The sequence below is a fragment of the Somniosus microcephalus genome, chromosome 23 (genome assembly GCF_052327205.1).
Source record: "Somniosus microcephalus isolate GS21.2 chromosome 23, FLI_Smic_1.0, whole genome shotgun sequence".
Taxonomy (NCBI): domain Eukaryota; kingdom Metazoa; phylum Chordata; class Chondrichthyes; order Squaliformes; family Somniosidae; genus Somniosus; species Somniosus microcephalus.
The window spans coordinates 12,693,215-12,837,393 of record NC_141009.1 but is presented as its reverse complement, the minus strand read 5'-3'; the positions used below and the strand labels follow the sequence as shown (position 1 = coordinate 12,837,393).

Here is a 144,179-nt window from a genome sequence, read left to right as displayed (position 1 = left end):
AGAATTGAACAAAGTCAACATGGATTTACAAAAGGTAAATTGTGCTTGACTAATCTGCTGGAATTTTTTGAGGATGTAACTAGCAAAATAGATAAGGGAGAACCAGTGGATGTGGTGTATTTGGACTTTCAGAAGGCTTTCGATAAGGTCCCACATAAGAGATTAGCATGTAAAGTTAAGGCACATGGGATTGGGGGCAAGGTATTGACTTGGATAGAGAACTGGTTGGCAGATAGAAAGCAAAGAGTTGGAATAAACTGGTCTTTTTCCGAGTGGCAGGCAGTGACTAGTGGGGTACCGCAGGGATCGGTCCTTGGACCCCAGCTATTCACAATATATATTAATGATCTAGACAAGGGAACTAGATGTAATATCTCCAAATTTGCAGACGACACAAAGCTGGGTGGGCGTGTGTGCTGTGAGGAGGATGCCGAGAAACTACAGGATGATTTGGACAGGTTGGGTGATTGGGCAGAAGCATGGCAGATGCAATATAACGTGGATAAATGTGAGGTTATCCACTTTGGTGTCAAAAACAGGAAGGCAGATTATTATCTAAATGGCAATAGATTGGGAGAAGGGGAAGTGCAACGAGACCTGGGTGTCCTTGTGCACCAGTCGCTGGAGGTAAGCATGCAGGTGCAGCAGGCGGTTAAGAAGGCAAATGGTATGTTGGCCTTCATAGTGAGAGGGTTTGAGTACAGGAACAAGGATGTCTTGCTGCAGTTGTACAGGGCCTTGGTGAGACCACAGTATTGTGTGCAGTTTTGGTCACCTTATCTGAGGAAGGATATTCTTGCCATGGAAGGAGTTCAGCGAAGATTCACCAGGCTGATACCTGGGATGGCAGGAATGACGTATGAGGAGAGATTGGGTCGATTGGGCTTGTACTTGCTGGAGTTTAGAAGAATGAGAGGGGATCTCATTGAAACTTATAAAATTCTGGCAGGACTGGACAGACTAGATGCAGGGAGGATGTTCCCGATGGTCGGGGAATCCAGAACCAGGGGTCACAGTCTAAGGATAAGGGGTAGGCCTTTTAGGACAGAAATGAGGAGGAATTTCTTCACCCAGAGAGTGGTGAACCTGTGGAATTCTCTACCACAGAAGGCAGTTGAGGCCAATTCATTAAATATATTCAAGAAGGAGTTGGATATATTTCTTAAGGCTAAAGGGATCAAGGGGTATGGGGAGAAAGCAGGGACCGGGTACTGAACTTGGATGATCAGCCATGATCGCATTGAATGGCGGAGCAGGCTCAAGGGGCTGAATGGCCTACTCCTGTTCTATCTTCTATGTTTCTATGTTTTAACCCATCCTTGCCTCGTTGCAGAGGATGGTTGACTTGCAGAGAGACCGTGGGGACCCAAACCCCATGCCACGGGTGAGGTGGCAGCATCTATTTGAAGGGATAATTACTAGTCGTAGCCAGATCAGGCGTATTCCCAAGATGTTCACCTTCAAATAAAGTTAAAGATAGCCAAATTCTATAAGATGCTTAATTGGGTCTAAAGGTTCAGACTATCTCTCCCTAAAGGAAAGGGATGATGTGACGATGTTACCATCCTCCGGATAGCACTTTTAATAAGTTTAACTAGACTGTAACCGTCCGGATATTATGAGGGTCTGGAAAACCCCCAGAATTCTGCAACTCCACACAAAAGAGTGTACAGAAATTGAGTTCGCGAGTTTGATACAGAAATACTGTGTGAGACTATTCTAAAAATATATAGATTTATTTAAGAGCCGACATACAGTTAACAGCTTGTGAGTCAATCGTAACTTTAACAGTTCAAAATACAATTAGCTTACACAATCTTATTCTCAGAGATCCTTATTCTCAAATCTTAACTTTGTACATTTTTACATTTCTTATTCTTAATTCTAATCCAGAATATCCACCAAAATCAAATTAAAAGTACCTTTTGATCCCCGAGGCTCAAAGAATTAAAAACTTACAGGGCATGCCTCTGAAGTTGAGAGAATCGCTTTGCCCCTTTCCAGCGACTTCTGACTGTTTATCTGAAAAACTCTATTTTTATACCTTTTTTTAGTTGTTTATCCTTTGAAGTTTTCTGCTGATGTAAGCTAATTATCTCCAGTCATCTTCCTGTTGACTTTTCTCTATACTTACTGCCAATTCAACTGTTAGTTTGCAGACTTCTGTCTGTCCAAAAACTTATCATAAAACACAATATGACAGTAATATTTATTTGATGCCATTCTTATCGAAGGACTTCCATTCAATTCTTAATATTGGCTTAACTGGTTATTAGCAGATGTGTTCCAAGTTCAACACAAACAAAATGCTTGGTGTCATCTATTGAAGTCATATCTTCAAAGTGTTCTGTTGGTATCATATTTACAACATGTAAATTAAAGACACTTCAACTCGGGTGTTTGTTTTCCTAGCCATCTTAGTTGGTTATATTAAAATCATGTTTCCTGTTTCATTTGATGTTACTTTTACAAAGGCACATGTTTTTTTAATATTCTGTGGGCTAGATTTTCAGTATAGACAGTTTTGGGGCGCTAACCTTAGCGCCCGCCCGAAGTTAGCGCCCGCCCCAAAGTAGCGCCCCGTTGCCGGAAATTCAGTGGCTTCGCCCTAAGAGGTTGGTGGAGCGCTAAAAGAGGCGTTCCACTACTATCTTTAGGCGCTAAGCCGGCGGTGCAGAGCGCAACACCCGAGCTCGGGCGCAGCGCACGGCAGACACTCTGGTGCCAGTGAGCTCCTAAAGGGGAAGGGTGCATGTGTTTTTTTCAAAGGCAGAGTCTGGGGGGGAAAACAGGAGGAGGAGGAGGAGGAGGAGGAGGAGGAGGAGGAGGAGGAGGAGGAGGAGGAGGCCGCAAACATAAATACACCGTTCACAACAACACACTGGATCCTTCCACACAGCACATGGAGACGGCCATTTATAGTGCAGGAGGAGTGCCCTTTAATTTGCGGTCCCCAGGGTGTGTTGCGTTCCATTTTACAAACGCTCTGGACGCCAGCCGCACAATGGGGCGGTCCGACTGAAGTTTGGATTCGGGGCGGCCAAAGGGCGTTGCACGAGGATGTGACGTCATTTTCTGCGCGCGCATCCGGGCGGCCGCTAAACTTTGCGCCGGCGCTGACGGGCAACTTAATTTGGGGCGGGGCGCAAACTGCGCTGCGCCCGGGCGCTACACGCATAGCGCCCGAAAATCACTGCTCTTAAGGCGCTAACTGCTGGCGCAAGCAACTGAAAATCTAGCCCTGTGTTCCTATTCGAAGTGTTAGTTTTTAACACTTTACTTGGGTCATTCCATTGTGTTTCTCCCAAACTCCAAAGCTTCTGGAAGCGCCAAACTGCTATTTCAATAGGGCCATTGTTTTAGTATTTTTAACCAATTCCCATTTCAAAAGCTTGTGTGTTAACACTTCATCTTATCTCAGAAGCCTGTATTGACACAGCCTGTGTCGCCGAGGCTTTCCAGACTTTTAAACCTAGTATGTCATGTTTCAATAATATCAGAAATCTGTTCATAGGATGGTGTATCTCTTGGAATATGGCTTTTTCCTTTACATATTGCAGCACAGGTCAAGGCAATGCAACGGCTTAGTGCTGGAATCGAGTCATTGGTTGGTGCCATCCAATCTCAGACTGCTCTGATGCAGTCTCAGATTGATGCCACGCAAGCGCTGACTGCTGTCGTTGTAGCTGGGTCGGCCACTATCCACCAGGGAACTGACGGTGCCGCAGCAGGCCAGCAATCTGTGCTCGAGCAGATTGCTCTGGATGCTGAGGTTCTGCCCCGGGGGAGTGGCAGTGTGTCAGTCGAGCAGGAAGGTGTTGTCCTCTCTCAGGATGACAGCATTCCTGCTCCCACCACTGCCACTCCGCCATTGCACTTGCCATAGCCTGTAACCCAGCCAGCCCAGACTGCTACCGCCCATGCAGAGTTGGTGCAGTCTGCAGCCGGACCCTCCAGGCCCAGAGCTGGTCGAGGGCGTCCTGCAAGGCCATCTGCAGTCTCTGGATCTGAGATTCAGCAGCCTTCCACCAGCCTTGCTGCAGCCACTGGGGCCACATTACAGAGGAGCAGTAGGGTGGGAAGGGGGGAAGTGCGAAGGGGAGGGAGATCATTGAAGAAGGCCGAATAACAAAAACATTTTGAACATATGGGGGAGTGTTTGTAGCAAAGTTGGATGTGTATGTAAATATATTGTTCACTCTGTTAAGACATATTTCGATGTGCTAAGAACCAGTTGTGTTTGTTAATGAATTGTTGTGTTTGTTTGTTGTTGGTTGTGCTTATTAAGACACAGTTGTTCAGAAAAATAACTTTTTTTATTGAAATGTTACAAATTTCCTCCTGTTACTCATTGGAACTTTGCCTGGTAATAGGGGCTGCAGGATGGCTGGAATGATGTGCTAGTTGATTCCAAAAGCCATCTTCTCTGTCATTCATCAGAAGCGCTGTCTTATGAGGTGTTCACGAACGGTCTTTGCAGAAGCAACATTGAGCGCCTCCCTCCCACGTTGTTGCTGCTCATCCTCCTCTTCATCTTTCTCCTCTGCCTCCTCCTCTCCCTCTTCCTCCACCTGAGGTGGTCCACCAATCCCTGGTGGCAATGGCTGGGTCCTCAGAATGGTGAGGTTGTGCAGCATGCAGCACACAACAATGAAAACTGAGACTCAATCAGGAGAGTACTGCAGGGCTCCTCCAGAGTGGTTTGACACTGGAATCATTGCTTCAGCACACCGATCGTCTGTTCATTGAGGTTCCTAGTGGTGCTATGGCTCTCATTGTAGGCGAGCTCAGCAGGAGTGTTGGGGTTATGGAGCGGTGTCATCAGCCAGGTGCAGAGTGGATAACCCTTGTCTCCGAGGAGCCAGCCACGAGGTTGATGCGGTGGTTGGAACAGGTCTGGTACACCAGTCTGGCGCAGGATGAATGCATCGTGGCTGCTGCCAGGATAGCGGGCATTGACGGTGAGGATGCGCTGTCTGTGGTCGCACACCAACTGCATGTTGAGAGAGTGGCAGCCTTTGCGGTTTTGGAACACCTCTGCATTTTCATGAGGTTCCCGCAATGCCACATGCATGCAGTCAATGGCGCCCTGCACCATGGGGAAGCCCGCTATCCTGGCGAAGCCACATGCGCGTTCACGCTGTTTGTCTCGGGTCATGGGGAATCAGACGTACTCTCTTCTCCTTTTGTAGAGAGCATTTGTGACCTCCCGGTTGCAGCAATGGACAGCGAACTGGGAGATGTTCGCAATATCCCCCGTTGAAGCCTGGAAGGAGCCGCTGGCGTAGAAATTGAGAGTCACTGTCACCTTCACTGCCACCGACAGAGACGTCCTGGTCCTGAGCTGAGGCTGGCGCACTGACTGCAGGAGGTGGCACGGCTCTGTGACCACCTCCTTGCTGAGGCAGAGCCTACGGAAACACTGTTACTCGGACAGCTGAATGTAGGAGAATTGCTCCCGGAATACCCTGGGAGGGGAAGGTCTCCTGCGCAGAGCCCTGTGGGCCCTTCTCCCTCTGGCCACGTTTTCCATTCTCTCTCTCTGCCTCCGCTGCCTCCGATGGTGAAGCTGGAGGGCGAGGCCCCATACCAGGACAGACCCCATTTCATCTTCTAATTCTGGTAGTAATAAAGCTTACAGAAATGGGAACCTGAAAAGTCTTGCTGACGATAGCGTTAAATGCCTCCAGACGCCTCATTCCCTCTCTCAACCTGCGTAGGCAGAACTGATTGCCGACAGGAAGAAGCAGGAAGCGCGCGCCTTGAAATAGCGCTCGCTCAGCTCCCAGCCAACTGCAAATCGTCCCCCTTTGCCTGTCATTCCTAGCGGCAGGCGCTGAGGCAGAGGGCGAGAATCAATTTCCGGGGTGCTACCGGGGCGATGCGCGCTTGGATGATGTCACGATCTCCGGGCGCAGGAGATTGTGGCGGTAGTGTTTAGCGCCACCGCAAACCACCAGGTCAATTTCGCGGGCGGCGCTAAAATCGTCGCGCTCGGGCGGTAAGTCGTTAGCGCCCCCCACAGGCGCTAACGGGAGCTGCTAACCAACCGAATTTTCCTCCCACGATCTTTCTTAACACCAGGGAAATATTTGGGCCAGCATCGAAGCTTTGACCACACTCGATCAGCTCTGATGGACGGGTCACATTGTCCGCATGCCCGATACGAGACTCCCAAAACAAGCGCTCTACTCGGAGCTCCGGCACGGCAAGAGAGCCCCTAGGTGGGCAAAGGAAACACTTCAAGGACACCCTCAAAGCCTCCTTGAAAAAGTGTAACATCTCCACCGACACCTGGGAATCCCTGGCCCAAGACCGCACAAAGTGGAGGGGAGGAATCTGGGAGGACGCCAAACACTTCGAGTCTCTTCACCGGGAGCAAGCGGAAGGCGAGTGCAGGCAGCGCAAGGAGCGCACGTCAACCCAAGCACCCCACCCACTCGCCCACCCCTTCAACCACCGTCTGCCCCACCTGTGACAGAGACTGTAGGTCCCGCATTGGACTCATCAGTCACCTGCAAACTCATTTTTAATGTGGAAGCAAGTCATCCTCGGTTCCGAGGGACTGCCTAAGAAGAGAAGAAGGATTTGGGCAATGATTTATGATCCTAAAGAGCCCATCAGCTGAGCTGTGTCCCACTTACAGAGCCAGTTTTAGACTGAAGAAACGCAGCCAAGAAAATGAAGCGGTGATATCCGGAGCAGGTGCTATTAACACCTGATATCAACAGGTGATGTTGCACACACTGAGCTAGAGAGGCTGAGGAGAGGGCGAGTCGCTGTTTAAAGAGCCACTCGGTGCTGAGCAGCAGTTCACATGAGACATCAGTGGGAATGACCGGCCCTTAATGCTGAGTGGCCAAATCAATCGCCTCAACTGGATTGTGGCAGACTGGAATTTCAAAGGAACGTGTGGGTGAGTTCCGCATCAACACTGAGCAGCCTGATTTCGACCCAGTGGAGCTGTGTTTATTTGTAAGCGGGATATTAAAACCAGGGTGAGTGAGACTGACTCTAAGCCAGTGAGGTTAGTCCAATGGGTGTTAGAGGGCAAATGTCTTCATTCTGGGGCAGGTGACTGCACAGAATGGCCGTGTGTCAGTTGCGTTGTGTGTGTTTTTTTTTATTCATTCACGGGATGTGGACGTCCCTGGCAAGGACGGCATTTATTGCCTGATGTAAGAAAACTACTAGGCACTTGGTCTAAGTGTTAAACAAAGCTTTAATCAATTGTTTTACAACATGGAGGTCTAGTTGTGTCCTTCACTAGTTCCTGTTAAGAATGTCCTGCGCAAGCTGGGCCCGTGCCCGAGTATTTATACTCTCCCTGGACAGCGCCACCCGCAGGCTGCTCAGTATTATTTCATAAGTCTTTCTTTCATGAATGACTGATTCATGTCATTGCCCATCCCTCGTTGCCCATGAGAAGGTGGTGGTGAACCGCCTTCTTGAACCGCTGCAGTCCGTGTGGTGAAGGTGTAGTGTATAAAACACAAGTGTGAATTATGATATGTCACGGCGGGGTGAGGGGGGGGCGCGGTCGGAGGGGGTGGAGAAGAAGGGGGAAGAAGGGAAGGTGGAAGAAGGGTGAGAAGAAACGACTTTACAGGGCCAACACGGTTGGCACACCCGCGCTTGATTCGGTTTTTGCGGATAGGCGGTGCTCCGGATTCCGTGGCCGTAGGGCATAAACAGGGTGAAGTCAGAAGAGCAGCGGCCTCAACACGTTGCGAAACTTTGTCCAGTGGACGTTCAGCAGCCCCAGACCTTCTCGGCCGAGTGCGAAAACCCAGGCAAGTGCCCAATGCCTGAGGGGCAGCCACATTTTCTGGGGGTTCAAGGGGGGTGAGGGGGGAGGGGGAGGTGGGTTGCAGGGGCGGATATTGGCCCCTCAGAATTATCAGGTTGTCACGAACCCTTCAATTATCCTACTGAATACAAAGTGTAACCAGTGAACTGCTGTAAATCTTCGGATAGGGTCCCCCGTTTAAACATTCCAAATGTGAGGAGTACAGATTCTAAAATAATAACAATTACCCCCCCACCAAAAAAAAAAATTTGCTGAAGAAGTAGGAGATGTGTATTAAACATCGGGCGGGGGGAAGGGGTGATTGTTGAAGATTTACGGTAAGGAATAAGATATGGGGCTATGTGGTAAGAGCAGGAGAGAGTGGGATTAATTGGAAGGCTCGACCAAAGAGCCAGCAGAGGCACGATGGGCCGAATGGCCTCCTTCCTTGCTGTACGATTCTATATGTTTATAGAACCATATAGAAGGTTATCAGACAAAAAATGACACCGAGCCAAAGAAGTAGACATAGAAACATAGAAGATAGGAGCAGGAGTAGGACATTCAGCTCTTCGAGCCTGCTCTGCCATTCAATGTGATCATGGCTGATCATCCAAATTCAGTACCCTGTCCCTGCTTTCTCCCCATATCCCTTGAGCCTTAAGAAATATATCTAACTCCTTCTTGAATATATTTAATGAATTGGCCTCAACTGCCTTTTGAGGTAGAGAATTCCACAGGTTCACCACTCTCTGGGTGAAGAAATTCCTCCTCATCTCTGTCCTAAATGGCTTACCCCTTACCCTTAGACTGTGACCCCTGATTCTGGACTCCCCTGCCATCGGGAACATCCTTCCTATATCTAGTCTGTCTAGTCCTGTTAGAATTTTATACGTTTCAATGAGATTCCCTCTCATTCTTCTAAACTCCAGCGAGTATAAGCCCAATCGACCCAATCCCTCCTCGTACGTCACTCCTGCCATCCCAGGTATCAGTCTGGTGAATCTTCGCTGCACTCCCTCCATGGCAAGAACATCAGATAAGGCGACCAAAACTGCACACAACACTCAAGGTGTGGCCTCACCAAGGCCCTGTACAACTGCAGCAAGACATCCTTTCGGACAGGAAGCCAAAAACTTGGCCAAAGAGGTAGGTTTTAAAGTGTGTTAAAGGAGGAGAGGCGGAAGGGTTTATGGAGGGAATTCCAGAGCTTGGGGCCTAGACGGCTGAAGGCCCGGCCACCAATGGTGGGGCGAAGGAAGTGGGGCATGCCGAAGAGGCCAGAATTGGGGGAGTGCAGAGATCTCAGAGGGCTGTAGGGCTGGAGGAGGTTACAGAGAGATAGGGAGCGGGCGAGGCCATGGAGGGATTTGCAAACAAGGATGAGAATTTTAAATTTGAGGCGTTGGTGGACCAGTTGCCAAGGTAGGTCGGCGAGCACAGCAGGTGATGAGAATGCCTTATCACCTCAAAACATCTTAAAAATGCCTCACACAGTGGGTTACTTTTCTCAACTGCTGTGACAGTTGTTATAGAGGCAAAAATAAAATGGCAAATAAGTCAACCCTCGATGGATTTTGTTCACAGAATGTGAGCATCGCTGGCAAGACCAGTACTCATTGCCCATTCCTAATTGCCCTCAAGAAGGTGGTTGTGAAGCTTGCTAAACCATTTCAGAGGGCAGTTAAGAACCAACCACATTGCTGTGGGTCTGGAGTCACATATAGGTCAGACCGGGTAAGGACAGCAGATTTCCTTCCCTAAAGGACATTTGTAAACCAGATGGTGTTTTTGTTACAACAATCCAGTAGTTTCATGGTCACCATTACTGATACTAGCTTTTTATGCCAGATTTTATTTAATTCATTGCATTGGCTGCCGTGGTGGGCTTTGAACTTGTGTACTACTGGATCATTAAGTCCAGGTCTCTGGATTACTAGTCCAGTATCATAACCACTATGCTACTGCACCCTTAAATAGACGTTATTTGGTGAGAATTGGGGAGAGGAGGAAGAATGGAGTTTGTCTGAGATCTCTGTAACTTTAACAATGTAAAGGTCTGACAGCATTAAGTAGAAGTGGTTAAGTATGGCATTAAGCCATGTGTCCCTAATACGCCAATAAAACCAATTAAATATTTCAATGGCAATGTTTTAGGATTATAGGAGCAGGAGTAGGCCATTCAGCCCCTATCACCTGTTCCGCCATTCAATGAGATCATGGTTGATCTGTATCTCAACTCCATTTAACCGCCTTTGCTCCATATCCCTTGATACACTTACCTAACAAAAATGTGTCTCAGTCTTGAAAATTTCCATTGACCCACCATCCACATCCTTTTGGAGGAGTAAGTTCCAGATTTCTACTACCCTGTGTGAGAAAAAGTGCTTCTTAAAAAATTTGTTTTTATGGGATGTGGACGTTGCTGGCAAGGCCAGCATTTATTGCCCATCCCTAGTTGCCCCCGAGAAGGTGGTGGTGAGCCGTCGCCTTGAACCGCTACAGTCCGTGTGGTGAAGGTGTTTCCTACAGTGCTGTTAGATAGGGAGTTCCAGGATTTTGACCCAGCGACGATGAAGGATCGGCGATATATTTCCAAGTCAGGATGGTGTGTGAGTTGGCGGGGAACTTGGAGGTGGTGGTGTTCCCATGCACCTGCTGCCCTTGTCCTTCTAAGTGGAAGAGGTTGCGGGTTTGGGAGGTGCTGCCGAAGAAGCCTTGGCGAGTTGCTGCAGTGCATCTTGTAGATGGTGCACACTGCAGCCACGGTGCACCGGTGGTGGAGGGAGTGAATGTTTAAGGTGGTGGATGGGGTGCCAATCAAGCGGGCTGCTTTGTCCTGGATGGTGTCAAGCTTCTTGAGTGTTGTTGGAGCTGCACTCCTCCAGGCAAGTGGAGAGTATTCCACCACACTCCTGACTCGTGCCTTGTAGAAGGTGGAAAGGCTTTGGGGAGTCGGGTGGTGAGACACTCGCTGCGGAATACCCAGCCTCTGATTCCTGACTTCACTCCTGAATGGTTTAGCTCTCATTTTGATTATGCCCCTCTGTTTTGGCAAGAGGAAATAGTTTCTCTGTACCTGCCCTATTGAATCTCGAGGGCTAGAGATTGGTCTCAGGCTGTGGCGCAGGGCGGGCAGTATCGGATCGGCCGCCCATTATACACAACGCCTGATAATCAGTTCCATTGGCCACAACTAAATTATTAAACACCATTTTAAATATTAAATAAATTAAATATTAACAGAATATCAAAAATAGTAGGTGATAACTTCTAATTATTTATATTTTATTTACTCTCCATATCAATTTCTTTCTATAATTTAGTCTCATGTTTGCCTTGGAAACCTCCGCTCGCTATTGTACCCTGTAATTCTCCTTCTCTTGTGATCCCTTCTGTTGCTGTAAAATAGGCTCACCTTTGCAAAAGTATTTTTAACTGAGAATTTAACATTTTAGAATGATCTTCCTGCCCTAATGGTTCAATTTTTGATTAAATATTTTCAAGTTTTTAATTAAAGCAATCAATAGCCACTGTATTTTTTGACAGGGCGTTGGTGAGAGCACACCTGGAGCACTGCGTGCAGTTTTGGTCTCCTTATTTAAGGAGGGATATACTTGCATTGGAGGCAGTTCAGAGAAGGTTCACGAGGTTGTTTCCTGGGATGAAGTGGTTGTCTTATGAAGAAAGGTTGAGCAGGTTGGGCCTATACTCATTGGAGTTTAGAAGAATGAGAGGGGATCTTATTGAAACATATAAGGTAGAAACAGGAGCAGGAGTAGACCATTCGGCCCTTCGAGCCTGCTCCGCCATTCAATATGATCATGGCTGATCCTCTATCTCAATACCATATTCATGCTCTCTCCCCATACCCCTTGATGCCTTTTGTGTCTAGAAATCTATCGATCTCCTTCTTAAATATATTCAGTGACTCTTAGGGGGCTTGACCAGGTAGATGCAGGGAGGATGTTTCCCCTCGTGGGGGAATCTAGAACTAGGGGGCATAGTTTCAGAATAAGGGGTTGCCCATTTAAAACGGAGATGAGGAGGAATTTCTTCTCTCAGAGGGTCGTGAATCTGTGGAATTCGCTACCCCAGAGAGCTGTGGAGGCGGAGTCATTGAATATATTCAAGGTTGAGCTAGACAGATATTTGAGCTACAGGAGAGTCGAGGGTTATGGGGAGCGGGCGGGAAAGTGAAGTTGAGGCCAAGATCAGATCAGCCATGATCTTATTGAATGGCGGAGCAGGCTCGAGGGGCCAAATGGCCTACTCCTGCTCCTATTTCTTATGTTCTTATGGGAAGGGAGCAAGTGGCAATGCCCACGGGGGTGTGTGTGTGTGCAGTCAGGAAGGAAGCAAGTGAGTGAGTGGCAATGCCCAGGGAGCGAGTAGCGATGTCTGGGCTGGATTGGAGCATATGGCTGGAGCTGGGAGCAGTGCTGAGGCAGAGATGAGGGGTTGAGGGTGAAAGATGGTTGTTGGGCACTGCGCAACCTCTGGATACCATGAGAACATCCTAGTCAACAGAACTAACACCTGACCCCAGTAACTGAGCGCTGATAAACATAACTAATTTTCTGCGGCTTGTTCAGCATGGATCAGCATTTCATTCACTGTAGACAACAGTGACCACTTGTCATATCTCTCCAATCTTGAACTGCCAGAGGAAGAGAAATCCTGTAGCTTCAACAAGAGACGAGCAGAAACAGATTGTTGCTGCTTTAGGAATCGCCACCAAAGTAGGCCAGGTGTGAGCAGGATACCATCTGTTTGAGTAAATGCAAAAGCAGTTTTCAAATGCCGATTAAAGGTTCACTGTGGAATTTTTAATCCCTTTCAGATTAAAGCGATGGGCAGCACGGTGGCATAGTGGTTAGCACTGTTGCCTCACAGCGCCAGGGACCCGGGTTCGAATCCGGCCTCGGGTGACTGTCTGTGTGGAGTTTGCACATTCTCCCCGTGTTTGCGTGGGTTTCCTCCGGGTGCTCCGGTTTCCTCCCACAGTCCAAAGATGTGCGGGTTAGGTTGATTGGCTATGATAAATTGACCCTTAGTGTTAGGGGGATTAAATACGTGGGGTTACGGGGATAGGGTGGGATATGTGTTGGTGTAGGGGTTACGGGGATCGGGTGGGATATGTGTCGGTGCAGGCTCGATGGGCCGAAATGGCCTCTATCTGCATTGTGGGGTTTCTGTGATTCTGTGAATATAAAAGTCTAAACCCTCCCTGTGCTGTGATCCTCGATGTCACAATGGATCAAAACTGCACTTGAATATTATGCGAAATGCTAACTGGTGTAACATGTTTGAAGCACCATAATTCTGACAGTTGTTGTAGGATGAAAAGGTCATGGATTCGGATCACTGAAGGATTTGCCGAATTTTTTTTTACTTGAGAAGAAGAATGACAGAATTGCTTCCTATACAGTTCATAATGGATACTCTGGAGTGAATTACAGGCTGGAATCTAATCGAGCGGTTTGACTGGTTTATATAAGAAAGACTTGCATTTCTATAGCGCCTTTCACGACCACCGGACGTCTCAAAGCACTTTACAGCCAATGAAGTACTTTTTGAAGTGGAGTCACTGTTGTAATGTGGGAAACGCAGCAGCCAATTTGCACAATATTGATTAGTTGATACCCAAAAGTGTGTTACAGCCTGGAATTTAATCGAGGGGTTCAGGGTCTTCCCACAACAAGATTGTAAAGAGAGATTTGTTTTTAATGATCTTAAACCCTTGATAAGATTGGAAACAATGTGCTGGCCGGAGGCTACAATGGCTTCACTGCTCCTGGGATGATCAGCAAGGGGTTTCCCTTCCTACTTTTTTTTTTAATTCATTGATGGGATGTGGACGTCGCTGGCTGGCTAGGCCTGCATTTAGTGCCCATCCCTAATTGCCCTTGAGAAGATGGTGGTGAGCCGCCTTCTTGAACCGCTGCAGTCCATATGGTGTAGGTACACCCACAATGCTGTTAGGAAGGGAGTTCCAGGATTTTGACCCAGCGACAGTGAAGGAACGGCGATACAGGTCCAAGTCAGGATAGTGTGTGGCTTGGAGGGGAACTTGTAGGTGGTGATGTTCTCATGCGTCTGCTGCCCTTGTCCTTCTAAGTGGTAGAGGTCGCGGGTTTGGAAGGTGCTGTTGAAGGAGCTTTGGCGAGTTGCTGCAGTGCATCTTGTAGATGGTACACACTGCAGCCACAGTGCGCCGGTGGTGGAGGGAGTGAATGTTGAAGGTGGATGGAGTGCCAATCAAGCGGACTGCTTTATCCTGAATGGTGTCGAGCTTCTTGAGTGTTGTTGGAGCTGCACTCATCCAGGCAAGTGGAGAGTATTCCATCACACTCCTGACTTGTGCCTTGTAGTTGGTGGAAAGGTTTTGGGGAGTCAGGAGGTGAGACACTCGCCGCAGAATTCCCTGCCTCTGGCCTGCTCTTGTAGCCACAGTATTTATATGGCTGGTCCAGTTCAGTTTCTGATCAATGGTAACCCCCAGGATGTTGATAGTGGGGGATTCAGCGATGGTAATGCCATTGAATGTCAAGGGGAGATGGTTAGAGTCTGCCTCCCCAGTTATTCCTGCTGGAACGTGTGTCAGTATGGGCGTTAGGTGAGGGCAGGATTGGGCTTGACTGTGATGCCCCCTGCAGTTCAATAGGTTGGCAACACTTCCAAGCCAAGCTTACCCATGAAGAATGGCATCTGGATGTGGAGGGCAGCTACGGAACCCTATCCCAGCACGTGGCAAAGCGTTCGGGATAGGAAGGAAAGAAAGTGAAAGGGGGAAAGAAATAGACAATCAGCTTGCCAAGCATTGAATTTTGCAGAATAATCCATGTAATGAGGAAAGTAATCACTTTCATAAACAAGAGATTGCGAGGTGACCTAGTTGTAATACAGTGGTAATCAGTATTTTTATTGATTAAATACAATCGGCTAAAAACTACAACAAGGCAGTGAGTGCAAAGGACAGATATTAGCCCATCCTTTGGAGAGCAGATGACCATTTGTACAGACAACCTAGTCCTCGGGGTGTCCAGTTGTCCGCTGCTCTAATCCCTCCCCTCAGGAGATCCCCGTTATACCGCCCTGCACCATGTGGTACCTATGTGACCATGACAGCCGCCCAGCCATTATCCGACTTGTTTGTCCACCCAGACTCTAGTTTGGCCCCTCCTTTTCACCAGACCAGTCTGGTGATGTCTTAATCCCAGGATAAATAGTTGAACGTTCAGGATTAGGAAGCTAATTGCCAAATTTGATCTAGATAAATTGTTCACTATGAGGAAGGGATCAAATAGCAGGGATGTAAATTTAAAATGAGGAAGGTAGGAGCCAGGCAGAATGTTTTCACCCAAAGGTAGTTGTGGCATAAGATACAATAAGATAGTCACTAATAGATCCAATAGAGAGTTCAGGAGGAACTTCTTTACCCAGAGAGCGGTGGGAATGTGGAACTCACTAACCCAGGGAGTGGTCGAGGCGAATAGCATCGATGCATTTAAGGGGAAGCTAGATAAGCACATGAAGGAGAAAGGAATAGAAGGATATGCTGATAGGGTGAGATGAAGAAGGGTGGGAGGAGGCTCGTGTGGCGCATAAACACCGGCATAGACGAGTTGGGCCGAATGGCCTGTTTCTGTGCTGTAAATACTATGCAATACAATGCAAGCAGATAGTAGAAATGGACTCACAGGGCAATTTCTGGGAAGAGGAAAGGTTGACAACTATTAGTAAAGGTTAGGTTTGAAGGTCCTGTTCATAATTGCCAACCATTCGTTTCTGCTAGAGCAATCAGCATTTCTGACCTTCCTTCACGCTGTTCATTTCGCACCTTCAAGGACTTGCTCTTTCTCTTTCTCTGCCATTTCAAATCGCTCCACAATGAACTCTGCACTATCTCTTCAGCACATCCACAATGTCTCAGCATGTGCAAAGGACAGAATGGGCCAGATTTTGCTGGCGAGGCATCTCGCAGCATTGCCCAGTTTGTTAGACTTGCTCGTGCACATTTTGGTTTTAACATTCTTTGCCCACAAGCGGGACAAGGGCAGCAGGGCATCTGGGACCTTGGTGAACAACGGGACAAACAGGGTATCTCCTTAACCAATGAAAGAAAGAAGAACTTGCACTTATATAGCACCTTTCACGACCACCAGCCGTCTCAAAGCACTTTACAGCCAATGAAGTACTTTTTGAAGTGTAGTCACTGTTGTAATGTAGGAAACACGGCAGCTAATTTGCACACAGCAAGATCCCACAAACAGTAATGTGATAATGACCAGATAATCTGTTTTTGTTATGTTGGTTGAGGGAGAAATTTTGGCCAGAACACCAGGGAGAACTCCCCTGCTCTTCTTCGAAATAGTGCCATAGGATCTTTTACGCCCGCCTGAGAGAGCAGATTGGGCCTCGGTTTAACGTCTCATCCGAAAGACGTCACTTCCGACAGTGCAACACTCCCTCAGCACTGCACTGGGGAGTGTCAGCCTAGCTTTATGTGCGCACTTTTTCAAGGATGCTTTGAGGGTGTCCTCGGAGCGTTTCCCCTGCCCACCTGGGGCTCTCTTGCCGTGCAGGAGCTCCGAGTAGAGCGCTTGTTTTGGGAGTCTCGTATCGGGCATGCGGACAATGTGACCCATCCATCAAAGCTTCGATGCTGGGGATGTTGGCCTGAGCAAGAACACTGATGTTGGTGCGCCTATCCTGCCAATGGATTTGCAGGATCTTGCGGAGGCAGTGTTGGTGGTACCTCTCCAGTGCTTTGAGGTGCCTGCTGTACATGGTCCATGTCTCTGAGGCATACAGCAGGGCGGGTATCACTGCTGCTCTGTAGACCATGAGCTTAGTGCTGGGTTTGAGGTCCTGGTCTTCAAACATTCTCTTCCTCAGGCAACCGAAGGCTGCACTGGCACACTGAAGGCGGTGTTGGACTTCGTCATCGACGTCTGCCCTTGTTGACAGTAGGCTCCCGAGGTATGAAAAGTGGTCCACGTTGTCCAAGCCTCCTTGAAAAAGTGCAACATCCCCACCGACACCTGGGAATCCCTGGCCCAAGACCACACAAAGTGGAGGAGAAGCATCCGGGAAGGCGCCAAACATCTCGAGTCTCTTCGCCGGCAGCAAGCGGAAGCCAAGTGCAGGCAACGCATGTCAACCCAAGCACCCCACCCACCTGTCCGCCCCACCTGTGACAGAGACTGTAGGTCCCACATTGGACTCATCAGTCACCTACAAATTCATTTTTAATGTGGAAGCAAGTCATCCTCAGTTCCAAGGCGGCACGGTGGCTAGCACTGTTGCCTCACAGCGCCAGGGACACGGGTTCAAATCTGGCCTCGGGCGACTGTCTGTGTGGAGTTTGCACATTCTCCCCGTGTTATGTGTGGGTTTTCTCTGGGTGCTCCGGTTTCCTCCCACAGTCCAAAGATGTGCAGATTAGGTTGATTTGGCTATGATAAATTGACTCTTAGTGTTAGGGGATTAAATACGTGGGGTTACGGGGATAGGGTGGGATATGTGTCGGTGCAGGCTCGGTGGGCCGAAATGGCCTCTATCTGCACTGTGGTAATTCTGAGAAGAAGGAGATGTGTGCAAATCCCTGGAGTGGAGCTTGAACCCACAACCTTCTGACTCAGAGGCAAGAGTGCTACCCACTGAGCCACAGCTGACACTGAGTAAAAGATTGAGAAATAAACTGAGGAATGACTGCGAAGGAAGGTGAATTAGAGTGGGTGAATTCAATGTCAAATCAGGGAGATAAAGAGAGGGAAAGAAATAAAAACCAAAAATGCTGGAAATACTCAGCAGTTCAGGCAGTGTCTGACCAATATAAAACTTGTACAACCAGGAGCTGTTGAACTGATGAGCATCCCTTTCTTTAAAAAAAAGTAAAGTACAATGAAAAACAAAATAATGAAGTCAACCGGTACTTCAGCTTTACTTTGTTGGGGTCAGGCTGCTCACGCCGAGACATCATGGTGCCACCTTAAAGAATTTGAGCAAGTCTGAAATGTTTGGATACGTGTGAGACACAAATGCCCTGGACAAGTCATAGGGCAAATCCACATTTCCTCAATTTACATTGCCAATCACAAAAAGAAAAAAAACGAGCTTCCTTCTCTCTACATAACTCAATCTGGTTCCAAGAGTGCAAAGCCAAGCTTTTAGCGAGATATAGTTTACTGGAAAAGAAAATTACGCGTGGTGTAAAACGAGCCCAATTTCATGCCCATTAAGTCTATCGCACTCTAGATGAGTGAAGCATAATTGATCTGACAAGGAGGTGCCAAACAATCGACTCAAAGGCAAACTTTCCGAAGCAAAAGATTATTGCAAATTGCCGATCCATGGAGTTGCATTCCTGGTTCCTTAGCAATGACAAGGCCAGTGCGGTTTGAGCCCATCGCCCTGGTAACCTGATATTTAGGCCGGGCTCGATTTTCCAAGCCCCAAGGAGGCAGGTTTGGAGGCGGGAGTGGTGGGAAAATTGCAGAATCGGGGGGCAGGAACCCATCCCGCCCCCAACCCGCCTCTGTGCCAATGTCCCAGGAGGCGGGGACCCGACCTGTGCTGGGAGCCGCCTCCCCGAGGCAGGAAGGGGATTAGTGCCAATTAATTGCCTGTTAACAGGTAGTTAATGTAAAGCCCGCGCCTCAATAATACACGGACTTCGGGAGAACAGTTTAACAGGTACTTTACTGAACAAGAGGCAGCTTGAAACTGAAACTACAGAAGCCTGCTAGGGCCTTTTATACAGGGGTGGTCACTGCCGGTACTGCAGTCTAAGACCAGTTATTCCCTTAAAGGGACATACACAACAATTCCTCCCCTTTTAGATAAACAGTACATAACATTCATTTAGCAACTAAATAATAACTAATTACAATTACAATTTTCTCAGTAATATATACATCTACTGGAATAGTCATTTATAAGTTCAGTCTTTGAGGAGGCTTCCTGATCCGGACTGGATAGCGCCTTTCTCGAGTATCCTGTTCTGGCGGTGGAGTCAATTCTGGCTCATTGTCATTGGTTGGTTCGTCAGCTTTCAATACCCCTGCTTCTGAGGTAGACGCAATCTGTACTTCGGGCTCATTACCAGGTGCACATGCTTGTGGTACAGGTTTGGCTTGTTCCTGTGACTCTAGAATCTGGTCAGCATGGCGTCTCACGATGCTCTCTCCAATGTCCACTGTGTACATTAGTGGTCCCTGCTGTGTGCATATCGTGCCTGGCTACCATTTTTCTGTTCGGTAGTCGCGGGCCAAGACTGGTTGCCCTATCTTGAAGCTCCTGGTTGGCTTCTCATTTATATGCTGGAACTGCTTATCCTCAACATCTCGTCTTATGTTTGGTTTGAGCAAATCCAAGTGACATCTTAGTCTCCAGTTGAAAAACAGTATGGCTGGAGTTTGGTTGGTTACTGCATGTGTCGCATTCCGGTAAGCAAACAGGAAGTTATCCACCTTGTGTTGCAGTGGTATGTCGTCATTATACATTGCCTTTATGGCCTTTTTAAAGGTCTGAACAAACCTCTCAGCCAATCCATTTGTGGCTGGATGATATGGGGCAGATGTGTAATGTTTCACCCCATTATTCTTCAGGAACCTCCGGAAATCCTCAGACACAAACTGTGGGCCATTGTCGGAACAGATCTGTTCTGGCAACCCATTCCTGGCGAAGATGGTCCGTAGGACTGCAATAGTTTTCTCCATGGTGGTGGAGGACATTTTAATGACCTCTGGCCATTTCGAATGGGTGTCCACAGCGATTAGAAACATTGAGTCCATAAATGGACCAGCGAAATCAATGTGTACCCGTTGCCATGGAGATGAGGGCCACTCCCATGGATGTAGTGGGGCCTGTGGTGGAGCGTTTTGGACCTTCTGGCATCCTGTGCATCTCTTGGTCATATCCTCAATTTATTTATCGATTCCCAGCCACCACACAAACGCCCTGGCTAGGCTCTTTATTTTTACCCCTCCCAGATGACCCTCGTGAAGCTCATCGAGTACTCTATCTCTCAACTTGGGTGGAATTACCATTCGGGATCCACACATCAAGGTTCCCCGGCACACTGACAGCTGTTCCCTCCTTGGCGAGAATGCTGGCAACAGTGAGTCGCCATATGCTGGCCATCCCTTCACTGTCAAATCATAGACCCGAGAGAGTGTCGGGTCATTTCGGGTTTCCTTCTCAATACTTGCGTTTGTAACAGGCAAACATTCGACTATGGTCGCATGGAATATCTCCACCGGGTCCACTGCAGGTGCTTCTTCCGCCATAGGCAACGGTAGGCGCGACAGCCCATCAGCGTTTCCATGTTGTTTCGTACCTTTGTACTCTATGTCATACTGATGTGCCCCTAGAAAAAGTGACCATCTTTGCAGCCGTTGCGCCGTCATCACCGGAACGCCCTTCTTTGGGTTAAAAATTGAGACCAGGGGTTGATGATCAGTCAATAGGGTGAATTTCTGCCCGTGCAGATAGTGATTGAACTTCTTCACCCCCCACACCAGGCTGAGGGCCTCCCTGTCAATCTGGGCGTAGTTACGCTCGGCTGAGGTTAGCGAGCGCGATGCCAAGGCTATTGGCCTCTGAACCGTCACGGAATTTGTGTGACTGCACCGCTCCAATGCCGTAAGGTGACGCATCACATGCCAACCGAATCGGTAGTGTTGGGTTGTAGTGGGCCAATACTTCTTTTGAAGTGATTTGGCATTTACATTCCTGAAAGGCACGCTTACACTCATCACTCCATTTCCATGTTACACCAGTTTGAAGGAGGGCGTTCAGTGGGTGCAGAATTGTAGATAAATTCGGCAAGAACTTATGGTAGTCGTTCACCAACCCGAGGAACGACCTCAGTTGCGACACATTTTCTGGTGCTGGAGCCTTGACGACAGCCTCAATCTTGTCCGGCAACTTATGCAACCCTTCCTCATCAATCATGTGGCCACAATACGAGATTTGTCTCCTGAAGAACTCGCATTTGGGACGGTTGGCTCGTAGCCCATATTCCTGCAATCTCGTGAGCACCTGTTCCAGGTTGGCAAGGTGTTCATTGTCATTTTCGCCCGTAACTAGGATGTCGTCCAAATAACACTGGGTCCCCGGGATCCCTTGCAGGACTTGTTCCATTGCCCTCTGCCACATAGCCGGGCCCGATGCTACCCCAAATACCAGTCGATTGTACTGGTAAAGGCCTTTGTGAGTGTTTATTGTGAGGTATTTCCGAGATGCTTCTTCCACCTCCATTTGTAGATACGCTTGAGCCAGGTCAATCTTTGTAAAACATTTCCCTCCAGATAGTGAGGCGAAAATATCTTCTATCCGCGGAAGCGGATACTGTACTGTGTGCAGGACTGGGTTCACAGTCACCTCGAAGTCCCCACAGATGCGAACCTTCCTCGGCTTCCCAGGCGTGCTGCTCAATGCTTTCTTCATTACCGGAACGATGGGTGTGGCCCACTCGCTCCAGTCCACCTTAGACAGCACCCCTGAACGCTCCAGACTCTCCAGTTCAGCTTCCACAGCTGGTCGTATCGTATATGGCACCGGTCTGGCCTTGAAAAATTTTGGGGTTGCGTTATCCTCAATCTTTATGGTTGCCTTTACTCCTTTTAGAGTCCCAAGTCCTTGTTGGAACACCTCTTCCGCGTCAGATAGAATTTGTGACAGACGTCCAGGTGCGACGTCATCATCTTTTTTGTCAGTCACAGTTAGTGCCAGAATGGAATGCCAATCCAATTATAGTCTTCGGATCCATTCACGTCCCAATAATGGTGGTCCTCCATCTCGTAGTATATACATGTATAGTTTCTGTGTTTCCTTTCCGTTATATTCAACTGGCACCCTTATTTTTCCTCTGGGGTAGACCTTTTGCCCCGTGTATGTCTTCAATACAATGGACGTGTCCTTTAAGGGTATGTGTGAGAATAGCCGCTCATAGTCTCGTCGATTCATGACAGTTAGGGCTGATCCTGTGTCCAATTCCATCTTCACTGGGGACCCTGCTATCATGAGGGTGACCCAAATGGTTCGGTGATCTTCTTTTGCGATCACGTTGCGTAACTTTAAACAACTTAGTCGCCTGCTCCCGGAGTCCTTATCACTCTCCTGATCTTCTGAACTACTATCTGTCAGTTTCTTTACTTTCCTGTACTGTTCCTTAGTAGTTCTTGTCATGTTGGTCTTCTTTCCCGACCTGCAGACTCTTGCTATATGTCCCATTTTCCCGCATTGCCTGCATATTTTGTCTTTAAACCAGCAGTCCTTCTGATCATGGGTTGTTCTGCCGCAGCGATAGCACTTTTCTGCTCCATACGCCATTTCGTTAGCGCTGTATTCTTGTGGTTTCTGTTGTATTTCCGCAGCTCCCCGTGCTGCTGCTTCGTAGGACACTGCCACGCTGAAAGCCTGTTCTAGCATCAGGTCCTTTTTTGAAAGTAGTCGTTTCTGGGTTCCTTCACTCTGGAGCCCGCAGACAAACTTATCCCGTAAGGTATCTGCCAGTCCTGCTCCGAACTGGCAGTGCTTCGATAATTTGCATAGTTCTGTAAGATAGCCAGCATTGCTCTCATCTTTGTGCTGGTTTCTTTTATGGAACTTGAATCTTTCTGCTATCAGCAGTGGTGCAGGGCTTAGATGTTCCTGTAAGATATGAACAATCTCCTCAAAACTTTTCTCCATTGGTTTAGCTGGGGTAATTAAATTCCGCAATAGGCCGTACGTACTCGCACCCATCAGATTTAATAATACCGACGCCCTCTTTCCATCAGCCACCTCATTTGCCTTGCAGTACACTTCAATTCTTTCCACATATGTGGTCCAGTCTTCTACCTCGTTGTCGAAAGCAGTGATGCTGCCACTTTTCAGCATCTTGGGCAATTTAAAATGGCGCTTCCCGCGCTTTTGCTTCTTCCCCAATGGAATAAAATGGCGCCTCCCGCGCTTTTGCTTCTTCCCCAACGGAATAAAATGGCGCCTCCCGTGCTTTTGCTTCTTCCCCTTACTGCCATGCTGCTCCTAGCGGTCTACGGGGTAATGGCGGCGACCCGCAGCTTCGGCGCGTCTCGCTTTCCTTCCCCCCCTGTTTAGTTTCTCTCCGCTGTCCTGTTCTCGAGCACCAACCGTGCCCTGTGCGCTCCACCCTCTCTCTCTTGTTTTCTTTTCCTGGCGACGCTGTGCGGCCCGATTTGTAGAGCCGCTCGATCGAGCTTGAGCCCGCCGCAGTCCGGAAGGGTCAGCGCGCTACCTGCTACCAGCACGATTCGCTGGAACCACAGTCTCTCCCGCAATTCTCCCAAACACCGATGGATTCTTTGGGCGGTTGCCCTCGGTCGACGCCCGTTGCTCAGACTACGACCTTCCAGGACCTTCCTTTCAGGTGAGATCCCCGTGAGATGATGCCACACTGCAGGTGAGTTCGAACTTACTCGTCGCCACTGTAAAGTCCGCGCCTCAATAATACACGGACTTCGGGAGAACAGTTTAACAGGTACTTTACTGAACAAGCGGCAGCTTGAAACTGAAACTACAGAAGCCTGCTAGGGCCTTTTATACAGGGGTGGTCACTGCCGGTACTGCAGTCTAAGACCAGTTATTCCCTTAAAGGGACATACACAACAGTTAACAGGCAGTTTTTTGCCTAATCCCTATTTTTAGCCCTGAAGTGTGGGCTGTCCGACGGCTCCGAACCACACCAAGTTAGCAAGGCGGACCGTCGGTCTGCAGGGGTTGGAGGGGTCGAGATGTCTGTTGTGCAGGTGAGTGATGGGTGCATGTGTGCAGAGGTAAGTGTGTGAGGTAAGTGTAAAGTGTTTTAATAAGTTTTACTTACCTTTACTTTCTCCTGCAGGCTTCCTTCCTTCAGTTCGGGAGTCCCTCAGCTCACCGGCACAGAAAGCAGAATGGCCGCTGAACTGTCAAAAGCTGCAGCCTCTGCTTTCTGGTCTGGAGAGCTCTCTAACTGAGTCTGAGTAGAAGGACTTAAGTTAGATGACAGATTGTCTGTGTTTGACTGCTTCACAGAGCTGTCAAATGCTGATTTTTTATCTGTCAAAAGCTCTTGACAGATGAAATGTCAATCGCTGATGTCACCTGTAACCGACTTCCCCTTAATTGGCCTGCTGAGCCCGCTGGGCGGGCTTAACAAGGTCAATCAAGGGAAAATAGCATGGGTTGGCCACAAGTCGATGGAGGCAGGACTACAACCCAAAAAGTGAGAGTCCCGCCTCCAAAAGCTCCCTATTGACTAAATCGAGCCCACCAGCTCTACCAGTGACTACACTTCAAAAGTACTTCATTGGCTGCAAAGCCCTTTGGGACGTCCTGCTGCTGACACCCTCATCTGTGCCTTTTTACCTCTAGACTTGACTATTGCAATGCTCTCCTGGCCGGCCTCCCATCTTCTACCCTCCATAAACTTCAGCTCATCCAGAACTCTGCTGCTTATATCCTAACTCACTCCAAGTCCTGTTCATTCATCATCCCTGTGCTCACTGATTTACGTTGGCTCTCGGTCCGGCAATGCCTCAAATTTAAAATTCGCATCCTTGTTTTCAAATCCCATCGTGGCCTTGCCCCCCTCCCTATCTTTGTACCCTCCTCCTGCCCTACAACCCCCCCCCCCAAGATCTCTGCTCTCCTCCAATTCTGGTCTCTTGCGCGCCCCTGATTTTAATCGCTCCACCATTGTTGGCCGTGCCTTCAGCTCCCAAGGCCCTAAGCTCTGGAATTCCCCCCCTAAACCTCTCCGTCTGTCGACCTCTCTTTCCTCCTTTATGATGCTCCTTAAAACCTACCTCTATGACCTGTCCTAACATCTCCTTATGTGGCTCGGTGTCAAATTTTGTTTAATAACACTCCTGTGAAGCGTCTTGGGACGTTTTACTATATGAACGGTGCTATATAAATGCAACTTCTTTCTTTTACCAAATCATTGTCAGTTTTAGTGGTGCACATTTCACAAGGAAATTGCTGTCTGGGATTCAGCTAAAATATTTACAAGCAGAGTCTTCTTTGCCAATGAGTGTGCGTGTTTCCTTTCGTCAGAACTGGGGAAGAGGGAAAGAAAGTTTGGATTAAGAGAAAACAAAGACAGAAAGGAAAAGTAAGAAAAAAAATTAATTTTAAGATTTAAAATTAATAAATTTTAAAATCTCCTGAAACAATTCACAACCTGAAGGAATGAGACTCCACACTTATAATTGTTCACTTTCTGGGCAAAAGAGGTTGATTGGCGGCCATTAACAATTATCATGTAGTTAAAAGGCTACGTTTGCTGATAATTACAGCCCCAGGACATCGCTGCAGGAGTTCCTCAGGGCAGTGTCCTAGGCCCAACCATCTTCAGCTGCTTCATCAATGACCTCCCCTCCAACATAAATAAGGTCAGAAATGGGGATGTTCACTGATGACTGCACAGTGTTCAGTGTCATTCACAGCTCCTCAGATAATGAAGCAGTCCATGCCAGCATGCAACAAGACCTGGACGACGTTCAGGCTTGGGCTGATAAGTGGCAGGTAACATTCGCGGTACAGAAGTGCCAGGCAATGACTATCTCCAACAAGCGAGAGTCTAAACATCACCCCTTGACATTCAATGGCATTACCATCACTGAATCCCCCACCATCAACATCCTGGGGTCACCATTGACCAGAAACTTAACTGGACCAGCCAGATAAATACTGTGGCAACAACAGCAGGTCAGAGGCTAGGTATTCTGCGGCGAGTGTCTCACCTCCTGACTCCCCAAAGCCTTTCTACCATCTACAAGGCACAAGTAAGGAGTGTGATGGGATATTCTCCAGTTGCCTGGATGAGTGCAGCTCCAACAACACTCAAGAAGCTCAACACCATCCAGGACAAAGCAGCCCACTTGATTGGCACCCCCTCTATCACTTTAAACATTCATTCCCTCCACCACCGGCGTACCGTGCCTGCAGTGTGTACCATCTACAAGATGCACTGCAGCAACTCGCCAAGGCTTCTTCGGCAGCACCTCCCAAACCCGCGACTTCTTCCACCTAGAAGGAGAAGGGCAGCAACGACGTAGCTAAAAAAAGGGAAGAGGTCCTACAAGTAGAATTTAGGGAGTTAGGAGCCAAGCTAAAAAGTAGGACCTCGAAGGTAGTAATCTCTGGATTACTACCAGTGCCACGTGCTAGTAAGAGTACAGAGAACAGGATAGTTAGGCTAAATACGTGGCTTGAGCAGTGGTGTAAGAGGGAGGGTTTTAAATTTTTGAGGCATTGGAACCAGTTTTGTGGTAGGTGTGACCTATACAAAAGGGACGGTCTACACCTGTGCAGAGATGGAACTGATGTTCTCGGGGTAATTTTTGATAAAGCAGTTCGGGAGCATTTAAACTAGTATGGCAGGGGGCTAGAAACCTATGTAGTGAAATAGAGGAAAGTGAAAGGCAGACAGAAATAAATGGTAAAAGGGTGAGGAACAAAAAACGAAGGGCCAAACTAATTCATAAAAATTGTGAGCATAAAAAAAGCCTGAGGGTTTTATACCTTAATGCGAGAAGCATCAGGAACAAGGTAGATGAATTAGCTGTGGAAATAGAGGTTAATAATTATGACCTAATTGGGATTACGGAAACATGGTTGCAGGGTGAGCAGGGCTGGGAGCTTAACATACAGGGGTATTCAGTATTTAGGAAGGATCGACAAAAAAGAAAGGGAGGAGGGGTAGCATTGCTAGTAAAAGAGGGGATAAATGCAATTGAAAGGAAGGATATTAACTCAGTTAATACAGAATCTATATGGGTGGAGCTAAGAAATAGCGAGGGGCGAAAAACATTAATAGGAGTGGTATATAGGCCTCCAAATAGTAAAATAGAGGTTAGGGAGGGCATCACGAGGGAAATTAGAGAAGCGTGCAATAAGAGCACAGCTGTCATCATAGGTGACTTTAACTTACATATAGATTGGACTAGCCTAATCAGTAAAAATAATGAGGAGGAGGAATTCCTTGAGTGTTTGAGGGATGGTTATCTGGATCAATATGTCGAGGAACCAACTCGGGAACAGGCTATATTGGACTGGGTACTGTGCAATGAGAAGGGACTAATCAGTAATCTTGTTGTACGGGGACCCTTGGGTCAGAGCGATCATAACATGATCGATTTCTCACTCGAAATGGAGAGCGAAGAAATTGACTCAGAGACTAAGGTCCTGAATTTAAACAAGGGGAATTATGATGCCATGAGACGGGAACTGAGTAGGTCTGATTGGACAACGTTCCTGGGAGGACTGGAGGTAGATAAACAATGGCAAACATTTAAAGATAGAATGACAAAATTGCAAAAATTGTTTATACCAATCTGGCATAAAAGGAAATCTAAAAAGGTGACTCAACCGTGGATAACAGGGGAAATTAGAGACAGCATAAAATCCAAAGATAGGGCGTATAAAATAGCCAAAAAAAGCGCCAGAGCGGAAGATTGGGAACAGTTTAAGATAGAGCAAAGGAGGGCAAAGGGCATAATCAAGAGGGGCAAAATAGCTTACGAAAACAAGCTGGCGGAAAATATAAAAACTAACTCCAAAAGCTTTTATAAGTATATCAAAAGGAAAAGACTGGTGAAAACCAAAGTTGGTCCATTGCAGTCAGATACGGGGGAATATATAATGGGAAATAAGGAAATGGCAGATCAACTAAATGCATACTTTGGGTCAGTCTTTACGAAGGAAGACACAAAAAACCTCCCTGGGATATCGGGAAAAATAGGGACATTGGCAAAGGAGGAACTGACGCAAATCAATATCTCTAAGGATATGGTGTTAAGGAAGCTAAAGGGATTGAAGGTGGACAAATCCCCAGGGCCTGATAACATGCATCCTAGGGTACTGAAGGAGGTGGCCCTAGAGATAGCGGATGCACTAAGGATGATTTTTCAGAATTCATTAGACTCGGGAACAGTGCCGATGGATTGGAGGGTAGCTAACGTTACCCCACTATTCAAAAAGGGGGGTAGGGAAAAAGCAGGTAATTACAGACCTGTAAGCCTTACATCAGTTGTGGGCAAAATGCTGGAGTCCATCATTAAGGATGAAATAGCGGAGCACTTAGCAAATGGGGACAGGATAGGACAGAGTCAACATGGATTTACAAAGGGTAAATCGTGCTTGACTAATCTATTGGAATTTTTTGAGGGAGTAACTGGTAGAATAGATGGGGGAGAGCCAGTAGATGTGGTGTACCTGGACTTCCAAAAGGCCTTCGATAAGGTCCCACATAAAAGATTAGCATGGAAAATTGAGGCTCATGGGATAAAGGGGAAAGTTTTGGCGTGGATAGGGAACTGGCTGTCAGATAGAAAACAGAGAGTTGGAATAAACGGCTCATTTTCTGAATGGCAGGCAGTAACAAGTGGGGTACCACAGGGATCTGTCCTGGGCCCCCAGCTGTTCACAATTTACATTAATGACCTGGATCAGGGAGTCGGATGCAGCATTTCCAAATTTGCAGACGACACTAAACTAGGAGGGGGGGTGGGCTCAGAGGAAGAGACCAGGAAGCTCCAGAGCGATTTGGACAGACTGGGCGATTGGGCGGATAAATGGCAGATGCACTATAATGTGGACAAGTGCGAAGTTATCCACCTTGGGTGCAGGAACGGGAGGGCAAATTATTATTTAAATGGCAATAGATTGGGAGAGGGGGAAGTACAGAGAGACCTGGGTGTTCTTGTACACCAGTCACTGAAGGCGAGCATGCAGGTGCAACAGGCGGTCAAGAAGGCAAATGGTATGCTGGCCTTCATAGCAAAAGGGTTAGAATACAGGAACAGGGATACCTTGCTGCAGCTGTACAGGGCACTGGTGAGACCACACCTCGAGTACTGTGTACAGTTTTGGTCGCCTCATCTGAGGAAGGATGTTCTTGCCATGGAGGGGGTGCAGCGGCGATTCACCAGGCTGATACCAGGAATGGCGGGAATGACCTATGAGGAGAGACTATGTAGTTTAGGGATGTACACACTGGAGTTTAGAAGATTGAGAGGGGACCTCATAGAAGTGTATAAAATTCTGACAGGTCTAGACAGACTGGATGCAGAAGGAATGTTTCCCTTGGCGGGTGAGAACAGAACTAGAGGACATAATTTAAGGATAAGGGCTAAACCATTTAGGACAGAGATGAGGGGGAATTTCTTCACTCAGAGAGTGGTGAACCTGTGGAACTCATTGCCACAGAGGGCAGTGTATGCCAGCTCATTAAATATATTTAAGAGGGAATTAGATATATTTCTACGGGCAAAAGGGGTTAAGGGTTACGGAGAGAAGGCGGGGACGGGATACTGAATTAAAGGATCAGCCATGATCTCATTAAATGGCGGAGCAGGCACGAAGGGCCGAATGGCCTACTCCTGCTCCTATCTTCTATGTATCTATGTATCTATGTATGCATGGGAACACCACCACCTCCAAGATCCCCTCCAAGTCACACATCATCCTGACTTGGCAATATATCGCCGATCCTTCATCCTCGCTGGGTCAAAATCCTGGAACTCCCTCCCAAACAGCACTGTGGGAGTACCATCACCACACGGACTGCAGCGGTTCAAGAAGGCAGCTCAGCACCACCTTCTCAAAGGCAATTAGGGATGTGCAATAAATGCTTACTTTGCCAGCGACGCCCACATCCCATAAAAACAAATTTTTAAAAACTTAATTTTCCGCTTTGAGTTGAATGGGCAGTTAATATGCAAATGCAGCAACGAAACTCAAGGGGAAGTTAAGGGCGAGACGCTGGTTCCGTGAAACTAACGGCGGCACGGCACAAACCGTCCAGCAACTTGTGGCGATTCGGAATTCACGGGGCATCTTTTCTTCACCACAGTTGGTGGTCTACTTGCGCATTAATAACGGCGGGCGTCGTTCACACGCCATTATTTTCTCCTCAAAATCTGGGCCCACTGTTTCGCGGAACGTATTGCGACTGGCTCATCGGTTCACGGGGCTCCTGCATGAACGTGGGCGGGAACCAATAGCAGATACGCCTCATTGCCACTCACCGCTGTAAGTAGCGTCCCCCTCTAAAGACCTCAACGCCAGCTGAAACCCATCAGACTCCTCTTGTAGAGGCACTTGTAGCATTGAGGGTGAGTCGGCAGCCCACAGGCTGGCTGCACTAACCTGCAGCACCATGGCGGCCATCTTACCAGCTGCTGCCCTACACCAATCAGAGCCAGGCAAGAAAATGGACAGCTACCCAGTAACCTCACAGCACCTGTAGAAACACGCACACTCATTGGCAAAGGAGACTCTGCTTGTAAATATTTTAGCGGAGCGGTGCTGAATCCCAGACAGCAATTTCCTTGTGAAATGTACACCACTAAAACTGACAATGATTTGGTAAAAGAAAGAAGTTGCATTTATATAGCACCGTTCATATAGTAAAACGTCCCAAGACGCTTCACAGGAGTGTTATTGAACAAAATTTGACACCGAGCCACATAAGGAGGTGTTAGGACAGGTCATAGAGGTAGGTTTTAAGGAGCATCATAAAGGAGGAAAGAGAGGTCGACAGACGGAGAGGTTTAGGGGGGGAATTCCAGAGCTTAGGGCCTTGGGAGCTGAAGGCACGGCCAACAATGGTGGAGCGATTAAAATCAGGGGCGCGCAAGAGACCAGAATTGGAGGAGAGCAGAGATCTTGGGGGGGGGGGGGGGTACAAAGATAGGGAGGGGGGCAAGGCCACGATGGGATTTGAAAACAAGGATGCGAATTTTAAATTTGAGGCATTGCCGGACCGAGAGCCAACGTAAATCAGTGAGCACAGGGATGATGAATGAACAGGACTTGGAGTGAGTTAGGATATAAGCAGCAGAGTTCTGGATGAGCTGAAGTTTATGGAGGGTAGAAGATGGGAGGCCGGCCAGGAGAGCATTGCAATAGTCAAGTCTAGAGGTAAAAAGGCACAGATGAGGGTGTCAGCAGCAGGACATCCCAAAGGGCTTTGCAGCCAATGAAGTACTTTTGAAGTGTAGTCACTGGTAGAGCTGGTGGGCTCGATTTAGTCAATGGGGAGCTTTTGGAGGTGGGACTCTCACTTTTTGGGTTGTAGTCCTGCCTCCATCGACTTGTGGCCAACCCACGCTATTTTCCCTTGATTGACCTTGTTAAGCCCGCCCAGCGGGCTCAGCAGGCCAATTAAGGGAAAGCCGGTTACAGGTGACATCAGCGATTGACATTTCATCTGTCAAGAGCTTTTGACAGATAAAAAATCAGCATTTGACAGCTCTGTGAAGCAGTCAAACACTGACAGTCTGTCTTCTAACTTGAGTCCTTCTACTCAGACTCAGTTAGAGAGCTCACCAGACCAGAAAGCAGAGGCTGCAGCTTTTGACAGTTCAGCGGCCATTCTGCTTTCTGTGCCGGTGAGCTGAGGGACTCCCGAACTGAAGGAAGGAAGCCTGCAGGAGAAAGTAAAGGTAAGTAAAACTTATTAAAACACTTTACACTTACCTCACACACTTACCTCTGCACACATGCACCCATCACTCACCTGCACAACAGACATCTCGACCCCTCCAACCCCTGCAGACCGACGGTCCGCCTCGCTAACTTGGTGTGGTTCGGAGCCGTCGGACAGCCCACACTTCAGGGCTAAAAATAGGGATTAGGCAAAAAACTGCCTGTTAACTGTTGTGTATGTCCCTTTAAGGGAATAACTGGTCTTAGACTGCAGTACCGGCAGTGACCACCCCTGTATAAAAGGCCCTAGCAGGCTTCTGTAGTTTCAGTTTCAAGCTGCCGCTTGTTCAGTAAAGTACCTGTTAAACTGTTCTCCCGAAGTCCGTGTATTATTGAGGCGCGGACTTTACAGTGGCGACGAGTAAGTTCGAACTCACCTGCAGTGTGGCATCATCTCACGGGGATCTCGCCCGAAAGGAAGGTCCTGGAAGGTCGTAGTCTGAGCAACGGGCGTCGACCGAGGGCAACCGCCCAAAGAATCCATCGGTGTTTGGGAGAATTGCGGGAGAGACTGTGGTTCCAGCGAATCGTGCTGGTAGCAGGTAGCGCGCTGACCCTTCCGGACTGCGGCGGGCTCAAGCTCGATCGAGCGGCTCTACAAATCGGGCCGCACAGCGTCGCCGGGAAAAGAAAACAAGAGAGAGAGGGTGGAGCGCACAGGGCGCGGTCGGTGCTCGAGAACAGGACAGCGGAGAGAAACTAAACAGGGGGGAAGGAAAGCGAGACGCGCCGAAGCTGCGGGTCGCCGCCATTACCCCGTAGACCGCTAGGAGCAGCGTGGCAGTAAGGGGAAGAAGCAAAAGCGCGGGAGGCGCCATTTTATTCCGTTGGGGAAGCAGCAAAAGCGCGGGAGGCGCCATTTTATTCCATTGGGGAAGAAGCAAAAGCGCGGGAGGCGCCATTTTAAATCGCCCAAGATGCCGAAAAGTGGCAGTATCACTGCTTTCGACAACGAGGTAGAAGACTGGACCACGTATGTGGAAAGAATTGAACTGTACAGCAAGGCAAATGAGGTGGCTGATGGAAAGAGGGTGTCGGTATTATTAAATCTGATGTGTGCGAGTACGTACGGCCTATTGCGGAATTTAATTACCCCAGCTAAACCAATGGAGAAAAGTTTTGAGGAGATTGTTCATATCTTACAGGAACATCTAAGCCCTGCACCACTGCAGATAGCAGAAAGATTCAAGTTCCATAAAAGAAACCAGCACAAAGATGAGAGCAATGCTGACTATCTTACGGAACTACGCAAATTATCGAAGCACTGCCAGTTCGGAGCAGGACTGGCAGACACCTTACGAGATAAGTTTGTCTGCGGGCTCCAGAGTGAAGGAACCCAGAAACGACTACTTTCAAAAAAGGACCTGATGCTAGAACAGGCTTTCAGCGTGGCAGTATCCTACAAAGCAGCAGCACGGGGAGCTGTGGAAATACAACAGAAACCACAAGAATACAGCGCTAACGAAATGGCGTATGGAGCAGAAAAGTGCTATCGCTGCGGCAGAACAACCCATGAGCAGAAGGACTGCTGGTTTATAGACAAAATATGCAGGCAATGCGGGAAAATGGGACATATAGCAAGAGTCTGCAGGTCGGGAAAGAAGACCAACATGACAAGAACTACTAAGGAACAGTACAGGAAAGTAAAGAAACTGACAGATAGTAGTTCAGAAGATCAGGAGAGTGATAAGGACTCCGGGAGCAGGCGACTAAGTTGTTTAAAGTTACACAACGTGATCGCAAAAGAAGATCACCGAACCATTTGGGTCACCCTCATGATAGCAGGGTCCCCAGTGAAGATGGAATTGGACACAGGATCAGCCCTAACTGTCATGAATCGACGAGACTGTGAGCGGCTATTCTCACACATACCCTTAAAGGACACGTCCATTGTATTGAAGACATACACGGGGCAAAAGGTCTACCCCAGAGGAAAAATAAGGGTGCCAGTTGAATATAACGGAAAGGAAACACAGAAACTATACAGGTATATACTACGAGATGGAGGACCACCATTATTGGGACGTGAATGGATCCGAAGACTACAATTGGATTGGCATTCCATTCTGGCACTAACTGTGACTGACAAAAAAGATGATGACGTCGCACCTGGACGTCTGTCACAAATTCTGTCTGACGCGGAAGAGGTGTTCCAACAAGGACTTGGGACTCTAAAAGGAGTAAAGGCAACCATAAAAATTGAGGATAATGCAACCCCAAAATTTTTCAAGGCCAGACCGGTGCCATACGCGATACGACCAGCTGTGGAAGCTGAACTGGAGAGTCTGAAGCGTTCGGGGGTGCTGTCTAAGGTGGACTGGAGCGAGTGGGCCACACCCATCGTTCCGGTAATGAAGAAAGCATTGAGCAGCATGCCTGGGGAGCCGAGGAATGTTCGCATCTGTGGGGACTTCAAGGTGACTGTGAACCCAGTCCTGCACACAGTACAGTATCCGCTTCCGCGGATAGAAGATATTTTCGCCTCACTATCTGGAGGGAAACGTTTTACAAAGATTGACCTGGCTCAAGCGTATCTACAAATGGAGGTGGAAGAAGCATCTAGGAAATACCTCACAATAAACACTCACAAAGGCCTTTACCAGTACAATCGACTGGTATTTGGGATAGCATCGGCCCCGGCTATGTGGCAGAGGGCAATGGAACAAGTCCTGCAAGGGATCCTGGGGACCCAGTGTTATTTGGACGACATCCTGGTTACGGGCGAAAATGACAATGAACACCTTGCCAACCTGGAACAGGTGCTCACGAGATTGCAGGAATATGGGCTACGAGCCAACCGTCCCAAATGCGAGTTCTTCAGGAGACAAATCTCGTATTGTGGCCACATGATTGATGAGGAAGGGTTGCATAAGTCGCCGGACAAGATTGAGGCTGTCGTCAAGGCTCCAGCACCAGAAAATGTGTCGCAACTGAGGTCGTTCCTCGGGTTGGTGAACGACTACCATAAGTTCTTGCCGAATTTATCTACAATTCTGCACCCACTGAACGCCCTCCTTCAAACTGGTGTAACATGGAAATGGAGTGATGAGTGTAAGCGTGCCTTTCAGGAATGTAAATGCCAAATCACTTCAAAAGAAGTATTGGCCCACTACAACCCAACACTACCGATTCGGTTGGCATGTGATGCGTCACCTTACGGCATTGGAGCGGTGGAGTCACACAAATTCCGTGACGGTTCAGAGGCCAATAGCCTTTGCATTGTGCTCGCTAACCTCAGCCGAGCGTAACTACGCCCAGATTGACAGGGAGGCCCTCAGCCTGGTGTAGGGGGTGAAGAAGTTCAATCACTATCTGCACGGGCAGAAATTCACCCTATTGACTGATCATCAACCCCTGGTCTCAATTTTTAACCCAAAGAAGGGCGTTCCGGTGATGACGGCGCAACGGCTGCAAAGATGGTCACTTTTTCTAGGGGCACATCAGTATGACATAGAGTACAAAGGTACGAAACAACATGGAAACGCTGATGGGCTGTCGTGCCTACCGTTGCCTATGGCGGAAGAAGCACCTGCAGTGGACCCGGTGGAGATATTCCATGTGACCATAGTCGAATGTTTGCCTGTTACAAACGCAAGTATTGAGAAGGAAACCCGAAATGACCCGACACTCTCTCGGGTCTATGATTTGACAGTGAAGGGATGGCCAGCATATGGCGACTCACTGTTGCCAGCATTCTTGCCAAGGAGGGAACAGCTGTCAGTGTGCCGGGGAACCTTGATGTGTGGATCCCGAGTGGTAATTCCACCCAAGTTGAGAGATAGAGTACTCGATGAGCTTCACGAGGGTCATCTGGGAGGGGTAAAAATGAAGAGCCTAGCCAGGGCGTTTGTGTGGTGGCTGGGAATCGATAAATAAATCGAGGATATGACCAAGAGATGCACAGGATGCCAGAAGGTCCAAAACGCTCCACCACAGGCCCCGCTACATCCATGGGAGTGGCCCTCATCTCCATGGCAACGGGTACACATTGATTTCGCTGGTCCATTTATGGACTCAATGTTTCTAATCGCTGTGGACGCCCATTCGAAATGGCCAGAGGTCATTAAAATGTCCTCCACCACCACGGAGAAAACTATTGCAGTCCTACGGACCATCTTCGCCAGGAATGGGTTGCCAGAACAGATCTGTTCCGACAATGGCCCACAGTTTGTGTCTGAGGATTTCCGGAGGTTCCTGAAGAATAATGGGGTGAAACATTACACATCTGCCCCATATCATCCAGCCACAAATGGATTGGCTGAGAGGTTTGTTCAGACCTTTAAAAAGGCCATAAAGGCAATATATAATGACGACATATCACTGCAACACAAGGTGGATAACTTCCTGTTTGCTTACCGGAATGCGACACATGCAGTAACCAACCAAACTCCAGCCGTACTGTTTTTCAACTGGAGACTAAGATGTCGCTTGGATTTGCTCAAACCAAACATAAGACAAGATGTTGAGGATAAGCAGTTCCAGCACATAAATGAGAAGCCAACCAGGAGCTTCAAGATAGGGCAACCAGTCTTGGCCCGCGACTACTGAACAGAAAAATGGCAGCCAGGCACGATATGCACACAGCAGGGACCACTAATGTACACAGTGGACATTGGAGAGAGCATCGTGAGATGCCATGCTGACCAGATTCTAGAGTCACAGGAACAAGCCAAACCTGTACCACAAGCATGTGCACCTGGTAATGAGCCCGAAGTACAGATTGCGTCTACCTCAGAAGCAGGGGTATTGAAAGCTGACGAACCAACCAATGACAATGAGCCAGAATTGACTCCACCGCCAGAACAGGATACTCGAGAAAGGCGCTATCCAGTCCGGATCAGGAAGCCTCCTCAAAGACTGAACTTATAAATGACTATTCCAGTAGATGTATATATTACTGAGAAAATTGTAATTGTAATTAGTTATTATTTAGTTGCTAAATGAATGTTATGTACTGTTTATCTAAAAGGGGAGGAATTGTTGTGTATGTCCCTTTAAGGGAATAACTGGTCTTAGACTGCAGTACCGGCAGTGACCACCCCTGTATAAAAGGCCCTAGCAGGCTTCTGTAGTTTCAGTTTCAAGCTGCCTCTTGTTCAGTAAAGTACCTGTTAAACTGTTCTCCCGAAGTCCGTGTATTATTGAGGCGCGGACTTTACATTAACTACCTGTTAACAGGCAATTAATTGGCACTAATCCCCTTCCCGCCTCGGGGAGGCGGCTCCCAGCACAGGTCGGGTCCCCGCCTCCTGGGACATTGGCACAGAGGCGGGTTGGGGGCGGGATGGGTTCCTGCCCCCCGATTCTGCAATTTTCCCACCACTTCCGCCTCCAAACCCGCCTCCTTGGGGATTGGAAAATCGAGCCCGGTCTAAATATCAGGTTACCAGGGTGATGGGCTCAAACCGCACTGGCTTTGTCATTGCTAAGGAACCAGGAATGCAACTCCATGGATCGGCAATTTGCGATAATCTTTTGCTTCGGAAAGTTTGCCTTTGAGTCGATTGTTTGGCACTCATCTAGAATGCGATACACTTAATGGGCGTGAAATTGGGCTCGTTTTACACAACGCGTAATTTTCTTTTCCAGTAAACTATATCTCGCTAAAAGCTTGGCTTTGCACGTTTGGAACCAGATTGAGTTATGTAGAGAGAAGGAAGCTTGTTTTTTTTCTTTTAGTGACTGGCAATGTAAATTGAGCAAATGTGGATTTGCCTTATGACTTGTCCAGGGCATTTGTGTCTCACACGTATCCAAACATTTCAGACTTGCTCAAAGTCTTTAAGGTGGCACCATGATGTCTCAGCGTGAGCAGCCTGACCCCAACAAAGTAAAGCTGAAGTACCGGTTGACTTCATTATTTTGTTTTTCATTGTACTTTACTTTTTTTTAAAGAAAGTGATGCTCATCAGTTCGACAGCTCCTGGTTGTACGAGTTTTATATTGGTCATGTAAAACATTGGATCTCTCTGTGCACAAATTGGCTGCTGCGTTCCCTACATTACAACAGTGACTACACTTCAAAAATACTTCCTTGGCTGTAAATCGCTTTGGGACATCCTGAGGTCGTGAAAGGTGTTACGTAAATGTTTTATTTTTTTAATTTTTATTTATTATTCGTTCCTGGGATGTGGGCGTCGCTGGCAAGGCCAGCATTTATTGCCCATCCCTAGTTGCCCTCGAGAAGGTGGTGGTGAGCTGCCTTCTTCTTGAACCGCTGTAGTCCGTGTGGTGAAGGTACTCCCACAGTGCTGTTAGGGAGGGAATTCCAGGGTTTTGACCCAGCGACGATGAACGAACGGTGATATTTTTCCAAGTCAGGATGGTGTGTGACTTGGAGTGGAACTTGGAGGTGGTGGTGTTCCCATGCGCCTGCTGCCCTTGTCCTTCTAGGTGGTAATGGTGGCAGGTTTGGGAGGTGCTGCCGAAGAAGCCTTGGCGAGTTGCTGCAGTGCATCTTGTAGATGGTGCAAACTGCAGCCACGGTACGCCAGTGGTGGAGGGAGTCAATGTTTAAGGTGGTGGATGGGGTGCCAATCAAGAGGGCTGCTTTGTCCTGGATAGTGTTGAGCATCTTGAGTGTTGTTGGAGCTGCACTCATCCAAGTCTTTTCTTTCTTATTTATTTAGTTCACCATGAGATCCAGTGGGACAGAGTTTGAGCAGGTAAAAATTTGCAAAAGCTTGGCCTACTGAGAGAGATGATTGGTGAGGTGTGTTAAAGTACAGTCTACTAATGCTTGCTTGACAAAAAGCCCAACGGTTTGTGAAGTAAATAACAGAAAAGTCCTTCCTGAAATATGTCTAACTCCTTCTTGAATATATTTAATGAATTGGCCTCAACTGCCTTTTGTGGTAGAGAATTCCACAGGTTCACCACTCTCTGGGTGAAGAAATACTTCCTCATCTCTGTCCTAAATGGCTTACCCCTTATCCTTAGACTGTGACCCCTGATTCTGGACTCCCCCGCCATCGGGAACATCCTTCCTGCATCTAGTCTGTCTAGTCCTGTTAGAATTTTATAAGTTTCAATGAGATCCCCTCTCAAACTCTAGCGAATATAAGCCCAATCGACCCAATCTCTCTTCATACGTCATTCCTGCCATCCCAGGTATCAGTCTGGTGAATCTTCACTGCACTCCCTCCATGGCAAGAACATCCTTCCTCAGATAAGGCGACCAAAATTGCACACAATACTCAAGGTGTGGTCTCACCAAGGCCCTGTACAACTGCAGCAAGACATCCTTGCTCCTGTACTCGAATCCTCTCGCTATGAAGGCCAACATACCATTTGCCTTCTTAACCGCCTGCTGTACCTGCTTGCTTACCTTCAGTGACTGGTGCACAAGGACACCCAGGTCTCGTTGCACTTCCCCTTTTCCCAATTTATTGCCGTTCAAATAATAACCTGTCTTTCTGTTTTTGCCACCAAAGTGGATAACCTTGCATTTATCCACATTATACTGCATCTGCCATGCATCTGCCCAATCACCCAACCTGTCCAAATCATCCTGGAGTTTCTCTACATCCTCCTCACAGCACACACGCCCACCCAGCTTTGCCTCGTCTGCAAACTTGGAGATATTACATCTAGTTCCCTCGTCTAGATCATTAATATATATTGTGAATAGCTGGGGTCCTAGCACCGATCCCTGCGGTACCCCACTAGTCACTGCCTGCCACTCGGAAAAAGATCCGTTTATTCCAAAATAGTAGTCATGTAATTTCCTTGGAGAGGCAAAATACCACAGCAAAACCCTGGGCCAATAAGAGAAAAAATACTCTTGGAAATGTTCTCTCCGACCCCCTCAGATGATCGAAACCAGTCTAAGGACATCACATGGATCAAGTGTCATCTGTAAGCTGACTTACCTTCTAAAACGCCTCAAGGTGTTTCACAGAGATGTAAAAGAGACCCTGAGTGGTAGTTCACTCTGGCTGTAATTTGTGAAGAACCATTAGGTTTGTGTTCAGAGAAAAGGAATTCAGGCGCTACAGGTAAATTGATGGAAAGTTTAAGAGCTGAAGTGCAACCAACAGTCAAATGGTTAAGGGCTTGTTAAGAGCCTGGGATGGCTCTGTTAAAAGTAACTGTCAAGAAAAATCTGTTAGATGACTCTGGCTGTGACCTAACAGTACACATTGTTTAAAATTTTTTTATTAATAATAATTCTCGGGCTGTGGGCAACGCTGGCAAGGCTGGCATTTAATGGCCATCTCTAGACGCCCTGTTTTTGTAGCAGTATAATACAACTGACTGGCTTGGTGGGCCACTTCAGAGGGGTGTTAAGAGTCAATCATGTTATAATATCCGTGTGTAATTGAGACACGGACTGCAGAAGTTGGTTATAACAGGTGTTTACTGAATGGAGACAAAACTGGAACTACTATACAAAGTTACTACACAGGCTTATATACAGGGGTGGTCACTACTGGTACTGCAGTATACAGGGGCTGCAGAATATAGTTCCTTCTTCAAGGTACATACACTACAATTCCTCCCCTTTTAGCTAAAAAGTACATAACATTCGATTAATAATTAAATAACATATTTACAATTACAGTTGCTATATACATTAGCTGAAGTTAAGCAATTATAAATTCAGTCTTTGAGGAGGCTTCCTGATTCTGTCCGGATAACGCCTCTTTGGGGTATCAGGTTCTTCTGGCAAAGTTGATTCGAAATCAACGTCGTTGTTTGGTTCGTCTGCTTCCAATATCACCGATTCTGAGGTAGATGCAATTGGTACTTCGGTTTCATCACCAGGTGTATAGGATCGTGGTGTAGATTTGACGTTTTCCAGTGACTCTAGAATCTGGTCAGCATGGCGTCTTACAATGCTCTCTCCAACGTCCACGGTATACATTAGAGGTCCTTGCCGTGTGCAGATCGTTCCTGGCTGCCATTCCTCTGTGCGGTAGTCCCGGGCCAAAACTGGTTGACCTATCTTGAAACTCCTGGTTGGCCTTTCATTCATATTCTGAAACATCCTGTTCTCCACATCTCTTCTGATGTTTGGCTTAACCAAATCCAAGCGGCATCTTAGTCTTTGATTGAAGAACATCATGGCTGGAGTTTGGTTGGTAACCGCATGTGTCGCATTCCGGTAGGCAAACAAGAAGTTATCCACCTTGTGTTGTCGGGGTATGTCTTCATTACATAGAAACATAGAAAATAGGAGCAGGAGTAGGCCATTCGGCCCTTCGAGCCTGCTCCGCCATTCAACGAGATCATGGCTGATCATCCAAACCCTAGCACCCAGTCCCTACACCGACAGCCATCCCACCCAAGCCCTATCCCCGTAACCCCATGTATTTAATCCCCCCTAACACTAAGGGTCAATTTTTATCATGGCCAATCAACCTAACCCGCACGTCTTTGGACTGTGGGAGGAAACCGGAGCACCTGGAGAAAACCCACGCAAACACGGGGAGAATGTGCAAATTCCACACAGACAGTCACCCGAGGCCGGATTTGAACCCGGGTCCCTGGCGCTGTGAGGCAACAGTGCTAACCACTATGCCACCGTGCATTGCCTTGATAGCCTTCTTGAATGTTTGAACAAACCTCTCAGCCAATCCATTGGTGGCTGGATGATATGGGGCGGATGTGTAATGCTTAACACCATTGTTCTTTAAGAACCTCCGGAACTCTTCAGACACAAACTGTGGTCCATTGTCGGAGCAAATCTGTTCAGGCAGCCCATTTCTGGCGAATATGGTTCGTAAGACTGTGATAGTTTTTTCTGTGGTGGTTGAGGACATTTTTATTACCTCTGGCCACTTTGAATGTGCATCCACCGCAATTAAAAACATCGAGTCCATAAATGGACCAGCAAAATCAATGTGTACCCTTTGCCATGGAGATGAGGGCCACTCCCATGGATGTAGAGGGGCTTGTGGTGGGGCGTTTTGGACCTTCTGGCATCCTGTACAGCTCTTGGTCATCTCTTCGATTTCTCTATCGATTCCCGCCCACCACACAAACGCTCTGGCTAAGTTCTTCATTTTTACCCCTCCCAGATGACCCTCATGAAGCTCATTGAGCACTCTATCCTTCAAATTGGGTGGAATTACTACTCTGGATCCACACATCAAGGTTCCTCGGCACACTGACAGCTGTTCTCTTCTCGGCGAGAATGCTGGCAACAGTGGTTCGCCATGTGCTGGCCATCCCTTCACCGTTAAACCATAGACCCTGGAGAGTGTCGGGTCATTTCGTGTTTCCTTTTCTATGTTTGCATTCGTCACAGGTAGACATTCGACTATAGTCAAGTGGAATATCTCCACAGGATCCACTGCAGGTGCTTCTTCCACCGTCGGCAACGGTAAGCGCGACAATCCATCAGCATTCCCATGCTGTTTAGTTCCTTTGTACTCGATGTCATATTGGTGTGCCCCTAGGAAAAGGGACCACCTCTGTAGCCGTTGTGCTGTCATTATCGGGACGCCCTTCTTAGGGTTGAAAATGGAGACAAGAGGTTGATGATCAGTTAGTAGAGTAAATTTCTGTCCGTGCAGGTAGTGATTGAACTTCTTCACCCCTCACACCAGGCTGAGGGCCTCTCTGTCAATCTGGGCATAGTTACACTCGGCTGCAGTTAACGAGCGTGACGCAAAAGCTATCGGCCTCTCTGAACAATCAAGGGATTTATGTGACAGTGCCGCTCCAACGTCGTAGGGAGACGCATCACACTCCAGTCTTATTGGTAGTGATGGGTTGTAGTGAACCAATACTTCTCTTGAAGTGATCAGGCCTTTACACTTCTGAAAGGCCCGCTTGCATTCATCGCTCCATTTCCATGCTACTCCAGTTTGTAGCAGGGCGTTCAGTGGGTGCAGAATTGTGGACAAATTTGGCAAAAACTTATGGTAGTAATTCACCAATCTGAGGAATGACCTCAGTTGCGACACATTTTCAGGCGCTGGAGCCTTAACTACCGCTTCAATTTTGTCAGGGGACTTATGTAACCCCTCTTCATCAATCACGTGGCCACAATACGATATTTGTTTCTTAAAAAACTCGCACTTGGGGCGATTGGCTCGTAGCCCATGTTCTCTTAGTCTAGTGAGCACCTGCTCTAGGTTGGCAAGGTGTTCACTGTCATTTTCACCTGTCACTAGGATGTCGTCCAAGTAACACTGAGTCCCCGGAATCCCTTGCAGGACTTGTTCCATCGCTCTTTGCCATATAGCCAGAGCTGATGCTACTCCGAATACCAGTCGATTATACTGGTAAAGACCTTTGTGAGTGTTTATCGTGAGATATTTCCTAGAGGATTCTTCAACCTCCATCTGCAAATATGCTTCCGCTAGGTCAATTTTTGTAAAACGTTTCCCTCCAGATAGTGAGTCGAAAATATCTTCTATCCTCGGAAGAGGATACTGTACTGTGTGAAGGACTGGGTTCACAGTCACCTTGAAGTCCCCACAGATGCGAACCTTCCTTGGCTCCTCAGACTTATTGTTCAACGTTTTCTTCATGACAGGAACGATGGGTGTCGCCCACTCGCTCCAGTCTACCTTAGATAACACGCCTGCATTCTCCAGATTCTCCAGCTCTGCCTCGACGGCTGGGCGAATTGCATACGGTACCGGTCTTGCTTTGAAAAACTTGGGAATTGCATTCTCTTCTATTTTTATCGAGGCGGTTACGCCTTTAAGAGTTCCCAGTCCTTGTTGAAATACCTCTTTAGCGTTAGCTAAGATATTTGACAATCGTCCAGGTGTGATGTCGTCATCCTTTTTACCAGCCACAGTCAGTGCCTGAATGGAGTGCCAGTCTAAACTTATCTTTCTGATCCATTCACGTCCCAATAATGGTGGTCCACCATCTTGCAGTATGTACAGATACAATTTCTGTATTTGCTTGCTGTTGTATTCGACAGGCACCCTTATTTTCCCTCTGGGGTATACTTTCTGCCCCGTATATGTCTTCAAGACAATGGATGTGTCTTTCAAGGGTATGTGTGAGAATAGCCGCTCGTAGTCTCGTCGATTCATGGCGGTCAGGGCTGATCCTGTATCCAATTCCATTTTGACTTGGGACCCTGCTATCGTGAGGGTGGCCCAAATGGTTCGGTGATCCTCTTTTGTGATTACGTTGTGTAGTTTGAGACAGCTTAGTCTCTTGTTCCCGGATTCACTATCGCTCTTCTGGTCTTCGGAACTACTGTCCGTCATCTTTTGTACTTTCCTGTACTTTTCCTTAGTAGTCTTTTTGTTGTCGTTAGTCTTCTTCCCGGACCTGCAAACTCGTGCAATGTGTCCCATCTTTCCGCATTGCCTACATGTTTTGTCCTTGAACCAGCAGTCCTTCTGGTCATGGGTTGTTCTGCCGCAGCGATAACATTTTTCAAATCCCCGTGTCATTTCATGGGTGCTGTATTCCTGTGGCTTTTGCTGTATTTCTGCAGCTCCCCTTGCTGCTGCTTCGTACGATACTGCCACGCTGAAAGCCTTATCTAGCATCAGCTCTTTCTCTGAGAGTAACCTCTTCTGGGTTCCTTCACTCAGGAGTCCATAGACAAATTTGTCCCGTAGGGTATCTGCCAGTCCTGCTCCGAACTGGCAGTGCTTCGATAGCTTGCATAGTTCCGTAAGGTAATCAGCATTGCTCTCATCTTTATGCTGATTTCTCTTGTGGAATTTAAATCTTTCTGCTATCAGCAGCAGTGTAGGATTTAGGTGTTCCTGTAGGATATCAACAATTTCATTAAAACTCTTCCCCATCGGTTTGACTGGAGTGATCAGGTTCCGCAATAGGCCGTACGTTCTTGCGCCCATTAAGTTTAGTTGTACCGATGCCTTTTTCTCATCGGCTACTTCATTTGCCTTGCAATATACTTCGACTCTTTCCACATATGTGGTCCAGTCTCCTATTTCATTATCGAAGACAGTGATATTGCCAGTCTTCGGCATTTTGGAGATCTAAGATGGCGCCTCCCGCGCTTTGCCTTCTTCCCCGATTGAACAAAATGGCGCCTCCTGCGCTTTGCCTTCTTCCCCGCTGGATTAAGATGGTGCCTCCCGCGCTTTCTGTCTTTTCCGCTGCTGCCCACGCTGTTGCTGGCGCTTTTATGCCTTGATGGCGACGCCCTATGGTCTTCGCGCGCTTCCCCCCGCGCTGCTGCCAACGCCGTTCTCCGCGGTCCCCGTGGCAAACTGCAGCTCCTCGTGGCTTTCTGCGCTTCTAACTTCTTTTTCCTTTATTTTAATTACTGTTCCCGTCGTCAGAGCAGACCCTATGGGACACTTTCCTCCCTCTTCTCGGGTCTGTGCGCTGCCCGGTTTCGTAGCACCGGCCGCGCCCTGTGTGCTCCACCCTCTCTCTCTCTCTCCTCTTCCCGACAATGCTGCTCGGCCCCATTGAAAAGCCACCCGATCGAGCTCTAGCCCGCCGCAGCCCAGGAAGGATCAGTGTACTACCTGCCACCAGCCCGATTAGCTGGAACACCATAGACTGGAGAACCAAGCCCAGCTCTCGACAGCCTCTCCTGCAAATCTTCGAATTCGATGAATCAGAGGGCGGTTGCCCATGGTCGACGCCCGTTTCCTCTGTCTGTTTTTTTCCTTTTTCCTTTCTTTTTTGGATTTCTTCCTTCTGGCTTCGACCTCCAATAACTTCGCTTCAGGGATGGATCCCCGTGAGGTGGTGCAGAAATGTAGGTAAGTTTGGATCTGTTCGTCGCCAATATAATGTCCGTGTGTAATTGAGACACGGACTGCAGAAGTTGGTTATAACAGGTGTTTACTGAATGGAGACAAAACTGGAACTACTATACAAAGTTACTGCACAGGCTTATATACAGGGGTGGTCACTACTGGTACTGCAGTATACAGGGGCTGCAGAATATAGTTCCTTCTTCAAGGTACATACACTACACATGTTGTTAAAGCGCACTTAGAAAAAAATGCTTTGTAACTCTATAAGTGGCAGCGCAACACTTTGCGAATGGTTACTTATGAACATCTGATTGCAAACAGGGTGGAGAGCGGGGCAGTGATTAGTAATGAATCTGTGGAGCAGAAGGTGAAGACGGATGGGGAGAGGGAACGCAGGAGGAGCATCGCAGTCAGGGATGGTCTAGAATATCTGAACGTCACGAGGGGCTGAGGTTTAGTATGGTTGGAGTGAGAGAGCTCTGCTGCCTTGGTTCATTGTGGTTGCAGCCACAGTGGAGCTGAAAGTCAGCACTTCTTGGAATTTTAATGCCGGCACCCTTGGGATAACCTATCAAGACAAACCTGAGCTGAGGTGAGTTGCTGTATTAAGGATGAGACCGAATCCCTGCTTCACCACACGGAGATACAGTGACTTCAGTGGCCACACCAGCAATAACAGACAGCAGCAGTTTCACCTCCTTGCAGACTTCCTTAAGGTGCAGGGCACGATTACCTGCATGCACATAACCTCTAAATCACAATCCAGACATACACGTCAATTGAAAGGACTGTCATGAGTGTGCAAATGGTGTGAAAATCCAACGTGAAAATAATTAACTAGAATGGTAGGGTTCCCAGTATTATAATAGGATTCATTCATTTTGCTCCGGTCCAATATGCTCCATCTGTTTGAAGTCGGAGAGTAGAATTTAAGGATGGTTTCTTGCAGATCTAAGATACACAGTGAAGCCGTGACTGACTGTTTCTCTCAATCCCCATTTAAGAACATAAGAACATAAGAAATAGGAGCAGGAGTCGGCCAATCAGCCCCTCGAGCCTGCTCCACCATTCAATAAGATCATGGCTGATCTGATCCTAACCTCAAATCTACTTTCACTCTCCATCCCACCCAAACCCATGTGATCTCCCGGGAGAGGCGAAAAACCAGATAAAAAACCCAATGGCCAATTTGGGAGAAAAAATCTGGGAAATTCCTCTCCGACCCATCTAGGCGATCGAAACTCGTCCAGGAGATCACTCTATCCCTGTATTTCCTGCAGTACTTACCTTCTGTAAGAGGTGATCTCCACCCCAGCCAGGAACAGGCCCAATTTACTCTTGAAGGACTCCTAGCTGGCAGCCTGTTCCCGAGGTCTCCACTAATCCCTGTGAATAGAACCATCTCCTGAAATCTAACACAGAATTAGAACACAAGAAGTAGGAGCAGGACCAGGCTACACGGCCCCTGGGCCCGCTCCGCCACCCACAGGGTCATGACCGATCTGAACCTAGACTCATGTCCGATTTCCTGCCTGCTCCCCGTAACCCTTAATTCCCTTTACTTCTAGGAAACTGTCTATTTCTGTTTTAAATTTATTTAATGATGTAGCTTCCATAGCTCTCTGGGGCAGCAAATTCCACAGACCTACCACCCTCTGAGTGAGGAAGTTTCTCCTCATCTCAGTTTTGAAAGAGCAGCCCCTTATTCTAAGATTATGCCCCCTAGTTCTAGTTTCACCCATCATTGGGAACATCCTCACCGCAGCCACCCGATCAAGCCCCTTCACAATCTTATATGTTTCAATAAAATCGCCTCTCATTCTTCTGAACTCCAATGAGTAGAGTCCCAATCTACTCAACTTCTCCTCATATGTCAACCCCCTCATCCCCGGGATTAACCGAGTGAACCTTCTTTGTACTGCCTCGAGAGCAAGTATGTCTTTTCTTAAGTATGGACACCAAAACTGTATGCAGTATTCCAGGTGCGGTCTCACCAATACCTTGTACAACTGCAGCAATACCTCCCTGTTTTTATATTCCATCCCCCTAGCAATAAAAGCCAACATTCCATTGGCCTTCTTATAGAAGCACAGTGAAGGTACAATCAGACAACCAGAGTCTTAATAGAGGAAATAAAGGTTCAGATGCCTTGACTGATTGTTGGGTGGTGTGGGAGAGCTCTCCACTAAAGATGGGAAAAATTGTTACTGTCTGTTGATCGAAGCCTTAGAGTGAACGTTAGTGGTAAACAGTAACTGCCAGACATGATTGAGAGAGATGATGAAAAGCCCGCAGTCATACAGCAGCGACCACAGGCAGGCAGAGCGGAGGGTAGGAGAATATCACAGCCTCCAACTTTTGAAGAGGTGGACAGCACTGATCTTCACCATATAAGGGCGGGTGTGTAATCAGAACACTTGTTCATTCTCTCTCTCTCTCACTCACGTACACACAGCCTCTTTGTTTTTTAAAAATATATTTAATGTCGATTTTACCTAATTAAAGCTTTTAAAATGCATTCCCTTGCTAATTATTTGAGAAGCTATGGAGCAGAAAGTATTAGAAGTTAAAGAAAAATATTGCATCAGTAGAGCTGACTGATGGATCCAGGGGAAAAGGTACATTGCACGTACTGAGACTGGAGAATCCAAATTCAGCTCACAAAGTCACGGCTCTGGATCAAAATATCATTTTTTGGGAAAGGCTGAGGCCTTCAAGTAAAATCTTGAACAAAGGCATTAAAAGGCACAAAAGATAAATTTAATTGTGAAATCTGTCATTTAAATTTTTTTTTTAACATTTTGTTTAAATCCTCATTTTGAATGTTGGGTATTTAAGTTACCCAGAAAAAATTGCCAGAAGAAAACATTTCAGAAAGAATTTTGTTGGAATCTTGTGGCCAGGTACGGGAACGGTAGCACAGTGGTAATGTCACTGGGCTAGTAATCCAGAGGCCTGGACTAATGATCCAGAGACGTGAGTTCAAATCCCACCACGGCAGCTGGGGAATTTAAATTCAGTTAATTAAATAAATCTGGAATAAAAAGCTGGTATCAGTAATGGTATCCATGAAACTACCAGATTGTTGTAAAAACCCATCTGGTTCACTAATGTCCTTTAGGGAAGGAAATCTGCCATCCTTACCCAGTCTGGCCTATATGTGATTCCAGACCCACAGCAATGTGGTTGACTCTTAACTGCCCTCTAAAATGGCCTAGCAAGTCACTCAGTTGTAACTAACTGCTAAGAAACAAAATAATAAGAATGAAACCGGATGGACAACCCAGCATTGGCATACCCAGCGCAGTCGACCCTGCAAAGTCCTCCTCACCAACATCTGGGGACTTGTGCCAAAATTGGGAGAGCTGTCCCACAGACTAGTCAAGCAACAGCCTGACATAGTCATACTCACAGAATCATACATTTCAGCCAATGTCCCAGACTCCTCCATCACCATCCCTGGGTATGTCCTGTCCCACTGGCAGGACAGACCCACCAGGGGTGGTGGTACAGTGATATACAGTTGGGAAGGAGTGGCCCTGGGAGTCCTCAACATTGACTCCGGACTCCATGAAGTCTCATGGCTTCAGGTCAAGCATGGGCAAGGAAACCTCCTGCTGATTACCACCTACAGCCCTCCTTCAGCTGATGAATCAGCACTCCTCCATGTTGAACACCGCTTGCAAGAAGCACTGAGAGTAGCAAGGGCACAGAATGTACTCTGGGTGGGGGACTTCAATGTCCATCACCAAAAGTGGCTCGGTAGCCTCACTACTGGCCGAGTCCTGAAGGACATAACTGCCAGTCTGGGCCTGCGACAGGTGGTGAGTGAAGCAACAAGAGGGAAAAACCTATTGACTCGTCCTCACCAATCTATCTGTCGCAGATGCATTGGCTGCAGTGACCACCGCACAGTCATTGTGGAGACTGTTAAGTATGTGTATTGTATTGAACAATTAACACAAAGACTTAAACGTATAACTCAACAGGTCTTTACTGGTTGGAGGTAGGGACTATACTGAATACAAGATTACTGCACAGTGCTTATATACCGGTGTGTTCACCCCCGGTATTACGTCTACAGCAGCCTGAGAAAGTAGTACATCTCTTAAGGTGGAACAGGCTTAAGCTCTCTTAAGGTGGAACAGGTTACATACACAACACTCCTCCCTTCTTAGCTTTATAGTCACCCCCCCATTTAACATAACGTAATAACATATATACTGTGGTAAACCACTGTATTGTATATTGCCACCTCTGGGTGGCGCTGTGTATGGAGGCATGCCTCAGCTGACTCCACCCACCACTGTGTGGGTTTCGTTCAGACTTGTTCAGTCACTCACGAAGAAGCATGGTCTCTTCTTAGCTAATAAAAGCCTTATTCATCTCTTCTTTCGACTCATCATCTCTTCTTCGACTCATCACCTTTTATGAAGTAATTGATAAGCGTATCATATACATATATAACTTCATGTTTAACGTAACATATCACAGATTCAGTCTCTGCGGAAAACAGTTCACAGATTCAATCTCTACGAACAGTTGCAACATACTCTTAGTGGGAACAGTTTACAGGTTCAGTCTCTGTGGGAACAGTTCGTAAATTCAGTCTCTGATCTTAATTCGTTCCAGACAGCATCTTTTCGTAGTGTTCGGCCGGAGGTAGTAGAAGTAGCAATATTTTAAACAATTATTATTTTCGGCCTCTTCTTTTTCTTTTCTGCCTTTTTACAACTCTTGTCGTTCCCATCTTCTCGGCGGACAGCTGTAATGCTACCAACTCTCTATGTTCTTTAGACCTTAAGTGCTTCCTCCGGATTTCAGCACTTTGGGAGTTTCCATCACAATTTGGGCATACCACATCCTCATAGTATTCACTATCACTCAACAGGTCGAGAGGCCCTTCTACTTCTTCCTTACCCAACTGGACGCTATCCGACTGCTGTTCCTTCTCTATCTCTCTTACTTCCCGTAGTAGAGCCACCTTCTTCCGATGTTCCGTAGACTTTTGGTGCTCCTCCATGATTTCTGCACTTTGGGGGTCGAAGTTACAAGCTGGGCAGGACAGGACATCGTAATATTCGGAGTCGTCCGACAGGTCATGGTAATATTCGGTGTCGTCCTGAGCTAGGCCAGCGAGAGGGTCGTCTATTTCCTCCATACCCAGCTGGACGTTAGCCAGCTCTTGTTCCAAATCCAGACATCTTTCCTGAAGAGACTTCTTCATGTGTACCTCTGCATCCAGCTTTTTCTGGGCTTTCAGCAAGTCGTTTACTAGTGACCTCATTTGTGATTTTAATACTTCAACTTCCTTTGGAGATTGATTGCTCGGACTGTGCAGTCCCTCTACCGGAGCAGCTGTTTCAGCGGTCTGTTGTTCTACATTGACGTGAGTCAGCGTACTTTTGGCATCCAATGGCTGCTCTGTTGCAGTCGTTTCAGTCTGTGTCGTCACATCAGCCATCTCAATGACTTTTGAGAGCTCCGAACCCTTTTCCTTTGAAGATCGCAGCTCGTGTTCAAGTTTTTCCCATTTCAGAGTCTTGTCCCTCAGCATATGAAGGAGTTGGCTGACCGTTAACTCTTCTGACACCAGATTATGGCACGCACCTTCAGAACCTGAATCAGCTTTGATTCGTTCGGCCTCCTCGCGCAGATGGTTGGTGTGCTCCTGCTCCATTTTCTCCATCAGTTGCTTCTGTTGCCTTTCCAGATTCTCCCACTCTGTAACAAAGAACTTTTTTATTTCATTCATCTCTTGCTCAAAACGGCGAATCATTTGTTCTAATTGCTGTTGTAGTTTGAAATGGAGTTGAGTTCGAGCCCAGTGTCCCTCAAAAATGTGCATATCAGTAGACTTGACAGACTCAGAATTCTCTGTTAAACTATGTTGTTGTTGCTCAGTGGAATTCTGTGCTGAAACTTTGTCTTTTGCACATGGGTTGGTCTTACCATCATCAGTTCTAGAGTCTGGGCTGATTATCTGCACCGAGTTCTCACTCTTTATGGCTTTTAGCGAATGCCAGTCCATATTTATGTTTCTAAACCACTCCCGGCCTAGTAGTGGTGGACCTCCCTCCGGTAGCACATATAAGTCCATTATTTGACTTCCTTCGCCCTTGTTGGCCACTGCAACCTTTATTGTCCCGATGGGGTACACTCTCTGCCCCGTGTAGGTTGTCAATATAATCTCCGTATCCTGTAGGGGAATATGTTGGAATAACCTTCTGTAATCTTTCTTATTCCCAGTCCTGTCTTCTACTCCGGTTCACAAGCTGATGGAGGCTTCAGGGTCCTAATGCCTGTCGCTTCCAGTGGGGTGGTGAGTGGTGAGCTTTGAAACCTCTCTTCAACCGCCGTGGAATAACTGCCGCAGGGTAAGAACCTGACTCGTCGCCAGTGTTAAGTATGTGTATTGTATTGAACAATTAACACAAAGACTTAAACGTATAACTCAACAGGTCTTTACTGGTTGGAGGTAGGGACTATACTGAATACAAGATTACTGCACAGTGCTTATATACCGGTGTGTTCACCCCCGGTATTACGTCTACAGCAGCCTGAGAAAGTAGTACATCTCTTAAGGTGGAACAGGCTTAAGCTCTCTTAAGGTGGAACAGGTTACATACACAACAGAGACGAAGTCCCATCTTCACACTGAGAACACCCTCCATCGTGGTGTGCGGCACTACCACCGTGCTAAATGGGATAGATTCAGAACAGATCTAGCAGCTCAAAAGTGGGCATCTGTGGGCCAGCAGCAGCAGAATTGTATTCCACCACAATCTGTAACCTCATGGCCTGGCATATCCCTCACTCTACCATTGCCACCAAGCCAGGGGACCAGCCCTGGTTCAACAACGAGAGTAGAAGAGCATGCCAGGAGCAGCACCAGGCGTACCTAAAAATGAGGTGCCAACCTGGGGAAGCTGCAACATAGGACTACATGCATGCTAAAAAGCGGAAGCAGCATGCTATAGACAGGGCTAAGCGATCCCGCAATCAACGGATCAGATCAAAACTCTGTAGTCCTACCACACCCAGTCATGAATGGTGGTGGACCATTAAACAACTAACGGGAGGAGGAGGCTCCAAGAATATCCCCATCCTCAATGATGGTGGAGCCCAGCACGTGAGTGCAAAAGACAAGGCTGAAGCGTTTGCAACCAACTTCAGCCAGAAGTGCCGAGTGGATGATCCATATCGGCCTACTCCCGAGGTCCCCACCATCACAGAAGCCAATCTTCAGCTAATTCGATTCACTCCATGTGATATCAAGAAACGGCTGAGTGCACTGGATACAGCAAAGGCTATGGGCCCCGGCTATCGTGCTGAAGACATGTGCTCCAGAACTAGCCGCGCCTCTAGCCAAGCTGTTCCAGTACAGCTACAACTAGCATCTATCCGACAAAGTGGAAAACTGCCCAGGTATGTCCTGTCCACAAAAAGCAGGACAAATCCAACTCGGCCAATTACCACCCCATCAGTCTACTCTCAATCATCAGCAAAGTGATGGAAGGTGTCATCGACAGTGCTATCAAGCGACACTTACTCACCAATAACCTGCTCACTGATGCCCAGTTTGGGTTCCGCCAAGACCACTCGGCTCCCGACCTCATTACAGCCTTGGTCCAAACATGGACAAAGGAGCTGAATTCCAGAGGTGAGGTGAGAGTGACTGCCCTAGGCATCAAGGCAGCATTTGACCGAGTGTGGCATCAAGGAGCCCTAGTAAAACTGGAATCAGGGGGAAAACGCTCCACTAGCTGGAGTCATACCTAGCACAAAGGAAGATGGTTGTGGTGGTTGAAGGTCAATCATCACAGCCCCAGGACATCGCTGCAGGAGTTCCTCAGGGTAGTGTCCTAGGCCCAACCATCTTCAGCTGCTTCATCAATGACCTTCCCTCCAACATAAGGTCAGAAATGGGGATGTTCGCTGATGACTGCACAGTGTTCAGCGCCATTCGCAACTCCACAGATAATGAAGCAGTCCATGCCCGCATGCAACAACACCTGGATGACGTTCAGGCTTGGGCTGATAAGTGGCAGGTAACATTCGCGCCACAGAAGTGCCAGGCAATGACTATCTCCAACAAGCAAGAGTCTAACCACCTCCCCTTGACATTCAATGGCATTACCATCGTCAAGTACCCCACTATCTTTAGAAAGGGTATTAAGATGAGGGAGGGAGGTTATAATTACGTGACGTGCAAAGGAACTGTTGCTAAGGTTCCGGAACTCCATTTTGATAATCATGGCTTTCCCATACTCTTCCTCGGTGAACTTTCAAATGCTGCTTCGAATTCTGTCAGCTTGTGGATGAAGATCATGAAACGTGGGATCCCTAGCGATTTGAAATTGCTGCTTTGCAACTGAAGCACAGTGCGATTTGGAAGCGAGCTCTGGGGCTGAATGCTAATGCAGAATGTGGAACAATGGTGTTTGCCTCTGTTGTATTTTCTTTCAGTCTGTGGTATTGTATTATAACACGGTGTGGGAGCCACTTATTTCAGTTATGCACTAAGAATGTTGCACTATTGACCTGAACCACGGTCTATATTTTCTGCCGGGAGCCAACCGCTCCATTGCAATCCTTCAGGGTCCCCAGTGCCAGATTTTTGTGAAGAACACAAGACTTATCTCGGCAGTAAGCAATGCTTAAGCCAGACTGCCAAGGCTTTCTCGGTGGCACCGGGCACTACTGTAACTCTCGGTGTGGCACTAAACCAAGAAATTAAGTAGGTACCAAGTGTGATTCCTGGCCTGTGCTGAATTAGTACCACACGGACTCCCCCGCCATCGGGAACATTCTTCCTACATCTGGTCTGTTCAGTCCTGTTTGAATTTTATAAGTTTCAATGAGATCCCCTCTCATTCTTCTAAACTCCAGCGAATATAAGCCCAATCGACCCAATCTCTCCTCATACGTCATTCCTGCCATCCCAGGTATCAGTCTGGTGAATCTTTGCTGCACTCCCTCCATGGCAAGAACACCCTTCCTCAGCTAAGGCAACCAATAGTCAAGATGTGCTCTCACCAAAGCCCTGTACAACTGCAGCAAGTCATCCTTGCTCCTGTACTCGAATCCTCTCGCTATGAAGGCCAACATACCATTTGCCTTCTTAACCGCCTGCTGCACCTGCATGCTTACCTTCAGCGACTGGTGCACAAGGACAACCAGGTCTCGTTGCACTTCCCCTTCTCCCAATCTATTGCTGTTCAGATAATAATCTGCCTTCCTGTTTTTGCCACCAAAGTGGATAACCTTGCATTTATCCACATTATACTGCATCTGCCATGCATCTGCCCAATCACCCAACCTGTCCAAATCATACTGGAGTTTCTCTGCATCCTCCTCACAGCACACACGCCCACCCAGCTTTGTGTCGTCTGCAAACTTGGCGATATTACATCTAGTCCCCTCGTCTAGATCATTAATATATATTGTGAATAGCTGGGGTCCTAGCACCGATCCCTGCGGTACCCCACTAGTCACTGCCTGCCACTCGGAAAAAGACCCGTTTATTCCAACTCTTTGCTTCCTGTCTGCCAACCAGTTCTCTATCCAAGTCAGTACCTTACCCCCAATCCCATGTGCCTTAACTTTACACGCTAATCTCTTATGCGGGACCTTATCGAAAGCCTTCTGAATGTCCAAATACACCACATCCACTGGTTCTCCCTTATCTATTCTACCGGTTACATCTTCAAAAAATTCCAGTAGATTAGTCAATCATGATTTACCTTTTGTAAATCCATGTTGACTTTGTCCGATCCTGTCACTGTTTTCCAAGTGCTCTGCTATTACATCTTTTATAATGGACTCTAGCATTTTCCCCACTACCAATGTCATTCCTGAGCTTTGTAGGTTGACAAAGGAAAAGTCCAAGTGCTGGTTTCTCTTCCCCTCCCAACGTCCTTTTTAGTGCGTGGGACCCCTAATATCAGCCCAATAAGGTCAGCTGATGAGATACTGAAAGACTAATGTAGATAAAAGCTGAGCTTGTTTGATTGTGACGTCTCTCTCCATTTTCCGCATAGGCCTCAAACAAGCATTACACAGAAAAAAATTACTCTAATGAAGCCAGATTGAAGCAATGCCAAGTTGCCACCTACAAGAATTTTTAACTGAAACTGCAATCGTGTTTTCCTATCAAGTGAAGCCATTGAAGCAGTCTTCTGAGCTGGTCTTTCAGAATTAGATTCAGTCAAATAGATCAACAATATATCTTGGAGTTATTAAAAACACAAAGTATGAGACTGTGATAAATCCATGTAGTGGAACAAGAACTCGAAGAGGCGATATCTTCTTATAATTAACACGAGTACTTTATTAACAACTGTGTAGCAAACAACAACAGGCCTGCATCCTCCATCCTGGCATTCCACCTTTGCTGACCTTGACAGGAAGCAACCCCCTGACCTTAACTAGTGGCAGCACTGGCTACAGCACCACCTGGTGGATAACCTTAATCATAACATCGCAGATTACTATATTCCTCCCCCCTTAAGATTTCAGTATGAATTTCTTAACAACCAACCATTCCTAAGGGTCACATAAGAAGTCTCCATTCACCATGTTCCATACTTGATGAATCTAACAGGTCAGTATCAATCTCTCTGGTGGCTTGCGAGACCTTTGTGAACGTCTAACAGTAAAGTCCCTGCTTGTTTGTGGTGAAGCCACCAGCTGCTCCTGAGCAGCGCTCAGAGTATCTGACTCTGCAACGATGGTTTCCTCTTGAAGAATAGGTTCCTTTGGAATTGTCTCTGTCCATGGTGGTGGCACCACAGATGCACTTGGATAACTGGGGGCAAACCTGTCCTCAGCCATTGCATCTGGAACCTTAATTTCAATTTCCCCGTGTCTGTGAAGTATCTGATCTACATGTCTGTGTACTACCCTACCATCTCCCAACATGACCTTGTATGATACTGGCCCTGTCATTGAGTCTATGAAGCCAGGAATCCACTTTGGTCCATAACTGAAATTCCTGGTAAGGACCGCATCTCCTTCTCCAAAACTTCGGCTCTTTGTTCTTTTGTCATGGTTCTCTTTTTGTTTGGTTTGTCTGTTTTCCATTTTCCTTTTTAGGTCTGGGTGGACAAGGTCAAGAGTGGAGCGTAGTCTACGACCTAATAACATCTCAGCAGGAGAGAGTCCTGTGGTGGATTGAGGTGTTATTCTGTAGCTGAACAGAACCCGTGACACTTTGGCTGCTAAACTCCCTTCTGCACTTTTTTTCATCATCTCTTTAAATGTTTGTATGGCTCTCTCCGCAAGTCCATTTGAGAACGGATGATATGGAGCCGAGGTCACCTGCACTATGCCATTTTTTCTCATGAACTCTTTTGTCTCTGTACTCACAAAACACGTGGCATTGTCACTTACCACGATCTCCGGTAGCCCTTGATTACTGAAGCTCCGACGCAGACAGTCTATAGTAGTAGTGGAGGAAGCAGAATTAACAGGATAAACATCCATCCATTTGGAATGTGCATCAATGATTATGAGGAACATCTTCCCCATGAATGGACCCGCATAATCTAAGTGCAATCTTCTCCATGGTTTATCCGGCCACTCCCAGGGGTGGAGAGGAGCCGCTGCTGGTGCCTTCCTGTGTGCCTGACAAGTGCTGCATGTCTTGACTAGATTTTCTATCTCCTCATCTAGCTTTGGCCACCACAAGTAACTCCTAGCCAAGGCTTTCATACACAAGACCCCAGGATGACACTGATGTAGTTGCGCTAGGATAGACTGTCGTGTTGGCTGTGGAATAATCACTCGTGCTCCCCACAACACGCAACCATCCTGCACACTCAGCTCTGTTTTCCTGACACTGTAGGGTGTGAAGTCAGCCCCTTCTGGATGCTGTGGCCATCCCCTCACCACATATTCTCGAACTCTAGACAGTACTGGATCTTTACCTGTCCATGTTCTTACTTGCTCTGCAGTCACAAGTGCCGTGTCAGTGTCCTCCAACATCAAAACTCTGTCCTCTGGAACTGCACGGATAGGTGTGCCTGGCAGTGGAAGACGGCTCAAGTCATCTGCGTTCCCATGGTACTTGCCCGCCTTGTAGACGATGACATACTTATATGCCCTTAACGTCACTGCCCACCTCTGGATCCGGGGTGACACCATCTGTGGAACTGCTTTCATTTCATTGAAAAGAGAGAGAAGAGGTTTATGATCGGTGCATATGGTGAAATTCCTGGCATATATGTACTTGTGGAACCTCTGTAACCCAAACATTACTGCTAACCTCTCTTTGTCTAACTGGGAATAGTTTTTTTCCGCTGGTGTTAGAGTTCGGGACATAAACCCTATTGGTCTTTCAGTTCCATCTTCCATGTGGTGTGAAAGGACTGCCCCCCCCCCATAAGGTGAAGCGTCACAAGAGAGAATGATGTCTTTCTCTGATTGTAGTGAACCAGCACAGCCGACGACAGCATCAGTTTCTTGGACTGTTCAAATTAAACTCCCTGCTCCTCTCCCCACTGCCACTGTGTCTCCTTGCGCAGTAGTTTGTGAAGAGGTGCTAACACTGTTGACAAGTTTGGTAAAAACCTGTTATAATAGTTCAACAGTCCCAGGTAAACTTTTAACTCAGCCACATTGGTAGGAGCAGGGGCGTCCTGCAGTGCTTGTACCTTCTCCTTGAGTGGATGGAGCCCGGTGGCATCCACTCTGTGTCCCAGGAACATTGCCTCATTCCCCAGGAAAGTGCACTTACTCCTCTTGAGTCGTAACCCTGCCCTCTCCAATCTCTGTAGTACCTCTCTCAGAGTGCTCAGATGCTCCTGGTCGGTTCTTCCCGTCACCAGAATGTCATCCAGATAGATGGAAACATGTGGAATCCCTTGCAGTACACCTTCGATTGTCCTCTGGAAGATAGCTGGACTAGATGAGACACCAAACGGTAAGCAGTTATATGTAAACAAACCCTTGTGTGTATTTATGGTAACATACTTCTTTGATTCATCATCCAGTGTAATCTGCAAGTAGGCATGGCTCATATCCAACTTTGTGAATTTCTTTCCTCCAGCCAGGTTTGCAAAGAGATCCTCTGTTTTGGGAATAGGATACTGCTCTAGTTTGGACACCCGATTTACTGTCAATTTATAATCTCCACAGAGTCTTACCGAATTGTCCGGTTTTAAAAAAGGTACTATGGGAGCTGCCCATTCCGAACATTGCACTGGCTCCAGTATGTTCTCTCTCAATAGACGGTCAAGCTCACCCTCTACCTTTGGTTTCATGGCATAAGGCACAAGTCATTGTTTAAAAAACCTTGGCGGTGCCTCCTTGTCTACATAAATCTTAGCTGGGGGGCCATTAAATGTGCTAAGTTCCTCCTTGAACACATTCTCATGTTCACTCAACACTTCTTGCAAAGTCAACTGTTTGCCCTCATCTATTTGATTTACTGCTCCCCAGTCTAATTAAAGTTCTTTTATCCAGCCCTGACCTAACAGGTTTGGTCCGGTACCCGATACCATAACTACAGGTAGCTGTTCCACTGTGTCCCTATGTTGCACAGTTACATTCGTTGTCCCTAATGTCGCTACTCATTCACCTGTATATGTTTTAAGATGCAGGGAGCAAGGCTTTAACTCTGGAACTTTTGCACGGTTCCACAATTTTGAGTACTCTGCCTTGTTCATTATGGTCACACTGCACCCTGTATCCACTTCAAAGTTCACCTTAGAGTCATTTACTGTCAGTTGCAATGTGATAGGAGCCACCTTTGGAATGTTCTCTAACATGCTATACATTATGAACATGTCTTCTTCTTCCTCAGCTTCCCCGCTGATGTGGTGTGCTCCATGTTTTTTCACTTCTCTTCCTTGGTTTTGCTTTCCTCCCCCTTTCGGTTTGGATTCCTCCACAGGTGATTTTGCCCTGCATGCTCGTTTTATGTGTCCTTGTTTCCCACACTTGTAGCACTTTTCCTCCAGAAATCGGTATTCACTCGCCAGGTGATCGCCCTTGCATCTATAACATGCCTTCACATGCTCATGTTGTGGTTTCTGACGCATGTTTAACTTGTGCACAACAACCTGACCTGCAACTTGCTTAGCATTAGCCCTGTCTGAACCCTGTATTTCTTTTACATCTCGGTTCACTGTCTCTATGGCTTGAGCAAGTTCCAATGCTTTTTCATAAGTAAGCCCAGTCTCGGATAATAATCTACGCTGCATTCGGTCGTCCATAATTCTGCAAACTAGCCTATCTCGCAGCATTTCCTTCAGGTTGTTCCCATAATTGCAATCTTGTGCTAATTTATGCAACACCGCTACATAGTCCATTACACTCTCTTCCTCTTTTCTGTTCCTTGAATTAAACTTGAACCGCTGCACAATCTCACTAGGCTTAGGGTTGAAATGTTCTTTGAGCAAGGCCACTAATTCAACAAATGATTTGTCTCCAGGCTTTTCAGGACTGAGCAGATTCCTCATCAAACTGTAGGTCTGGCTTCCCACTGAACTAAGCAGAATGGCTTTCCTTTTTCCGGCATCATTTATTTCATTTGCTTGGAAGAAATAACCCAACACTTCACAGTATTCCTCCCAGGTTTGTGCTCGAATATCAAAAGCGGAGATCATTCCTACCGTGGCAGCCATGCCCTCTTCCAACTGGTAGCTAACTTTAGCTCATGATTTTGTTGTTTAAAAGTCCCGGCAGACTTCTCTTCCTTGGTTTTGCCGGCAGGCTTCTCTTCCTTATTCAGGGTCCTTTTTACCTCGTCGCCAAATGTGATAAATCCATGTAGTGGTACAAGAACTCGAAGAGGCGATATCTTCGAATTAGCACGAGTACTTTATTAACAACTGTGTAGCAAACAACAACAGGCCTGCATCCTCCATCCTGGCATTCCACCTTTGCTGACCTTGACAGGAAGCAACCCCCTGACCTTAACTAGTGGCAGCACTGGCTACAGCACCACCTGGTGGATAACCTTAATCATAACATCCCAGATTGCTATAGAGACCATTACAATGGAGGTCATGTGGAGAGACTGGAGAAGCTGGGGTTGTTCTCAGGAGAACAGGATTGGGGAGATTCAATAGAGGTGTTCAAAATTATGAGGGGTTTTGATAGAGTAAATAAGGAGAATCAGTTTCCACTGGCAGGAGGGTCAGTAAGCAGAGGACACAGATTTAAGATAATTAGCAAAGGAACCAGAGGGGAGATGAGGAGAAAATATTTTATGCAGCATGTTGTTATGATCTGGAATGCACCGTCTGAAAGGGCGGTGGAAGCAGATTCAATAGTAACTTTCAAAAGAGAATTGGATAAATACTTGAAAAGGAAAAATTTGCAGAGTTATGGGGGAAAAGCAGGGGAGTGGGACTAATTGGATAGCTCTTTCAAAGAGCTGGCACAGGCACGATGGGTGAATGGCCTCCTTCTGTGCTGTATGATTCCATGATTCTATAGGTCTATAAATTTTGTATACGTACTGATGTGCCTCAATAAATCCGAGACTCGATGTTAGCGAAACAAAACAAGGCTTTTATTGACTTAGAAGGTAACACACAGAGGAGAATGTATTTTCCATCCAGAGGTCTGCCATACTGGATGTGCTGCAGGCTGGGCCAGCTTACATAGGAGCCAGGTATGGGCGGAGCCCTACACACAGTACAATACAATGGAAATGAAACTGAAACCAACCACAGTCACAGGCAGAGAAATACTGATGAGTGATGAATGGAATATTTCATCACACGTACCTTGAAGTCCAGGATGATGCATGGGATGAAGGGACTATAGCTGTGATGAAATGCAGGTTAAACTCAGGCTATATTGCCTGGCGATGAGTAAGTTAAGAGGTGATTTGATTTGAGTTGTTTATTGTATGAAGGGAATTGACAGGGAAGATAGGATAGAAGAATACATAACAAGGAAACATGATCCTAGAATTTGAATTCATTCAATTAAAAGTGAATCTAGGAAAATTCTGTCTGCAGAAAGGGATGTGAGAAGGTGGAGTGCACTGCCCCTGAAGGGTTTGGATGGAAAAATCAACAACACCTTGCATTTATATTGCGTCTTTAACATAGTAAATCACCCCAAGGTGCTTTACAGGAGCATAATCAGACAAAAACTGACTGTGAGCCAAAGAAGGAGATATTAGGATGGTTGACTAAAAGCTTGGTCAAAGAGGTAGATTTTAAGGAGCATCTTAAAGGAGGGAAGCAAGAGGTAGAGAGGCGGAGAGATTTAGGGAGGGAATTCTGGAGCTTGGGGCCTAGATGTTTGAAGGCATGGCTGCCAATGGTGGGCTGAGGAGAATGGGGATGCACAAGTCCAGAGTTGGAGGAACACAGGGTTCTTGGAGGTTTGTAGGGCTTGAGGAGGGTACAGAGATAGAGAGGGGTGAGGTTGTGGTGAGTTTTGAACACAAGGATAATAATTTTAAATTCGGGCTGCTGGTGAACCGGGAGCCAATGTGGGGAGAGGGGTGGGAGAGGCAGGGGTTAACAGGCTAGCCCTTTAATTTAACCCACAGATTCAAACAGGATTCCTGGGGAAGCTCCTCCCAGACATTGCACCCAAAAACGATATTGGCATGGAGGGGGTCTGGGCAGTAGAAGCACCCGCTGTTGGAAGCTACTGTGGGATTGAGGAATGAGGAAACATTGTGAAGAGAGTGAAGAAAGGAAATTAGGAGAAATATATAACTCGCATATATAGGCAACTAAACTCCATTCCTGAGAAGCCCAACTTCCACCCCACAAAGAAGTGGAAATTCTAGGCTACTGTTCTTTGATCTGTTACGAGTTCATCTCCCATGGCACTGCACATGGGAAGTCAAGATCAAGCACTGTCTTCAGGTGAAGCGGTGTTAGGGGGAAAGGATAATTGGACCCAGGTACATAGATTTAATTCAGCCCCATTTTAAAGTCATACATCCTGTTCCTATTTTTACAAAATACTTTGAGTTTATATTGTTCTTTATAGTTAAATAACAAAACTTGTGGTCATTTAGGAAGGAGAGAATTAGTGTTAGTTGGAGCACAGAAATACCAGAAATGCAAAATTGAGGCACTATACCACCACCATAAGTGGGAGGCTGTAATTACAGTGTGGCAGGTTTATAGAATCAGAGAATCATAGAATAGTACAGCACAGAAGGAGGCCATTCGGCCCATCGAGTCTGCGCCGGCTTTTTCGAAGAGCAATCCAGTTACAGTAGTCTCACTCCCCCGCTCTTTCCCCATATCCCAGCAATTTTTTTTCCCTCAAGTATTTATCCAATTCCTTTTTGAAAGCTACTATTGAATCTGTAACCTATCAGGCAGCGCATTCCAAATCCTAGCCACTCGTTGCATAAAAATGTTTTTCCTCATGTCACCTCTGGTTCTTTTGCCAATCTGTGCCCTCTCGTTATCAACCTTGTAATTAAAAAAACTTGACACAAAAGTGTGACAGAAAACAAGACAACAGGAAGTAACATTTTGTAGATAGGAAGTTTGTGCAGATTTTTATCTATGATAGATTAGTGAATCTCCAGTGGCCCAGTTCACAAAAGTCAGAGGATATGCTGTTTTATATGAACGGGAACATTATGCCACGCAAACTAGAATGTAGGTGTGTGTCTCTTTAAGACTAGGAGTTGTCATTCTTTTTAGTTTGTTTTAATTATCATAGAATAGTACAGCACAGAAGGAGGCCATTCGGCCCATCGAGTCTGTGCCGGCTTTTTTGAAGAGCAATCCAGTTAGTCTCACTCCCCCGTTCTTTCCCCATATCCCAGCAATTTTTTTTGTGTGTAGCCTGCAGCATCCTTTGAAAAAGTAGAAGTGAGGGCTGGGAGTTAATCACGTTTATAAAAATATTGCATCTGGCGCACTTTTTGTCTGTCACAATTTAGGTGTCACTCCTGTATAGATGCCAGTTTCTGTGTCACACTTGCTATATGATAGGCTCAAATTTCATGTAGATAAAATAGCAACAGATCACAATTGAACATTTAGGGAATGTAACAATCAGAACATAGGAAGACATTAATGAAAACCACCAAACACGAAGTTCAGGATAAAAACCACATTTGCACACAATGAGTTACACCTTTAAAAAACAAAAGTGTTGCATCTGCTGGTAGTCTCTAGAGGGAGGAACAAACGCATTTGCTGGAACTGTGCTCATTTGTATTCCTGTTGATGCAGGCATTGGTGCAAAAGTGATGTGGGCAGCTGAAGTATCTGGAAACCTCTGTGCGGTTTTTAAAAATACGGTTCAGCCGGCGCTCTACAGCAACAATCTGGGGACAAACAGGTAAGAGAGCAACTGTGCTTGGCTCCTTCACTTCACTCTCTAATAAGATCAGTGCATGTCCCAGAAATATTTTTATTACATTTGTACAGGATTCTGAACACTCAATCTGTGCCCAGAGGGAAGGAGGACATAGCCTCGAATATAATATTCAGTGCCATTTGTATCCTTTAGCCTTCTAACTTCCTCTCTAACTCTTCTTTAAATGTGATACTGGTAGAACGTTTTAGGATTACATTTCAACATCTTATGCTATCTTCATCTTTTTGCACCTCCTCTATCCATTTTAATCCATTTAAGCAAATTTTTGTACTCCTTCCTGAGTCCCCCCCCTCCCCACCACTCTCTCTTTGTAGCTTTTACAGATTTTGTTTTCTTATTCCCATTTTAATTGCACAACTTATCCATTTTGGAGACTGTTTACATTTATTTTTTGTGGGTACATCCATGTTTCCCATTAATAATAAAAACAGAAAATGCTGGAAGCACTCAGCCGGTCAGGCAGCATCTGAGGAGCGAGAGAGAGAGAGAAACAGAGTTAACGTTTCAGGTCGATGACCTTTCGGCAGAACGCTCTGACTAAAGGTCACCAAGCTGAAACATTAACTCTGTTTCTCTCTCTCTCGCCAGCTGCTGCCTGACCTGCTGAGTGTTGCCAGCATTTTCTGTTTGTATTCCAGATTTCCAGCATCCGCAGTATTTTGCTTTTGTTGTGGCGCTGTTGCTCATTTGGCGTACCAACCTCTACCGTGCGGAGGTTGAACGCCAACTCTCTGACACCTCCTCCTACCTCCCCCTGGACCATGACACCACGACTGAACATTGCCCCCCCTCTTCATGTTCACCATTGTAGTTTTTAAAATGTATCATTTTTCCTCGACTGTGCTATCCCTCTGCAGTACTTCTCCATTGATTCCTTTCAGCTCATCCCTCATTCCAATTGAAGTTTGCCTTGTTTAAATTTATATATTTTTGCCAAGGTCTTTACTAGGTGCTGATTGCCAAGTAATCTTAAATGAAATCATTTTCAGCAGTCGCTCACCTGAAAGGCTGCACCATTTCTATAGCATGAATGTTATCTCCAGTCACTCACCTGGAGCCTGAAAATGACTGTCACTGATGTTATCATGTGAATGGCTAATGTGTTCATATGAAATTCCACTCTCCGCTATTTTAATGGAGCTGTTAATCCATTCAAATTTTAAATGGGTTAATGCCTCTGTAAAAGAGCAGGGAAAAGCACTTGATTTGACCGCGTCCCTGGAATAATATCACTGGCAATAGTTTCTAGGCTAAGGTCTAGATAGGAATTACTCTCTATTACATGGGGCCAATAACATGTTGGTGCAAAGAAACATCTGTCCCTTGCTGATTAGTTCTGATCCTATCTCCTCACGTCCGCTAATGTTTCTCCTCCTGTTTCTTCCCCCCTCGGCAATCTGTATAAGAGTGTGTGCTGTCTCTTGCTGCTCCTCCCAGGTGCTACCCAAGTGGCGGGCTATTCATGGTATGGAGGCGGCCCTGTCCCTCTCTGTATAGGCTCACGAGATGATCCTACAACTGTATGCGTCACATCTGATGGCGCGCAGGCTGTCTGGTGCTGCCTGCTATATGGCCTTTCCTTCAGTCCAGCTAGTTTGGCCTGACGTGGCACCAACCTGAGAGGTAGCAAACTCATCCATTCCTTATCTTGCTGTGCCATACATGGTGTGGTGCCAACCTTTAGACACCTCGCATACAGCTCACTTCCTCAGGTGTGAAAATCAGCCATTTTTCTTTACTAATTCACGGGACGTGACATCACATCACTGGCAAGGCCAGCATTATTGCCCAACCCGAATTGCCACCTTCTTGAACTGCTGCAGTTTTTTGTAGTGGACAACTAAGTGGCTTGCTCAGCCATTTCAGAGAGCAGTTAAGAGTTAACCACATTGCTGTGGGTCTGGAATCAGCCAGACTGGATAAGGACAGCAGATCCTAAAGGATATTAGTGAATCAGATGCGTTTGTTACAACAATTCTGGTAGTTTCATGGTCATACTAGCTTTTTTATTTCAGATTTATTTCAATTTTTGCAGCCTTTACAAAGTCTCAATATTTCTATAGTCACGGATGTAGCCACTTCCTGTTAAGTGGCTGCATCTTGTGATTCGCTGCCTGTCAGCATAGTCACGCTCCTTGTACAAGGCACTATTGGCACAGGAAACTTAGCAAGGCTTGATTAATCTGGTAACGGAGTGACTGCTGCCAATGACTGGAAGCTGCGCAGAAGTGTACTGCGCAATTATCTGGAAGCTCCAACGATTGGAAGCATGGGGGCGATTTTGTCAATCGGGGCGCGCTGGAGGCGGGACTGCTGCTTGTCGGGTTTCAGTCCCGCCTCCATCGACTTGTGGCCAACACACGCTATTTTCCCTTGATTGACCTTGTTAAGCCCGCCCAGCGGGCTTAGCAGGACAGTTAAGGGGAAGCCGGTTACAGAGAACGTCAGCGTATAACGTTTCATCTGTCAAAAATTTTTGACAGCTGAATTGTCATTGTTTGACAGCTCTGTGAAGCTGTCAAACACTGACATTCTCTGTTGTTTTATGAGTTCTTGTATTCAAGACTCATCAAACCTCTTTTGTGAGCAGAAATTAGATGGCTGTTGCATCGGAGAGCGATTGCTGAAAATGATTTCATTTAAGATTACTTGGCAATCAGCAGCAGCCATCTGTCATCTCTGCCGGTGAGATGCGAGACTCTCCGCATCCCCAACTGTTCAAGCCTGCAGGAAGAAACAAAGGTAAGTAAACATTTTCTATCACTTTCCACTCACCTCACACACTCACCTCGCCACACTTGCACCCATCACTCACCTTCACAGCGCACTTTTGGACCCCTCCGACCTCCGTAGACCCACTGCTCGCCTCGGTGACCCTGGCGGGGTTTCCCGACATCGGGAAGCCCGCGCCTCTGTTGGAAAAATGGGGATAATCCTCTTAACTGCCTGTTAACTACCTGTTAACAGGCATTTAAGTGGCTGTAATCCCCTTCCCGGCTCCAGGAGACGGGACCCGACGCGGGTCGGCTACCCGTCTCCTGGGAAGATGGTACGGAGGCGGGTTGGGGGCGGGACGGGTACCCACCCCCAGATTCTGCCATTTTCTCGGCCGTCCAGCCTCCAAACCCGCCTCCCCAGGGCTGGCAAGATCGTGCCCATGCTGTTTGGTTTTTTTGAAATGAGCCAACTCCCTTCCCGGCATTTCCCAGAGCCCCGAGTCGTGAAGCGAACAACGAAAAAAATCCCACTTGGACTGCACGTGTGCAACTGTTTCAACTTCGTTGGCAGCAGTCCCGTCCATCTGGAAAAGCCAGCACTCTACTCTGACGGCATGCGCAGTGGGCCATGGAATGCGATTCCGATCGGCCCCTTCATTTTAGTCCTAACATTTTTCTTAGTTTGTTTAGTGCCTTTGTGTTTCTTTACTTTGCCTGGATTTACTTTCTGCTTTATGTTACTCTCTCAGCTGTCAGTCTTGGCTGAGTGGTCACACTCTCACCGCTGAGTGAGAGGGTCATGACCTTCTGACCCACTTAGAGACTTGACCACATAATCTGGGCTGACACCTCAGTGCAGTACTGAGGGAATGCTGTACTATCGGAGGTGCTGTCCTTTGGGATTAGACATTAAACTGAGGCCCCGTCTGCCCTCTCGGGTAGATGTAAAAGAACCCACGGCACTATTTGAAGAGGAGCAAGGTAATTTTCCTGGTGCCCTGGCCAATATTTATCCCTCAACCAACACCACTAAAACAGATTATCCGGTCATGTATCTCATTGCTGTTGTGGGAGCTTGCTGTGCGCAAATTGGCTGCCGCATTTCCTACATTACAACAGCGACTACACTTCAACAAGTCCTTCATTGGCTGTAAAGCGCTTTGGGACATCCTGAGGTCATGAAAGGTGCTATAGAAATGCAAGCCCTTTCTTTTTCCCTTTCCCCTCCTTCCTGTAGCTCACTCTCCAAATTCTGTTTATCTATAATTACAGACATATCCCCACTCCCTCCATATCTAGTATAAATGAATCTCAATTCCTTCCTCTATATAAATAGCTAATCTTTATGATTCTATCCTGCTTAGATGCAGCTTGTCTTTCTTGTGTCAAACTGATTTACCCAGTTATTTATTAAACCAACGGCAACTGGCTTTCCACTCTTTCTACTTCATGACTCCATTTTTATATTCACTCCCCTTTGCAGTAATAACCCCAAATATATAGCTTTATATATCCCCTCTTTCATTTTCCTGCTTAGCCCTACCTCTGAGCATTTCTGCCTGTGTTTTCTCTACGCCATTAATTCTCATGTGGACTATCATCATCGAATTACATAGAAATTACAGCAATACTTTTTTCTCTCTCTCTCACATGGCAGCTGTCTTTCACTCTGCCAGTACCATTTACACTTCATCTAGAGCCACCTTTTGTTTCTTCACTTGTCCCATTACCATCTCAGCAGGTCAGGCAGCATCTGTGGAGAGAGAAACAGAGTTAACGTTTCAGGTCGATGACCCTTCGTCAGAACCCGAGTTCTGACGAAGGGACATCGAACTGAAACGTTAACTCTTTCTCTCTCCACAGATGTTGCCTGACCTGCTGAGTATTTCCAGCATTTTCTGTTTTTATTTCAGATTTCCAGCATCCACAGTATTTTGCTTTTATTTCCCATTACCATCTCCTTTAGCCTTGCACCATCATCCCTTTTGTCTCTTAATCTCTCCTGCCTTCCATCCTATCACAAACCTTCCCTTTTGCTCTTTCCTCCACCCCCCCACCCCCTCCCTGCCCCTGCACTTGCTTAAAAACCTGTTCCATCTCCAGCTTTTTCCCAGTTCTGACGAAGGATCATCGTCCTGAAATGTTAACTCTGTTTTACTCTCTCCACAGATGCTGCCTGACCTGCTGAGTATTTCCAGCATTTTCTGTTTTTATTTCAGATTTCCAGTGCCCGCAGTATTTTGCTTTTGTAATGGAAACAGGCTGTTCGGCCCAACCTGTCCATGTTGGTGTTTATCCACGAGCTGTTGTCCTAATCCCATGTGCCCACCCTTTATTGATGAGAATTTTAAATTTGCAGCACTGAAGGGCCGGAAGCCAATGTAGGCCAGCGAGCACAGATGTGGTGAGTGTGCTGGATTTGGTGACTAAATGGATACGGGCAGCAGAATTGTGAATGAGCTGAGGTTTACGGAGGGTGGTTCAGATCATTGGAATAGTTGCGCCTGGAGGTGACAGAGGCATGGATGAGGGTTTCAGCGGTGGTGGGGGGGGGGGCTGAGCTAAGGGTTGAGGCAGAGGCTGTAATGTCCGAGTATCAATAATACACGGACTGCAGGAGAACAATAATAACAGGTATTTACTGAACAGAGGGTAACTTAAGACTGAAATACAGAAGCCTGCTATGGCTTTATATACAGGGGTGGTCACTGCCGGCACTGCAGTATAGAATCAGTTCTTCTCTTAAAGGTACATACACAACAATTCCTCCCCTTTTAGATAAACAGTACATAACATTCATTTAACAACTAAATAATAACTAATTACAATTACAATTTTCTCTGTACTATATACATCAACTGAAATAATCATTTATAAGTTCAGTCTTTGAGGAGGCTTCCTGATCCTGACTGGATAGCGCCTTTCTTGAGTAGCCTGTTCTTGCGGCGGAGTTGATTCTGGCTCATTGTCATTGGTTGGTTCGTCAGCTTCCAATACCACTGCTTCTGAGGTAGACGCAATCTGTACTTCGGGTTTATTACCAGGTGCACATGCTCGTGATATGGGTTTGGCTTGTTCCTGTGACTCTAGAATCTGGTCAGCATGGCATCTCACGATGCTCTCTCCAACGTCCACTGTGTACATTAGTGGTCCCTGCTGTGTGCATATCGTTCCTGGCTGCCATTTTTCTGTTCGGTAGTCGCGGGCCAAGACTGGTTGCCCTATCTTGAAGCTCCTGGTTGGCTTCTCATTGATGTGCTGGAATTGCTTATCCTCAACATCTCGCCTTATGTTTGGTTTGAGCAAATCCAGGCGACATCTTAGCCTTCGGTTGAAGAACATTATGGCTGGAGCTTGGTTGGTGACTGCATGTGTCACATTCCGGTAAGCAAACAAGAAATTATCCACCTTGTGTTGTAGTGGTATGTCGTCGTTATACATCGCCTTTTTAAAGGTCTGAACAAACCTCTCAGCCAATCCATTTGTGGCTGGATGATATGGGGCAGATGTGTAATGTTTCACCCCATTATTCCTCAGAAACCTCCGGAAATCCTCGGACACAAACTGTGGCCCATTGTCGGAGCAAATCTGTTCTGGCAAGCCATTCCTGGCGAAGATGGTCCGTAGGACTGCAATAGTTTTCTCTGTGGTGGTGGAGGACATTTTGATGACCTCTGGCCATTTCGAATGGGTGTCCACGGCGATTAGAAACATTGAGTCCATGAATGGACCAGCAAAATCAATGTGTACCCGTTGCCATGGAGATGAGGGCCACTCCCATGGATGTAGCGGGGCCTGTGGTGGAGCGTTTTGGACCTTCTGGCATCCTGTGCATCTCTTGGTCATATCCTCGATTTCTTTATCGATTCCCGGCCACCACACAAACGCCCTGGCTAGGCTCTTCATTTTCACCCCTCCCAGATGACCCTCATGAAGCTCATTGAGCACTCTGTCTCTCAACTTAGGTGGAATTACCACTCGGGGTCCACACATCAAGGTCCCCCGGCACACTGACAGCTGTTCTCTCCTTGGCGAGAATGCTGGCAACAGTGAGTCGCCATGTGCTGGCCATCCCTTCACCGTCAAATCATAGACCCGAGAGAGTGTCGGGTCATTTCGGGTTTCCTTCTCTATGCTTGAGTATGTAACAGGTAGACATTCGACTATGGTCGCATGGAATATCTCAACAGGGTCCACTGCAGGTGCTTCCTCTACCATAGGCAACGGTAGGCGCGACAGCCCATCAGCGTTTCCATGCTGCTTCGTACCCTTGTACTCTATGTCGTACTGATGTGCCCCTAGAAAAAGTGACCATCTTTGCAGCCGTTGCGCCGTCATCACCGGAACGCCCTTCTTTGGGTTAAAAATGGAGACCAGGGGCTGATGATCAGTCAGTAGGGTGAATTTCTGCCCATGCAGATAGTGATTGAACTTCTTCACCCCCCACACCAGGCTGAGGGCCTCCCTGTCAATCTGGGCGTAGTTACGCTCGGCTGAGGTTACCGAGCGCGACGCAAAGGCTATTGGCCTCTCTGAACCATCAAGGAATTTGTGTGACAGCACCGCTCCGATGCCGTAGGGAGACGCATCACATGCTAACCGAATCGGTAGTGTTGGATTGTAGTGGGCCAATACTTCTTTTGAAGTGATTAGGCATTTACATTTCTGAAAGGCACGCTTACACTCATCACTCTATTTCCATGTTACTCCAGTTTGCAGCAGGGTGTTCAGTGGGTGCAGAATTGTAGATAAATTCGGCAAGAACTTATGGTAGTAGTTCACCAACCCGAGGAATGACCTCAGTTGCGACACATTTTCCGGTGCTGGAGCCTTGACTACAGCCTCAATCTTGTCCGGCGACTTATGCAACCCTTCCTCATCAATCATGTGGCCACAATACGAGATTTGTCTCCTGAAGAACTCGCATTTGGGGCGGTTGGCTCGTAGCCCATATTCCTGTAATCTAGTGAGCACCTGCTCCAGGTTGGCAAGGTGCTCACTGTCATTTTTGCCCGTAACCAGGATATCGTCCAAATAACACTGGGTCCCCGGGATCCCTTGCAGGACTTGTTCCATCGCCCTCTGCCAAATAGCCGGGGCTGATGCTACCCCGAATACCAGTCGATTGTACTGGTAAAGGCCTTTGTGAGTGTTTATCGTGAGGTATTTCCTAGATGCTTCTTCCACCTCCATTTGTAGATACGCTTGGGCCAGATCAATCTTTGTAAAACGTTTCCCTCCAGATAGTGAGGCGAAAATATCTTCTATCCGTGGAAGTGGATATTGTGCTGTGTGCAGGACTGGGTTCACAGTTACCTTGAAGTCCCCACAGATGTGAACCTTCTTCGGCTCCCCAGGCGTGCTGCTCAACGATTTCTTCATTACAGGAATGATGGGTGTGGCCCACTTGCTCCAGTCCACCTTGGACAGCACACCCGAACGCTCCAGACTCTCCAGCTCTGCTTCAACGGCTGGGTGGATCGCGTAAGGTACCGGTCTGGCCTTAAAAAATTTTGGGTTTGCGTTATCTTCGATTTTTATTGTTGCCGTTACTCCTTTTAGAGTCCCAAGTCCTTGTTGAAACACCTCTTTCGCGTCAGTTAGAATTTTTGACAGTCGTCCAGGTGTGACGTCATCATCCTTTTTGTCAGTCACAATTAGCGCCTGAATGGAATGCCAATCCAACTGTATTTTTCGGATCCATTCACATCCCAATAATGGTGGTCCTCCATCTTGTAGTATGTATAGATACAGTTTCTGTGTTTCCTTGCCGTTGTATTTAACTGGCACCCTTATTTTTCCTCTGGGGTAGACTTTTTGCCCCGTGTATGTCGCCAATACAATGGACGTGTCCTTCAAGGGTATGTGTGAGAATAGCCGCTCATAGCCTCGTCGATTCATGACAGTTAGGGCTGATCCTGTGTCCAATTCCATCTTTACTGGGGACCCTGCTATCATGAGGGTGACCCAAATGGTTCGGTGATCCTCCTTTGCGATCACGTTGTGTAACTTTAGACAACTTAGTCTCCTGCTCCCGGAGTCATTATCACTCTCCTGATCTTCCGAACTACTGTCTGTCAATTTCTTTACTTTCTTGTACTTTTCCTTAGTAGTTCTTGTAGTGTTGGTTTTCTTTCCCGACCTGCAGATTCTTGCTATGTGTCCAATTTTCCCACATTGCCTGCATACATTGTCCTTAAACCAGCAGTCCTTCTGATCATGGGTTGTTCTGCCGCAACGACAGCACTTTTCTGTTCCATACGCCATTTCGTTAGCGCTGTATTCTTGTGGTTTCTGTTGTATTTCCGCAGCTCCCCGTGCTGCTGCTTTGTAGGATACTGCTGCGCTGAAAGCCTGTTCTAGCGTCAGGTCCTTTTCCGAAAGTAGTCGTTTCTGGGTTCCTTCACTCTGGAGCCCGCAGACAAACTTATCCCGTAAGGTGTCTGCCAGTCCTGCTCCGAACTGGCAGTGCTTCGATAACTTGCGTAGTTCCGTAAGATAGTCAGCATTGCTCTCATCTTTGTGCTGGTTTCTTTTATGGAACTTGAATCTTTCTGCTATCAGCAGCGGTGTAGGGTTTAGGTGTTCCTGTAAGATATTAACAATCTCTTCAAAACTTTTCTCCATTGGTTTAGCTGGGGTAATTAAATTCCACAATAGGCTGTACGTTCTCGCGCCCATCAAATTTAATAATACCGACGCCTTCTTTCCATCGGCCACCTCATTTGCCTTGCAGTACACTTCAATTCTTTCCACATACGTGGTCCAGTCTTCTACCTCGTTGTCGAAAGCAGTGATACTGCCACTTTTCGGCATCTTGGGTGATTTAAAATGGCGCCTCCCACGCTTTTTCTTCTTCCCCAATGGATTAAAATGGCGCCTCCTGCGCTTTTCCTTCTTCCCCAATGGAATAAAATGGCGCCTCCCGCGCTTTTCCTTCTTCCCCTTGCTGCCACGCTGCTCCTAGCGTTCTGCAGGGTAATGGCGGCGACCCGCGGCTTCGGCGCATCTCACTTTTCCTTCCCCTTGTTTTATTTTCGCTATGCTGCCCGGTTCTTGAGCACCGACTGCGCCCTGTGCGCTCCACCCTCTCTCTCTCTCTTTTCCTCCCAACGACGCTGCACGGCCCCTTTGCAGAGCCGCTCGATCGAGCTTGAGCCCGCCGCAGTCCGGAAGGGTCAGCGCACTACCTGCTGGAACACTTTGACTGGGGAGCCAAGCCCAGCTCTCCACAGCCTCTCCTGCAACTCTCCGAACTCCGATGGATCCTTGGGCGGTTGCACGCGGTCGACGCCCGTTGCTCTCACTTCGACCTCCAAGAAGCTTCTTCTCAGGGAAAGATCCCCGTGAGGTGATGCAGTACTGCAGGTGAGTTCGAACCTGTTCGTCGCCAATGTAATGTCCGAGTATCAATAATACACGGACTGCAGGAGAACAATAATAACAGGTATTTACTGAACAGAGGGTAACTTAAGACTGAAGTACAGAAGCCTGCTATGGCTTTATATACAGGGGTGGTCACTGTCGGTACTGCATTATAGAAGCAGTTCTTCTCTTAAAGGTACATACACAACAGAGGCGATGTTGCGGAGATGGAAGCAGACAGTTGTGATGAAGAGGATGTGGGGTCGGAAGCTGAGCGCGAGGTCAAATAATGGAGAGGGGGAGGGAAAGCACAAGAGGCCGTGTTAAATCAACGGGGAGGGGGGGAGGCTGGGGGAAGAATTATAGCACTGGAGGCAAGTAAAGTGTAGTGGTCGGGTACAAAAAAAATCAAAAAGGCATTTGATTAGCCTTTATAACTAGAGGGCTAGAATATAAAGGGGACAAAGTTTTGCTACTGCTATACAAAGCCCTGGTTAGACCACATTTGGAGCACAATTAAGCCCTGGTATATTTCCAACTGTTAACCCAGTAAATATTTTGCTAAAAGAATTGATTTTAAATGAGTTCCATCGCTGTTAATCTGGGAAAAGATCTGGAAACATTGAGGCAATGCATGTGGGTGACTCTCTGTGCCAATGTTCCACCTCTGTCAATCAATAACATCCTGGGTAAAAGTGCTGTAAAAGGTCTGGAAACACTCGGGGCAATGCCTGTGGGTGCCTCTCTGTGCCAACCCACTTGGCAATGCGTGTGGGGTGACTCGGCCAATGTCGGTGCTAACGCGCTTGCGCACATGGCACGATGGACGCACGGCGCAAAGTGCGCGCGCCGGGGCACGAGCCCAAGCGCGGTCACGCGAGGGTAGGGGACGCGCGCGCGAGACTCTCACTGTCCGCAACAAGGAAAAGATACACAGCGCCCGGGACTGGATACATTGAGCGCTCCGGGACACAGTGCCCGGTACTGGATACAGTGAGCGCTCCGGGACACAGCGCCCGGGACTGGATACAGTGAGCGCTCCGGGACACAGCGCCCGGGACTGGATACAGTGAGCGCTCCGGGACACAGTGCCCGGTACTGGATACAGTGAGCGCTCCGGGACACAGCGCCCGGGACTGGATACAGTGAGCGCTCCGGGACACAGCGCCCGGGAATGGCAGTTCGCGTGAGGCTGAGGCAGGCACAGCTCATCCGCTATTCGCATCCGGCATGGTAAGCAGGCAGCCTGCCCCGCACTGATATATCGCAGACTACTACTCCCAGCACCTACCCGGGGCGGGGAGGGAGGCTTCACTGTTCTAGATGGGGAGGGGGCGGTCTTCACTGTTCTAGATGGGGAGGGGCGGTCTTTACTGTTCTAGATGGGGAGGGGGCGGTCTTCACTGTTCTAGATGGGGAGGGGGCGGTCTTCACTGTTCTAGATGGGGAGGGGGCGGTCTTTACTGTTCTAGATGGGGAGGGGGCGGTCTTCACTGTTCTAGATGGGGAGGGGGCGGTCTTCACTGTTCTAGATGGGGAGGGGGCGGTCTTCACTGTTCTAGATGGGGAGGGGGCGGTCTTCACTGTTCTAGATGGGGAGGGGGCTATTATGTCCGTGTATAAGTGAGACACGGACTGCAAGAGTTGGTTATAACAGGTCTTTACTGAATGGAGGCAACCTGGAACTACTATGCAAATGTTACTACACAGGCTTATATACAGGGGTGGTCACTACTGGTACTGCAGTATACAGGGGCTGCAGAATATAGTTCCTTCTGCAAAGTACATACACTACAATTCCTCCCCTTTTAGCTAAACAGTACATAACATTCGATTAACAATGAAATAACATATTTACAATTACAGTTGCTAGATACATTAGTTGAAGTTAAGCAATTATAAGTTCAGTCTTTGAGGAGGCTTCCTGATTCTGTCTGGATAACGCCTCTTTGAGGTATCAGGTTCTTCTGGCAACGTTGAGTCGGGATCAATGTCCTTGTTGGTTCGTCTGCTTCCAATATCACCGATTCTGAGGTAGATGCAATTGGTACTTCGGTTTCATCGCCAGGTGTATCAGATCGTGGTGTGGAGTTGACGTTTCCCAGTGACTCTAGAATCTGGTCAGCATGGCGTCTTACAATGCTCACTCCAACGTCCACGGTATACATTAGAGGTCCTTGCCGTGTATTCGACAAGGCACCCTTATTTTTCCTCTGGGGTATACTTTTTGCCCCGTATACGTCTTCAAGACAATGGATGTCTCTTTCAAGGGTATGTGTGAGAATAGCCGCTCGTAGTCTCGTCAATTCATGACGGTTAGAGCTGATCCTGTATCCAATTCCATTTTGACTTGGGACCCTGCTATCGTGAGGGTGACCCAAATGGTTCGGTGATCCTCTTTTGCGATTACGTTGTGAAGTTTGAGACAGCTTAGTCTCTTGTTTCCGGATTCACTATCGCTCATCTGGTCTTCGGAACTACTGTCCGTCATCTTTTGTACTTTCCTGTACGGTTCCTTAGTAGCCTTTTTGTTGTCGTTGGTCTTCTTCCCAGACCTGCAAACTCGTGCAATGTGTCCCATCTTTCCGCATTGCCTGCATATTTTGTCCTTGGACCAGCAGTCCTTCTGGTCATGGGTTGTTCTGCCGCAGCGATAACATTTTGCAAATCCCCGTGTCATTTCGTGGGTGCCGTATTCCTGTGGCTTTTGCTGTATTTCCGCAGCTCCCCTTGCTGCTGCTTCGTACGATACTGCCACGCTGAAAGCCTTATCTAGCGTCAGCTGTTTCTCTGAGAGTAACCTCTTCTGGGTTCCTTCACTCAGGAGTCCACAGACAAATTTGTCCCGTAAGATATCTGCCAGTCCTGCTCCGAACTGGCAGTGCTTTGATAGCTTGCGTAGTTCCGTAAGGTAATCAGCATTGCTCTCATCTTTATGCTGATTTCTCCTGTGGAATTTAAATCTTTCTGCTATCAGCAGCGGTGTAGGATTTAGGTGCTCCTGTAGGATAGCAACAATTTCGTTAAAACTCTTTGCCTTCGGTTTGGCTGGAGTAATCAGGTCCCGCAATAGGCCGTACGTTCTTGCGCCCATTGAGTTTAGCAGTACCGATGCCTTTTTCTCATCGGCTACTTCGTTTGCCTCGCAATATACCTCGACTCTTTCCACATACGTGGTCCAGTCTTCTATTGCATTATCGAAGGCAGTGATATTGCCAGTCTTCGGCATCTTGGAAATCTAAGATGGCGCCTCCCGTGCTTTGCCTTCTTCCCCGATTTAACAAAATGGTGCCTCCTGCGCTTTGCCTTCTTCCCCGCTGGATTAAGATGGCGCCTCCCGCGCTTTCTGTCTTCTCCGCTGTTGCTAGCGCTGTTGCTGGCGTTTTATGCCTTGATGGCGACGCCCTATGGTCTTCGCACACTTCCCCCCCGCGCTGCTGCTAACGCCGCTCTCTGCGGTTCCTGTGGCAAACTGCAGCTCCTCGCGGCTTTCTGCGCGTTTAATTTTTATTATTTCCCCGTCAACGGAACAACCCTGCGGGACTCTTGCCTCCCTCTTCTCGGGTCTGTACGCTGCCCGGCTTCGTAGCACCGGCCGCGCCCTGTGTGCTCCACCCTCTCTCTCCTCTTCCCGACAACGCTGCTCGGCCCCGTTGCAAAGCCACCCGCTCGAGCTCTAGACCGCCACAGCCCAGGAAGGATCAGTGTACTACCTGCCACCGGCCCGATTAGCTGAAGCACCATCGACAGGATAACCAAGCCCCGCTCTCGACAGCCTCTCCTGCAATTCTTCAACTCCGCTGACTCAGAGGCGGATGCCCACGGTCGACGCCCGTTTCTTCTGTTTCTTTCTTCCTTCTGACCTCGACCTCTGATAACTTCGCTTCAGGGATGGATCCCCATGAGGTGGTGCAGACTGTAGGTAAGTTCGTATCTGCTTGTCGCCAGTATTATGTCCGTGTATAATTGAGACACGGACTGCAGGAGTTGGTTATAACAGGTCTTTACTGAATGGAGGCAACCTGGAACTACTATGCAAATGTTACTACACAGGCTTATATACAGGGGTGGTCACTACTGGTACTGCAGTATACAGGGGCTGCAGAATATAGTTCCTTCTGCAAAGTACATACACTACAGGGGCGGTGTTCACTGTTCTAGATGGGGAGGGGGGTGTTCACTGTTCTAGATGGGGAGGGGGTGGTGTGCACTGTTCTAGATGGGGAGGAGAGAGTGTTCACTGTTCTAGACGGGGAGGGGGCGTGTTCTCTGTTCGAGATGGGGAGGGGGCGGTGTTCGCTGTTCTAGATGGGGAGGGGGCAGTGTTCACTGTTCTGGATGTGGCGGGGGGAATGTTCACTGTTTTAGACTGGGAGGGGCAGTGTTCACTGTTCTGGATGGGGAGGGGCAGTGTTCACTCTTCTAGATGGGGAGGGGGGAGTGTTCACTCATCTAGATGGGATGGGGGGAGTGTTCACTCTTCTAGATGCGGAGGGGAGAGTGTTCACTGTTCTAGATGGGGAGGGGGAGAGTTCACTGTTCTAGATGGGGAGGGGGGCGGTGTTCACTGTTTTGATGGGGAGGGGGCGGTGTTCACTGTTCTAGATGGGGAGGGGGCGGTGTTCACTGTTCTAGATGGGGAGGGGCGGTCTTCACTGTTCTAGATGGGGAGGGGGCGGTCTTTACTGTTCTAGATGGGGAGGGGGCGGTCTTCACTGTTCTAGATGGGGAGGGGGCGGTCTTCACTGTTCTAGATGGGGAGGGGGCGGTCTTTACTGTTCTAGATGGGGAGGGGGCGGTCTTCACTGTTCTAGATGGGGAGGGGGCGGTCTTCACTGTTCTAGATGGGGAGGGGGCGGTCTTCACTGTTCTAGATGGGGAGGGGGTGGTGTTCACTGTTCTAGATGGGGAGGGGGCTATTATGTCCGTGTATAAGTGAGACACGGACTGCAAGTGTTGGTTATAACAGGTCTTTACTGAATGGAGGCAACCTGGAACTACTTTGCAAATGTTACTACACAGGCTTATATACAGGGGTGGTCACTACTGGTACTGCAGTATACAGGGGCTGCAGAATATAGTTCCTTCTGCAAAGTACATACACTACAATTCCTCCCCTTTTAGCTAAACAGTACATAACATTCGATTAACAATGAAATAACATATTTACAATTACAGTTGCTAGATACATTAGTTGAAGTTAAGCAATTATAAGTTCAGTCTTTGAGGAGGCTTCCTGATTCTGTCTGGATAACGCCTCTTTGAGGTATCAGGTTCTTCTGGCAACGTTGAGTCGGGATCAATGTTCGTTGGTTCGTCTGCTTCCAATATCACCGATTCTGAGGTAGATGCAATTGGTACTTCGGTTTCATCGCCAGGTGTATCAGATCGTGGTGTGGAGTTGACGTTTCCCAGTGACTCTAGAATCTGGTCAGCATGGCGTCTTACAATGCTCACTCCAACGTCCACGGTATACATTAGAGGTCCTTGCCGTGTATTCGACAAGGCACCCTTATTTTTCCTCTGGGGTATACTTTTTGCCCCGTATACGTCTTCAAGACAATGGATGTCTCTTTCAAGGGTATGTGTGAGAATAGCCGCTCGTAGTCTCGTCGATTCATGACGGTTAGAGCTGATCCTGTATCCAATTCCATTTTGACTTGGGACCCTGCTATCGTGAGGGTGACCCAAATGGTTCGGTGATCCTCTTTTGCGATTACATTGTGAAGTTTGAGACAGCTTAGTCTCTTGTTTCCGGATTCACTATCGCTAATCTGGTCTTCGGAACTACTGTCCGTCATCTTTTGTACTTTCCTGTACGGTTCCTTAGTAGCCTTTTTGTTGTCGTTGGTCTTCTTCCCAGACCTGCAAACTCGTGCAATGTGTCCCATCTTTCCGCATTGCCTGCATATTTTGTCCTTGGACCAGCAGTCCTTCTGGTCATGGGTTGTTCTGCCGCAGCGATAACATTTTGCAAATCCCCGTGTCATTTCGTGGGTGCCGTATTCCTGTGGCTTTTGCTGTATTTCCGCAGCTCCCCTTGCTGCTGCTTCGTACGATACTGCCACGCTGAAAGCCTTATCTAGCGTCAGCTGTTTCTCTGAGAGTAACCTCTTCTGGGTTCCTTCACTCAGGAGTCCACAGACAAATTTGTCCCGTAAGATATCTGCCAGTCCTGCTCCGAACTGGCAGTGCTTTGATAGCTTGCGTAGTTCCGTAAGGTAATCAGCATTGCTCTCATCTTTATGCTGATTTCTCCTGTGGAATTTAAATCTTTCTGCTATCAGCAGCGGTGTAGGATTTAGGTGCTCCTGTAGGATAGCAACAATTTCGTTAAAACTCTTTGCCTTCGGTTTGGCTGGAGTAATCAGGTCCCGCAATAGGCCGTACGTTCTTGCGCCCATTGAGTTTAGCAGTACCGATGCCTTTTTCTCATCGGCTACTTCGTTTGCCTCGCAATATACCTCGACTCTTTCCACATACGTGGTCCAGTCTTCTATTGCATTATCGAAGGCAGTGATATTGCCAGTCTTCGGCATCTTGGAAATCTAAGATGGCGCCTCCCGTGCTTTGCCTTCTTCCCCGATTTAACAAAATGGTGCCTCCTGCGCTTTGCCTTCTTCCCCGCTGGATTAAGATGGCGCCTCCCGCGCTTTCTGTCTTCTCCGCTGTTGCTAGCGCTGTTGCTGGCGTTTTATGCCTTGATGGTGACGCCCTATGGTCTTCGCGCACTTCCCCCCCGCGCTGCTGCTAACGCCGCTCTCCGCGGTTCCTGTGGCAAACTGCAGCTCCTCGCGGCTTTCTGCGCGTTTAATTTTTATTATTTCCCCGTCAACGGAACAACCCTGCGGGACTCTTGCCTCCCTCTTCTCGGGTCTGTACGCTGCCCGGCTTCGTAGCACCGGCCGCGCCCTGTGTGCTCCACCCTCTCTCTCTCTCCTCTTCCCGACAACGCTGCTCGGCCCCGTTGCAAAGCCACCCGCTCGAGCTCTAGACCGCCACAGCCCAGGAAGGATCAGTGTACTACCTGCCACCGGCCCGATTAGCTGAAGCACCATCGACAGGATAACCAAGCCCCGCTCTCGACAGCCTCTCCTGCAATTCTTCAACTCCGCTGACTCAGAGGCGGATGCCCACGGTCGACGCCCGTTTCTTCTGTTTCTTTCTTCCTTCTGACCTCGACCTCTGATAACTTCGCTTCAGGGATGGATCCCCATGAGGTGGTGCAGACTGTAGGTAAGTTCGTATCTGCTTGTCGCCAGTATTATGTCCGTGTATAATTGAGACACGGACTGCAGGAGTTGGTTATAACAGGTCTTTACTGAATGGAGGCAACCTGGAACTACTATGCAAATGTTACTACACAGGCTTATATACAGGGGTGGTCACTACTGGTACTGCAGTATACAGGGGCTGCAGAATATAGTTCCTTCTGCAAAGTACATACACTACAGGGGCGGTGTTCACTGTTCTAGATGGGGAGGGGGGTGTTCACTGTTCTAGATGGGGAGGGGGTGGTGTGCACTGTTCTAGATGGGGAGGAGAGAGTGTTCACTGTTCTAGACGGGGAGGGGGGCGTGTTCTCTGTTCGAGATGGGGAGGGGGCAGTGTTCACTGTTCGAGATGGGGAGGGGGCGGTGTTCGCTGTTCTAGATGGGGAGGGGGCAGTGTTCACTGTTCTGGATGTGGCGGGGGGAATGTTCACTGTTTTAGACTGGGAGGGGCAGTGTTCACTTCTAGATGGGGAGGGGCAGTGTTCACTCTTCTAGATGGGGAGGGGGGAGTGTTCACTCATCTAGATGGGATGGGGGGAGTGTTCACTCTTCTAGATGCGGAGGGGAGAGTGTTCACTGTTCTAGATGGGGAGGGGGAGAGTTCACTGTTCTAGATGGGGAGGGGGGCGGTGTTCACTGTTCTAGATGGGGAGGGGGCGGTGTTCACTGTTCTAGATGGGGAGGGGGCGGTGTTCACTGTTCTAGATGGGGAGGGGACGGTCTTCACTGTTCTAGATGGGGAGGGGGCGGTGTTCACTGTTCTTGATGGGGAGGGGGTGTTCACTGTCCTAGATGGGGAGGGGGTGTTCACTGTCCTAGATGGGGAGGGGTCGGTGTTCACTGTTCTAGATGGGGAGGGGGCGGTGTTCACTGTTCTAGATGGGGAGGGGAGAGTGTTCACTGTTCTAGATGGGGAGGGGAGAGTGTTCACTGTTCTAGATGGGGAGGGGGCGGTGTTCACTGTTCTAGTTGAGGAGAGGGAGTGTTCACTGTTCTAGATGGGGAGGGGGCGGTGTTCACTGTTCTAGATGGGGAGGGGGCGGTGTTCACTGTTCTAGATGGGGAGGGGGCGGTGTTCACTGTTCTAGCTGGGGAGGGGGTGGTGTTCACTGTTCTAGATGGGGAGAGGGCAGTGTTCACTGTTCTAGATGGGGAGGGGGTGTTCACTGTTCTAGATGGGGAGGGGGCGGTGTGCACTGTTCTAGATGGGGAGGGGGCGGTGTGCACTGTTCTAGACAGGGAGGGGGTGTTCACTGTCCTAGATGGGGAGGGGTCGGTGTTCACTGTTCTAGATAGGGAGGGGGCGGTGTTCACTGTTCTAGATGGGGAGGGGTAGATTTCACTGTTCTAGATGGGGAGGGGGCGGTGTTCACTGTTCTAGTTGAGGAGAGGGAGTGTTCACTGTTCTAGATGGGGAGGGGGCGGTGTTCACTGTTCTAGATGGGGAGGGGGCGGTGTTCACTTCTAGATGGGGAGGGGGCGGTGTTCACTGTTCTAGATGGGGAGGGGGGCGGTGTTCACTGTTCTAGATGGGGAGGGGGCGGTGTTCACTGTTCTAGATGGGGAGAGGGCGGTGTTCACTGTTCTAGATGGGGAGGGGGCGGTGTTCACTGTTCTAGATGGGGAGGGGGTGTTCACTGTTCTAGATGCGGAGGGGGCAGTGTGCACTGTTCTAGATGGGGAGGGGAGAGTTCACTGTTCCAGATGGGGAGGGGGGAGAGTTCAGTGTTCTAGATGGGGAGGGGGGAGTGTTCACTGTTCTAGATGGGGAGGGGGGGGGAGTGTTCACTGTTCTAGATGGGGAGGGGGGGGGAGTGTTCACTGTTCTAGATGGGGAGGGGGCGGTGTTCACTGTTCTAGATGGGGAGGGGGTGTGCACTGTTCTAGATGGGGAGGGGGCGGTGTGCACTGTTCTAGATGGGGAGGGGAGAGTTCACTGTTCCAGATGGGGAGGGGGGAGAGTTCACTGTTCTAGATGGGGAGGGGGGAGAGTTCACTGTTCTAGATGGGGAGGGGGGAGTGTTCACTGTTCTAGATGGGGAGGGGGGAGTGTGCACTGTTCTAGATGGGGAGGGGAGAGTTCACTGTTCCAGATGGGGAGGGGGGAGAGTTTACTCTTCTAGATGGGGAGGGGGGAGTGTTCACTGTTCCAGATGGGGAGGGGGGAGAGTTCACTGTTCTAGATGGGGAGGGGGCGGTGTTCACTGTTCTAGATGGGGAGGGGGCGGTGTTCACTGTTCTAGATGGGGAGGGGGCGGTGTTCACTGTTCTAGATGGGGAGGGGAGAGTGTTCACTGTTCTAGATGGGGAGGGGTAGATTTCACTGTTCTAGATGGGGAGGGGGCGGTGTTCACTGTTCTAGATGGGGAGGGGGCGGTGTTCACTGTTCTAGATGCGGAGGGGGGAGTGTTCACTTCTAGATGGGCAGGGGGTGAGTGTTCACTTCTAGATGGGGAGGGGGGAGTGTTCACTGTTCTAGATGGGGAGGGGGAGTGTTCACTGTTCTAGATGGGGAGGGGGTGTTGTGCACTGTTCTAGATGGGGAGGGGAGAGTGCTCACTGTTCTAAATGGGGAGGGGAGAGTGCTCACTGTTCTAAATGGGGAGGTGGAGTGTTCACTGTTCGAGATGGGGAGGGGGGGAGTGTTCACTGTTCTAGATGGGGAGGGGGCAGTGTTCACTGTTCTAGATGGGGAGGGGCAGTGTTCACTGTTCTAGATGGGGAGGGGGAGTGTTCACTGTTCTAGATGGGGTGGGAGTGTGTTCACTGTTCTAGATGGGGAGGGGACAGTGTTCACTGTTCCACAGTGTCAGCCAGTAGCTCAGTGGGTAGCACTCTTGCCTCTGAATCAGAAGGTTGTGGGTTCAAGTCCCACTCCACGAACTTGAACACAAAAATCTAGATTTGCCCTCCAGCTCAGTATAGAGGGAGTGCTTCACTGTCAGAGGCGCTATATTTGGGATGAGACATTAAACTCTGGCCCTGCCTCTCAAGTGGATGCAAAAGGTCCCACGGCCACTATTTTGAAGAAGAGTAGGGGAGTTATCCCCAGTGTCCCGGCCAATATTTTTCCCTCATAAGACTTAAAATCAGATTATCTGGTCGTTATCACATTGCTGTTTGTGGGAGCTTGCTGTGTGCAAATTGGCTGCTGTGTTTGCTACATTACAACAGCGACTACACTTCAAAAAAAGTCCTTAATTGGCTGTAAAGCACTTTGGGATGTCCTGAGGTTGTGAAAGGCGCTATATAAATGCATTCTTTTTAGATGGGGAGGTGTTAGTGTTTACTGAGTTGTATTTTTAATCATTGTTGTTCATGCGCCCCCCCCAGGCCTCCAGCAGCAGAATACTTCCTGCACATATGTGAGGTGGGGGGGAAAATCTCTTGCAAATCTTTATCCAAAATATTTCTACCCCTCCCAAGTTCCAATAACCCTTTTCGCAATACGTAACCTCTGACTCACTGTGCGCAAAAGTGCAAGGGAGACTGGAAATTCAATCTTTGTGTTTCTGTGGCCCATGAATTCAAATGCTGACGTGAGCTGAATATTAATTTTGTTGATAACTGCAGAAACCCTCGGTGAAATTAGTTTGAACATTACCAGCCCTGTTCTTAACTGGGTCAAAGCCTATGGTACAAATCTGGCAGTGAATTGTCAGCCTAGCAGAAAGGTGGCTAATCAAACGGGACTGTTGCCCTGCTGCAGTTGGGTGCTTTTCTGAGGCTGGGGTAATGTATTTTGAGCGCTGTACTCTGCTGTCCAACTGGGGAATACTTCATCGTGATATCCAGAGGAGTGTGGGTCAGTGGGCGGGTGGGGGCGGGGGGTTGGGGGGGGTAGCGGTGGGGGGTGTGGCGGGGGATGAATGTAAAATATTTCTTTCCACAGCACTGACATAGTGAACACAAATAGGAAATAGTGCTTGGGCTGTTAATCGTGGGGTACATTGCGTGAGAGGGAGGGAGAGAGAACGCTCCCAGGAAGTGTTGATAAACTTGGGAAACGCACTGCTCTGGCCCAGATGGAATATTGTCACTGCAGTAGGGTCGGGAACATCCAGCAGTGGGGAGGGTAGAGTGAAGAGCAACTGAATTGATGAGCATGAGAAGAGGCTAAGGAAACTGGGACTACTAGGAGTGGAGAAGTGAAATCATCTGGGAATCTTATTGAGCTGTTGAATCTAATAGGCGTAAATCAGCTGAACCCTAATAATATATTTCTCAAACTTTGCAATATAGAATTTTACAGCACAGAACCAGGCCATTCGGCCAGTGTTTATGCTCCACACGAGCCTCCTCGCACATTATTTCATTTCACCTTATCAACATATCCTTCTATTCCTTTCTCCCTCACATGCTTATCTAGCTTCCCCTTAAATGCCTCTATGCTGTTGTTGCGTCAACTACAACAAGTGAGCACGGCCTCTAGTTGTGAAGAAGGAAGGTGAACAGATTTGACTCTTTTACACACGGGTGCCTGAGAGACAGTGGAGTTGGATAGTGTTGTCAAATTCAAAAGGGGAACTGGATAGATATTTAGCAGAGAAAGTGAATGAGGGGCAAGGTATTTTTTTGAGATAATGTTGGAAACACTCAGGCAGCATCTGTGGGGAGAGGAACAAAGGCCCTTTTGTCGGAACTGGAAGATGTTAGAGACGACCAGCTAATAAGCAGGTACCGAGCCAGGGTAAAAGGGGGGGGGGGGGCGGGCAGAAAAAAATAGAAAAGGAGCGGTCTGTGAGTGGGTGGAGGACAGGAGATGATTACCATTCAGAAGTGACGATGGTGCAAGGCAAAAGGAGGTGATAATGAGAGAAAGTAGAGAAACAAAAGGAAGTGTCCAGAGGATGCGTGAATGGTTACAACAGAATAGCAGAGGGAGGAGGGAATTACTGAAAAATCAGGCAAAGTGGAGAAAGCTCCCGTGGCCCAGGAATGTGGCGGGAGAAAGGTAGGCAGGTTCGAGGTTCATTTCAGATTTCTGCCATCTGCAGTACTTTGGTTTTTGGTATTTATTTGAACTTTGTCACCGCTAAATAGACAAAACATGATCCAGCGTTCAACAATATTTATAACTTCTCCAGCACTTGGATGATGTGATAAAGCCTGGTTTTTTTTTAAACCTAATCCAGATTTATGTGCACATATCCTGGGAACCACTTCACTCTGGAAGAAAAATTCAGTTGGGATTTATGCTTGTTGCAGGCTTATGTACATGAGGCTTAATTTGGCTTTTGGAATTAAAAAGCCCAGCCACACACTCATGAATGCAGCACAACACTGCCATTTAAATGTGCCATTTAACGCCTTGGCTCACTTCAGAGACATCAGTGGCCGACAGGGCACAAATTGGTATGTTATTAACGTCTGCTTTATTTAGCTACATCGATCACATGAGTGAGTGCCATCGTAAGGCGGGGCCACTGTTTTAAAGGTGACAGAATAAACCAAGCTTTGTTTTTATTACGTGGGGTTCTGGGACTTCTGGGGATAGCATTTTGCGATTCCATCGTTACGGCCACTGGTGACTGAATAAGTCAAATTTCCTTTTTTTATTACGTGTGTTTACTTGGGTGTTTACTTACCAGTGTTTTGGAGGTCACGTTCTGTGATTCTTTACATTTTTCTGCCTAAAGCACAAATTAGTTTGTCTACATGACAGCACTTTAAAAGTGATTCTTTAACTGTGCAACGATTTGGGGGCATCCTCAGGAACTGGACGGGCGGCACTATATAAATGCAACTCTGTCTGTCTTTCTTGATCATGAGAGTTAGAATTACAGAAGCTGAGTTGTTGACCTTGGCTCAGTCGGTAGCGCTCTCGCCTCTGAGTCAGAAGGTCGGGCTTCAAACTCTACTCCAGGACTTGAGCACATCATCCCAGCTGACACTCCAGTGCTGTGCTGAGGGAGCGTTGCACTGAACTGTTGAAGGTGCTGTCTTTCAGAGGTGACGATAAACCAACGTCCCATCTGTTCTCGAGTGGATGCGAAAGATCCCAAGATCCGATTTGAAGAACAGCGTTAAATGGCACATTTAAATGGCAGTGTTGTGCTGCATTCATGATGATGATGCCTGAAATGTGTGGCTGTGCTTTTTAATTCCAATAGCCAAATTAAGCCTCATGTACATAAGCCCGCAACAAGCATAAATCCCAACTGAATTTTTCTTCCAGAGAGGATATGTGCACATAAATCTGGATTAGGTTTTCACGGTGTCTTGTCTCCACTGCCGAATACGCCTGCCCTGCATGGGAAAGGTCTACTCATGCCAAGAAGATGGATGCCGTTCTGAATGCAAGCTGCCGATTTATCACAGGTTGCTTAAAACCAACAAACACCAACAGCCTATATATCCTGGCGGGTATCACTCCCCCTGATATAAGAAGAACGGTAGCCAGCAAGAAAGAACGACTCCGTCAAACATCAGATGAGAGACACCCTCTGCATTGTCATACACCTGCACCCAGCCGCCTAAAGTCAAGAAAGAGTTTCATGAACAGTGTTGTTCCATTACAATCAACCTCATCTGAAGCCCGCATCGCCTTGTGGAAAGACCGGCTCGCCAGTCTTGAACAACCCCCAGCAATGGAAATTTTACTTGATGAAAGCCTTCCCCCAGGAGCTAATTGCAACTGGGCAACCTGGAAGTGCCTTAACAGACTTAGGACCGGTGTAGGTTGCTCAAAGGTGTCACTAAGCAAATGGGGATATTCAACCAGCCCGACAACTTGTGAATGTGGAACTGAGGCACAGACTATGCAACATCTCCTGCAATGCCCATCGTTAGAGGAACCCTGCACTGTTGCAGATCTTGCCGAATCCAACAACAAGGCGCAAAAATGAGTCCAGTTCTGGCTGGGCTATGTATAGACTGTCCGTGGACACGATAAGAAGAAGAAGACTAACGTGTATCCCTCAACCATCGTCACTAGGACAGTTTAATTGGCCATTTATCTACTGCTGTTTGTGGGAGCTTGCTGTGCGCAAATTGACTGCTGCAGTCCCTACATTACAACAGTGGCTGCATCTCAAAAATACTTAATTAGTTGTAAAGTGCTTTGGGGTGTCCTGAGCCACAGTTTTGTGGTTTTGGGAAAGAATGAGTTAAAGTGGGAAACTGCAACATGAATCTTGATTTCAGCACAAGGAGAATGGAGGGAGGAGAAAGAACGAGCTCATCAAACCCACGATAAATGGAAATATCCTGTGGGCAGTTATTATAGAACAGTAAGCCACTACAGCTTGACATTATGCCTGATTTCCTTTTTGTTTGCTGTTGGGCTGTTTATTTCCCAGCAATCGCAGAATAAGAGGAATCGATAATTTGTTGATGGCATTAAAATAATGAGCGTCATTTTATATGAAAGAAACTTTGCATTTAGATCACACCTTTTGTGAAACATTTTTGAAATATCTCAAAGCACTTCACATATCAGGAATCACTTTGACATGCAGTGACTGCTGCTATGTAAGCAGAGCAAGCAGCCACCATTCTGTGCCAGCAATGCCCCACAACAACAGTGAGATAGGTGAAGGACCAGTTCATCTGTTTTTGATAATATTGCCTGAGGGAGGTGTAGTGTATGTGCTTTAAGTCAGAACTACTTTTTACAGCTCCTGTATACTGTAGTACCGGCAGTGACCACACCAGTATATAAGCTGTGCGCATGCCTCTGTACCCCAATCTAGAGATTACCCTCCTCCAGTAAAGACCTGTTATTTGTTTATGTACAGCATCCGTGTAATTATTTATCCACTGAACCACGGATCTAACAGGAGGAATCATCCAAAGCTCTGCTGCCCGCATCCTAACTCGCACCAAGTCCCGTTCACCCATCACCCCCTGTGCTCGCTGAACTACATTGGCTCCCTGTCTGGCAGTGCCTCGATTTTAAAATTCTCATCCTTGTTTTCAAATCTCTCCATGGCCTCGCCCCCCCCTCCCTATCTCTGTAACCTCCTCCAGACCCACAACCTGCCGAGATCTGCGCTCTTCCAATTCTGGCCTCTTGCGCATCCACAAGAGAGATTTCCATCGCTCCACCATTGCCGGCTGTGCCATCAGCTGCCTGGGCCCTAAGCTCTGGAAATCTCGCCCTAAACCTCTCCGACTCTCCCTCCTCCTTTAAGACGCTCCTTAAAACCTACCTCTACCTGTCCTAATATCTCCTTATGTAGCTCGGTGTCAAATATTGTTTGATAATCGCTCCTGTGAAGCGCCCTGGGATGTTTTGCTACGTGAAAGGCGCTATATAAATACAAGCTGTGGTTGTTGTTGGCCAGAACACTGGGAGACCTCCCTGCTGTTCTTCAAATAGTGCCATGGGATCATTAACATTTATCTGAACTACTGAAACAGGCAGGCAATTGTTCCCATGAAGGCATCTGCATGAGGCCAGGGCAATATTAACTCCTGGGTCTCATTTTCATTTGACCGACAGGCTGCATCTTCTGATTGCGTCGGAGGTCAGGTGGCCCGCCCACGTGACATGAACAATTTCCAGCACCACTTCCGGGGCCTATTTAAAGCAGGCGTGCGCCCCTCGAAGCGAGGTTGCATTCCCCGCTTTCATTTTTGCCGAAAGAACGTTTCAAAATGATTTGGCGGCTCAGATGAGTAGAAGGGCTGCCCCCGGTTTTTGTGGCACATCCCTGGAGGGATTCGGGCTTCTCTGTATGGCGAGGTTGTGCGGTATATAGCACATCACTACGATGCACATGTGGGAAGCCCCCAGCCCTTTCGAGACACTGGAAGCTCTGCTTCAGCATCCCTATGGTGTGTTCAATCATGATCCTGGTTGGCCCCCTGGCTTTGCGTATTCCTGTGTTGCTCAGGAATTGTGTTTTTTTAAATGTGGGCATTGCTGGCAAGGCCGGCATTTATTGCCCATCCCTAGTTGCCCTCGAGAAGGTGGTGATGAGCCGCCGCCTTGAACGGCTGCAGCCCGTGTGGTGAAGGTGCTCCCACAGTGCTGGTAGGGAGGGAGTTCCAGGATTTTGTCCCAGCGACGATGAAGGAACAGCAATATATTTCCAAGTCAGGATGGTGTGTGACTTGGAGGGGAACTTGGAGGGGGTGGTGTTCCCATGCACCTGCTGCCCTTCTCCTAGGTGGAAGAGGTCGCAGGTTTGGGAGGTGCTGCTGAAGAAGCCTTGGCGAGTTGCTGCAGTGCATCTTGTAGATGGTACACACGGTGCAGCCATGGTGTGCCGGTGGTGGAGGGAGTGAATGTTTAAGGTGCTGGTTGCAGAGAGTTGTCATCAGCCACGTCCGATGGGGGTATCCCTTGTTCCCCAGCAGCCGTCCTGTGATTGCAGTGGCACCACCACAAGGCTTTGACTAATCAACATAAGCTTCTAGATTACTGAACGTTTATTCCCCACCTACCTTTGCTTTGTGTGGGACCAGGAGGCTGGCTGTATGTGGGCTTCTGTTGGGGTGGAAACTTAACTACTGCAGTCAGAGACTGGTCTGGTGAGGAACAGGCTGATGCACTCAGGGTCAGGTCAGTTTAGCAACTACCGCAGTCAGGGCCAATTCAGGTTGAGAGCCGAGTGTTGCGGTCATGGTCAGGTCAGGTGGAGAGCCGAGTGTTGCGGTCATGATCCGGTTGGGTTGGGAGCTGAGTGTTACGGTCATAGAAACATAGAAGATAGGAGCAGGAGTAGGCCATTTGGCCCCTCGAGCCTGCTCCGCCATTCAATGAGATCATGGCTGATCATCCAAATTCAGTACCCTGTCCCTGCTTTCTCCCCATATCCCTTGATCCCTTTAGCCTTAAGAAATATATCCATCTCCTTCTTGAATATATTTAATGAATTGGCCTCTACTGCCTTTTGTGGTAGAGAATTCCACAGGTTCACCACTCTCTGGGTGAAGAAATTCTTCCTTATCTCTGTCCTAAATGGCTTACCCCTTATCCTTAGACTGTGACCCCTGGTTCTGGACTCCCCGACCATTGGAAACATCCTTCCTGCATCTAGTCTGTCTAGTCCTGTTAGAATTTTATCAGTTTCAATGAGATCCCCTCTCATTCTTCTAAACTCCAGCGAGTACAAGCCCAATCGACCCAATCTCTCCTCATACGTCATTCCTGCCATCTCCGGTATCAGCCTGGTGAATCTTCGCTGCACTCCCTCCATGGCAAGAACATCCTTCCTCAGATAAGGCGACCAAAACTGCACACAATACTCAAGATGTGGTCTCACCAAGGCCCTGTACAACTGCAGCAAGACATCCTTGTTCCTGTACTCAAACCCTCTCGCTACGAATGCCAACATACCATTTGCCTTCTTAACCGCCTGCTGCACCTGCATGCTTACCTTCAGTGACTGGTGCACAAGGACGCCCAGGTCTCGTTGCAATTCCCCTTCTCCCAATCTATTGCCATTCAGATACTAATCTGCCTTCTTATTTTTGACACCAAAGTGGATAACCTCGCATTTATCCACGTTATATTGCATCTGCCATGCTTCTGCCCAATCACCCAACCTGTCCAAATCATACTGGAGTTTCTCGGCATCCTCCTCACAGCACACACGCCCACCCAGCTTTGTGTCGTCTGCAAACTGGGAGATATTACATCTAGTTCCCTCGTCCAGATCATTAATATATATTGTGAATAGCTGGGGTCCAAGGACCGATCCCTGCGGTACCCCACTAGTCACTGCCTGCCACTCGGAAAAAGAGACGTTTATTCCAACTCTTTGCTTTCTGTCTGCCAACCAGTTCTCTATCCAAGTCAATACCTTGCCCCCAATTCCATGTGCCTTTACACACTAATCTCTTATGCAGGACCTTATCGAAAGCCTTTTGAAAGTCCAAATACACCACATCCACTGGTTCTCCCTTATCTATCTTACCAGTTACATCCTCAAAAAATTCCAGTAGATTAGTCAAGCACGATTTACCTTTTGTAAATCCATGTTGACTTTGTCCGATCCGGTCACTGTTTTCCAAGTGCTCTGCTATTACATCTTTTATAATGGACACTAGCATTTTCCCCACTAGCGATGTCAGGCTTACTGGTCTGTAATTCCCCGTTTTCTCTCTACCACCTTTTTTGAGCAGTGGGGTAACATTAGCTACCCGCCAATCCATGGGTACTGTTCCAGAGTCTATCGAATTTTGGAAGATGACCAGTAATGCATCTACTATTTCTAGGGCCACTTCCTTAAGTACCCTAGGATGTAGATTATCAGGCCCTGGGGATTTATCGGCCTTCAATCCCGTCAATTTCTCTAACACCATTTCCCTACAAATACTGATTTCTATCAGTTCCTCCCTTTCATTAGACCCTATGTTCCCTGACATCACTGGGAGGTTATTTGTGTCCTCCTCTGTGAAGACAGAACCAAAGTATGTATTTAATTGGTCTGCCATTTCTTTGTTCCCCATTATAAATTCCCCTGATTCTGACTGCAAGGGACCTACGCTTGACTTCACCAATCTTTTTCTCTTCACATATCTATAAAAGCTTTTACAGTCAGTTTTTATGTTCCCTGCAAGCTTACACTCATGCTCTATTTCCCCCCTCTTAATTAATCCCTTTGTCCTCCTTTGTTGAATCCTAAACTGCTCCCAATCCTCAGGTTTTCTGGCCAATTTATATGTCCTCTCCTTAGATCTTATGCTATCTCTAATTTCCCTTGTTAGCCACGGTTGAGTCACCTTTTTTGTTTTATTTTTATGCCAAACTGGGATGAACAAATTCTGTAGTTCATCCATGCGATCTTTGAATGTTTGCCATTGCCTATCCACCGTCAACCCTTTGAGTGACATTCCCCAATCAATCCTACCCAACTCGCGCCTCATACCATCGTAGTTTCCTTTATTTAAATTCATGACCCTAGTCTCTGAGTCAACTACTTCACTCTCCATCTTAATGAAGAATTCTATCATATTATGATCGCTCCGACCCAAGGGGCCTCGCACAACAAGATTGCTAATTAATCCTTTCTCGTTACATAATACCCAGTCTAAGATGGCCTGATCTCTAGTTGGTTCCTCGACATACTGGTCCAGGAAACCATCCCGTATACACTCCAGGAATTCCTCCTCCACAGCATTGTTACTAATTTGGTTAGCCCAATCTATATGTAGATTAAAGTCACCCATGATGACTGCTGTGCCCTTATTGCATGCTTCTCTAATTTCCCTTTTAATGCCATCCCCGACCTCCGCCTTACTGTTTGGAGGTCTATATACCACTCCCACTAACATTTTCTGCCCCTTGGTATTTCTCAGTTCTACCCATACAGATTCCACATCATCAGAGCTAATATCCTTCCTTACAATTGTGTTAATCCCCTCTTTAACCAGCAATGCTACCCCACCTCCTTTTCCTTTTTGCCTATCTTTCCTGAATATTGAATACCCCTGGATGTTGAGTTCCCAGCCTTGGCCACCCTGGAGCCATGTTTCCGTAATCCCAATCATATCATATTCGTTTACCTCTATTTGCGCAGCTAATTCATCCACCTTATTACGAATGCTCCTCGCATTAAGACACAAAGCCTTCAGGCTTGTTTTTTTAACGCTCTTAGATCTTTTAGAATTATTATTTACTGTGGCCATGTTTGATTTAAACCGTTGATTACTCTGTCTGCCACTTTTGTTTTTCTCCTTCCTGTCTTTTGCTTTTATCCTTGTTTCCCTTACCTCTGTCTCCCCGCTCAGGTTCCCAACCCTCTGCCATTTTAGTTTAAACCCTCCCCCAGAGCACTAGCAAACACTCCCCCTAGGACATCGGTCCCGGCCCTGCCCAGGTGCAAACCGTCCGTTTTGTACTGGTCCCACCTCCCCCAGAACCGGTTCCAATGTCCCAGGAATTTGAATCCCTCCCCCTGGCACCATTCCTCTAGCCACGTATTCATCTGAAATATCCTTCTATTTCTACTCTGACTAGCACGTGGCACTGGTAGCAATCCTGAGAATACAAGCTTTGAGGGCCTATTTTTAAATTTACCTCCTAACTTCCTATATTCAGCTTTTAGGACCTCATCCCGGTTTTTACCTATATCGTTGGTACCTATATGCACCACGACAACTGGCTGTTCACCCTCCCCTTCCAAAATGTTCTGCAGCCGCTCTGAGACATCCTTGACCCTTGCACCAGGGAGGCAACACACCATCCTGGAGTCTCGTTTGCGGCCGAAGAAACGCCTATCTATTCCCCTTACAATAGAATCCCCTATCACTATAGCTCTCCCACTCTTTTTCCTCCAGTCCTGTGCAGCAGATCCACCCCTGGTGCCAGGACGTTGGCTGCTGCTGCCTTCCCCTGGTAAGCCATCCCCCCCATCAGTATCCAAAGTGGTATATCTGTTTGAGAGGGGGATGGCCACAGGGGACCCCTGCACTACCTGCCTGCACCTAGTACTCTGTTGGTCACCCCTTCCCTTTCTCCCTATCCAACCTTTGCCTGTGGTGTGACCAACTGCTTAAACATGATATTCACGATGTCCTCAGCATCGCGAATGGTCCAGTATGTATCCAATCGCAGCTCCAGTGCCGCAATGCGGTCTGCCAGTAGCTGCAGCTGGATACACTTCCTGCACACATGGTTGTCAGGGACACAGGAAGTGTCCCTGAGTTCCCACATAGCGCAGGAGGAGCATGCCATGGAGCCGAGCTCTCCTGTCATGACTTACCCTTTAATTAATTCAAAATAAATTAAATCAAATCAATCCCACCAATTACACTACAGTTAAATGATATATTTAAGGGCCTTAGTTTACAAACAGTCCGCGCTACACCACAGAGGCCTTAGAAACTATAAACCACAGAGTTTAAGTTTTAAAAAAGAGAGAAATACTCACCAACCAATCACTTACCTGCTTTCTGGTGACGTCACACTTCGATTACTTTTTACTTCGCTCTCGGATTGGTAAACCTACCTGGTCCTGGGGCTCGGTTTTTGTACTGCCGCCGCTCCCGCTCCTCATGGGTCCGCTCAGCCGCACTGAGGCCTACCTGGTCCTGGGGCTCGGTTTTTGTACTGCCGCCGCTCCCGCTCCTCATGGGTCCGCTCAGCCGCACTGAGGCCTACCTGGTCCTGGGGCTCGGTTTTTGTACTGCCGCCGCTCCCGCTCCTCATGGGTCCGCTCAGCCGCACTGAGGCCTACCTGGTCCTGGGGCTCGGTTTTTGTACTGCCGCCGCTCCCGCTCCTCATGGGTCTGCTCAGCCGCTCTGAGGCCTACCTGGTCCTGGGGCTCGGTTTTTGTACTGCCGCCGCTCCCGCTCCTCATGGGTCTGCTCAGCCGCACTGAGGCCTACCTGGTCCTGGGGCTCGGTTTTTGTACTGCCCCCACTCCCGCTCCTCACAGGTCCGCTCAGCTGCTCTGAGGCCTACCTGGTCCTGGGGCTCGGTTTTTGTACTGCCGCCGCTCCCGCTCCTCACAGGTCCGCTCGGCTGCTCTGAGGCCTACCTGGTCCTGGGGCTCGGTTTTTGTACTGCCGCCGCTCCCGCTCCTCACAGGTCCGCTCAGCCGCACTGAGGCCTACCTGGTCCTGGGGCTCAGTTTTTGTACTGCCGCCGCTCCCGCTCCTCACAGGTCCGCTCGGCTGCTCTGAGGCCTACCTGGTCCTGGGGCTCGGTTTTTGTACTGCCGCCGCTCCCGCTCCTCATGGGTCCACTCAGCCGCACTGAGGCCTACCTGGTCCTGGGGCTCGGTTTTTGTACTGCCGCCGCTCCCGCTCCTCACAGGGCCGCTCTGAGGCCTACCTGGTCCAGGGGCTCAGTTTTTGTACTGCCCCCACTCCCGCTCCTCACAGGTCCGCTCAGCCGCTCTGAGGCCTACCTGGTCCTGGGGCTCGGTTTTGTACTGCCGCTGCTCCCGGTCTGGTTGGGTTGGGAGCCGAGTGTTACGGTCATGGTCCGGTTGGGTTGGGAGCCAAGTGTTATGGTCAGGTCAGGTGGAGAGCCGAGTGTTGCGGTCAGGTTGGGTTGAGTTGGGGGCCAAGTGTTGCGGTCATGGCCAGGTCAGGTGGAGAGTCGAGTGTTGCGGTTGGGTTGGCTGAACTGTTTAGGCTGTTGTGTAGTGATGCTCGAAACCTGTTTGTTTTGAATCTATTTATAATATCTCTGTACAGAGCAAATCGCCCATGATTTTTAATAATTTAGGTAGATGCTCTGCTTTTGCCCTAATTGAGGCAGGCTACATTTTAGTTTTTTTTTTAAATGGTGTGATGCATTTTTTTTATTCATCACCGTGACCCGATATAAACTAAGTATATATTTTTTTAAAAGATGTGTCAGGAACATCAATGGGGGAATGAGGAGGAAGATGTTATAATATAGTCTAACCAGGTTCAGCTTCAAGCACTTCTGGTTTAATATGGCCAAAGCACTGAAGCCAGAACTGATGCATGTTCACATTCAATAATCTGATTTGTATCTAGAATGTAGAATTCGCATGGTATCCAGGGAACACAAATAATATCTAAGCCACAGATTGACAAACAGATAATAGTATTTACAGGATGGCGGGGCCCGGTACTCTCTGTGCTCGACCTGTCAGAATTTGCATGCAGGGAGTTTGGGATCGCTGTACCGCAGGAGCAGCAGCTCAGACTGATTCAGTCTGTGTCTGGGAACGTGGGTTACATCAAATGGTTTATCTTCTTTTACCCGATTAGGATACGGTGAGTCCAGAAAGGAGAAATCTGCTCGCTCTGCGTCGCTGATGTCGGCACGAACCAGCTCTCTTTCCAAAGGAGGAAGAGGAGAGAGGGCATTTGTTTTTACATGAATGAGTTCGATCTCTGGCGAGGCGAGTACACAAGAGCTCCCTAGCGAGGTAAAAGATGCTACTTACCAGTGTGCTATTCTGTGGAAGCACCAAGCTTGTGAAGTAATGAGTGTGCCTGTTTTCTTGTCAGTAAATAATTATTTACTTCCTCTGCCCCTCGAGTCAGAAGGTTCTGGGCTTGAATCCAGACAGGATTCTCTCAGTCTTTTATCCATCTAAGTAGAATGAAAGGGGGGCCATGTCTTAAGGTGTGGGGAGAATACAAGTGACTGAGCACAGTACTTGTCCACTAGCCCAATATCCGTCTTGAGACACTCCTGGCTGTTTAGCAGTGGAAAAGGAGATTAGCGCGCCATCCAGGCACATATGTGTCCAATAGACATTTACGCTCTGATTTGAACCCCTCCCCCCCCACCTCATGCCCGTGAGAATGAGATGTGCGGAGATTTAAATAGCGGCAGAGTACTTAACTCTGCGTTCATGCTGTACTCTAATCGGCTCCTGCTTTAACTCGCGAGTTTCATAGAAACATAGAAGATAGGAGCAGGAGTAGGCCATTCGGCCCCTCGAGCCTGCTCCGCCATTTAATGAGATCATGGCTGATCATCCAAATTCAGAACCCTGCCCCTGCTTTCTCCCCATATCCCTTGATCCCCTTAGCCTTAAGTTTAGGAGGCGCGGGAGGGTCCGATGAGTTCCTTTGGATTCCAACGCGATTTTAACCCGTGGTCCGCACGAGTCGCGCTCGGTGCCGATCATGCCGGGGGAAAGCTGCCACCAAATGGAACCTGGGTCCAGATTTTTAAAAACCGGTAAGGTTCGACGTTTTAAACTTTTCCTGGTTTCCTTGTGGGTTAGGAGGAGGAGGAGGAGCAGGATTGCTCCTCTGGACCTCACGAGGATATCTTGGGCATCCCCTGCCTCCGGCTTTCATCCCCCAGCCGCGATTGCGACTTGCTTTAGTGCTGGGGGACCGTTCCCCGGGGCACCTCCTGCCACCTGAAATCCCTCTGTCGCCCGCCGGCCATCTAGTGCGGGGCCGGGATCTCACTTGAAATGTGGTGATGAGGCCCGGGGGTTAAAATGGCCCGGGTCTCTTGCCGGCACGGCCACGTAAGCTTGTCGCCTGCCCCAACTCTCCCTTCCCCCGCCCCCCCCAACACTGCACGGGGCTTTAGTTCTGTGGATATTGACTCTCAAGCACCCACGCATTGAATAAACAGCAGAAATCTTTGAGTATGATATATTTTACATAATCTATGTATGTGAGCAAATTGTATAAATTTCACAAACTTTGCAACTCAGCTTTCTTGCCAATCCACTTGTTCCAGCTTTGGAGTAATGTCCATGGTATTAAAGTGAATCTGGGTCAGAGGAGACTTGGCTATACCAGAGCTGGAATGTATTCAAAGTGTTGCTTATCCAGGGAAGATGCCTTTTCTCTGCAACAAGATAAGCTACATGAAGTTCCAAGGTCTGATTTGTTTTTGTACGGATATTGTTATTGATTGGCAAAAGCTTTGTTTTATTTCATTTGGACCAGTTTAGTATTCATGAGGGACTCTGCTTCCGAGTCTCACCGAAACATTTCCTGTTGCTTCCATTTGAAGGCAGGGGAGTTCTCCCCAGTGTCCTGGCCAATATTTATCCCTCAACCAACATCACTAAAACAGATTATCTGGTCATTATCAGATTGCTGTTTGTGGGACCTTGCTGTGTGCAATTCTGGTTGCCGCATTTCCTACATTGCAACAGCGACTACACTTCCAAAAAGTACTTCATTGGCTTTGGGACGTCCGGTGGTCGTGAAAGGCGCTGTAGAAATGCAAGTCTTTTTTTCATGTGGTGTTGATGTGGTTTGTTTATTTTTGTCCCTTTTGCATACTGCTTCGCTGCCTTAGTCCTGGGTACTGATAACGGCCTCTTTTCCCCTCCACCCAGATGGCTCAGCCAATTCGGCAAATGACTGCGACATACAGACCAGGAAGGTCCTCACTGCTTCTGGGCTGGGGAAGGGAAACATTACTATTAGAATACTGTGCTGAGTTCTAGTCTCCATATTCTGAAAAGGATACAGAGGCACTGGAGAAGGAGCAAAAAGAGATTTACTAGAACGATCCTTTTAGTGATTTGTGTATCTGTACCCCCAGATCCCTCTGCTCCGCTACCCCATTTAGACATTTATTTTCCAAGCAGTATGTGGCCTCCTTATTCTTCCTACCAAAATGTACCACCTCATACATTACTATATTGAAGATTATTTGCTAATTACACTCATTTATTAATACCTTGTATTTTGTCGCAGTCCTCCTCTGAATTAACTACCCCCCCTCCCCAATTTGACGTTGTCTGCAAATTTTGTAATTGTACTTCTGATTCCCAAGTCCAAATCGTTTATGTAAATGGTGAACAACGGTGGTCCCAGCGCCGATCCCTGTGGAACACCACATCCTACCTTTTACCAGTCTGAGTAACTACCTTTAATTCCCTACTTTCTGTTTTCTCTTTTGTAGCCAGCTTGCTATCCATTCTGCTGCTTGTCCCCAAACTCCATATATTCTGACCCTAGTCATGAGTCTACTGTCCACCTTATCAAAGGGCCTTTGAAAATCTAAGTATATTACATCTATTGTATTACCCTTATCTACTCTTTCTATTACTTCCTCAAATAATTCAATAAGGTTGGTTAAGCATGAACTCTCCTTTTGATCACCATTTTAAATGTTTCCCACTGCTGTTCTACTTCTTTCTTTGTTAGTAAATGTTTCCATTTTAATTTCCCAAGTTCCATTCTCATCCCCTTTTAAAATCATCTTTTTTCCATTTTTATTTATTTGGTCTTTGTCTTACTTATGTCCTTCTCGGTCTTTATCTTAAAACCTTATTATGTTGTGATCGCTATTGCCTAGATGTTCCCCTATGCTTACTTCTCTTATCTGGTTCATTTCCCGTTACTAGATCCAGCAGTGCGCCCTCTCTTGTTGGGCTTTGTGCATACTGGGTAAGAGAGGCGTCCTGCACACACTGTTAAAAACTCCATTCCTTGGACCCCTTTCGCTACCTCTTCTTGCCAGTTTTTTTGATGTAAGAAGTCACACGACACCAGGTTATAGTCCAACAGTTTTATTTGAAATCACAAGCTTTCAGAGCGCTGCTCCTTCGTCAGGTGAAGTGGAGAGATGCATAAAGACATAGCTTATATAGTCAGAGAATAATGCCAGATGATTACAGGTAATCTTTCTAACTGCCATTTATCACACCCCGGCAGAGAGATAATCACAACGATCAAAGGTGTGAATGGTGTCCAAACAGGTCAGTCAGGAAAACATTACATCAAAGAACAATGAGGTGGGGCCACAAGAGGTCAAATGTTGCAGATGCTGGGGTCTGTATGAAAAACAAAAAACAGACAAAAAAACATTTTTTTTGCTGGAAATCACAGTAGGTCCGGCCGCACCTGTGTAGCGAGAACAATGACGACTCGAGTCTGGGTGACCCTACGTCAGGTGGGGTTACATGTAGCGTGACATGAACCCAAGATTGCGGTTGAGGCCGTCCTCGTGAGTGCGGAACTTGGCTATCAGTTTCTGCTCGACGATTTTGCGTTGTCGTGTGTCTCGAAGGCCGCCTTGGAGAATGCTTACCCGAAGATCGGAGGCTGAATGTCCTTGACTGCTGAAGTGTTCCCCGACTGGGAGGGAACACTCCTGCCTGGCGATTGTTGCACGGTGTCACCACGGCAACCTGTGCAAGACATGCCAGATCATCAACACAGATACCATCATCACACGTGAGGACACCACCCACCAGGTACATGGTACATACTCATGTGACTCGGCCAACGTTGTCTACCTCATACGTTGCAGGAAAGGATGCCCCGGAGCATGGTACATCGGCGAGACCATGCAGACACTGCGACAACGGATGAACGGACACCGTGCAACAATCGCCAGGCAGGAGTGTTCCCTCCCAGTCGGGGAACACTTCCGCAGTCAAGGACATTCAGCCTCCGATCTTCGGGTAAGCATTCTCCAAGGCGGCCTTCGAGACACACGACAACGCAAAATCGTCGAGCAGAAACTGATAGCCAAGTTCCGCACTCATGAGGACGGCCTCAACCGCGATCTTGGGTTCATGTCATGCTACATGTAACCCCACCTGATGTAGGGTCACCCAGACTCGAGTCGTCATTGGCTTGTTCTCTCTACACAGATGCGGCCGGACCTGCTGTGATTTCCAGCAAAAAAAAAAATGTTTTTTTGTCTTTTTTGTTTTTCATACAGACCCCAGCATCTGCAACATTTGACCTCTTGTGACCCCACCTCATTGTTCTTTGATGTAATGTTTTCCTGACTGACCTGTTTGGACACCATTCACATCTTTGATCGCTGTGATTATCTCTCTGCCGGGGTGTGATAAATGGCAGTTAGAAAGATTACCTGTAATCATCTGGCATTATTCTCTGACTATATAAGCTGTGTCTTTATGCATCTCTCCACTTCACCTGACGAAGGAGCAGCGCTCCGAAAGCTTGTGATTTCAAATAAAACTGTTGGACTATAACCTGGTGTCGTGTGACTTCTTACATTTGTCCACCCCAGTCCAACTCCGGCATCTCCACACCACAGTTTTTTTGAGGGTAGTTAGAATCTCCCATGATTATTATTCTGTGTCCTTTACTCATTTCACATATTTACTTACATAGTCCTGCCTCCACCCCCTTTCCACTATTAGGTGGTCTGTAGCTATACCCCTATTCGCGTGATCGATCCTTATCTTTTATTTCAATCCATATGGATTCTGTTTCTAACCCTCCCCCTCCCCCTTCTTCCTTCCCTATTCTTTCTGATTATTTTATGACCTGCAATATTTAGTTGCCAGTCCTGTCCTTTATGCAGCCTTGTTTCAGTTATTCCTGCTGCATCTGGTTCATCGCTGCGGATTATTGCCTCCAGTTGCCCCATTTTAGTTTGTATGCCGTGCACATTGTACAGACAATTTAATTCGTCTTTAGTAGTTGTTACTTTTATTTTTAACAGTCCTTTTATACTTCTGTTTTACATGTAGTGGATATTTTATAGACCAAAATCAGCAACTAGTAGATCTAGCTCACTACAATGGGAAAATGTAAAGAGATAGAAAGAGGTACACTGTCTCTTTAATAACCACATTAGTAATCCCAGGCCAGCCATGTTGCTGCAGACTCGCCTCCCCCGCTCCATCTGCTCCTTTTGATTTTCTGTTAGTTGTGTGAGAGTATTGCCTCTGAAATGAAAGTGCAGCTCCTTTATTCTGTGAAAACTCACTTGTTCATTATTTTTTTTTCTCAGCTCAAAATAATGAACTCATTACAAAGATTGAATTGAGTCAAGAATTGGAGCAGTACACTGCAGACACACGTGTGCGCGCTCACGTATGCACGATCACACATGCGATCGCGCATGCACACACACACTTAAATCAATGCAGCTTTGCAAATCTAGCCTTCTGTGACTTATATCGAAATATTAACTGCGATTGTCAATAGTACATAGTGGTGTTGTCTCATTCTAAACTGTCAGCAAGAGAGTATCAAAGTGGGTTTACGAAGGTGGGTAAGCAACATATATATAAAAAACTTTATTTTTCTAAATTTAGACTTGTTTGGTAATTTTTTTTGCTTATTAAGGCAAGGAGATAACTATGCTGAGGAATGGAACTGGGTACAGTTTCAGCATTAGGGTGTGGTGCAGTTGAATGCAGGATAAAGCTGCCTACACTCTACCCCAGCGACGCATCACGGATCTGCTGATGAAGGGTCTTTGTCGAAACATTAACGTGTCCTTTTCCCCTTCAAATGCTGACTGGCCTGCTGTGCACGTCTGGAATTTTCTGTTTTTAATTTCAGTTTTTTTTTTTCTTTTCATCTCCGAGTGTCACCTACTGCACTACAATGACGCTTCCTTCCAGGACCCCCGCCGTCCTTGTGGCTGCTGCGTTAGTGTCAGTTCAAATTAAAAGTGGGGCAGCTTTGTGTACTTGTTATAACGGGGCTTAAAACAACCCAGTGTCCTTTCACAATAGCAAAATACTGTGGATGCTGGAGATCCGAAATAACAACAGGAAATGCTGGAAAAACTCAGCAGGCCAGGGCAGCATCCGTGGAGAGAGAAACAGAGTTAATGTTTCAGGTCGATGACTTTTCGTCAGTTCATCGACCTGAAACGTTAACTCTGTTTCTCTCTCCACCGATGCTGCCTGGCCTGCTGAGTTTTTCCAGCATTTCCTGTTGTTATTCCCATGTCCTTTCACTTAGGACCTTGAAGAGCCAGCAGAGATGAGACGTTTGTCGCATTTGACTGGCTGGGTTTCAAACTTGGACCCCAGAAGAGAGAGCGCAATGTTTCAATGTTCTCTGTCACTTGTGGTCTCCATATGGGGAAGATCTGGAGACTTTTAGAGCAGAAAAAACTCATGTTAAACCTTCAAAAGAACATTGATTGCAGCAGTTTTTTCAAAGGCTGACGACAGTGGTGGTTAATAATTCACCAGGTGTACATTTAGAACTTGCAGCATTTCCACCCCCCCCCCCCCCCCCACACACACCTTGTAGGAAAGTGTGCTTGCTCCCTTCCTAACTTGACTGAAATGTCAACATTTTGGGTGAGGATTATGTGAGTGAAGTTGGATCTCATTGCTTCATGATTCAGTGTTTTGGCTCTTGGTGCCCTCCATTCCTACATTAATTTCTCTCATCTTGATGCGCATGAACTAAAATCATTAAGACAATCTGTCTTAAGTGCAATCTGGATCAGTATTATAGACGCCAACATCAATGAGCAAGGGAGGTCCTAACCCCTTCCACTTTTTGACTGTAGTACCATTTCTGCACCAGATTTTCAAAAATCACTTAAGCCATTTAAGAGACATTGATAGATTAAGTGAGTGAACAAAAACTGTGGTAGATGGATTTCAATGCAGATAAGCGTGAGGTCATCCATTTTGAACCCAAAAAGGATAGATTCAAGTACTTTTAAATGGTGAAAAGCTAGGAACAGTGGAGGTCCAAGGAGATTTAGGGGTCCATGTACACAGATCACTAAATGTAGCCGTCAGGTACAAAAAATAATCAAATAGGCTAATGGAATGTTAGCCTTTACAACAAGTGGGCTAGAATATAAAGGGGAGGAAGTTTTGTTACAGCCACACAAAGCCCTGGTTAGACCACATCTGGAGCGCTGTGTAGTCTGGGCACCACACCTTAGAAAGGATATACTGGCCTCGGAAGGAGTGCAGCACACATTCACCAGAATGTTACCAGGGCTCCAAGAGTGAGATTGAGGAGAGATTACATAAATTAGGCTTGTATTCCCTGGAATATAGAAGGTTAAGAGGTGATTTAAAAAAAAATTGTTTATGGGATGTGGGCGTCGCTGGCAAGGCCAGCATTTATTGCCCATCCCTAATTGCTGTTGAGAAGGTGGTGGTGAGCCGCCGCCTTGAGCCGCTGCAGTTCGTGTGGTGAAGGTACTCCCATTTGATTGAGGATTTTAGGATTTTGAAAGGAATTGATGGGGTAGAGAGAGAATAATTTTCCGCAGGTGGGGGGAGTCTAGGACAAGGGGGACATAACCTTAAAATCAGAGCCCAGTCATTCAGGAGAGATGTTAGGAAACACTTCTTCACGCAAAGGGTGGTAGAAGTGCGGAATTCTCCCCCACAAAAAGCAGTAGATGCTGGGTCAATTAATAATTATAAATCTGAGATCAATAGATTTTTGCTAAACAATGGTACTAAGGGATATGGAGCCAAGGCGGGTGGATGGAGTTAAGATACAGATCAGCCATGATCTCATTGAATAGCGGAACAGGCTCAAGGGGCTGAATGGCCTCCTCCTGTTCCTATGTCCTGCATCCCATCCTTTCCAAATAGCTTGATATCAAAATAACCCCCTCCCAAAAGTTTCTAGCCTCTCCTAAGCAGTGATTCGTGCTGGGATATGGCCTCACAGGCACAGAAAGCCGCTCTGGTCCCTCATCTAACTGCCTACTGAGGCTCCTGGGTGTCATTTTAATATAACCCTACCACCTTGGAAAGACCATCTCGAAACGTCTACTTGGTATTAACCAAATAATTTATTCAGTATGTTAACCAGACAATTGTGTCGTTAACTTGGTCAAAAGACCTGTAATTAAACTTAGTCACGATAGTTTGAATCACATCATCAGTAAGGTAGTTTGAATATGCTCTCAGCTCTGTTGCATAATATGTTTTTTTTTAAACTTCTTGAATAATGCAGTCTTGGATGCCTGAGAAAAGACAGACAGGTTGTTCTTTCCCAAGAAGCGATAGGCAAACAGCTGTGGAACATGGCCTTGATGAAGACAATGCTCCACAGAGACTCGTGTCTGGGACCAGACATGGGTATGTGATTAACAGTTTGTTGAAAGTGGCAGGGGGTTGGCAAGGAAGCTGAACAACAAAAAAGACTTGCATTTATATAGCGCCTGTCACGACCACTGGATGTCCCAACGAGCTTTACAGCCAGTGGAGTACTTTTCTTTTTGAAGTGTAGTCACTGTTGTAATGTAGGAAACGCGGCAGCTAACTTGCGCACAGCAAGCTCCCACAAATGTGATGCAATGTGATAATGACCTGTTTTAGGGATGTTGATTGAGGGATAAATATTGGCCAGGACACCGAGGATAACTCCCCTACCCTTCTATGAAATAGTGGCCGTGGGATCTTTTACATCCACCTGAGAGCAGACGGGGCCTCGGTTTAACGTCTCATCTGAAAGACGGCACCTCCAACAATGCAGCACTCCCTCAGCACTGCACTGGAGTGTCAGCCTAGATTTTTGTGCTCAACTATCTGGACTGGGACTTGAACCCACAACCTTCTGACTCAGAGGCAAGAGTGCTACCCACTGAGCCACAGCTGACACTAAGAAAGGTTAAAGACCTGCAACTTGGATTGAGGTAACCTTTGGGCATCCCCTGCCTAGGTCCCACCTTTGGTAGCCTTCTATTGGACCCTTCTAATTAAGAGATATGCAGAAGCCACCTGTATGGGTTAATGCTTGCCGATCATCAGGCATCATTTTCTGTTATAAAAATGAGCCCAAAACTCATGCCCTTGAGTAGAGAAATGGCGCGACTAAGGCACAAGCCTGGAATAACTGTGCGGACACCAGAATATGACTCCACCCCGAACACAACCTAGGTGTGCCTTATCTTTGTTTCTTAGTATTTCGCTGTTTGGTGCACTGCATCTGACTCCTCTTGTTCCAAATACTCAACTGTTAATTGGTTCGTGTCAGACTTTCCTATATCTTCCTGCCAGGAGGCACACACAACTTCTAGGGTTATCTAAATGCAGCAGCTTGTTAACTTTAGGACACATTGTTTTCATGGCCGCTGTAGGGGTACTTTAGGTCACGCTGTTTTTGTGGTCTCTGTAGGGGAACGTTACACTACTCTTCCTGTGTGATGTAGACAGTGAGTGTCATCGTGCTTTTTGGCTGTAGAAGGTGTTACAGCTGAGCTTGAGCAACAGCACCTCATCTTTCGATTAGGCACTTTACAGCCTTCCGGACTCAACATCGAGTTCATCAATTTCAGATCATAAACTTGGCCCCCATTACATTTTTACTTTTATTTTTTATCCACACCTTTGTTTTGGCCCTCCCCCCCTTTTTTTTCCTCTCCCACATGGCAGCTGTCTCCCATTCTGCCAGCGCATTTCGCACCTAATCTAGCGCCGTCTTTTGTCTCCACTAGTCCTATCACCATCTCGTCTCGTTTTGAATACCTCTTAATGTCTCTTCACTTCTCTTTTGTTCTTTCCCAGCCCCCAAACTGGCCTTTTAATCTGTTTCATTTCCTGCGCTTCTTCAGTCTTGACAAAGGGTTTCGACCTGAAACGTTGACTCTATTTCTCTCTCTCCACGGATGTTGCCTGGCCTGCTGAGTTTTTCCAGCATTTTCTGTTGTTATTACAGCTGAGCTCAATCCTGCCCTCATCTGACATTCAGATGTGCACTTTTCACCAGGGGCCACTGGAGGGTGATCAGGAGTGGGAACCAAAGTTGATTTGTTTTCTCTTTCTTCTTTAGACCAAACGGCTATGGATACCGGGGGACAATTGGAGCTTTCAAGACTGAGATTGATAGATTTTTTTTTTGGGGAAGGGATGTGGAGGGTAAATGGAGTTGAGGTGTAGATCGGCCATGATCTAATTAAATGGCGGAGCAGGCTCGAGGGGCTGAATGGCCTCCTCCTGTTCCTATGTTCCTAGAGGCACTGATGCCAAGGGTGGTGCTCAACACTCACTGTTCTGGCACGGGTCAGGGATTAAACCCGAAATGTTGCTGATCTGTACGGCCCAGTACTGCAACACGCACCTACTGAACCAGAGACGATACACACACTCAAAAGAAAAGATTTTGATTTGGAACACCCATCTCCCCTCGGGAGTAGAGGAATTATCATTCCCCTTCTGCTCCTCCCCATACATCTCTGCCCGTAATGTTGCAGAATATTTTGAATTAAGAAACGTGTCATTGCTTTGCATGTTTCTCTCCAGGAAATAATTTTGCTTCAGATGTTGCATGAAAGAGAAGCTGGGAATACTTTGAAAGTTGAAAAGGACTTTCAGGGATCTGTAATATGACAGAGCGAAGAGATAAAGGGAAATGGATGAGCTACTGAATATTCTTCACAATTTTTTTTAGACCTTTACGGCTCTACATGCTTATCCCAGCAGTGCAGCAATGATGGGCACTAGCGGAGGGGAGGGAAGGAAATAATCAAAGGAAGAGTTCCCCACCTCCCAACCCGCTGTGCTCATACACATCATAGCAGCTGGTTCAAAGTGGCCTGGGTCGAGGCTTCAAAGCAGGTCTCCTGCCTGTAATAAATGGCCCAGGGAAACTGAAGAGAAAGTGGAGATTTATACCCTCCAAAGGAAACAAGAACTGAGCAGATGGCAGTTATCATCGAGAACATTTGAAGTTCCTTTTTTTTTGTCTCGTACTAGTGTTCAGAAATTGTAGCTTTGCCTTTTTTTTCCCAGTGCTTTGCCTTTGAAATTTGACCAGGATATTTAGCGATGTAACTGAATCCAACCCCCTCAGTCGCCATGTTCACAGATGAGTATTGTTTCAGAAAGCCCCATGCGTCTTGGGGGACTATCTGTGGAGGCGCAGTGGCCGCCATAGGATAGCGGGTACCTTGGCGACGAAAAGTGAAACCTGCTTTATCATCCGATGCAGTAAAGAGATTTCTTGGTGCAGTTTTTATACTGCCCGCTGGGACGCGAGCGATGCTTCCTCCACGTATTTTAAACACAAACCATTTGGTTAGGCCACAGGGATTCGCTCATTTCCACTCTCAATCTGGGAGTCTGTTCGGGGAAGTGGTTTTCACATTTTTTTTAAATAAGTCGAATTGAATCCGAATTCGAAAGGGTTAATGTATTTATCTAGGTTAGACAATGCCACCAGTGCAGCGGTATCACCTTACATTGCCGAACAAGGAACCTATCTCAGAGAATCCACATTTTACATTTGTTGGGGGGCTACTTGTTTCAGCGATCACCTATTGATTCACCAGTCAAACATGTGCATCTCCCACCCCCAAGTAATGGACACCTACCGATACACCGCAATCAGATCCTGAAATAAGTCCTGACGAAGGGTTTCGACCTGAAACGTTGACTATTTCTCCACGGATGTTGCCTGGCCTGCTGAGTTTTTCCAGCATTTTCTGTTGTTATTTCCTGAAATAAGTGTTGTGTTATGCAAGGGTTAAATTGGTGCATTAAATGAATCCATGGGATTTCTTGGGCCGTTGGATAGCATAATTGTCCCTTCCTCTGGTGCTGTCTGAAAGAGAGCTTGATTATTTTAAGTGCAATCCTGATTTCTCAGCTTCACGCTCGCACAAGTTTGAGGGGTGCCTCGGTGAAGTGGAGCTCTCAGTTCTTCTCTTGCCTCGTAGGAGCCCAATATATGGCAACCGCCAAAGCGGGCATTCAGGTTCTGTCGGCCAGGCTTTGTTTTCTGGGGTTTTGTAGCTAGCTCTGATTAAAGTGGGATTGCCTTGTAAAAGCTCAGTCACAGAATCGCTGTGAAGGCAGCAAGATACGTGGATGCTAATGGGTTCTGTGGAGCAACCGGCCGAGCTGTAAATCTGATGATGTGCTTCTCGTGAAGTCATAAGCCATGAGCGTGTCTGACTCTCTCCACAGAACCTGTTATTTTATGGTACAAAAATATATATATTTTGTTTTTCAATCTCTCTCATTTGTCCGTGGCAATTTGTCTTGTTGCTCTTTGTGCTTTTTAGTATTATGGGGGTAGAGTTGTTGGAAGTAATAATCCATTTACATTACATTACATTACGAGAGGTTTTGATAAGAGTATATAGGGGGAAACTGTTTCCACTGGCAGGTGGGCCAATAACAGGAAGACTCCGATTTAAGATAATTGGCAGAAGAGCCAGAGGGGAGATGAGGAGAATTTTTTTTACGCAGCGAGTTGTTGTGATCTGCAGTGCGCTGCCTGAAAGGGCGGTGGAAGCAGATTCAATAGCAACTTTCAAAAGGAAATTGGATAAATACTTGAAGGTGAAAAATTTGCAGGGCTATGGGGAAAGAGCAGAGGGAGTGGGGCGAATTGGATAGTTTGCTCAAAGAGGCGGCACAGGCAAGATGGGCCGAATGGCCTCCTTCTGTGCTGTATGATTCTGTGATTTGTAGATCTATGAATTTTGCAAACACATATATACCTCCCTTGAAGTCCAGGATGATGCATAGGATGAAGGGACTATAGCTGTGATGAAATGCCTTCTGTGCTGTATGATTCTATCATTATAGCCCGTAGGCTGTAATATAAAGGGTGCTTCTGGTATCCTGCGCTCCCAGAGCGGTGTTCGCAGGGGGTGCATTCCCTCAATCTCCCAAGATCCTCTTCCTGCAGGCGCCCCACCCGGCTGGCAGTGCCGAATCGCCTTTATGCACAAGGTGGTATAACTGCCTTTGGAGGCTCGCAGTACCACCTTGCACGCCCATTTTATGCCCCGTTATTGGTGAGGGGCGGGTGGGTGGGAAGTGTTGCTGGTAGCAAACATAAATGTTTAGCACCCATGCATGGCACCAAAGCGGCTTTTCACGTGATTTTCCTTTTAAGGACCTTCCCTTGATATTTGAGAAAGTCATAACGGCACAGAAGGAGGCCATTCGGCCCATCGAGTTCGTGCCGGCTCTCTGTTGAGCGATCCAGTCAGTCCCATTCCCCCTGCTCTATCCCTGTAGCCCTGCAAGTTTATTTCCTCAAGTGCCTATCCAGTCCCCCCTTGAAAACACTGAGTGTCTCCGCTTCCACCACTTCTGTCGGCAGCGAATCCCAGGCCCTCCCCACTTGCTGCATAAAAAAAGTTTTTCCTCACATCCCCCCTGTATCTCTTGCCCAAAACCTTAAATCTGTGTCCCCTAAAAGAATACAAAGTAATGGGATATTCCCAAGACATACTGCTAGGGACTGTTGCGAATATGACCTTTTTCAGAGCTTTTGTGCAAATCCGGTACAAGTGATTCCATTGTATGGCTGGACATTGGATGTCATTTGTCAATAGTGAGTCTTTATTCTCAGTCCCAACAGTAAATAACCAAATCGGACTTCAATCTTTACCCAGAGAAGCCACTTGAAATATTGGGTGGTTGCACTCATGTCGCCAGGAAGTCATCTCTGCTTTACAGAAGTAAAGATTTATTTTAACGTTTTGAGAATGCGGATGTTCCCGGTGGTGTTCTCGGCAGCAGTGCAAACACGCATGTGAAGCGGGAGTGCCATTTGCAGCCTGACGCATTATTTGCGTGTTGCCAGCAATGAACCGTTTGCTGCAGCTGCCAGCTTGAGACTGACAGCGCAGTATAACTTCAGTCATTGACCTACACTCTTTGTTTTTAAAACTCCCCAGCAGTATGTCTTGGGAATATCCCATTACTTTGTATTCTTTTAGCAAATGTGAGAAAGAAACATTGCTTTTTAAAGAGTGGATGTCATGCTATTGAATTTAAATAAATGTCTCTCAAGGTGTTTATAGAAGTTTCACCTTTTTATTAAAGTGTCAGCTGTGGCTCAGTGGGCAGCACTCTCGCCTCTGAGTCAGAAGATTGTGGGTTCAAGTCCCCACCCCAGAGACTTGAGCACAACAATCTAGGCTGACACTCCCAGTGCAGTGCTGAGGGAGTGCTGCACTGTCGGAGGTGCCGTCTTTTGGATAAGACATTAAACCGAGACCCCGTCTGCTCTCTCAGGTGGACGTAAAAGATCCCATGGCTACTATTTCGAAGAAGAGCAGGGGAGTTATCCCCGGTGTCCTGGGCCAATATTTATCCCTCAATCAACATCACAAAAACAGATTATCTGGTCATTATCATGTTGCTTTTTGTGGGAGCTTGCTGTGCGCAAATTGGCTGCTGCGTTTCCCACATTACAACAGTGACTGCACTTCAAAAAGTACTTCATTGGCTGTAAAGCGCTTTGGGGCGTCCGGTGGTTGTGAAAGGCGCTGCATAAATGTAACTTTAAATTATGATACTCTACTCACGCTCACACAAGCACAATTCTCTTCACGTTACAAAAAATATGCCCTGAGATTTTCCTCAAGGAACACTATGTGCTGTTTGTGAAAAATGTTATCTAATGTGTTGGGACATTGAAGCATCACTGTTGTCGGGGAAGTAGCAGAAAAGGTGCAGTGTAGATACACCAGCGAGTTACCAGGGATGAAGGTTTACAGTTATGAAGAATGACTTGAGAAGCTGGTGGTTTTTATACTGGAGTTGAGAAGGTTGAAGAGTGACCTGATGGACAGCTTCAAGATTTTGAAGGGTTGCAATCAACGTTCCCTCTAAGCTGCGCGGACGCGCTGCAGTCTCCCGGTCCCGCGCAGCCCGAGACCGACTTTTCCAATGTGAAGTTTCGCGCTTGTGCGAACCTTTGAATGGGCCGCGCATCCAAAAAGAAAACCAGGGGGAACTTTGGTTATGATTGGAAAAATAATGATGCATTGTTCCCATTGGTCATCAAGATGATAACAGGATAGCATAAATTTTAAGATAATCACAAAAAGAATTAAAGGGGTGGTTAGAATATTTCTTTCAGCACAGGGTGGTTAGAAGATGAATTGTCTGCCACAAACTAGTTGAAGCAACATACATAAGGGGGGAAAAATTCAGTTGTTTGCGCCTCCCGTTGGTGCCTTAAGAGGGCGCTAATGGTCGCAAAGCAACTAGCACCCGGGCACGGCGATGTTTGCGCTGCTCGCGAAATTAACTAGACATTTTGCGGCGGCGCTAAACACTACCGCCACGATCTCCTGCGCCGGCAGATCGTGACGTCAGTCGAGTGCGTAGCGCCCCGGACCGGATATTGAGTGGCGCCCCCTGCCTTACCGCCTGCCGCTAGCAACGACAGGTTGAGGGGAGCGTTTTGCAGTCAGAAAGGGACTGGGGGAGCGCTATTTAAAGGCGACCGCTTCCTGCCTTTTTTTGTTGGTGACATTTTTGCACCACGCATTCTGAAAGAGAGAGAGAGAGACTTCTGGAGAGATTCAACACTGTGTGAAGGAGTTTTGGGTACTGAGCAGCACTTTGCAGGTTCATTTTGATTTGCCCTTCCTTGTATCTATTTAGAAGAGACTGTGGGGGCTGCACTCTGAGCTCTTTCCCTGGGTCTCTCCATTGTTCTTTCCAGCAGATTTGATGTACGAGTCTCTCCAGGCCGAGATTCAAGGCTGCAATGAGCAGGATGTGGTTGGAGTGCAAAATCAACCCTCCCCTTTAAGATGAAAACAGAAAAATGCTGGAGAAACTCAGCAGGTCAAGCAGCATCTGTGAAGAGAGAAACAGAGTTAACGTTTCAGGTCGATGACCTTTCGTCAGAACTCCCCTTTAAGAACTGGCCGGCGCCAGTGTGTCTGTGTTCCATTGCTGACTGACATCACGTGAGCTTCGCCAGCGCTCTGAGGTAGCGCCTCGCTCCTCGGCGTTAGCGCCTTAAGACAGGTGTGAAGCGCCTGATTTAGTGCTCCAATCACCTCCAGGGGCGATAAAAGCCAATTTTGCCATTGGCGGCGATAATTAGCGCCAGGCGCTAAACTTTGCGCGTGCCCCAAATGGGGCGATACTGAATTTTTCCCCCAAGGACTTTTAGAAAGGAGTCAGATAGTTATTTGAAAAAATAATTTTAAAGGGTATTGGGAGCGATCAGGAGCGTGGGATTAGACTAGGTGGAGAAAAACAATGGCACAGAGTTGGGTCCTTCTTTCTGTAACATTCTAAGATGCTAGAGTCCAGACATCCTGAGCTCAGTAAGTGATGATGGAGAGAAGTGATAGAGCATTAAAAAGATGGTACGCGAGGGCGAGCGAGAGAAAGAGGGGGAGATTTCACAGCAGGCAGAGTGTGGGGAAGGGGACGAGAGTCTGTGACATTGTAGTGGCAATATGTCTGAGGGGCAAGAGCTTGCCAAAAAAAACAGCCATGGATGACTAAAGAAGTAAGGGACAGCATTAACCTAAAATAAAAAGCATTCAAAAATGCAAAAAATAGCACAGATCCTGGAGAATGGGAAAGATACAAAGAACAGCAAAGAGTCACAAAACAGACAGTAAGAGCTACAAAGAGGGACTATGAAAAGAAACTTGCAAGGGATATCAACATCAACACACAATTTTTTTACAATTATATTAGGAAAAAGAGGGTGGTCAGGAGCAATGTTGGCTCCTTAAAAACTGAAAGCGGTGATATTATCAATGATAATAAGGAAATGGTGGACATGTTGAATAATTACTTTGTGTCAGTATTTACAGTAGAGGAAGAGAAGAGCATTCCAGAAATCCCAAGGAAATGAAATCAGGGACAGGGACTTACTAAAATTAATGTAAGTAAAATAACAGTGAAGAAGAAAATAATGGCACTGAAGAGTGACAAGTCCCCAGGACCAGATGGTTTCCATCCCAGGGTTTTAAAGGAAGTAGGTGAGCACATTGCAGATGCCCTAACTATAATCTTCCAACGTTCTCTCGATTCAGGAACCATTCCTTTAGATTGGAAAGTTGCGCACGTCACTCCGCTATTTAAAAATGGTGGGAGAGGGAAACCAGGGAATTATAGACCAGTTAGCTTAACATCTCTCATCGGGAAATTGCTGGAGTCTGTAATTAAGGATAGGGTGACTGAACGCCTTGAAAATTTTCAGTTGATCAGAGAGAGCCAGTATGAATTTGTGAAAGGTCGGTCATGCCTGACAAACCTGATTGAATTTTTTGAGGCGGTGACTAAAGTAGTGGACAGGGGAATGTCTATGGATGTTATTTAAATGGACTTCCAGAAGACATTTGATAAAGTCCCACATAAGAGACTGTTAACTAAGGTAGAAGCCCACGGAACTGAGGGCAAATTATTGACCTGGTTAGGAAATTGGCTGAGCAGCAGGAGACAGGCAGTAGGGATAATGGGTAGGTACTCTAATTGGCAGGAGGTGACTAGTGGTGTCCCACAGGGATCTGTGTTGGAGCCTCAACTATTCACAGTATTTATTAATGACTTGGATGATGGCATAGAAAGTCATATATCCAAATTTGCCGATGACACAAAGATAGGTGGCATTGTAGACAGTGTAGATGGAAGCATAAAATGACAAAGGGATATTGACAGGTTAAATGAATGGGCAAAACTGTGGCAAATGGATTTCAATGTAGGTAAATGTGAGGTCATCCATGTTGGACCTAAAAAGGATAGAACAGGGTACTTTCTAAATGGTGAAAGGCTAAAAACAGTGGAGGTCCAACGAGACTTGGTGGTCCAGGTACATGGTTCATTAAAATGTCATGAACAGTTACAGAAAATAATCAAAAAGGCTAATGGAATGCTGGCCTTTATATCTAGAGGACTAGAATACAAGGGGGTAGAAGTTATGCTGCAGCTGTACAAAACCCTGGTTAGACCACACCTGGAGCACTGTGAGCAGTTCTGGGCACCACACCTTAGGAAGGATATATTGGCCTTGGAGGGAGGGCAGCGTAGATTTACCAGAATGATACCCGGACTTCAAGGGTTAAGTTACGAGGAGAGATTACACAAATTAGGGTTGTAATCCCTAGAATTTAGAAGGTTAAGGGGTGATCTGATCGAAGTTTTCAAGATATTAAGGGGAACAGATAGGGTAGATAGAGAGAAACTATTTCCGCTGGTTGGGGATTCTAGGACTAGGGGGCATAGTCTAAAAATTAGAGCCAAACCTTTCAGGAGTAAAATTAGGAAACACTTCTACACACAAAGGGTGGCAGAAGTTTGGAACTCTCTTCCGCAAACAGCATTGTTAATTTTAAATCGGAGGTTGATAGCTTTCTGTTAACCAAAGCTATTGAGGGATATGGGGCAAAGGCGGGTATATGGAGTTAGGTCGCAGATCAGCCATGATCTCATTGAATGGCGGAGCAGGCTCGAGGGGCTGAATGGCCTTCTCCTGTTCCTATGTCAGCCGTGGCTCTCCCTTGACTCTGAGTCAGAAGGTTGTGGGTTCAAGTCCCACTCCAGAGACTTGAGCAGAAATATCCAGGCTGATACTCCAGTGCAGTACTGAGGGAGATGCCGTCTTTGGGATGAGACATTAAACCGAGGCCCCGTCTGCTCTCTCAGGTGGACGCAAAAGATCCCATGGCCACTATTTCGAAGAAGAGCAGGGAAGTTCTGCTTGGTGTCCTGGCCAATATTTATCCCTCAACCAACATCACTAAAAACGGATGATCTAATCATTTATCTCATTGCTGTTTGTGGGACCTTGCTGTACACAAATTGACTGCCGCGTTTCTTGCATTACAACAGTCACCACACTTAAAAAAATACTTTATTGGCTGTAAAGCACTTTGGGACGTCCTGAGATCGTGAAAGGCGCTATATCAGTGCAAGTCTTTCTATCTTTCATTGCTTTTTCTTTGTGGAAATCAGCTAGGTCACCAACAACAACTTGTATTTGTATAGCGCCTTTAATGTAGTAAAACGCTCCAACGCGCTTCACAGGAGCGTCACATAAGGAGGTATTAGGGCAGATGGTCAAAGTGGTAGGTTTTAAGGAGTGTTTTAAAGGAGGAGAGAGAGGTGGAGAGGTTTAGGGAGGGAATTCCAGAGCTTAGGGCCCAGGAAGCTGAAGGCACGGCCGCCAATGGTGGAGCGATTAAAATTGGGGATGCGCAAGAAGCCAGAATTAGAGATATCTCGGAGGGTTGTGGTGCTGGAGGAGATGGGGATGGGCGAGGCCATGGAGGGATTTGAAAACAAGGATGAGAATTTTAAAATTGAGGCGTTGATTAACCGGGAGCCAATGTAGGTCAGCGAGCACAGGGGTGATGGGTGAACGGCACTTGGTGCGAGTTAGGACACGGGCAGCCGAGTTTTGGATGAGCTCAAGGTTATGGAGGGTGGATGATGGGAGGCCAGTCGGCTAAGAGAGCGTTGGAATAGTCAAGTCTAAAGGTAACAGAAGCACAGATGAGGGTTTCAGCAGCAGATGAGCTGTGACAGCGGCGGACTCGGGCGATGTTACCGAGGCGGAAATAGGCGGCCTTAGTTATGGCATGGATATGTGGTCGGAAGCTCCTCTCGGGGTCAAATACGACACCAAGGTTGCGAACAGTCTGGTTCAGCCTCGGGCAGTATTTCCACAGACATTGCTCATTAAAGTCGGTATTAAAAGAGCATAAAACCAGAGGAAAGAAGCGATAGCAGGCATTTGCCGATCCTTCATCGTCGCTGGGTCAAATTCCTGGAACTCCCTCCCTAACAGCACTGTGGGAGTACCTTCACCACACGGACTGCAGCGGTTCAAGAAGGCGGCTCACCACCACCTTCTCAAGGGCAGTTAGGGATGGGCAATAAATGCCAGCGATGCCTACATCCCAGGAACGAACAAAAAAAAATATACCAAGGGCTATTATGGCATCTCTCCCTCTTCTGGCAAGGTTGAGCTTATTATAATCAGCTTATGGTTAGAAGTTGGGCTATAAAGCATTCTGAAGAATTTTGGCTTGCAAGCAAAAGGTAATTAATTATTATGAGCCAACATTCTTTGCATTCTACGATAGCAAGATGCTGGAAATCCGAAATAACAACAGAAAACGCTGGAAAAACTCAGCAGGCCAGGCAACATCCGTGGAGAGAGAAACAGAGTTAACATTTCAGGTTGAAGACCTTGCGTCAGAACTGTCTTCGACCTGAAACGTTAACTCTGTTTCTCTCTCCACGGATGCTGTCTTGCCTGCTGAGTTTTTCCCGTGTTTTCTGCTGTATTTTTATTCTTTGCATTCTCTCTTTCAGGCCAGTTGTGAGATTTGATGATGTGAGTAGAACGACACAAGCTGCCTGCGATGATCCCAGCCTTTGCGGAATACGGTGCGTGGCAGGGAGATAATGTCTTAACGTTTTCCAGGTTGTGGGGGAATGGTTTACGTTTCTGCAAAGCCCGGATTCAGTGGGTGCTGAAGTGTTTTATCGGGCTACGAAAAACCTGCACTTTTTGTGCACTCTCGTGCGATTTCTCAGTTCCTCCCACCAGCGTGAAAACTGAGACATCTGCCCTCTGTCTAATTGCCTTTGGCGTCTTCCTGTTTGGAATGAAGTCAATGCACCACCAAATAATTATTTAATCTGAATGACTTTTTTTTCCCAGTAATCTAAATGGTGTGATCTTTTTAACATTTCAATTTGTTTTGTTGTTGCTTTCAGTATTTAAGTGACAGAAGACCGTTGTGTGTTAGCGTTCCCTGTTCAACCTTCCTGAATCGAGTGAAGTCTGCTACCCTGAAGTTGACCGCCCCCCCCCACCCTGCCCTGAGCACCCAGGTGGCTTTCTGTACAAGTTCTGGAGCAGAGCCTTGTGTTGGAAGCTTCCCAGCTGGAGCAATCTACATCGAGAAGGTACTGCTCTCTCATTTTCTGCCCCGTTTTGTATTAAGAGTTGTCTAGTGCTGCCTGTGGTGGCCCGTTGGCCAAAACGATCCCACCTCCTTACCAACCGAGGCAAGGATGTTCCCCTGGAACTGAGTCTTCACTTGCTGCTTCTGACCAAAGAACTGTTGGCAGCAATCATAAACAAGCCATGCTTGGGGCATGTCGGTCTGGCTGCCATCTCGGAGCTCCTGGCTGCCTGTGCAGGCCGGAAGCGTGCTTCAAACGTTGGTGGGCCGCGTGGACCTCCTCTTGTCCTCGCTGGATTTCCCCCCCCCCCCCCCCTCCTTTTCTTGCAGGGGCTACAGAGTAAGATCAGTTATGTAAACAAGCAGGTGGTGGTGGAGCCCAGCCAGCACATCAGTGGTGCAGTTTTCCCAGTCATCGAGGAAGTCGGTGACGAAAAATGAAAACGATAGCAAAATACTGCGGATGCTGGAAATCCGAAATAACAACAGAAAACGCTGGAAAAACTCAGCAGGCCAGGGCAGCATCCGTGGAGAGAGAAACGGAGTCAACGTTTCAGGTCGAAACCCTTCTTCAAGAGCTCAGTCCTGACGAAGGGTTTCGACCTGAAACATTGACTCTATTTCACTCTCCACGGATGTTGCCTGGCCTGCTGAGTTTTTCCAGCATTTTCTGTTGTTATACCAAAAATGAAAAGTTGGGGCTGATTTGCGCACCGGCGGTTTTTTGTGTTGCTGTGGGAATTTGCCCAACAATGTACAGGAAACTTTATTATCCGGCACCAACGAGACCGGCGTGGTGCCGGTTTATCAAAAAGTCCGGATTACAGAGTGGTATAGTTTAAAAGGTACAAGAGCTCCATACACAGCAACTAATCCAGGCTTCACTGTTGCTTAGCAACATGTGCAAGAAGCCCGGCCACAGACCAAGCGTCCCTGTTGCTTAGCAACAAGTGCACCAACCCCAGTTACACAGCTACAGATCCAGGAACTGCCACTAATATGAAGTAAAACTTACCTGAACCTACTCCTGAATTTTGCCGGTTAACAGAGATTTCCGGTTATTTAGGTGCCGGTTTAAAGAGTTTCCTGTAAGTGGGGGTGGATTCCAGTGCACCAGGAGCTTCAGCAGAACACACTAATTGTTTCAAGTAGAAGCAATGGTATTATTGCTGCGTCCTCGATGTGCGCGAGGCTCCCTGACGTGACAGCACGTGTCCTCAAAACTCGACCCAATAAATTCAACATTGGACGATCCTTCCAGGGCCCGTTTCCCTGCGTCTGCTGTTCTGCCGGTGAGGCAAGGGAGCTGGTTTTAACCAGTGTAAATGCAGGGAGTCTGAACTGATGTTCCACTGCTGCAATCCAAACTTCATTGCTCAACCAACAACACCAAAACTGATTTAACTGGTCACCAATCTCATTGGTGTTTGTGCGCAAGTTGCCTGCCTTGCCTGCCGAGAAAAGAAGCGACTGCACTTACGAAGCAATTGGTTGGCTGTGAAGCACTTCAGAAAATCTCAAGAACGTGAAAGCTGCTTTCTAAATGCAAGTTCATACGGACGTGACTAATATAGAGGTTTATTGAGAAGCTCTTTTGTGAGCTCTCCTCGTTACCCAACTAATGTTGGAGGTAGCACTGTATAGCAGGAGGAGTGTGTTACATCGAGGGTTGGCCCTTTTCACTCGTCTCTCGGTTTGCTTGATTCAATCAATTGCGCCCAAATATTTTTTAAGTTTCCGTCGCGTGAATTCAGACCTTTTACTTTATTTCATTCCAGGCATGTTTAAGGTGAGGATGCAATATTCACAGAACTAGTGCTGCAGCCAGCTTCAAAAGACATGAAAAACACGGTGAGCTGTTTACTGCTTCTAAAACAGCGATTGCTGGAGAGGACACGCAGCAGGTCGCCTTAAAGAGAAGTTTAAGTTTTGCTGGACCATTAACCTGTTTTGCAGCTGCTGGTCTCTGCATTTCCAACGGTTGCTGTTTTTATTTCCGATTCCCTGCATTAGCTATTCTTTTTGTCACTATTATAATTGCTGGTATTAATTGAGCAAGTGATTAGAAGAGGTTTACAAGGTGGTCACAGAACATTTTTATAAGTAGTAATAAATGCTACGAATGTAGTAATCCTCTATGGTTCTGAATATAACACTTTTAATTCATCCATTCCTTTGTTAATCTAGATTTGACTATTCCAATAGGCTCCTGTCCGGCCTCCCACCTTGCACTCTGTGTAAACTTGAGCTCATCCAAAACTCGGCTGCCCGTGTCCTAACTCGCACCAAGTCCCGTTCACCCATCACCCCCCTGTGCTCGCTATCCTACATTGGCTCCTGGCCTGGCAACGCCTCGATTTTAAAATTCTCATCCTTGTTTTAATATCCCTCTATGGCCTCGTTCCCTCCTTATCTCCATAACCTGCAGCTCTACAACCCTCCAAGATCTCTGTGCTCCTCCAATTCTGGCCTCTCACGCATCCCAGATTTTAATCGCTCCACATTGGCGGCCTTCAGCTGCCTGGGCCCTAAGGTTTGGAATTCCCTCCCGAAACACCTCTGCCTCCTTTAAGATGCTCATTAAAACCTATCTCTTTGCCCAAGCATTTGGTCACCTATCCTAATATCTCCTTGCGTTCGGTGTCAGATTTTGTTTGGTGACACTCCTGTGAAGTGCCTTGGGATGTTTTACTATGTTAAAAGCGTTCTATAAATGCAGGGTGTTGTAGTTTTCAGTTTTGTAGATGTTGAAATGGAAGTTCAATATTGAAAGAGCTGAGCTTGCTACTTTGGATCTAGCATGTGTAGAGTTTTATGAGGATTACAAAACCTTAGTCTTCCATGTATGGGGGAGGGGGGTGTAAAGAGAAATTAGGGAACTGTATCAGACACAGTCCCCCCCTTCCTGCTAAAACAATTCACACCCAATAATTATTTGAATATCTGCCTGTAGGGAAAATGATCCTAATTACAGTTGTGAACTCGGAATCCCGTAGATGTCTTGTCGGTCATTCTTTTGTTCAATTTCTTTGCAGGCTGAGAGATATGTGATTGCCACAGCGATCTTCATATTGACAACTCTATTGATACTCTACAGTTCCAGCACTGGCAATGACGCCTTGGGTTACAAAGGGAGTTATGTGTACAGTGTTCTGAATCGGGTGCCATCAAATCTAAAGAAATGGGTTACAAAAGATGGTTACTTCCCAGCTATTGGAAACAAGGTGAGAAAACCTCTTCAACTTTTTTATTTTATGAAATAATTTAATACCTAGAAATCCAATAGGGAATTCAGGAGAAACCCCTTTACCCAGAGAGTGGTGAGAATGTGGAACTCGCTACCACAGGGAGTGGTTGAGGCGAATAGCAGAGATACATTTAAGGGGAAGCTGGATAAACACAAGAGGGAGAAAGGAATAGAAGGTTATGCTGATGGGGTGAGATGAAGTAGGGCGGGAGGAGGCTCATGTGGAGCATAAACACCGGCATGGACCAGTTGGGTCGAATGGCCTGTTTCTGTGCTGTTAATACTTTGTAATAGCCATTGGGCTCCCAGTACAAGTTCAATCCCGCAGGCGATTGCTGGTGTCATTCCGCCAACTTTGCCATTCTGAACCATCTCTCCAACTCCAGTGTTGCCTCTCCTCAACAAAAGGCAAAATACTGCAGATGCTGGAAACCTGAAATAAAAACAGAAAATGCTGGAAATACTCAGCAGGCCAGGCAGCATCTGTGGAGAGAGAGACAGAGTTAGCGTTTCAGGTTGATGACCCGTCGTCAGAACTGGAACAAGTGAGAGGTTTAACAGTTTCTAAGCAACACAGAGCCAGGGAAAGGTGGAGGGAAGGAAAGAACAAAGGGGAAAAGACAGTGATAGGATGGAGGGCAGGTGTGATTAAATATTAAAACGGTGCAAGGCAAAAGGGGGCGGTAATGGGACGAGTAAAGGAACAAAGATGGGTCTAGAGGAGATGTAAATGGTAACTGCAGAACCTGCTGTCCGAGAAAATAGGAGCGGTGGTTATGATCTAAAGTTGTTGAATTCAATGTTCAGGCTGGAAAGCTGCAAAGTGCCTAATCAAAAGATGAGTGGCTGTTCCTGAATTGCCTCAGGCTTGGCTATGCTTGGATTACTGACACCATGGCTGAGGTCAGGTGCCTCTGGGACATTTCTGCTCTTGTGTGGTTTAGTTCCATGTTAGGCATGCGTTTACCAACACAGCCACTCGGGGGTGCCATCTTCTGAATTTTCCCTTGATATTTTTTGAGCTGTTGACTGCAGCCAGCACAGGAGCGACGGGCTGAACGGCCACCTTTCTGTGCTGTATGTTCCTATGATGACATGCAGCTTTGCTCAGCAAGTCGGTGAAAACTGCAGAATGACATCTGGGCTGAAGTCTGCTTTGAGTGATTCTCACAATTGGGTTTGGCAGTTTTGAAATTTTGGGTCTTGAATGAAAATCTGAACGTGAAAGATCCAGCAACAAGTAAGGAAGCTTCCGCCCCCAGTGTGCCGGAAGCTTCCGCCCCCGCCCTCCCAGCTGCTGGAAGCTCAGATTCGTACCTTTCTTTACCTCCTCTTCCTGACCTCCATTAGGAGGAACTGGACAAAAGCGAGGCTATCATGAGACAACATACCACTTTCCTAATTCGAGCAGCAGAGGTGCTTTTACACTTGGCGCCTCTGTAGTTTGGGTTGTGGAAGACTGGTATTGGGCGCTGGCTTTCTTCGCATCCAAAATTGTGGATCCCTGGTTCTGCCCTTGGGATAAGGGAGCTGGGTTTATTAGCGTAAAGCAGCACACAGATGGCAACATACTGCACAAGTCCCAAATGTAAAATGTTTCGGGATTTCATTCAATAGGGACATTTAATCTTCTGTGATGGAGAAAACCTCTGCATAACATCAACCATGGAGGGAGGACTTTCCCTCTTGTATCATAGAATCATACAGCACAAAAGGAGGCCATTCGGCCCACCCCATCTGTGCCGGCTCTTTGGTAGAGCTGTCCAATTAGCCCCACTTCTCTCCTCTTTCCCCATAGCTTGGCACATTTTTCCTTTTCAAGTATATATCCAATTCCCTTTTGAAAGTTACTACTGAATTTAGTAGTGCATTCCAGATCATCATAACTCGCTACGCAAAAAAAAAAATCACCTCATCTCCTCTCTGGCTCTTTTGCCAATTATGTTAAATCTGCGTCCTCTGGTTACTGACATACCCGCTAATGGAAACAGTTTCTCCTTATTTACTCTCTCAAAAAAAAAACTCATTATATCTCCACGCACATGATAAGATGGGAGCTTCTGAATCCAAAAGCTATTCCCGGCCAACTAGTTCTCATGCTTCAGATTTGGTGCTTGTTCCCTACATGTGATAATGAAAACCTTCTACTCTGCTGGGCAGTGATTTTTTTTCCCATTGCTCTACGAGTCTTTTATATTGTGTTGTAAAGAGGACATGAATGTTCATTCAGCAATAAACCAAGCGCTGAATAAAAATCTAGCTGTTTGACATTCATTTTAAATGAACGAGCTGGAGTTGATTTAAAGAAAAGAAAGAAAGACTTGCATTTCTATAGCACCTTTCACGACCACCGGACGTCTCAAAGTGCTTTACAGCCAATGAAGTATTTTTTGAAGTGTAGTCACTGTTGTAATGTGGGAAACGCGGCAGCCAAATTGCGCACAGCAAGCTCCCACAAACAGCAATGTGATAATGACCAGATAATCTGTCTTTTTTTAATGTTGATTGAGGGATAAATATTGGCCCCAGGACATCGGGGGTAACGCCCCTGCTCCTCTTCGAAATAGTGCCATGTGGATCTTTTGCGTCCACCTGAGAGAGTAGATGGGGTCTCAGTTTAACGTCTCATCTGAAAGACGGCACCTCCGACAGTGCAGCGCTCCCTCAGCACTGCACTGGAGTGTCAGCCTAGCTTGATGTGCTCAAGTCTCTGGAGTGGGACTTGAACCTCACAATCCTCTGACTCGGAGGCGAGAGTGCTGCCCACTGAGCCACTGGCTGACACATGACCGAACCCTATTACTGTGCAAAAATCATCAATAGACACAGCACAAGGATGAATTGGTGTTGTAAGAGGGTTCAATGTGTTGAAACATTCAGTTATTATTCTCTTAAACCGGTCGACTGTTTCACCGCATTAATAATTGTTACGACAGTTATAAAATCTTTAACTTGCATAGTTTATTGAAAAATGTTCCCTCGTTTTCTCCCCCCTTCTCTCCACTCCTGAAGAAGCCTTTGCATTGGGAACCAGGAGCCTCCAGTGAGCCTAGATGATGAGTATCGGCGGGCGGTTTCACTGGGCCTCCTCCTGTCCTCGCCTGATGGGCACACGAGCTTTCCAGCAGTATAACCATCAGGAGCAAAAGCCCCGGCTGCTTATCATTCCCCTCTTCCAAAGATCATTTAATGCCAATTGTAATGGTCCAAGCTGCACTGGGGACGAGATCATTTGCAAAAGAACTAGGGGGGGAGATGTGGATATAAAAAGTTGAGATTTTGTGATCCGGAATGCGCTGCCTCAAAGGGTGGTGGAAGCAGATCCAATAGTGACTTTCAAAAGGGAATTGAACATACACTTGAAGGGGAAAAATCTGCAAGGCTATGGGGAAAGTGCAGGTGAGTGGGACCAATTGGATCGCTCTTTCAAAGAGGCGGCACAGGCTCGATGGGCCGAATGGGCTCCTTCCATCCTCTGATTCTATAAGATCAGCTAACTGAGTACCAGTTGGGGTTGGGTCCTTCCACATCCGTCTCAGTGCCACAGCACGCATTGATCTACTGGGCTGTGAGAGGAGCTAACAAATATAAGGGGGAAAAGATCATGCGAACATACAAAAATGACGGGCAGGAAAAGACCAGCTGGTCCCATCAGGCCTGCCGCGCACCCATGACGGCCAGAGCATCATAACTAGATACTTCCTACCCCACACCCCCAGCAGCCATGTGATCTCCGGGGAGAGGCGGGGGAAAAAAATCCCAGGGCCAATAAAATAAAATCTGGCAAATTGCTTCCCGTCCCCCCTCAAGCGATCGAAACCAGTCCAGGGGGTCACATTAACCATGCGCACTGACATGAATCAGTCATACATGAAAGAAAGACTTATGAAATAATACTGAGGGGCCTACAGGTGGCGCTGTCCAGCGAGAGTATAAATACTCGGGCACGGGCCCAGCTTGCACAGGACATTCTCAACAGGAACTAGTGAAGGACACAACTAGACCTCCATGTTGTAAAACAGTTGATTAAAGCTTTGTTTAATGCTTAGACCAAGTGCCTAGTAGTTTTCTTACGTCACGCACGTTAACTGTTAATCCACTTTCCTTCTATATGATGCGAGCTGGAGAGACGGGTACGGTACCGATTTTGTCGCTTTTAACTTCCGTGACGCTACGCCAATCCTGTTTCAGACAATGAACCTTCACTGCGGGCAGTGCGCACTCATCACGAGTTCCAGCCACTTACTGGGCAGTGAGATGGGCTCTGAAATCGACCAGACCGAGTGCACCATCCGCATGAACGACGCGCCCACTACCGGATACGAGAGGGACGTCGGGAGTAAAACCACGCTGCGGGTCGTCGCCCATTCCAGCGTTTACCGGGTGATGAGGAAGCCCCAGGAGTTCCTCAACAAAAGCCAGACGACGGTCTTTGTCTTCTGGGGGCCGCCTCAGAAGATGCAGAAGGACAGGAGAGGGAGCACGTACAGACTGATTCACCGAGTGGGCTTGGCATTCTCAAACCTCTCTGCGTTTATCATTGCTCCCAGGAGAATGCAGCAGTTTGACGATTTATTTCAGAGGGAAACTGGGAGAGACAGGTACAGTACCAATGTAAACTCAATTCGCAAACCTTCCCTTTTGTTCTTTCCTCCCCTCCCCTCCCCCCTTTCAGTGCCCCTGCACTTGCTTAAAATCTGTTCCATCTCTAACTTTTTCCAGTTCTGACGAAGGGTCACCACCTGAACCGTTAACTCTGTTTCTCTCTCCACAGAGGCTGCCTGACCGGCTGAGTATTTCCAGCATTTTCTGTTTCTATTTCAGATCTCCAGCATCCGCAGTATTTTGCTTTTGTAAACTCAGCACTTATTTATTGAAAAGGAATATGTGGCTTATATTTTGTTGCTCCTATTCCCCACCCCCAATTTTCTCCCTTCCTTTTCTGAAGGCTCCAATCTCTTGCCTGGTTTCATTGCCTCACTGGACAATCTTTATACATAGAAACATAGAAGATAGGAGCAGGAGTAGGCCATTCGGCCCATCGAGCAGGTTCCGCCATTTAATGAGATCATGGCTGATCATCCAAATTCAGTACCCTATAGAAACATAGAAGATAGGTGCTCAGGTATGTTAGCTCAGACAATGGATGCCCACAGCCTGTGTCACCCAATGACTGCACATTAGCCCTTCCTAACGGGGGTCACTAGATCGTGATCAGGCGTGGGAAATATGGCTGATTTCTCTTCCCTCCGCCCCCCCCCCCCCCCCCCCCCACTGCCTCCCCACTCCCCCATCTCTCTCAACTTCATCCTTCATGTAGTGTCAGCCGTGGCTCAGGGGGTAGCGCACTCGCCTCTGTGTCAGAAGATCGTGGGTTCAAGTTCAAGTCTCTGTTGAGTGCTGAGGGAGTGCTGCACTGTCAGATGAGACGTTAAACGGAGACCCCGTCTGCTCTCTCAGGTGGATGTAAAAGATTCCATGGCACTATTTCGGAGAAGAGCAGGGGAGTTATCCCCGGTGTCTTGACCAATATTTGTCCCTCAATCAACATCACTAAAAACAGATTATCTGGACCTTATCACATTGCTGTTTGTGGGAGCTTGCCCCGTGTCGACCAGTGGGCTGCCCCGTGTCATAGAAACATAGAAGATAGGAGCAGGAGTAGGCCATTCGGCCCCTCGAGCCAGTTAGAGTCATAGAGTCATAAGAGTTATACAGCACAGAAAGAGGCCCTTCGGCCCATCGTGTCTGCGTCGTCCATCAAGCCCTGTCCAATCTAATCCCATTTTCCAGCATTTGGTCCATAGCCTTGTATGCAATGGCATTTCAAGTGCTCATCCAAATGCTTCTTGAATGTTGTGAGGGTTCCTTCCTCTACCACCCTTTCAGGCAGCGAGTTCCAGACTCCAACCACCCTCTGGGTGAAAAAGTTCCTCCTCAAATCCCCTCTAAACCTCCTGCCCCTTACCTTGAATCTATGCCCCCTTGTTATTGACCCCCCTACTAAGGGGAAAAGTTCCTCTTTACCCTATCTATGCCCCTCATCATTTTGTACACCTCAATCAGGTCCCCCCTCAGCCTTCTTTGCTCCAAGGAAAACAACCCCAGCCTGTTTAGTCTTTCTTCATAGCTGAGGCGCTCCATCCCAGGTAACATCCTGGTGAATCTCCTCTGCACCCCCTCCAAAGCAATCACATCCTTCCTATAGTGAGGCGACCAGAACTGCACACAGTACTCCAGCTGTGGCCTTACCAGCGTTTTGTACAGCTCCATCATAACCTCCCTGCTCTTATACTCTATGCCTCGGCTAATGAAGGCAAGTATCCCATATGCCTTTTTAACCACCTTATCTACCTGTTCCGCTGCCTTCAGGGATCTATGTACATGTACACCAAGGTCCCTCTGACCCTCTGTACTTCCTAGGGTCCTACCACTCATTGTGTATTCCCTTGCCTTATTTGTCCGTCCAAAATGCATCACCTCGCACTTAAAGGGTTAAATTCCATTTGCCACTTTTCCGCCCATCTGACCAACCCGTTTATATCGTCCTGTAGCCTGAGGCTTTCCTCCTCGCAATTTACCACCCCACCAATTTTCGTGTCATCTGCGAACTTACTGATCATACCTTTTACATTCTCCTCCAAATCATTTATGTAGATCACAAACAGCAAGGGACCCAGCACCGATCCCTGAGGTACCCCACTGGACACAGGCCTCCAGTCACAAAAGCAACCTTCGACCATCACCCTCTGGCTCCTGCCACTCAGCCAGTTTAGGATCCAACGTGCCAAGGCATCCTGGATCCCATGGGCTCTTACCTTCTTGACCAGTCTCCTATGCGGGACTTTGTCAAAAGCCTTACTGAAGTCCATGTATACCACATCCACAGCATTTCCTTCATCCACACACCTAGTCACCCCCTTGAAAAATTCAATCAGATTGGTCAGACATGATTTACCCTTGACAAAGCCATTTAATGAGATCATGGCTGATCATCCGAATTCAGTACCCTGTCCCTGCTTTCTCCCCATATCCCTTGATCCCTTTAGCCTTAAGAAATATATCTAACTCCTTCTTGAATATATTTAACGAATTGACCTCAACTGCCTTCTGTGGTAGAGAATTCCACAGGTTCACCATTCTCTAGGTGAAGAAATTCCTCCTCATCTCAGTCCTAAATGGCTTACCCCTTATCCTTAGACTGTGACCCCTGGTTCTGGACTCCCCCGCCATCGAGAACATCGTTCCTGCATCTAGTCTGTCTAGTCCTGTTAGAATTTTAAAAGTTTCAATGAGATCCCCTCTCATTCTTCTAAACTCCAGCAGATATAAGCCTAATCGACCCAATCTCTCTTCATACGTCATTCCTGCCATCCCAGGTATCAGTCTGGTGAATCTTCGCTGCACTCCTTCCATGGCAAGAACATCCTTCCTCAGATAAGCGACCAAAACTGCATACAATACTCAAGGTGTGGTCTCACCAAGGCCCTGTACAACTGCAGCAAGACATCCTTGCTCCTGTACTCGAACCCTCTCGCTATGAAGGCCAACATACCATTTGCCTTCTTAACCGTCTGCTGCACCTGCATGCTTACCCAGGTCTCGTTGCACTTCCCCTTTTCCTTATCTATTGCCGTTCAGATAATAATCTGTCTTCCTGTTTTTGCCACCGAAGTGGATAACCTCGCATTTATCCACATTATACTGCATCTGCCCAATCACCCAACCTGTCCAAATCACACTGGAGTTTCTCTGCATCCGCCTCACAGCACACACGCCCACCCAGCTTTGTGTCATCTGCATACTTGGAGATATTACATCTAGTTCCCTCATCTAGATCATTAATATATATTGTGAATAGCTGGGGACCTAGCACCGATCCCTGCGGTACCCCACTAATCACTGCCTGCCACTTGGAAAAAGACCCGTTTATTCCAACTCTTTGCTTCCTGTCTGCCAACCGGTTCTCTATCCAAGTCAGTACCTTACCTCCAATCCCATGTGCTTTAACTTTGCACACTAATCTCTTATGCGGGACCTTATCGAAAGCCTTCTGAAAGTCCAAATACACCATATCCACTGGTTCTCCCTTATCTATTCGGCCGGTGGGCTGCCTAGTGTCGGCTAGTGAGCTGGAGGTGGGGTGGAACTTATGGCTGTACTTACAGCAGCAAAGTCTAGTTAAATAGAGTCTCTACGAACTACAGTAAACCGAGCTCATGACAGAAACTACAGCAACGTCTCCCGATAAAAGCAGGATTATTTCTCCAGAAAAATGCAGTGCGTGGAGGATAGCTTCAGAATACAAATTCTGTGCGTAAAATCAATCCCAGTCACTTACAGCAGTGCAGTCTCCAGGCGTGACTGACGGGGGAATTACCCAATCCTCTCCATTCGGGCCGGGAACAGTGCTGTCACTGTATGCAGCCAAATTAGAAAATGTAGCTGTCCCAGCACTGATCCCTGGGCCACCCCACTCAGTGCTCCTTTTACCCGGCATAACTCTTTTAAACAGTCACCCAGGTCTTCTATTCTTCCATCATTTTCATATCCATTCCCAAGATTTATCCTGAAATCCCACAGCTTTCAACCTACCTAAGAGCCTTTTGTGTGGAACTTTGTCAAATGTCTTTTGAAAGTCTAGGTACCACCTCTTAAATTGAGCTCCATACAGTAGAGGTTGGAGGCTGAGGTGAGAGTTGGATCAGATATCGGACTTCAAGCCTGCTCTGGTAAGACATCCAGTTCTTCGACCGCTGCGATTTCGGGTGATTAGTGGAAGTAAGCTATCACTGCGTTCCCTCGATTCAGTTACTAATGTAGGCTCCTGTGGAGCATTAACACTGGCATAGACGGTCGGGCTGAATGGCCTCTTTCTGTGCTGTAAATTCTATACCTTGGGCCTTATTATTAACAGGATTTTCTTTTCCTTCTTGCTTGGCTCTGCAGAAAGAAATCTCATTCCTGGCTGAGCACGGGCTGGTTCACCATGGTGATAGCCATTGAACTCTGCGACAATGTCCAGGTGTACGGAATGGCCCCCTCCAATCACTGCAGGTATGTGCTTTCCTTCAGAGCAGAAACCAGACCTTTTTGGGGGGGGGGGGCGGGGGAGCGGTGGTGGAAGTTGGGGGGGGGAATGAATGGGACTGGGTGTGAGAGTTCATACTGCTGTGCCTTGTAACCTCTTGGGTGGGAGGGAGAGGGGGCTGGGATGTCCTCTGCTAGCTCTTGTAGTGAAATTGTAAAAAACTGTTCTTTTCACACGTTCTGTTACAACTGGTGAACAGAGACAACCCGACCCCCTCCCTCATGTGTGCCAGCCTGTTTCTCCCCATTCAATTTAAAATCAAAATCCTCAGCTGTGGCTCAGTGGCTCTTTGAAAGAACCATCCCATTAGTCCCAATCCCCCTGTTCTTTCCCCAGAGCCCAGCAAATCTTTCTCCTTTTTAAGTATTTATCCAATTCCAGCTGAGGCCTAACCAGTGATTTATGAAGGTTTGCTGATCATGACAGCAGCTTTTTTTTTATAGTCCGGGAGGCGACAATAATGCAGTTGCCAGAGCGATTAAACCGTTGGCTCCATGACCTGGCGGGCGAGAGGAGGCGCCTTGTGATGACTTTAACCCAGTTTTTTTTTCCAGATTAATGTTGCCTTTCAGTGAGGCTTCCCGCCCGTGTGGTGCGCGAGGAATGACGGGCGGGTGCATTCACCCCGTCTAGGTCAGCTGGACCGGGTTCCATCCTCGGGTCTGTGCTCGGGTGTGGATCTCGGGTTGGGGCAGCAGTAAAGGGTCTTGGTGCCAGGGAGGGGGGGAGATAAATCACCCGGATAGCCCACGCTGCCCCTGTCTAAAAGGGCCATGAGCGTGGAGCACGAGCGTGGAGAGTGGATCGGGCTTGGCCGCGATGGCTCCCATGCCTCCGGGTCTGTGCGTGTCCACTTGGAGAAGAAAGGTACCCGGGCCCATGGAACTGTGTATCTCATCACGAGTCGCGAGGCGGTGGGGGAGAGGAGTAAGAAAACCACTATATAGAAGTATATCGCCGATCCTTCATCGTCGCTGGGTCAAAATCCTGGAACTCCCTCCCTAACAGCACTGTGGGAGTACCTTCACCTCACGGACTGCAGTGGTTCAAGAAGGCGGCTCGCCACCACCACCTCGAGGGCAATTGGGGATGGGCAATAAATGCTGGCCTTGCCAGCGACACCCACATCCCATTAAAAAAACGAATAAAAAAAACTATATCTGCCCCTGTAACTATTGGTACAAGCTCTTGTAGGGAGAAACAGCATTTTTTTTTTTAAAGTGCCATTTTTTGTGTTCACATCGGGGGAAAAAACAAACTTTGTGTTTTCCTTTATTAGCAGGAAAGCTCAGCACAAACGTACGCCCTATCATTATTATGAGCCGAAAGGTCCCGATGAGTGTGTGACGTTCGTCAGGAACGAACAAGCCAAGAAGGGGAATCACCATCGTTTCATCACTGAGAAGGATGTCTTTGCTCAGTGGGCCAAGCTGTACAACATCTCCTTCTCGCACCCCAGCTGGTGAGGCGGCCGTGCTCCTGCACCTCCGCAGCCTGGAAACCAAGCCGCTCCGACATCGATGCAAGGCTACAACTAACAGACCTGTACTGATGATGGGCTGGGGGGAATGCTGGGGTCATGGGGGCACTTGCAGTGTACGTCGGGGCGGGGGGTGGGGGGTGCTAATGACAGACCACCAGAGCCACTAGTGCAGGATGAAATTGTTACGCTTGCCCTGCTGGACTCCGACTGCACCTGCTGTGACATACACTGCAACAGGCCAGGTTTGTAGCACCTAGTCTGTCCTTACAATAAACCGCGGTTAGTTTAACAGGGAGACCTGAAATATAAAGGAATGGGCTGGTAACCCTAGCCATTAGTCTGTGGCCTGATTTTGCACAATGCAACATGGGTTCCTGTTTTAAGCCAGTGTCTGCCTCTGCGACGGGACCAGTGATGGCACTGAACACATGCAACCACCTAATAATGATCCCACAGAATGCAGATGTGCGGTTGACCTCGGACAATGCTCTTTCAATGCTTTTTTCTTTCAACCTCCTGATCTTCACACCTGATAACAGCCCCTGAATAATTGGTGTTGACGATTCCTTCAAGGACCAACCTTTGTGAGTTGTCTGCTAACATTGTTCAGAGGACTGGGACAACTCTGGTGTTCTTACTGGTGTTGGCTTGTGTTTGAAGTGGGAGCTGGGGGTCTTTTTGAGTTGCTGTGTCCGGATCTCCGGGAATTCAGCGATACGAGATACAAGACTGTTGTTTAGGGATAAACTAGACGCCACTGCTTTACCTGTTTTATACCTGGACCGAGTTTTCACTAACATTTATCTGGGGGGCAGGGTGAAAATATACCCTGCGTGTAAACAAGTTAGATTGGTGAGAAAATTCATTTCAGCTGACCAGATACACACTGCTCCTTCAATGTCACAACCCAAATGAATTCCAGATGCAATGTATCGGGAAAGTTTTTATTTTGTTTGAGTAATGCGTTCTAGATCGTTCTATGGTTGTTATGGGCAATTCCAGTTATGCCTGGCCAATGGGTTCAAAGCGCTCTTGTCTCTTGTGACCATAGCCACGCCCGCTTGTAGTTTGATGAGACGGTGACCAGCTGTAGACTCGGTAGTGACAGTGAGTCTGGTTTTTTTTTGGGGGGGGGATTTGAGCCCAGCCTTGGGCTGCTTCCGTTCCCCTGCTAGCATTTGCCACCTTGTCCGGTTTTGTCGATTGGGTGGACTGCAGATATCCAAAATGACTATTTTAAAACAGAAATCCTTTCCCCCACTTCATGATGTCAAGAATTAGTTTATTATTGGGGGGGCTCTTCAATTAATTTTGCATCGTTGGCAAAGATCAGAACTCGACCATAATCCCATCTCCTCCAAGCCCCTTGATCCAGTTTTGGTCCATTCTGATCCCACTTAGCCCGGCTGACTTTTGTTCCAGTTTTTGCATGCTGATGAAACAATTTTTATCTGTCACTTTTTTTTTGCACACAGTGGTGCCCATTTGAGTGTTCCCAGATCAGGTGTACTATGGGCTGGATGCATAGCGAAACTTCCTGTACTCTGCCCAAATAATGTGCCTTAATCCCAAACTCTGAAGGGCATCCTCTCCTGCACCAGTGTGACATCTTGCACGCCAGTCATCCTTCGTGTCTTTCTGACTCTGCCAGTGACTGATCCACTGTGGGCAATTTTGTGCTGTGGGCTCATGTTCACCGTTAACCGTGGGCTCGCGCCCGCCGTCGACCGTGGGTACGCGCCCGCTGTCAACCATGGACGTAGGCTCGTGCCCACCATGATACGCACTCTCAATTAAGTTGGGATTCTTAAGGCTGGCCGTCACCTAGCCTGGGCTAGGCTTAGATCTGCTCCCAGAGAAACCCATGGCACCCCTCAATTTGCACATGTTCTCTTCTACCTGATCCTGTGTGCGCTCTCTAACGGCGCTTGGTAATCACACCAACTACTGCCCGTACCAAAGCTACACCTCATTCCTTTTAGAGGATATATTTTCTCCGGTTAAAGTATGTTGTCCGTGATTATAGATAGGGATGATCCTGGGTAGCAGGTACAGAGAGCTTGGAAAGATTGAAGAGAGAATCGGATGCAGTGATGGGCTGCTGTAGGATGGAGGAGTGAAGAGAGGTGAGATGGCCAATTCCTCACCAACAGGCAAATCAAACCTTTTTTCAACACGGACTGTGTCCTGAGAAACACAGTTGGCTGTTTTCGGAAGCCCAACTAGAATTCCTTCCCCCACACAGTCTGCAGTAACTTCCTGTATTTAACCCTTCCTAGCCCAGGCTGCGGTGCAGGAAGTGCCCTTCTTCATACAAAAAGATGAACAAAAATCCAGCGAGCGGCTTTCTGTACTTCACTGGCTGAAGGGTGGTCAGTGTATGTGGACAGCGGAGAGAAGATGTGGTCCAGCCTGGAGCGTAATCCAGGATGTTGAACCAGCAGTAGGGTCGGTAAACAGAAGCTTGGTGTCATGTTCTCCTGCAAGGTTGCTGGACACTGCAAATGATTCTGGGTCTGGAGTGAAGAATTGCAACTCTGGTTAAAAAAAAAATCCCGATGGGGAAAGGTTGCATCTACTTAAAATATTTTTGCACATTGACTATTTTGCATTCAGTTTATTTCCAGATTTTTTAAATGGGATATATTAATCGTGGGATAATGTAAAAAAAGAAGTGACATTTTAACATTCTATAGATTGTTTATTGCACGGAACATTGGTAAATATGTTTATAATTGTGAAATGCCAAGTTTTTCAATATTTGTTAAGGAAATATTTCTACAAAGTAGACACGGGGAGAGGCTGTGCAATGAGATTTATATCACTGAGCAGGAACAGGGCAGGAGATGCCCTGGGCAGGGGAGTGGGGGATCGGGGGGCACTGATCCAAACTAGAGGGGTTTTCTCCCAAGATTTCAGCCCACACAATTCTAAGCTCATTGAGAATTGCCCTCAAGCAAGAAGCATGCTTATTGGATGGTTTAGGGGAAACTCTTCTGAGTGTCGTTGACAGTATTCACATTTCAAACTGAAATTATAATGAAAAGCCTCTTCAAAAGCAGGGCTATTCACAATTGAATCATCAGTGGATGTCTTCATGAGACCGATTTGGAAAGAGAAAAGTGTGCAGGGTAGTGTGGAACTGAGCAGGAAGGTCTCGTTCACCATCCCTGTTTCCGATCAGTGCTGGGTTAGCTGATCTTGGTTGGGAGGGTCAGTAGGAACGCATCAGTTTGCCTCTGCACCCTCGACTTGGGGAAGACAAAACAAAATGGCCCACCGCTCCCACTCTATCCAGTAAAAGGGCAGCAGGTGCATGGGAACACCATCACCTCCAAGTTCCCCTCCAAGTCACACACCATCTTGACTTGGAAATATATCGGCCGATCCTTCATCGTCGCTGGGTCAAAATCCTGGAACTCCCTCCCTAACAGTGCTGTGGGAGCACCTTCACCACACGGACTGCAGTGGTTCAAGAAGGCGGCTCACCACCACCTTCTCGAGGGCAACTAGGGATGGGCAATAAATGCTGGCCTTGCCAGCGACGCCCACATCCCAGGAGCGAATATTTAAAAAAAAAGTGCTGAAATTTCATTATCCGATAGTTCACACCAGTATGATTTGGACAGGTTGGGCGATTGGGCAGATGCATGGCAGTATAATGTGGATAAATGCGAGGTTATTCACTTTGGTGACAAAAACAGGAAGGCAGATTGTTATCTGAACGGCAATAGATTGGGAAAAGGGGAAGTGCAACGAGACCTGGGTGTCCTTGTGCACCAGTCGCTGAAGGTAAGCATGCAGGTGCAGCAGGCGGTTAAGAAGGCAAATGGTATGTTGGCCTTCATAGCGAGAGGATTCGACTACAGGAGCAAGGATGTCTTGCTGCAGTTGTACAGGGCCTTGGTGAGACCACACCTTGAGTATTGTGTGCAGTTTTGATCACCTTATCTGAGGAAGGATGTTCTTGCCATGGAGGGAGTGCAGCAAATATTCACCGGACTGATACCTGGGATGACAGGAATGACGTATGAAGAGAGATTGGGTAGATTAGGCTTATATTCGCTAGAGTTTAGAAGAATGAGAGGGGATCTCATTGAAACTTATAAAATCCTAACAGGACTAGACAGACTAGATGCAGGAAGGCTGTTCCCAATGGCGGGGGAGTCCAGAACCAGGGGTCACAGTCTAAGGATAAGGGGTAAGCCATTTAGGACTGAGATGAGGAGGAATTTCTTCACCCAGAGAGTGGTGAACCTGTGGAATTCTCTACCACAGAAGGCAGGTAAGGCCAATTCATTAAATATTTTCAGGAAGGAGTTAGATATATTTCTTAAGGCTAAGGGGATCAAGGGATATGGGGAGAAAGCAGGGACAGGGTACTGAGTTTGGGTGATCAGCCATGATTGCATTGAATGGCGGAACAGGCTCGAGGGGCCGAATGGCCTACTCCTGCTCCTACTATGTTTCTATGAAACAGTTTAAATAAAGTGGAACAGGAGGTGCTTTGTGCTTGAAAGATGTAATTAACAGATAAATTAAGCAATGAGGAGGAGCGAGCTACCTCAGATGAGGACAGGGTTGAACTTGAGTGTGGTCTTTTCCTCCCCTCTGCTTCCCCACCTTGGGTGCCGGGTGGTGTTCAGGTTTGCCAACCTTTGCTGCTTAGAGGCTCAAACATGACAAATGGCCACCGGGGGGAGAGGGGGGACAGCTCCTCTTACGTAGAAATGCACAGTATTTTAAATTTGCCATTTCAAGGCTTAAGAATAAATTTGCCAAAGTTTCCCTTTCAGATGAAGACTGTGTGTATGATCTATATTTTTATACTGTATATTAATGATTAATGTTCATTATGTCATGTTGATTGGCTGTACCCTGACTGGCAGTATCACATGCCGTACTTGGTGAATCCATTTTAATAAATCAATTTCTCCATTCTTTCAATTAACTCCTAGCTTAAATGACAGACTAGAGGTATAAATTCTGGTCGGTAATGGACCCCTAATCAACATTATAATATGGAAATGTTTAAAGTATGTGTGTAAAAATAAATAAATATCTTTAATGTGATTTCCTTCACTCCATCATTGGCAGCCGTGCCATCAGCTGTCTAGGCCTGAAGCTCTGGAATTCCCTCCCTAAACCTCTCCACCTCTCCTCCTTTTAAGACGTTCCTTAGAACCTCCCTCTTTGCCCAAGCTTTTGGTCACCTGTCCTAATAGCTCCTTATGTTGGCTCGCTGTCAAATTTTGTTTGATACTCGCTCCAGTGAAGCGCCTTGGGATGTTTTACTATGTTAACCTCTAGACTTGACTATTCCAACGCACTCCTGGCTGGCCTCCCACATTCCACCCTACGTAAACTTGAGGTCATCCAAAACTCAGCTGCCCGTGTCCTAACTCGCACCAAGTCCCGTTCGCCCATCTCCCCTGTGCTCGCTGACCGACATTGGCTCCTGGTTAAACAGCGCCTCGATTTTCAAAACTCTCATCCTTGTTTTCAAATCCCTCCATGGTCTCGCTCCTCCCTATCTCTGCAATCTCCTTCAGCCCCACAACCCCCTGCCTCTCTTTCCCCCCCCCCCCAACCCTGAGATATCTGCGCTCCTCTAATTCTGCCCTCTTGAACATCCCTGATTATAATCGCTCAACCTTTGGTGGCCGTGCCTTCAGTTGCCTAGGCCCTAAGCTCTGGAATTCCCTGCCTAAACCTCTCCGCCTCGCTACCTCTCTTTCCTCTTTTAAGACGCTCCTTAAAACCTACCTCTTTGACCAAGCTTTTGGTCACCTGCCCTAATTTCTCCTTATGTGGCTCGGTGTCAAATTTTTTTGTCTTTTAGTACTCCTGTGAAGCACCTTGGGACGTTTTACTACGTTAAAGGCGCTATATAAATACAAGTTGTTGTTGCCATGTTCTCCATTAAGTGCACAGCTGGTCCTACAGCAGTCTTTTCGTGTCTTCTCATTGTTCCCTTTGGGGAGCAGTGTGAAGTAGTGGAAGGATTCTCGGGCTCATTAACTATCTGACTGGCCACGTTAACGCTCCTTCCATGGCCGTAACTGTCTTTCTCCCAGCCGGTGGGGCGGTTAGTCCTATACGGCGGGAGGGTTTTATGGGCTTCCACAGTCCATACGATGAGGGGAGGGGGTGGGGGGGCCACCCACTCCCACCGGATCTCTTTGCTGCAAATGTGTTCGGTAGGTTCTGTGTCCAGACTTATCCCGGCGGTGATGAGAGCTGTGAGTTCACGAGTGCTGCCCCTTTGATTACAAGAAGTGGCCCAGATACCAGTGATGTGGATGACACTCGCTTGTGGTATTTGGATCTAGTATAGATTATGTTGGCATTGGTTTTAGAACCATCTGGATTATGCAGCAAGGAAAAAGAAAGAAAAGACTTGCATTTCTGTAGTGCCTTTCACAACCTCTGGATGTTCAAAACGCTTTACAGCTCATGAAATACTTCTGATGTGTAGTCACTGTTGTAATGTAGGAAATACTAACTTGCACTCAGCAAGCTCCCACCAGCAGCAATGTGATAATGACCAGATAATCTGTCTTAGTGATGTTGATTGAGGGATTAATATTGCAAGGCATTCCTGATCTGGAAACAGCAACAGAACTCGAGAGCAAGAAAGCAGCTCTACAGACACCTGAAGGCCGAAGTACTGTACAACAAAAAACTCGTGACCTAAAGAACAGATGGTGGGTGGAGAAAGCGCAGGAGATCCAGCAGCTAGCTGACAATCACGATGTGCGTGGATTCTTTAGTGCAGTCAAGACCGCCTACGGCCCAAGCATCCCAACTCCTACCCCGTGTGGGCCAAGGACGGAGAGGTATTCATCAAGGACTGAGAGGCCGTCAGTGCCCACTGGAAGGAGCACTTTGAAGATCTCCTTAACCGAAACTCTGACTTTGACGCGAGTGTCCTCAACTCCATCCCGCAGCATGCTACCTGCCACCACCTTGGCACAACCCCAGCCCGGCATGAGGTTGAAAAAACCATCTGACAACTGAAGAACAACAAGGCCTCAGGAGCAGATGGAATCCCCGCTGAGGCGCTAAAACATGGCGGAGAAGCACTATTGGCGCGAATACATGAACTCATTTCACACAGACACAGAATCACACAGAATCCCCACAGTGCAGATAGAGGCCATTTCGGCCCATCGAGCCCGCACCGACACATATCCCACCCTATCCCCGTAACCCCACGTATTTAATCCCCTAACACTAAGGGTCAATTTATCATAGCCAAATCAACCTAACCCGCACATCTTTGGACTGTGGGAGGAAACCGGAGCACCCGGAGGAAACCCACGCAGACACAGGGAGAATGTGCAAACTCCACACAGACAATCGCCCGAGGCCAGATTTGAACCCGGGTCCCTGGCGCTGTGAGGCAACAGTGCTAACCACTATGCCACCGTGCCACCATTTCTCTTATTTGGAAGGAGGAGAGCATGCCAGGGGATCTCAGAGATGCTGTAATTGTGACCATCTTCAAGAAAGGTGACAAGTCTGATTGTGGTAATTACAGAAGAGTCTCCCTGCTGTCTGCCACAGGGAAAGTCATCGCAAGAATCCTCCTCAATTGCCTTCTCCCAGTGGCTGAAGAGCTCCTCCCAGAGTCGCAATGCGAATTCCGCCCACTAAGGGGCACAATGGACATGATCTTCACCGCATGTCAATTACAAGAGAAATGCAGGGAACAGCACCAACTGCTGTACGTGGCCTTCTTTGACCTCACAGGCCTTCAACACGGTCAACCATGAGGGATTATGGAGTGTCCTCCTCAAATTCGGCTGCCCTCAAAAGTTTGTCACCATCCTCCGCCTGCTTCACAATGACATGCAAACCATGATCCTGACCAACAGATCCACCACAGACCCAATTCACATACGGACTGGGGTCAAGCAAGGCTGTGTCATCGCACCAACGCACTTCTCGATCTTCCTGGCTGCAATGCTCCATCTCACCATCTAAGCTCCCCGCTGGAGTGGAGCTAATCTACAGAACAAACAGGAAATTGTTCAACCTTCATCGCATCCAGTCCAGATCCAAGGTCGTCCCATCCTCTATCGTCGAATTACAGTATGCAGACGACGCTTGCGTCTGCGCACACTCTGAGGTCGAACTCCAAACCATCATCAACACCTTCACTGAAGCGTACGAGAGAATGGGCTTTACACTAAACATCCGTAAGACAAAGGTCCTCTACCAACCTGCCTCCGTCACACAGTACTGCTCCCCGATTATCAAAATCCATGACGAGGCCTTGGACAACGTGGACCACTTTCCATACCTCGAGAGCCTGCTGTCAACAAGGGCAGACGTCGACGACGAAGTCCAACACCGCCTTTAGTGTGCCAGTGCAGCCTTCGGTTGTCTGAGGAAGAGAGTGTTTGAAGACCAGGACCTCAAACCCAGCACCAAGCTCATGGTCTACAGAGCAGCAGTGATACCCGCCCTGCTGTATGCCTCGGAGACATGGACCATGTACAGCAGGCACTGGAGAGGTACCACCAATGCTGCCTCCGCAAGATCCTGCAAATCCATTGGCAGGATAGATGCACCAACGTCAGTGTTCTCGCTCAGGCCAACATCCCCAGCATAGAAGCTTTGACCATGCTCGATCAGCTCCGATTCGAGACTCCCAAAACAAACGCTCTACTCGGAGCTCCGACACAGCAAGAGAGCCCCAGGTGGGCAGAGGAAACTCTTTAAGGACATCCTCAAAGCCTCCTTGAAAAAGTGTAACATCCCCACCGACACCTGGGAATCCCTGGCCCAAGACCGCACAAAGTGGAGGAGAAGCATCCGGGAAGGCGCCGAACACCTCGAGTCTCTTCGCCGGGAGCAAGCGGAAGCCAAGCACAGCGCAAGGAGCATACGTCAACCCAAGCACCCCACCCACCCGTCCCTTCAACCACCGTCTGCCCCACCTGTGACAGAGACTGTAGGTCCCGCATTGGACTCATCAGTCACCTGAGAACTCATTTTTAATGTGGAAGCAAGTCATCCTCAGTTCTGAGGGACTGCCTAAGAGAAAGAGAAGAAAGAATATTGGCCCAGGACACCGGGGAGAACTCCCCTGCTCTTCTTCGAAATAGTGCTTGTGGGATCTTTTACATCAACCTGAGAGAGCAGACGGGGCCTCGGTTTAACGTCTCATCTGAAAGACGGCACCTCCCGACAGTGCGGCACTCCCTCGGCACTGCACTGGGAGCGTCAGCCTGGATTATGTGCTCAAGTTTCTGGAGTGGGACTTGAACCCACAAATCAAATCAAATCAAATCAAATCAACTTTTATTGTCATTGTTAGTGCACAAGTGCAGTACAACGAGATGTAGGCTTGCAGCTCCCGAGAGTGTACATTTAGATTAAGACATTTAAACATTCAACATACATTTGGCTTGTAGTACATTAACATAAACATAACCATAATAAAGTGCATTGGCAGATGTGCAGGCTTTAGAGTTTATTTGTGGAGTTCAGTAGGATGACAGCCCTGGGAAAGAAGCTGTTCCTAAATCTGGTCGTACGGGTGCGTCTCCCAGATGGCAGGAGGGCGAACAGACTGTGGCTGGGGTGGGTAGGGTCTTTGATGATGGACCGTGACCTCCGTAGACAGCGTTTCTGGTATATGTGCTCTATGGTTGGTAGCCGGGTGCCGGTAATGTGTTGGGCAGTTTTGACTACCCGCTGCAGGGCTTTCCGGTCATAGTAGCTACAGCTGCCATACCATACTGTGATACAGTTTGTCAGGATGCTCTCTATAGTGCAGCGGTAAAAGTTAGAGAGGATCAGGGGTGACAGGTTACATCCCTTCAGCCTCCTTAGGAAATATAGGCGCTGCTGGGCCTTCTTCACCAGAGAGGAGGTATTGAGGGACCAGGAGAGGTCTTCCGTGATGTGGACTCCGAGGAACTTAAAGCTGTCCACCCTTTCCACCACAGCCCCATTGATGTGGATGGGGGTGTGACTTCCGCCTTTAGACTTCCTGAAGTCCACAATGATTTCTTTGGTTTTCTTGATGTTAAGGGCTAGGTTGTTATCGGCGCACCACTTCACGAGATGCTGGACCTCCTCCCTGTAGGCTGACTCATCGTTGTTGGTGATCTGGCCTACTACCGTGGTATCATCCGCAAACTTGATGATGGTGTTGGAACCATGAACAGCCACACAGTCGTGGGTGAAGAGGGAGTAGAGGAGGGGGCTCAGCACACATCCTTGTGGGGCCCCCGTGTTCAGGGTCGGGGGGGGGAGGTGTGGTTACCTAATTTGACAGACTTCTGACTCAGACGCGAGGGTGTTGCCCACTAAGCCACCGGCTGACACTAAACAGGGGAGAGAGGATGTGACAAATGGGAGGGAAGGAGGGAGAACCGGAAAAATAACGGGGGAGTGAGTTGCTGTAGCATGGTGCTTGATTGTGGATTGGTTCTGGCAGAGGCCGGGAGCAGTTCCTGGTGATAAAGGGAGTTGCTGTTTCCACACACTGGCCATTGAAAAGAGATTGCTGGCTTCGAATGGTACAGGCTTCACAAGGCTCATCTTTGTAAATGGAGGCGCGCGCCATGACGCGATTGAAGCATATCATGCAATCTTACAGTGCAGAAGGAGGCCATTCGGCCCATCATTCCTGTGCAAGTGCTGTCCAATTAGACCCGCTCCCCCTGCTCTTTCCTGCAATTTCCTTTTCAAGTATTTATCCAATTCCCTTTTGAAAGTTACTATTGAATCTGTTTCACCTGTTGCTAAATTAGTTAATTAAATCAAAGTTGACTGATTTATTGAGTTAGCAACTAACCGCATATTGAAAAGTTACAAGACGTGCGACTTGAAAGTTAAGATAAAGGCTGATGTCAAACTGAGTTTTCAATCCAGGCTTGTCATAGCTTCACCAAAAGAATTCCCCAATAAAGTGCGGTGTCCCTTTAAGACTGCTACTGTAGACTAAATTTCACACTGTTGTGAAGCAATTTCAGGTGAGCATCGATTCGTAAGGCGCAGTTTAACTGGAGTCAGGCCAGCCTTCTGAGTTTGAGCACCAAAGCAATACAGATATGGTGGTGCTTCTAGCAGGCTCTGAATGACTTAGGCTGGGCACCAGATAAAGTATAACTCTGGTCTGGTGAGAAGCCACATTGCTACCTCAAGGAAATTGTACTTTTTAATGTTTGGAGAAAGATGAAATATATTTGATTTTTTTTTAAGTCACTCTGGAGCAGAGCTCTGCGCAGCCAACAGTGTAACTCCGGTCTGCCACCGCCCCTCGCCCCGAGTCAAGTATCTGTTCTATTAGGATCAGCCTTGATTCTTTAACAGCACTCATGTCCGAATCATAGGTCATGGGCTCACGCTGAGACTTGAGCATAAATCTAGACAGACACTTCAGTGCCGTACCGAGGGAGTGCTGCATAGCCGGAGGTGCCGTCTTTCGAATGAGTCTGCCTGTTCTGGTGCACGTAAAATGGCCACATGGCACTATTCATAGAAGAGCAGGGAGTTCTCTGGTATCTTGGCCAACATTCATTGGCTAAGCAATGTCATCAAATCATATTTGATCATTTATCTGATATGCTGTTCATGGGATCGTGCTGTGTGCGAATTGGCTTTGCTGCATTTGCCTACATTAGAACTACTTCAAAAGTGATTAATTGGCTACAAAGTACGATAGCAAAATACTGCGGATGCTGGAAATCCGAAATAACAACAGAAAACGCTGGAAAAACTCAGCAGGCCAGGCAACATCCATGGAGAGAGAAACAGAGTCAATGTTTCAGGTCCAAGACCCTTCGTCAGAACTGAGAAAAAAGCAGGAAATGAAACAGATTAAAAAGCAAGTTTGGGGGCTGGGAAATGGGCTACAAAGTACTTTGGGCTATCCTGAGGACGAGAAAGGCATTACGTAAATGCAAATTCTTCTAAGGGCTGCCTAAAATGTTAACTCACAATATTTATTCCTGCATTACCATTTTAGGACCAGCAGATGGTGGTGTTGTGTAGAGCAAAACACTATTTTGCAGGGCAACTGTGCCACCTGCTGCTGGAAACAGGTACTACAGAAACAGCAGAAAGCTGCTGGAAATGATCAGTGGTGTCAACATCAGAAACGAGATGGAGGGGTGGGGGGCGCCATTGAGCAAAAGGGTTGTTGGAACATGGAATGCCTGACCTCAGACAGCAGTGGAAGCAACATCTATCATAACTTTTAAAAGGGAAGGGGATAGATATTTGACAAAGAAAAAAAATAAAAGGGTTTGGGGAAGGAAAGAAAGGCTTGCATTTATATAGCGCCTTTCACGACCTTGGGATGTCCCAAAGAGTTTTACAGATAATGAAGTACTTTTGAAGTGTAGTCACTGTTGTAATGTAGGAAATGCGGCAGCCAATTTGCGCACAGCAAGCTCCCACAAACAGCAATGTGGTAATGGCCAGATAATCTGTTTTAGGGATAAATAGTGACCAGGACTCCAGTGAAAACTCCCCTTCACTTTGATATAGTGTCATAGGATCTTGTACGTCCACCTGAGAGACTTGGTTTAACTTTTTTAAAAATTCTTTCATGGGATGAGGGTGTCGCTGGCAAGGCCAGCATTTATTGCCCATCCCTAATTGCCCCTCGAGAAGGTGGTGGTGAGCCGCCTTCTTGAACCGCTGCAGTCCGTGTGGTGAAGGTGCTCCCACAGTGCTGTTAGGGAGGGAGTTCCAGGATTTTGACCCAGCGACGATGAAGGATCGGCAATATATTTCTAAGTCAGCATGGTGTGTGACTTGGAGGGGGTGGTGTTTCCATGCGCCTGCTGCCCTTGTCCTTCTACGTGGTAGAGGTCGCGGGTTTGGGAGGTGCTGCCGAAGAAGCCTTGGCGAGTTGCTGCAGTGCATCTTGTAGACGGTACACACTGCAGCCACGGTGCACCGGTGGTGGAGGGAGTGAATGTTTAAGGTGGTGGATGGGGTGCCAATCAAACGGGCTGCTTTGTCCT

General features: G+C 47.5%; 1 protein-coding gene across 4 annotated transcripts; it reads left to right on the top strand.

Moving 5' to 3' along the window:
* Positions 1–74,248: 74,248 nt before the first annotated feature.
* Positions 74,249–131,289, top strand: st6galnac6 (ST6 (alpha-N-acetyl-neuraminyl-2,3-beta-galactosyl-1,3)-N-acetylgalactosaminide alpha-2,6-sialyltransferase 6). 4 transcript variants are annotated; one of them, XM_085965403.1, is made up of 9 exons: positions 74,249–74,600; positions 96,288–96,448; positions 116,765–116,839; positions 117,173–117,364; positions 119,142–119,214; positions 120,399–120,587; positions 124,802–125,211; positions 129,560–129,667; positions 130,984–131,289. In XM_085965403.1, exons 5-9 carry the CDS (start codon positions 119,203–119,205, stop codon positions 131,165–131,167), a joined length of 903 nt encoding a protein of 300 aa, XP_085821529.1. In that variant the 5' UTR covers positions 74,249–74,600; positions 96,288–96,448; positions 116,765–116,839; positions 117,173–117,364; positions 119,142–119,202; the 3' UTR covers positions 131,168–131,289. The 4 variants fall into 4 exon arrangements, with proteins under 4 accessions (XP_085821529.1, XP_085821526.1, XP_085821527.1 ...); XM_085965400.1 differs by having other exon boundaries at positions 130,981–131,289; XM_085965401.1 differs by lacking the exon at positions 116,765–116,839 and having other exon boundaries at positions 130,981–131,289.
* The last annotated feature ends 12,890 nt before the right edge of the window (positions 131,290–144,179 follow it).

Coding starts and splice junctions, on each gene's coding strand:
- st6galnac6 (XM_085965402.1), top strand. Junction 120,588..124,801: donor TCCCAGCTATTGGAAACAAG/GTGAGAAAACCT, acceptor ATCCTGTTTCAG/ACAATGAACCTTCACTGCGG. Junction 125,212..129,559: donor AGGGAAACTGGGAGAGACAG/GTACAGTACCAA, acceptor TTGGCTCTGCAG/AAAGAAATCTCATTCCTGGC.